This window comes from Tachysurus vachellii, chromosome 4 (genome assembly GCF_030014155.1).
Source record: "Tachysurus vachellii isolate PV-2020 chromosome 4, HZAU_Pvac_v1, whole genome shotgun sequence".
Lineage (NCBI taxonomy): Eukaryota > Metazoa > Chordata > Actinopteri > Siluriformes > Bagridae > Tachysurus > Tachysurus vachellii.
In genome coordinates, this window is record NC_083463.1 from 11,407,941 (window position 1) to 11,552,119 (window position 144,179).

The 144,179-nt window shown below is 38.0% G+C and overlaps 4 protein-coding genes and 1 non-coding gene across 8 annotated transcripts in view; 2 read left to right on the forward strand and 3 right to left on the reverse strand.

Moving 5' to 3' along the window:
- The first annotated feature begins 4,149 nt into the window (after positions 1 to 4,149).
- On the forward strand, positions 4,150 to 4,221 carry trnap-ugg (transfer RNA proline (anticodon UGG)). The gene has a single exon. It is a non-coding gene; the product is annotated as a tRNA-Pro (tRNA).
- Positions 4,222 to 6,955: 2,734 nt separating this feature from the next.
- On the forward strand, positions 6,956 to 10,678 carry im:7152348 (uncharacterized protein LOC559250 homolog). Of its 2 annotated transcripts, none has more exons than XM_060867749.1 (4): positions 6,956 to 7,268; positions 8,670 to 9,195; positions 9,498 to 9,608; positions 10,183 to 10,678. In XM_060867749.1, the coding sequence occupies exons 2-4, from the start codon at positions 8,843 to 8,845 to the stop codon at positions 10,226 to 10,228; spliced, it is 510 nt and encodes a 169-aa protein (XP_060723732.1). In that variant the 5' UTR covers positions 6,956 to 7,268; positions 8,670 to 8,842; the 3' UTR covers positions 10,229 to 10,678. The 2 variants fall into 2 exon arrangements, with proteins under 2 accessions (XP_060723732.1, XP_060723731.1); XM_060867748.1 differs by having other exon boundaries at positions 6,966 to 7,268; positions 9,495 to 9,608.
- A 2,894-nt stretch (positions 10,679 to 13,572) lies between these two features.
- Positions 13,573 to 86,211, reverse strand: rab6ba (RAB6B, member RAS oncogene family a). The gene is made up of 8 exons (XM_060867750.1): positions 85,990 to 86,211; positions 48,228 to 48,286; positions 36,757 to 36,810; positions 36,030 to 36,135; positions 33,563 to 33,674; positions 24,275 to 24,368; positions 21,293 to 21,359; positions 13,573 to 15,865 (listed from the first exon to the last, which is right to left on the reverse strand). The coding sequence occupies exons 1-8, from the start codon at positions 86,057 to 86,059 to the stop codon at positions 15,801 to 15,803; spliced, it is 627 nt and encodes a 208-aa protein (XP_060723733.1). The 5' UTR covers positions 86,060 to 86,211; the 3' UTR covers positions 13,573 to 15,800.
- A 659-nt stretch (positions 86,212 to 86,870) lies between these two features.
- Positions 86,871 to 107,093, reverse strand: slco2a1 (solute carrier organic anion transporter family, member 2A1). Its single transcript, XM_060867753.1, has 14 exons — positions 106,842 to 107,093; positions 101,558 to 101,695; positions 100,686 to 100,848; positions 99,063 to 99,275; positions 98,878 to 98,976; positions 96,308 to 96,444; positions 95,833 to 95,908; positions 95,345 to 95,509; positions 95,013 to 95,214; positions 92,129 to 92,276; positions 90,363 to 90,532; positions 89,606 to 89,670; positions 87,980 to 88,100; positions 86,871 to 87,708 (listed from the first exon to the last, which is right to left on the reverse strand). The coding sequence occupies exons 1-14, from the start codon at positions 106,899 to 106,901 to the stop codon at positions 87,588 to 87,590; spliced, it is 1,878 nt and encodes a 625-aa protein (XP_060723736.1). The 5' UTR covers positions 106,902 to 107,093; the 3' UTR covers positions 86,871 to 87,587.
- Positions 107,094 to 116,039: 8,946 nt separating this feature from the next.
- Positions 116,040 to 144,179, reverse strand: part of ryk (receptor like tyrosine kinase) — a 47,112-nt gene continuing 18,972 nt past the window's right edge. Inside the window, exons 2-16 of one of the 3 annotated variants that reach the window (XM_060867755.1) lie at positions 140,071 to 140,192; positions 137,494 to 137,593; positions 137,051 to 137,182; positions 136,168 to 136,230; positions 135,894 to 136,026; positions 134,496 to 134,596; positions 133,035 to 133,118; positions 130,294 to 130,419; positions 128,873 to 128,959; positions 126,752 to 126,821; positions 124,411 to 124,543; positions 122,774 to 122,883; positions 122,325 to 122,484; positions 119,074 to 119,210; positions 116,040 to 117,273 (exon numbers count right to left, since the gene is read on the reverse strand). In XM_060867755.1, coding sequence (XP_060723738.1) covers positions 117,162 to 117,273; positions 119,074 to 119,210; positions 122,325 to 122,484; positions 122,774 to 122,883; positions 124,411 to 124,543; positions 126,752 to 126,821; positions 128,873 to 128,959; positions 130,294 to 130,419; positions 133,035 to 133,118; positions 134,496 to 134,596; positions 135,894 to 136,026; positions 136,168 to 136,230; positions 137,051 to 137,182; positions 137,494 to 137,593; positions 140,071 to 140,192 — 1,670 coding nt within the window. In that variant the 3' untranslated portion in view covers positions 116,040 to 117,161. Of the gene's footprint in view, positions 117,274 to 119,073; positions 119,211 to 122,324; positions 122,485 to 122,773; positions 122,884 to 124,410; positions 124,544 to 126,751; positions 126,822 to 128,872; positions 128,960 to 130,293; positions 130,420 to 133,034; positions 133,119 to 134,495; positions 134,597 to 135,893; positions 136,030 to 136,167; positions 136,231 to 137,050; positions 137,183 to 137,493; positions 137,594 to 140,070; positions 140,193 to 144,179 lie in introns of all 3 variants that reach the window. The other 2 variants (XM_060867754.1, XM_060867756.1) reach the window with 2 other exon arrangements.

The window sequence follows — 144,179 nt, forward strand, 5'->3', positions numbered from 1 at the left end:
CATTTAAGCAGCATCCTTCTTCGGATCTGCACACATCCTCAGAGGGAGAGGGTATGTTAGTTTCTCATCTGCACAAGAACTATATTGTACATTTCAGAATCACAAAGCAAAGAACATCCTGTGCTTTGTAGCTAACTAACTCATAATTCAGAAAAAGTGACTGTGGTGAGAGAGATCAGGGTGGTATTGTGATTTTAAGGGGACTTTGTGAGCACAAAATTACACTAAATTCTAAGATGTGCGTTTTAGCAGATAATTAAAGAAACATTTGACTGTAGGCGGCTCTTTATAATTTTAAATTGTGCCTGGTGCAGCTGAAAATTTCTAATAGGTAAGATTTCTTTTATTCGTAAATGTTTATCAACAATTTAAAAGATAATTTGGCCATAATGTCACAAACAGCCTGTGATAGTCCTTTATTATAGAGGTTTGAATGCCCTGTGCTAGCTAAAAGTATGAGATGCTTCATTCGTAATCAGATTTAACATATCCAAATTTTTTTGTTTATATTTTTGTTTGTTTTAGAAAGGAAAAATCGGTTGGTTATTCTGTCTTTTCAGTAATGTGCAAGGCAGATGGATAAAAAAAGGTAATATGTTAACTGACATTCATTCATTCATTCATTCATTTTCTACCGCTTGAGATAGGCACAGGCTCCCCGTGACCCGAGGTAGTTTGGATCTACCTCGGGTCACGGGGAGCCTGTGCCTATCTCAGGCGTCATTGGGCAGTTAATGTTAAAGTGAGTTAGCTTGCAAAAAATATATCCATAGACATAGTATTAACAGCTAACAAGGATACTATCTTCTGACACAAGTGGAAAGCTTTTTTTAAAAAACAAAAAACAAAAAACCCAACAACAACAACTCACTCATTTCCTACCGCTTATCCAAACTGCCTCGGGTCACGGGGAGCCTGTGCCTCTCAGGCGTCATTGGGCATCGAAGCAGGATACACCCTGGACGGAGTGGCAACCCATCGCAGGGCACACACACTCTCTCATTCACTCATTCACTCACGCAATCACACACTACGGACAATTTTCCAGAGATGCCAATCAACCTACCATGCATGTCTTTGGACCGGGGGAGGAAACCGGAGTACCCGGAGGAAACCCGCGAGGCACGGGGAGAACATGCAAACTCCACACACACAAGGTGGAGGCGGGAATCGAACCCCCAACCAGTGTAGGCGCCACGAGCGGGCCCTGGGGGGCGTGGCCCGGCCACTTGAGTCACTGTGCCCCCTTACTTCTCAAAATAATAACGAACTTAATTTTAAAAAATGTTTTACAAATTACTTTTATTATACCATGAATACTGGTTAAAGAATAAAGAGTATAAGTTAATTAAAAATATAATAATTGTACTAACCCATAATGCAGTGCTAACATAGTCAGCCAATTACATTCACGTTGCCACTACGTCAGTAACGTAAATCATTAGGCTAAATGGTCAGTGAAATCGTTATTCTAAAGTTTGCGAAGTTCGTCTGAAAACATCTACTAAAACATTGTTTTAATTCAAAAAAATCTTTAACAATGGATATAAGAAAATGGGGGGCATGGTGGCTTAGTGGTTAGCACGTTCGCCTCACACCTCCAGGGTTCGATTCCCGCCTCCATCTTGTGTGTGTGTGTTCTCCCCGTGACTCGGGGGTTTACTCCGGGTACTCCGGTTTCCTTCCTGCCCCCGGTCCAAAGACATGCATGGTAGGTTGATTGGTATCTCTGGAAAATTGTCCCTAGAGTGTGTGTGCGCCCTGCCATGGGTTGGCATTCCGTCCAGGGTGTATCCTGCCTTGATGCCCAATGACGCCTGAGATTTGGGGATAGATAGTGAGACGTTTTTAAATGTTGAGTCTATGAAGCCTATTATGGATTTAACAAATTGCACCATTGTGGAAACAGAATGCATCGTTGCAAAGCAATATATCTCCAGAATTAAGACAGAGGAAAGTCAACAGAAAATGACGGTTATGAGACTTCTTTCTGAACAACACAAAGTTCTGGAAGCCATGCCCAGTGTTTTTTCTGCGCTAAAAGTTGCGGTCACGTTTGGGGCCTCCACTGGCATGTGTGAGAACTATGGGGTCAGAATTGTTTCGTTATTCTGAATAATATTCTAATATTCTTCGTTATTTGTATTTTTATTTTTAGTATTTCACATACAGTAGATAATGTCATGATTTCGAGTCCTGCGATTGCGAGTAAATCAGAACGTGATCGGTTGGAGGTAGACCGTGCCACGATTGGTCAGCGCCACGAGACCGTTGTCCGATTGGCTGGAGTAGACGGTGGGCGGAGTCCACCTATTTGTGGATTCTTGTGCACGTCTTGACGTTAGAAATGTTTCAAATCCACAAATGAACAGAACGCAATCCACAAAAGCGTGCAGTGTTTCACAAATGAGCAGGAAGCCATTCACAAATAAATACAATTAAATATATATTTATAAATATTTTTTTTATTTGCAAATCCCATTTTATTTATTTGTGAATTTCATTTCTTTTTGTGAAATGTGTAACATATATTTACGGTTTGCTTATTGTGCATTTGTTGATTTAAAAAATATGAAACTCTTTATATTTATTTGTGGATCATAGCATATTTATTCAGAATAACGAAACAATTCTGACCCCATAGAGAACTCCTTCTCGGCACTAAAGAACGTTTTTACGGACCACAGACGAGCAATGAGCCACACTCGTAAGTCTCAACTCGTGCATCTTGCATTTGAGCGGGACTTTACGAAAACATTTCGCCATTCGTTGTAGGACCTTGTTCTTCAAAAATTTAATTCCTCCTCTCGTCGCCTGCAGCTCTCCTAAAGGTAAGAGGCCATTTTGCTTTAGTACGTTTGGTTATATGGTGGCTAATTTGCGTGTGTTTTCGCGAGTCTTGCACTTTAGAGTCATGATAAATTATAGTTTACAGTGAGTGACACGTTTAATATTTTATTATGTTTATTGAAGTTTAATAATAGTAATAGTATGTGAACGAGATAGGCCCCCAGTTAAACATGAGGCCCCCTCATTCTCTATTCTCTGGCCCCGACACTGCCCCCAACCCTGGAGGTGTGAGGCGAACGTGCTAACCACTAAGCCACCGTGCCCCCTGTTAACTGACATATAGGATTATATTATAGACCTCTCTGAGATACAGTGTCATTATCTTCATTAATGTCTGCCTTCTAGCCATTTGTATGAGATATTTTATTTATTTATTTATTTATTTATTTTTTTGAGAAATTATTAAAATGTACACTAAATATGTTTATATGAATGTTACTTGCATGCTACAGCAAATTAGCTGGTTTCTCTTTCCCCAACCCTGTAGGTGGACAACAGACAACCTTAGCCCATGTCCAGTATCCATGTATTTCATTGCAAGTCACCTCTGGATGTGGGCATTTGTTAAATGTTATTAATATAAATGTATAGTTTGCCTGTTTATCTCTATTAACACATCAGTAAGGTGGCTCTGGGTGACAGCTTCCACCCTTGAATTAAGCCATGTGGCCCCATAATAAACCACCTCAACCCCAGCTTAATGAATTACATCTCAGGTTCATTTACACCAGCATGATCCTGTTTTAGTTATTATATAAGTAAAAAAAAATTTAACCGCATTTTTTTATTAGCTGCGAACTTTTTATTGTTATGAAGCGAAGCTGGCAATAGAACTGAGATATGTTCAGAATTTATCCACTGAATAAATATCTTGCATGTGCAGTTTTATTGAAGATGTTTGGTCATGTTTCGCGCTGTAAGAAAAATACTGATTTCACTTTTATTTCACTTGCAGTCGTGTGAACCACAATAACAATCTACAATAACTGGCTACACTAAATAGCCCCAAATTTGAAATGAGTGGGTGCGTGTTTATGTGCGTGTGTATGGTGCCCTGTAATGGACTGGCATTGAATGGATGAACGAATGAATGAATGGATAAAGGCAAAACATCAAGAACAAACATGCCGTACAGACTTCATTATCATTATACTAAAATAACCATGGACTAAATATTAGACTGAATGATTTTTTTTGGCAAATTGCAAAACCATCTTCAAACATTAAGTCAGATCTGATCTTCGGTTTAAAGTTTAAATTATCCATGTAATTGATTGCGTAGAATCCGTCTTTCACAGCGGCTCGTTGGTCTAGGGGTATGATTCTCGCTTTGGGTGCGAGAGGTCCCGGGTTCAAATCCCGGACGAGCCCAATGTTTTGTGTTTTCTTTCCAACGGACTTAAAAATTATTATTATATACATTCTATAGTTGTTGTTTCAGGAGGAACATCTGTATATTCCCTATTTCCCTATGACATTCACTGAAAAAAACAACCTATTACCAAGTAATAAGTGACTATACTGTGTATAAATATATATATATATATATATATATATATATAGTCGCTTGTTAATAGGTATATATATATATACATATATATATATATATATACGTATATATATATATATATATATATATATATAATTTGTTTATTAGAATTGTGAAACCTTTGAAACAAAATTGTTTGTTATCTTATCTGAAAATAGACATCAGAGGGCAGCATAGGCCATACTGCTCATGTTTTTTAGAAACTGAAGTTTACACCACAAAATTCCACAGAGAGGCAAAGATTTTCGATTTTTTGTTTTCTGAAACTGCAAAGTTTCACCTATATAATGTCGGAATGAAGAATTTTGGACACTTTTAGGATCAGGACTTGTCCGGTGGCATAGACCTGCTTCTTTCGATCATGCCTTTCGTTTGAAGGGACTTTGGTTACAGAACACAGTACACATATATTCACACACGTTGCTTTAAAGAAAAAACAAAGAAACGCCTAGTACATTTATTTGCATTAGGGAATTTTTTCACACAAGCAAAATTACAGTAAAAAATGCTGCACTATACAATGTCTTTTAAACCTTTACAGCTAATTTGTGAGACGCTATCTGTAACATAATTTGAGACCTGTGTAAATCATGTTTACTAGTATGTAGTATTAAAGCAGCATGGAAGATTTGTTTTCTATATAGTAGTCTGATTAGTATTTCAGATCAAGTTTAGTGAGTTAATATTTCCTAAAGCAGAAATGCTGGGAATCTTCATTCCTTCATCTGAACAACACCCTACAGAGAAAACAACTAAGAAACATTTAACACATTATGGGTAAGTATGACACACTTACACTTCCAGTTAAAATCACTTTACTTCCTTATATTTCATCATTTCTTTAAAATGTCTTTTCATTTTTCATCAACAATTCATTGGAATAAAGGATATGTCTGAGTCAACTGAGTAATGAACTTCCGTCTTTTATGAGAATATTATCCAATCTGTCTGTATTATCCAATGTAGCATTTTTGGAAGAAATCTCCAGAGTCAGTGATTTGTTCAAGTAAGATGTTTCTTTAAGTTTTCCAACACAAAGGTTTTCATGACAGAGATCTTTGTGGATTGCTAATAGCATGGCAACATTAGCTATTATCTTTATGGGTGGCACTGTGGCATATTGTGTAGCAGGGTTCATTGTCTACACATATTTTTGAATGTTCTCCACATTTGCATTTTTCCCCCAATGTCAGGTATTTTTCCCCAAATGTAGGTAGGCAGACTGGCTACACTAAATAGCCCCAAATTTTAAATGAGTGGGTGCGTGTTTATGTGCGTGTGTATGGTGCCCTGTAATGGACTGGCATTGAATGGATGAACGAATGAATGAATGGATAAAGGCAAAACATCAAGAACAAACATGCCGTACAGACTTCATTATCATTATACTAAAATAACCATGGACTAAATATTAGACTGAATGATTTTTTTTTTGGCAAATTGCAAAACCATCTTCAAACATTAAGTCAGATCTGATCTCCGGTTTAAAGTAAACTTTGATCACTTCAGCAGTGCAGTGGTTGTAAACAATTTCTAGCCTACTATCGTATTCTGTTGTCCACAATTGATCTTTGATTGCTATCAGAAACCTGCAGCTTTATTACTGAAGTCAAATTAACTTTATTGTCATATAGTAAAGAATTCGTTTGAAATGCTGATAGCAATCCGTGTGACCTGTAAACACTGTGGAAGAATTTTACAGCATTATTACTGTGTAAAATCACTAGTATCACTAAACTGATATTTTTGTACTGCTTATCTCCAAACCATTGCAATATATTATATAACATTTCTTTTTTAATTTAAACCAACTATAATCAGAGTTAGACTGCTTATCTGGTATCTCAATAACTCAAAAACAAGTGCATTATGGGGGAAAAAAACTAGTTCTATATGATTGAACTGAATTAACACAGTTTATTTTCAGGTATCTAACGTGTTGTTCATCTACTTTCAACGCTGTGAATAAAATCAAACTCAGCATCAAACTCAGCATCAAACTCAGCACTCTGGCATGCTGCTACTTACTGTATAGTTCCCGTCAGTGGCAACATCCTCGCCAGTTTTTATAATGTAATTGGTTATGATCACACTATATGAATCACACCACTCTACATGATTCTAGTAAATAGAAACCTGTTTAAATTAAGTTTAGTATGTAATGGAATCATGTTAATCTATACATAGTATATATTCTCTGACCAACCACATCCTCATTTTATTTCAGTGGAAATTCAGGAGTAAAATGCTTTATGGCTTCAATCTAAAAATATACACACATAGTAATTTGATTATGTACCATAAAAGATCCTCTCGCTATATAATGTTTAAAAACATCTGTTGTTATATTTGGACTGATGGTGTATTGCGTCTGTGTCAGGGACGTTAAAAAACATTACACCAGACAATGTTCCATCCACTATTTTAACTATAAATACAGACGACAAGATCTTTCTAGGAGAACATTACATGATATCATTTTATCTGTGTATCAGTCAGTGCATCCCAACCCCCAATTCCAAACATGCACACACTCCCCCAACACACTCTCCACCTGCTCCTGTGTGAACAAAGACAGACGCTGGTGACTGGGAAAGAGACCTCCCCTTCTACTTTTCATCTGATCCAGACTGTTACAAGGTCATCTCCTGCTCTGCTGTGCCACTCTGTATGTAATGCAGGAGATCCCCCACCACTCCTACTACTCCATGCAGCCTTTAAAAACACAGCAGGCAGTAACACAGACAGCAGAACTGGTTCTTCCTCTCACACTCACACACCGAGAGTCACTCAATTAAGCAACTGGCTGGAACGGAGAAAGAACAACAAGCACCTGACAGACAGCTGGTATAGAAGTGCTCTTTCTGCTGTAAGTAAGGCCTTATCCTCAGTTTCCTTTTATCCTTTTTTAACTTTAATTATACCTTTCTGTGTGTGGTTGAGTTTAGGCTTTAGATGACAGGACAAAAAGGTGAAATGAAGCATCCTTGAACTAGAAACCTAGATGGATATAGTAACACAATGGAAAAAACTGTTTCCTTCTCGAATCTAGAAAGTTTTTTTTTTGGGTTATCCATCTTTTAAAAGCCTAAATGTTACTATGTGGAATATTACAGAAGAAATTTATTCCTTTATGAATTAAAAACCAAAACAAAACATAGGGTTTAACTATCCAAAGAGATCATAAAGGATTGTTTTTTTTTTTTTAAATGTACATGTTTAATTAATGTTAAAAAGATTTGCTACTAATAAGATGAGCTAATGAACTTGTCCAAATGTATTATTACTACAAGCCTAATTCTATTGCTCAACAGTGTTCTTATGCACTTGATAACATGCAACTTGACAGTTTTTACTTTAACAAATCTGCACACTGATATTTTCTGCCTGAAGGGCCACAACAGGTCAAAGGTTTCCCTCTCGAGGTCAAAATCAAATAAATAATTCTGGACTAACAGGTGGCCAGCAGCTCCTGAGTAGAATAAAGTATTGTGATGGTAAATACTCTGTAGGACTGGCTTTAGGGCAGACAACAGCCCTGCCATCTGCTCCTGAATTTTAATTCTGATTTTAGTGACATTTAATACAGAGCAGCTTGTTAACTTAACACAATATAGGACACAAAGTACAAGTGTAATCTGTAATAACATATCATTAATAATATTTATATCCCTCTATAACTCTGATACTCAACACGTTAGAAGTCACACGTAATTAAAGAGCGTTAGAGATTTCTGTTGTGTATTATGTGGAGGGGTTTAAGGATAATATACAAATGTATACTTGGGTATCATAAACCACTAGGCACATAATTTTTAGATTGTGAGGTTTGACTTTAAATCGCAGCATGAAGTGAATGCATTAGAAGTGAAAGAGTGTGTGAACTTAAAGTGGTAGTATAGAGAATGAATTCCATTTATTCCAAATAAAAATGACCAACCCCAGATATTTGTTAGATACCATACCATTATTATGAACATGGGTGAATGTGCGAGTGTGTGTGTGTGATTGTTTTTTGTGTGCACATGCATGAGTGCCCGTGTGAGTGCCTGGTGCCCTGAAATAGTCTTGTATTTCCACCTCGCATCAATATTCCAGCAACTCTGACCAGGAAAAATAGTTATTAAAAATGAATAATTGTATTTGTGTAAATGTAATTTTTCTCAGTTTAAGGTTCACATGCATTTGGCATGGTATAGAATTTGCCTTTAGGAAAATGCTGCCACTGGACAAATATAACAACTGCTATCTTTTGTTTGTTCTTTGACAGGAATAACTCTTCTTCTGTTAAAAAAAAAAACAGACCGCCATTCTAATTAATCTGGACCAATATAACAAGGAGCATTCTCTACTGTGGAACATATTTCAGCTGGATCCTCATCCAGTTCCTATCCTGCAGTTATTGACTTCTCTTTCTGGGCTGGTAACATCTGTCTCTGTGCCATGGGGCTGAGTGAAGATCATGAGTGTGGTGTGTGCTATGAGCGCTATTCCCGTAGCAAGCATGTTCCCAGAGTGCTCTTCTGCAACCACACATTTTGTGGCCCTTGCCTGGAGACCATGGCCACACAGCGGAGTGGCATGCTGAGTGTCAGATGTCCGCTGTGTCGCCAAGTTTCTTGCGTGCGCCGTGGTCTCTCTCTGGAGGAAGCCCTGTGGGTCAACAGCCGACTGTGGGACCACATACAAGAAGCTCAAGAGCTGGAAGTAAAGGAGGAGGATTTGGAAAAAGAATGTAAGGAAGAGAAGAGAAAGAGTGATGTCGCAGAGGCAGTATCTCCAGTGCAGCCTCAGTGGTAAGCATTTGTAGACTATAAGTCAAGCGGTTAGATACATGGTCATATGGGATAAAATAAACAATACAGTAAAACAAGTCTCTAGGGCACAATTTCCTAGCTTGAATACTAGAAAATCTCCTCTTGGTGATGTATTATGAAGATTTTAAGATCATACATTAGTTGGACTAGTTAACCATGGTTGGGAACCAATGGTTCCATGGTATATTTCAGTAATGCATGCTAGTTACTGATGTACCAGGGACCTGGTGCGAGAAAAGAAACATATTGCGTGTTACTTAATGTTATTCATCTTTTAGCAGGTTGAGGCCATCGCCCCAGCATGACCGACTCAGACTACGTCTCCCAGGGTTCCTGAGAAGAATGATTGTCCCCAGGCAGTCGCAGGAAAGAATAGTACCTGGGTGTAATGTGTAAGTCATTCTCTTAATGCAACACCTACAGTATCTCCACACCTTCTCTCAGATTGCTTCAGCAGATATTTTGTAACATTACAACAATAGTGATCAATGTTCATTTGACCACTGGATAATTCAGCAATGCAGTCTTATGCCTGTTTACCCCAGAGATGTGAAAAACATCTTTCTATTGGATTATTTAATGACTCACACGTGCATTCCTCTTTGACCAAGCACAGCATTAGGAGATTATATCGATACTATTGTGCAAAGTCAAGTTCTCTAACTTATTCTACACTAGACTATAAATCATAAACTTGTGATATTTTTTGATGTAACGACAGTGTGGTTTTGAGCAGTGCTCAGGTTAAAAAGGAGAAATAAGCAGATGTGTGAATATGCTGTTTTAACAAATAGTACAAAGCATCAACTAGTCAAATCATGCTTTTAATCAAGTGTTATTTTAACCCCTCAATTCATGAAGCATGACTCAGGCTGAGAAACTAACATCCGTCAACGGGAAATTTAATTTGTCTCAAACATCTGCTACTCTAATGACAAAATGCTAATGCACTTTCTTACTTTACAGGCGAATGAAATCATGGCGACGGCTGTCAGGAGAGGAAATGCCCTGAACTAGGTTATGCCAGATGATGCTGCACCCTTCTTTTGCCATTGTCATTGAAGACAACATTCCACAGGCGTAGTCAGTAGTCTCTTGGATTACCAAAAGAACAGGAGCCTCAGCATGCGACACTGCGCAGCAGTGAAAAACTGCAACACTCTGCTGTAATTGTTTGACCGGTCTATCTGCACGGATCTTCTCATTAACCGTTTCATCCATAATCCTCTACAGCTGCTGTGATGGGATCTATTTCAGCTGTTCCAAAACAGACAATGGGTGTAATGTAGGAAAAGAGAGGGGGTCCCAGATTGCAATATGAGGTGGAACAGATGGCATCTTTAGGCAGACCCCCTTTACTGACTTAAACTGCACCCCAGCTCAAACACAAACCATTTAATTTATTATTAATGTTCTTATTTGTTATTTCTAATTTTATATTAAATGTTTTTTTCAGTGGGCATGTCAGTGTTTTTCTGTGTGCTTCTTTTGGCTTTCTGGGGCTGGTTCAATCATGTTTGTAAGGGTTGAATACTTTTTATTTTCCCTACTGCTGTCTGTTTGGTTAGCTTAAATTAATGATGAAGTATTTATGCCATCTGGGAGGCTTTCTTGAGCCAAACCAGCCCTCCAGAGATGCCGGGTAATGCCAGTAAAAGGGACAGTTGTTCAGCCAAATCCACTGAGCTCCAGATCCACTGGCACTTAACTTGCAGTTAAGATTTAATTTATGCCTCTCTGCTCACTTTTGGCATGATACTCAGTCTCAACAGAACTGCACAAAGCAAATGTCACAGGCCTCTTATCAGAAAGAGTCTGCTTTCATATTCACCAGCCTGGCATTAAACATGGCAAACATCAGCATATGCTGTCTATCATTTATAGAAGAGTTTATTCACACTTGGGTGCACTTGATATCTGACCGATACGTAGGACGGTGTCTATAAAACAAATCGATATTTTTGGATTCATAGCAGTTTATTAGACACCAAAATAAACATAAGTCAATAAAATAAGGTAAAAATATAGAATACAAATGGGGCTTCTTATCGAGAAATAGTGGTCAATGTTCTAGAGCTTTTAGCTCTTAAGAATAAGCATGTTAACATTAAAGAATCAGGATTATTGATATTGTTAGAATACTATAACGATAGTTCAACAATTTATGCTTATTACAGTTTTCTTTGCAAATACACATAAAAATATACTCTAATCTTTTTCATCCTGATCTCTGTGCCACATACATAGCATATATATTCTCAGTTAAATTCATCATCACAAAGCAGCTTTACTGAAATATCTAAAATCAGCATTTTAATTTAATGAGCAAGTGGCAAGGATGAGGAGCCCTTCTGAGGACCACAGATCTGGGTGAGTCAGGACATCAAAACCTATAGCAGTCATTGCAGGGCTAGTTAATGTTAAAGTGAGTTAGCTTGCAAAAAATATATCCATAGACATAGTATTAACAGCTAACAAGGATACTATCTTCTGACACAAGTGGAAAGCTTTTTTTAAAAAACAAAAAACAAAAAACCCAACAACAACTCACTCATTTCCTACCGCTTATCCAAACTACCTCGGGTCACGGGGAGCCTGTGCCTCTCAGGTGTCATTGGGCATCGAAGCAGGATACACCCTGGACGGAGTGCCAACCCATCGCAGGGCACACACACACTCTCATTCACTTACACAATCACACACACTACGGACAATTTTCCAGAGACGCCAATCAACCTACCATGCATGTCTTTGGACCGGGGGAGGAAACCGGAGTACCCGGAGGAAACCCCCGAGGCACGGGGAGAACATGCAAACTCCACACACACAAGGTGGAGGCGGGAATCGAACCCCGACCCTGGAGGTGTGAGGCGAACATGCTAACCACTAAGCCACCGTGCCCCCCTCCAACAACAACAACAACAACAATGCAAAAAAATATAAATAAACAGTAAGTCAGGGTACTTACTTACACATAGTTTCTATCCAAGTGATGTAGCTACTAACATTTGCCTACTTCCTATTAATTAGCTTTGGGTCTGTTTTAGGGTCTGTATTACACTCTGGTAACAGCATCTACCCACATCGAAACCTAGGCTTTAAAACTATTCTCTGTTATCTATTGTAGCTTTATTTGTATTCGTATTAGTAACCACACTTAGCTTCCAAAGAAGTAGTGTGATAAGAGTTTATGTGAAAGTCATAAAATATATGAACAAAATCTTGAACTCTAAACAAGTGGTAGCAGACTGGCTTGCTTTTTTAATTAGCTTGGTGCAGTCCCTTGTGTTATGTTCACTCTTTGGACCTATTTGGTACTATTCGGATCAAATTGACCCAGAGACCATGGTTTTAAAAATAGAGAGATAAACAATCAAACAAACAAACAAATAAATAAGTCATTTAAACATATTGTCTTTATTGCGATCCCACATGAATTATGGTTTAAATACTTTCTCACCATATTGTATTGACACTATTGGGAGGTTCTCAGTGTTAGTAAATCAGAAAGCACTGATAAAACTGATTCCTCCAACAAAGGAAAAAACAAAGTTATGTCATAGTTTCATAGAATCTTGTCAAACCCGTGTAGCTCAAATGACTCAGAGTTGTTGTTGAAGAGCAACATGCTGTGACATGATTACAAGACTCTCATTATCTGCTTCCTTAGAATAAATACTTGACCTGATTAATGGCTTATTTTTAAAAGGAGGTTTCTGCATTTGTTGTTATTCCTTGACATGAAAAATATACTGAGCATTAATAAAACACATCTAATGCTAACAAAGCAACAGAATATGTTAATATGTATTAATGTTTAAATATTTATTTAACACACCTGCAGTGACTAAATTCAGGTTCAACTTCATTGGAACTTTCATTGTTCATTGTTGGAACTTTTAAAGTTTTATCTGACCTGTTATTTATTTAAAATATAAAAAAAAAGATTCTGTTATAGATGTTATTGACATTCTAGGGGATCAGAGATAGAACTGTATTATTTTAAATAAACACACACACACACACACACACATCCATTCACATACCTACACTACGGACAATTTAGGGATGTCAATGAGCCTACAAATGTCTGTGGACTTTGGGAGAAAACACGGAGAACCCAGTGGAAACTGTCAAAAAATCTAGAGAACATGCATACACATTGACCATCAACTTTGGAGGTATAAGAAATTGTGCTCAGCACTAAGCCACCCTGCCCCCATATATAAGAAACATCAATCAAATCTACAAAGAAAGAAGAAAGTTCCACTTTGACCGTTAATTTATTAATCAGTATCTTAACATCACAGAATTGTCAGACATTTAACCAAATCAAAAGCAACAGAAGCCAGGAAGGTAATAAGACTTTTTTTTTTATTGATTTTTATTTGTTCAGACAGACATGCTAGATCTCTGTACAGTGTGAATGGAGAGTGAGCTCTGAATCAATCAGACTCAAATTGAAACATTTACACTAAGAATAGCCTCACTCTCCGAAGCAGGACCCGACATACACACAGACGTTTTTTTTTTTCTTCGTTTTTTTGGCCAAGAATGGTGTGTATTACTGTGCCAACAGAAGAATGAACAAATCACAGATTCACTGTTGTTTTGGTACACACCTTATAAGGGCTAGACTATATATACATCCTGTTCATGCCTAATGATATAATCAACTCTATCTACACAATTATGAATGAAGAAATGAGGTGAAAGAGTGATACGGGGAGTAAACAAAAATGTAAACAAATATCGCAAGGTGCCAAATAAAACGGTTAAATAATCAACCAATAAATACCCTCAGTTTCAATCCCTACCATATGCTTACCGCCGGGCTTTCAGCATCCATGCCTTTAAAACGATCAGTGAAGGCATCAAGGAAATAACAGAGAGGGCAAAAATAAGATTAATGAATCAGTGCACAGTTGATGATGTTTTGATTCTTCCATGTACCAGGAGATCCTACAAGATAGTCAGGCAGGTGAGTTAATGCAAACAGTGATATAGCGCACCGACAATCCAGTCAGAAAGCACAGATCTCGAGTAGAAGGAACGGGAAGTGGATATGATTTAATGTTGCAGGTGTAGATAAGAACACACTTCAAAAGCCTCTTCTGCAGATTTCACTGGAAACTCTTGTATGTGTTATTCGGAATACCATTCTTAAGTCTCTCGGATGTTTATTTTACAGTTCAAACAACCGTTAACAACTTATCTGCTTTGTATTTTCTGAGAACTCTTGGGTTAGATTAGAATTGTTAAAAAAAGAGAGAGAAAAATTTCTAATTGTAAATAGATAGCATAGCAGAACTAACAATGACTCATTTGTCTAATGGAGACCGATGAGATATTTTATACAACTCATTAACCTTGAAACATTTTTCTTTCAAAAGTGCATTAAAGATATAAATCAAAAAGCAGTGTACACTACCACGCTGTGTCTGACTTCACAACGCAGTGGATGACCTCAATGTCACAGAGAGCTGCAAATTTATAAAGCACCTACAGTACAGATCTCTGCATAACCCTAATTCTCAGTAGTCATCTAAGTGTGTTCGGAGGAATACTACAAATTCTATCCGTCTTAAAGCTGTATTTACAATGAAGCATGATTATACCATATCAATATGAAAAAGCTTACATGTTCCTGTTATTGTTTTTTTTTTTTTTAAATAGGAATGTCAAAGTGATCAGCGTTTCATGAGCTCTTCAGCTCTCTTCAGTCCTTATTACAAACTGGAGAGAAATCATACATCTAAGGTGTCTTAATAAACAGAAATGATTTTGATTCTATAAATCATCCTCCCATTTGAAGTGACTAAAATATGAGAAGTGTAAGAGAAGCTTTTGAAGAGAAGCCTGTGTGGTAATGAAAAATAAAACAGGACATTTCTCCAGGATGGGATTCAAAGTGTCTACATTGATGTCTACATTGATGAGCGTCAGTCTTCTACACTGGCTCTCTCTGAAATACATTAAAACACTCACAAACCTTAAAACATTGTGAAGTTTTGATAAGAGTTCATAAAGTCACGTGTGTGAGTAAGCGTTTACATGGACATATTCAAACTCGAGTACACATATGCCAGCTGACAACTGAGTGGAATTATGAAATTCAAAATCAGCGACAAAAAAAAAAGGTCTTGCATGCACTCTTGCTTTGTATTTTCATCTGGTAATTATTGTTCAGGTTCCCTTCGAACTATACTGGCTGCTTGATGCATCTACCTCATAAAAGTAGCAGTTTTAATCCTGTCTTTCTTTCTTTCTTTGTTTGTTTTTTTTACAAGACTTTCTTTGAGTGTACAAAAATAAAAAGCAAACGCAAAAAATAATCCATTATTGGACGTTTTTTTCTGTCCCCTTCAAATTTTTATGACATTTTGTCAATTTTGTTAATAAAGTGTACTATTTCACAACAGAAAATTGACTCAACACTGTTTTCAACCGGTGACCTTGTGGTCTAACATGAGTGCCAAATATCCAATTTCGAAAGACTCGAAAACTCAACTGGAACTTAACCAACAGAAAGCAACACAACAAGCATGTGGCGTAAATGAAGAAGCTTGATCAGCTGTGGGGTATTAACAGGAACATCCGCCTTCGGTGGTGGTCGGCTCTTGCGGTTTGTCCAGCTTGATATCAATCACTGAGGAAGGTTGTTAAGGAAAAAGAGCAGCTTTATTCCACATACTCCTTATTACCTCACACCAGCTACAATATTTTACTATTCACTCCTTTAGGTCTCTTCATTCATTTCAACTGTTCAGCCTAGAAAAATCCTGATGTAAAGTAATTCATCCTGGATGCATTGCACAGATGGTGACAAATGAAAACTAATCATATGCATAATTTATTTAAAGGTCATTCAGAATACTTTCACTCGTCTACTGATCCGGTAAAGCAGAAGTGTCAGGTCCTAGATGGCTGAAATGAGTGTTTTTTCCCCACTTTTCAGCTGGATAATTAGCTTGATGAAGTTAAATCAGGCGTGTTAAATGAGGCGTACCATGCTGTGGCCCTCCAGGCCTGCAGCCTGACACCCCTGCATTAAGGAACAATGTCAGGCAAACTGGCCATAAAATATAGATGATTATTGACCCCTGGAGGCAGAATGGCAATGTGCAGGCTTCTGTACTTTCTCATACTCTCAAGGAGATGCTGCATTCACAAACACAACACAATCTGGTGTGGAAGTGACTTAAAATCCCCAATGATGCCATGTGCACTTGTCTATAGTGAATCTAGAGCAGTGCTGTTTAAAGAGTATGATGGATTTGTCTTAAGTTTTTTAACGGTAATTTCACTTAACTCCTCTAATTTCTCATCACTCCTGGCAGCAATTACACAGCCTGACAATTCCTGTTGTCACTTTTCTTATTTGTAGGAAAAGCAAAATATAAAATGAAAATATTATTTTTTAGACAGTATTAGAAAATTTCACAATATGTTCAAAATGGCACATTTTTCTTATCGTGTTTTCTTTCCAAAATGAGTGACAGATCATTACCTGTCTTCTGTCAAAGCTGTCTTAGTCATCGACCGATATCCGATTACATCCTATCACTCAGATATCATTATTGTGACGTGTCTGTCACAGAGATAGATAAAAAGTGGCTTGCTTTACCTGAGCTATAGAATAAATATAATTAAAGCATCATGTGTCTGACACAGAGAGAGTCTTGCTTTATTTTAGCTATAGAATTAATGTTATTATTCTGTCAAAAAATGCATCTGAAGCCTGCTTTATTTAGTTTTTCTCTGGAGCTATCACACATAGAAGGTTTGCACATCACTAAAAAACATTTCTAAATATTCATATAGTTGATTTAAATGACATTGTTGAAATACATAATCATACATAATCTAATATAGTATAATGTAAAGTAGCAAGCATATTCTGTATCATTTATGTTGTGTTTTAGCTAGGACAGAAACTGTAACTATTATTAGTTTTATCCCCTCTAACCTTCTAGTAGAATTCTACCTTCAAGCATAAGGTCTCAGAAGGGCTCAGGCTCAGGTGAAAGTCCAGAAAGAACCAGATAAAGATCTCTGGGGACTAGACAACATGCTTATTTTCACAGTTATAATTTAAGGCAAAATTCTTCTATCTAATATCTAACAAACTGCTCTTCATAAACAGTTCACAGAGGACAAAACAGGGTTAAACCAGGGACAACTTTCTGTTTCTCTCACTAACACACACACACACACACACACACACACACACACACACACACACACACACACACAGGGCCCGCATGCTGCAGTACAAGGCCGTGACACAACATATAAATCAGAGAAGCTGCAAACACAGACAAACAAAGAGAAACACAAACACACACACTTTAAATACACACCATGTAACACTGAAGATGCTGAGTCAGTCCAATGTGATGGAGTGTGATGGGGGATGAAACCGATTAGTAATTTGATCAATATACACTCAGCACAAAACTCATACACAAAACTAATCCTTATACTGTGCCTGTTGTGTTTCACACATACATTGTGCTTTAATTTGTCATCTCGGTTTGTGTGTGCATGCGTGAGTGTGAGTGAGAGAGAGAGAGAGAGAGAGAGAGAGAGAGAGAAAGAAAGAAAGAAAGAAAGAAAGAGAGAGATGCTGTCAGAGTGCACGGTTTAACTCAAATATAAATGAGCGAAACTGGGATTTAATATTCAGATAAAAACCAAGGAGTAGCAGGAGCTTTCTGGGACAAGAGCATTTGGAAGAGGAATCTTGCATCTCTCTCTCTCTCTTTCTCTCTCTCTCTCTCTCTCTCTCTTCCTCTGGATCGATACTCAGTAGAGTGCAATAACAGCAGGAGGCCTCAGTGCCATTAAGTCTACACAGTAAGATAGGGTTGGGTGAGCCATCAGGAAGGACTCTACATCATCCTGACAGGCTGTCATACACACACACACCACACCACACACACCACACACACACACCACACACTCTGACTGTATCACCTAAAAAGACCTGTAACCTCAGAAACTAAAATGAAACATTTCATCTCGGTTAGCTTCTCAAACAAACAGACCAGACAAATATTCTCATGGTGTCCTATGTGTTCCTATGATCATGGAGACATTTTGTCCCTATAAAAGACCATCACACACCGACTCACACACATCTCCAACAAATCAGCAACTGAACCCCCCACACACATACGTCACCGACCTGAGACGTCTAACCTTCAAACACGATCAATAAAAATCACACCCACAGGCACTCACAAACCCAGACAAAAGTGAGTTTACAGACTCACCTGTCAAGCTGATTAATTTAAGCGACTGGAAGAGCTCTGATTGCTAATGACAACTAGTTAAACTACCGGCAACAATTGAGTCCACTAATAACCTGGAGCATGTAAAACACCCCTGAACTTCTTACCATTAAAGCACACAACACATTGACTTCAGAAAATATAGCTCCAGGTCTCCTGATCATCATTAAGAGTTTGTTTGGCAATACAATTCCCCTGGATCATCCATCAGAAGCTTTATCCAACCTTGATGAAGTATTTTATAAAATTTCATCTACTGTGCAATTTTATACCACTGGGATAGACAGTGTTCTCCTTCAGTCTTTATCATCTGCCTCAGTACGTCATCATCCCAGGAATAGGGGAGGATTACGAGACACTATCAGGACAGGAGAGAAAATCGACACAAGCAGTCTGGAATCAATACAAAACCTGTGTGCATGTGTGCAGGAAATAGCACTCATGTAAACAGTCACATCCCACCTTAAAAATGGTCTAATTCCAATTGGTCTACACAAACTGCATGCACAATCTGTATTAGTTTCTGTAACCTGTTGGTTTCTCTTAATCGTATTCAAACTTGTAAGAGCTTTAGTATTCTGGTCCACTTTGACTCATGTTGAAACATAAATTCTTTCTTGGGTCGTGTTCACAAGGCCAATTTACCATTAACATGTGTTATTACTTGTAGAATTGTTTTTGTGGAGCTGAATAATGACTGATGAGGCACAAGCTGGCAAACCTTTTTAATCAAAACACAGAATTGTTTTTAAATTCATTTCCATGGTTTTAAGTGTGTTGTCTGTCTACATCAAATGCATGACTTTCTAAACACCAAAAGGTCTTGGGGAGAGAATATATACAGTTTATACATGCTATAAATCCATCCAGTATGTGGAAATCCTTTTAATGGTAAATTGGTAGACCCTTATCCAGAGCAACTTCCATACATCTTATTTTATACAACTAAGCAGTTGAGAGTTAAGGGCCTTGCTCAAGGGCCCATAGGTAGCAGCTTGTGGGATTTGAACACACAACCTTCTAATCTTGTAGTCCAACAACAAATGCTCTGACCATCATGCCCAATTTTTGGGTCTTCCCTAAACTGCTGTCAAAAAGTTGGAAGCACACAGTTGTCTAGAATATCTTTGTATTCTATGGATTCAAGATTTCCTTTCACTGGAACTACAAACAACCATCACCCAGAATGTCAACATGAGAATCTTATTGGATATCCAGATATGGCTGTGATACACAAACCGAATACAGATTGGTCCAGTGTGAATACGCTATAAAAGTTCAACCATTCAAAAGACTTTTTTTTGGTTTTATTTGTTAAGAGTTCTTAGGAATCTAATCTTCACCCTGTTAGACTGCTATATATAATCAAAAGCTTTCCCGGGAAAATATTTGAAGGAGTGTGTACAAGTTGCATACAGATTATTATCACTATATCAGTCAAGAATTCACTGTAATGCCAAGGAATTTTCCTGAGTACTCTCTGCCAGCTTCGTATCAGCATTTATGTCTGTAGATCTGTCGGAGGCACTCTAGGCATCACTGTGTGACCTTTCACAATTTAAAACTGTCTGAAAGTCAGCACTTTATTTCTTCAGTGTGTGAAAGGGCCAAACAAATGCCAGTCGACAGTTCCTATAGGTTACTCGCTAACATGCCATCTCTCTCACTGCAGTGGCTGTTCGCTACAGACATTTTATTCATTACTCATTATTCCACCTTGGCAGGATGACTTTTTATGTTAAAGATTCAGATGGAGAGTAATATGACTAAAGTGCAAGCTGTGCAATTACTGCCAGTTATACACTGAGAAATCGGCGTATAAATGATTACAAATGGCAAACGTACCTAGAGTTCCTTAATATAGCAAGGACGGAATTCATGGTGTTTACTAAGTAAAGGTTTCAGGAACCCCAACATTTAGTCTCTCCAGTTACTAACTTACCTAAACAAATCAAATACTGGCTAAAAACAATGAATACACAGAGTCCCTTTCATTTCTGTAACATTTCTGTCGTATACAGAAGCGAGAAAAAGGATCCAAAGATGAAAATTCTTATTGACTTTTTATACACCGCTGTCACAATTAATCAGACAGAAATGACCTGCATTTATACATGATGCAATTAAAATGTAACAAAAATCATTCGAACGATTGCTCCTGTTGATGGCATGGTAAACATTCGATTACAAGTCAAGCTAAAAAAAAAAGTCAATAAAAATAAATATATATTTATAGCACCAGCATTACTGAAACCTGGTTCCCTGTAGTGCAAAGGTACATTTTTAAAATTTAAAATATTCCCAGTTTGCAAAAGCCAAGTATCATTCATTTGAATTTATATTCATATATCCCTTTTGGTGTTATTATTTTGCAGACTTTCTCTAAACATCTTTAACTTACTGATAAGTATAAATGGCATCTTCACATGTTGAGTCGTTTCTGGCCGGATCTATACATTGTGATAGGATATAAGAAATATTTCTTAAATGATGCCTCAGATGTTGTTATAGGTCTTCAGTGATGGTTTACTATGCCATGGCACAAAACATCCCTAAACATTCTAAATGCACTGTCCAAGAAACACGTGTGATGAGTAAGAGAACAAAGTGCTCTGTGCTTTTAGAGTTTCTTTAGCTTGCCATCAAAATCCTGAAGATCTTTAGCTTGCCATCAAAATCCAAAATCCCCTTCCTTTTCTGACCAATTTATGTCTGAGAACCATTTCGATAGTGTTTTGTGGTGTGTACCAAAGAGCACACAGTGCTGTTTCAAAGGATACTGCCTTCTTTGCTTGTTTCCTGCATGCTCTCCATCCCAGGAAGGGCAGCGGCCACGCGTCGGAACAGCTGAAATACAGAAAGAAAAAAAAGAGAAAAAACAGACACATCTTTTTACACTGTTATTAAAGGCTTACATTATGCTTTCATCCTCGGTTGGTCTACGTTCATCTGTCTCTCTCTATCTCCATCTCTCTCTCTCTTCACACACACAACATCCGAGACATTTCATTAATCCCTATGTGTCAAAAACATGCCACACAGTCCCTTAACCCAGTGTGACTACTTTTGTTTACTGTAAAGTGTAATGTTTACTGCTTTGCTCATTGTTCTTACAGCAATTAATGGTCTCTGTTGAGATCCCTGTACAAACAATCATTACACAAACAAATCTAGATCTAAATTGCATTTAAATGTAATACTCAGCACTGAAGGGAGCCTTGTATTCCTACAAGGACAGCGTGCAGGTGCTTTCACAAAGTTATAAATGGAAACAAAAAATTCCACACGCAGACCATTTGTACAGACAGAATCTGGTTCAGTTAGAAAACACTTTCAAGGGTCCATGGGTCAAAAAACAAGCAGACATCAAAAAGCACTTTTAAGGGCTTTTTGAGAATGAAGAACTCGTGGAGATCTGGTGACGAGACACGATGTCTGGAGCTGTGCTATATTTTACCTCCATGCTCACATTGATTTATCCTGAATCACTTCATTATTAGCTGAATGATAACGAATGATGAGGTAAGATCCTATAGGGTAGAAATACCTCTACATACAGTACATATTTAGATTAACAGACAATACACAGAATCCTGGGACACTGTAGTGACACAGAATAATCAATCTCTCTTACACCCAGGCCTGTGTAACAGCACTTTAGTGTATGCACACACATTATGTGCCATCCATCACATCACGCTGACCAGGATGACAGTGGACTATTAGGCAGCAAAAGACAGAGAAAAGGAAATGTTTGGTTAGTGTCCTCCAGGCAAAGGAAAAAACAAAGAGAGCCATAAACACTTTCAAATGTGGCTGGAAGAAAGACAAGAGAACATGAGCCAATCCAATTAGATCCAATCCAATCCCCCCCCCCCCCCCCCCCACACACACACACACAAACACACACACACACGTGTGACTTTCATTAAACAATAAATATGTGCACCTGATTTGCACTTAACTAACAGACATTTATACATTTAATGGACTGGACTTGTTTGCTCAACAATGTGATCAAGTGTCTGTGGCATTTGTTTTCAACACATATCTCACTCTAGTAGTCTTAGGCATACAGTATCTTTACATATCGAAATATCTTTAAAACAGACATCAGAATATTTTATTCACTTCTGATACACACACACACACACACACACACACACACATTTGCAAGTCTTGTAATACTGATCCCTGTGTAATGATCCTGTTATGTAATTGTCATAGATGCATGGTAAAGTGACATACCGTATAAAGCAGCATGTTGTCAAGAAAGACGAAGCAGAAACTGCACACTAATTAATGAAGTGTATGTTGCTCCAATTAAACACAGATACACTGCTCTCATTCTTTACTTTAAAGCAATTAATTGTCGCTCTAATTGTTTTTTTTATAAAGATGGTGCAGGGTGACGATGCAGATGCACAAATTCCTGACACCAATTGCTCTGATATCTCTCATTACAGACTGAGCCACTCAGTGCTGTAAACAAAGGCATTATAAGCCTTATGTATGCATGTATTGTCGCTCACACTAACTGATCATCAATGCACGGCTTGTCTTTGTTTCTGACTGACTGTAATAAAATAAATACAGAGGTTTTAGTTTGTGAGTCCTGCAGCCTGGGTTTCATTAGTATGATAAAACTGCAATCAATAGATAAATTTGCTTATTTATCATGCTTATCCTTAACACCAGCAAAATCAGATAAACGGATTACTGTGCAGAGGTAATCGAAAAATGATGGTCAATTCAATTCAAGCAGAGCTGTATGATGCAGGAAAAATGGGGAAACTAAACAGCTAAGCAACCTTTTTTTAAAATTAACATGACTTTTGCAAGAACATGGCCTAGGTAAGGTTAAAAAATGAATAAAAAGCTACATCTACATTGTTGTACATTGTTTTCTTCAAAGATGTTTAAAAGTAGACGTGTGAAAGAATGATGCAGAATTTCAAATTTAAAAAAGATGAAGTTTTTAAAAACATTTGCATGTTTGCCATTAATCAGTCACAGCAATATCCTATTGGCTTTCCCAGGCCTCTGCACATAATCCTTCCATTACCGGTTAGCTACTAGCCTTGTAGATGGTACAAAACTAAAGAACTGGTACAAAAGTAAAGAAATAATCTTTAGCCCCAACACATGTCTTAGGAGTTTTTTTGTCTGAGCTTTTCCTTTGCATGAGAGAAACAGTCTGGTGTCGGCTGCCTAATTAATATCGACTAATTACACAACTTAATTTTCAAAAGCTTAAAAACATAAGAGTAAAAATAGTTGCATAAAAAGCACAAGGAAATGATTCTAAATGTTTAACACATGCAAATAAAAGACAATAGAATTTGGACATAGATGGCTTATTCGACTATATCAGTGATCTGAGAATAAGTGTCTCATGTAGATGTAGCCTGTGATGCATATAAAACTGTGGCTTACACACGTGTCTCAGCCCACTCAGTACAGAGAGAGCCAAACACCACACACACACACACACACACACACGCACACACGCATCAGTGGGGACGAGAGAAGATGAGAGACAGGGGGACGTGGCAGTGAGAGAGAAAGAAGAAAAAAAGCAGTGTTGGCGTCAGTTCTGCGTCTCTTCCACCTCTTTGCTTAGTCATTCTGACTCACTGCTTCGACTACACCTCAGACGACAAACCCAGAGAAAGGCAGACTGTTCCCAGACCCACGCACATACGCACACACTGCTCTTGTCCTTCTGCTGGCTGAATGTGGGCATTACGGAAAAAGCTCACCTGCTTGACGTTGTAGCCTGTCTTAGCACTGGTCTCGATAAACATCACGCTGAGCTCCTTCGCCCGCTGCTCGCCCTCCTCGATCGTGATCTGCCTGTGTAGGAAAAGGCTTATTTAGGTGCTTCAGCTTGTGTGGGTTAAGCCTGAAATAGATGGTAATACATAGTGCCCAGCATAATGTAAAAAAAAAAACAGACTAATCTGAGAACACGTTTAAATGACCAGTAAAGTTTCATTTCATGAAATATTGACTGAATTAAGCTGTAAGAAAGGAGAGAACATTAACCCCAAACAGTATCCTTAACCCTCGAACGGAAATGCATCTCAGGATCATTTTGAATAGAGTAAAGCAGATATACTAAATCCTAGGCATATAAATCAAAGGCGATCAAAACAGCAATCGACTCCTACAGCTAGCAAGTGTCATAATACCATGAAGTAATGAATGCAATGGAAGGATTTAGGAATGCACCAATTCTTTTTTCTATTTGCAATACATTTACAATATCAGATTTCAGAAAATCACTTGATACATGATACAGATTCAATAACATCCTTTTAGTAACCAAGCCGAATCTCTGCAAGCTCCTGTTGCCAAGTTACAGGAAACATTAGAGGCAAAATGGTGAAGTACTTTCTAATAAGTTACGTTCTAGGCATGATCAGTGACAACGTCTAATCTCGTGGGGCCAGATGTGATTTTGAAAGAATGAGAAAACATGTCTGGAGTCACTAATGAGAAATAGTGGCTTTGGGAACCTACTGGACATTTTAATGGCATTACTAGGTATGTCAGTGGAAGGCCAGTGTCAAAGATTCAAGCATTTTAGACCCTCACACTGACATTCATTATCAGATCAGTGGTAAAATTATTGCCCATTAAATCTATATGAGCTCTGGTAAAATATGGCCGAATAACACAGACTCAAACACGGCCTTATCAATCACTGTCTCAAACCACTCTCACAGTTGACTGATGTTAATTAACCCGTGCTAAATCTGCACAAAAGGCTATCTCGCTAATTAATCCACATTTCTGTGACACTCTCGCATATCAATCCATGTCCATTAGAGCAGAGAGCGTGTGCACAGAAAAAAGAATGGAGATAAGGGAAGAAAGATCAGCGACAGGAGGAAGACTAGAAAGACGAACAGACAGAGGTTGAGAAAGATGAAGGGAGAAATCGAAAGAGAAAAGAGAAGTGAGCTCTGGAGCCCTGAGAGGACAGACATGACGTAACCAGCAATTTCCTTTGTTCTCGTTCACACACAGAAACGCGTACCTGAGTTCAGTCGGCTCCACTTCCTCCCTAAAGCAAACACATACTGCATGGAGTTGCAGCATGCTAAATATAGCAACTACACATATCACAGATCTGAGCTCTGAGAACATCTCTGTCTTGTGGGAAATCGGGAGAAGGATGCTGAGTCTTTTGTTTTGCGCTAGATCCACGAGGCTGATGTAGCTATACAGCAAACTTGGCCTTGAATTACAGCTACAAGTTCAGCATTGCTACACAAATCAGGGGCCAGATGTCTAATGAGTAACAGTGAGTGATATGACAAAAAATATCATATCACGATACTAGAAGATGTTTCTACAGTATGTGATATGTCACAATATCCTGTATCAGTACCCTTGCTAAACTGAAATGGGTAAAAAAATCTAGAATTTAAAAAATATAGAGAATTTTTATAAATCTTTTGGTTCTGTACAAAATTTTAACATTAAATCATGTTATCAATGTAACTGATATTTTAAAAAAGTTATCATGTTTCGGGTCATATTTCAGAAAAGTTCGCATCACAAGTAATCACATTATCACAGTATATATATCACTGCACTACCACTGAGCAAACCAGAAGTGATAGCAACAGCAAAAAATCTCCCTGAGACAGGATAAGTAATAAAATTTTGCTGCCATATAGAGAAAATAAAGTGACTCTAGAATGGAGCAAACCATCCGTCTGTATGCACCGTTAACATTTACAACCTGATATCCTTCTGTCAGAGCCAGGAACAAGCTGTCTATCACACTGGCATAAACACAAATTCAGCCAGTTCTTACCTGACGTGAGATATGATGAGGATTAGTGTTATTGTAAAAGTTGGCCCACAACCCACTAAGCAGTGGGAATGTATCTCTCTTACTCCCCTGTTGCCAGCTCTAATCAGTCTCTCTCACTTAGCAGTGATATCAACTGTTTGTCTCTCGTTCACTAACCCATGACACCCCCCACACACACAAACCCGCACACACCCTGAGGACGTGAAGCACCAGACAGAATGCAAATGCAAGAATGGAGTCGTTTTATCAGAGATGTGATCTTTTATTGCAGTGCATTGCATAAGTATCCACCCCCCTTAGCTTTTCCACATATTGCAGTGGAATTATCTTGGGAACATATGTCATGAATCCACACATAATTACATGTGTATGAAAATAAATTGTCAGGTGATCTGAAAAGTATCTATTCTATCAAGTTCCCAGAGTTCACAATTTGGTTAGAAAAACAATCCCAAAAAATTTGAACATCCGGCAGTGCATCATTAATTCAAAACATGAAAAGAATATGGTACAGCCAAAAGGCAGGAAATCATCACTCGATTTCATTTTCCACTGATCTCTGTTCTAGAGCCGGGCTATTCAACTGGCGGCCCGCAGGCCGGATCTGTCCGGCAAGGTATTTTGTTCCGGCCCTTCATGTAGCCTAGTGTGAAAACGACATCTCTGTAATAAATTTAGTTCAGTCGGACAGTTATGAAGTGACGCTCCTCTGTTCCATTCGCCACAAGCCGCAGTCGCAGCACAGAGTAGAAGTCACGTGAGATTAGCCGAGTGGCGCGAGCAGCCTCTCCTGAGAGACGTGATGATTGACAGGACCATGACAGATGAGAACTTTTGTTAGAATCATTTCTTCTGTTCATTTCTTTCTTCAGTTTTTTTTTCACAAAAAAATTCTGTGAAACAACATTAACCCTATTCGTCATTGTCACTTTGTGCAACTGTCACATTAAAACGAGTAATCTCACATCCCTCACGGTCCAGCACCAGCACCACTGTATGTGTATTACAACATACAACCGATTTTGCTCTTGTAAAATCTAAAAAATTTTATTTCTCTCATTAGATGGCAGCTTAAATGTTTGCCAATTATTTGTACTGCCTGTTGTAGTTTAAACAGTCATACTAAAATAATTTATTTTGATAAAAAATACCATGAAACAATGATATTTTCCACATTGAGGGTGGCGTCAGGAGAAATGAGTGTTAAGGATCTGCACTTGTACAGAATTACACTAAGTTTTGTGTTGCCAAAAAGGATAAAGTGGAGAGCTGAGAAACACAAAGTTGCACGTGAAAGTTTTTTCGCCGAAAAGTGAAATCAGAAGAATGGAGCATGTGCGTAAATAGAGCATGTGCGTTTTTTTTAATTTCCATTGTGTACATCTGCTTGTGTGCTAAATGCCAATTTCCTTGTGCGTTGTGTCAGTTGAAACTTATATGCATGCTTTAAAAAATGGGACCCATGGCCCTGAGTCTTTAGTGCTTACAGTCTCCAATGTAACGATATGTTGAAATATCAGGATGCCTTTTAGCGGCATATAATTCCAGCTTACAATAAAATTATTAAACAGTCTGCAAGTTTGACGTAGCACATGAGTAAAAAAGATTGCTGATATGGCAAAATGTCCTTCTAAACCTCCTGCGTGCTTGAAGAAGCAAAGCGTCAATATGCCACGTAGTGTTTATCAATATTTTATAGCTCATCGGCTAAAACTCCAGCTCAGACATACCGCATGAGCCACTCCGCCCCACAGGGTGACCGAGTACATGTTTCCTCTTCTGACCTTGTATTTCTGGCTGTTATTCAGGCTTTAAAAGATCAGGCTGCAATACTCTGTGTTATACTAGACTAGTGCTTATGTAGAATAACTGCCTTATACAATGAAAAAACATTTTTTTGTCAGAGTGACAGGTATGTGTTAAATTACTGTTTCACGTCTTTCTTTCTTTCTTTCTTTCTTTCTTTCTTTCTTTCTTTCTTTCTCTCTCTCTCTCTCTCTCTCTCTCTCATTGGCTAGAGGCCTTTAATAGAAGGTAATCTCGGCTGATATCTCACTGGGAGTCTGGAACAGATTCATACCATCTGTTTTTCTGAGAGAATAAATTTTCTCCACAAAAAAAACAACTTATACAGTGTGAGACAAATGATGGCAACCCAAACGACCAACTGCTATAACCAATTGTCAATGAAGTGGAATTTTATTTGATTATTTATATTAAGAATCTGGGTTTCTTAGGACCACCATGTACAGCTAGCTGAGTATTTCAGGCAGAAAAACACTAAATCCATCTAAGAATGGGAAGTTATTGGGGTGACGGTGATTGCTTTAGGCACACCGGTAGAAAGCAAGCAAGCACCTGTCACAAGTGTGTGGATAAAAAATTGGCACATTGATATGTTCACTCAATGTTCCAGTGACAAAAGTCATTCCAGTAACATGTTCATACCTCATATTCATAATCATCAATCTGTATATTTACAAATCCACACACGCACACATATGAAATATTAATGCTCAGGCAAATGGGAAGAGACGGCCGGCTCTTTTCAGCAGCCGGCAGTGCTGTGCTATGTTAGCATTGTGCTAACCGGGTTCATTATCATCGAATTACTCCACAGCAGCCACCTACATCTGTCACATTCCATCACAGTTGTCGTGGAAACGGACACAGGGCTGCATTCGTGTACACTAACACTGCAGAAGAGTCTGCAGTTCTCCAGCAGTGGCTTATTACAAAATGACCACACTCAATTTGAATAAAGTTAAGGGTTGAGGGCGGATAAATAAACTGCAATGACATCATGGTTATTCATTTATGTCGGCTTGTCCCGAGTTTAGCTAATTCAGGTCAAATCAATCTATCAACTACTGTGTACTGGGAATAACCAATGTGCCTCCAGAGCCACAGAACAACATCTAAGACCCTACAGTAGCCTCTAAAATAAAACATATTCTGTTTAAAAAAATAAAAGACATATATTTATATATATATATATATATATATATATAAATATATATATATATATATATATATATATATGCCGTTTTTGTCTTGTATTTTGTCCAAGCCTTTATGTAATCTGATGTAGGAGTTAACTGATGCATATCAAGGAAAAATTGGATAAATAATAAAATTATTAGCTAGCCATCAGACAAATGGAAATTTCACTGTGCCTACCCAGACCAATGTTTTAGTTACCCTTAAATCCTCTGCTAAATCATGGTGGAAAAATGGACTGTTAGCTAGTCAGTTAGTTAATTTCATTATTACAGACTAATGCAACATTCACACATACAGTACTAACTGCTACACTTAAGTCCTCTGCTAAATCATGGCTGCTAACATACTGTAAAAATGGTCTGCCATTTACAGAGTTGTGTTGCATGCTGCACTGTTGGGATGGTAATGGGAAGGTGATGAGTGGTGCCTGGTGTCCTTCAGACATAACATTTCATAGAGCAGACAGTTCGGTCTTGATTTCATCAGACCAGAGAATCTTGTTCTTTACAGTCTGAGTCCTTCAGGTGATTTTTCCGAAACTCTAAGCAGGCTTTCATGTGTTTTGCACTAAAGAGAGGCTTCCGTCTAGCTGCTCTGCCACAGCCCAGATCATCCAGAGAGCTGCAGTGATGGTTGTTCGTCTGGAACTGGTTCTTGGTCACCGCTCTTACTAAGCCCCTTCTTCCCGATTGCTCAGTTTGGCCCGGGGTACCAGCTCTTTGACGAGTCTTAGTTGTGCCAAACGTCTTCCATTGAGAATTATGGAGGCCGCTGTGTTCTTGGGAATCTTCAGTGAAGCAGAATTCTTTTCATAGCCTTCCTCAGATCTTGCAACAGTCTTGTCTCTGAGCTCTGCAGGCAGTTCCTCAGTGACCTTATGGCTTGATTTATCCTTAGATATTCATTGTCAGCTGTGAGGCCTTCTGTTGAGAGGTGTGTGCCAAATTCCTGTGACTAATTCACAATAAGAGAAGCAAAGAATATGAATTGCTCATGACGAGACTATGTGTAGCCATAGTCCTCAACTGATCTGAACTGATCTGATTATTTGATATTTGTGAACATGACAAAAAGTTGTTGGGAAACATTTGGGCTATGAACTGCAGTGTTCTCTCCTCATATCACAAGGAAAATAACTGTTTGTGTTTTTTTTCTCCTTCTATATGTTTAATTATGAGTTCATATACTATCTGTACATTTGGTCAGTTTTTATCAGTTTCCACATATACAATTGTGCCTGACTCCTGAAAAGATAACGTGTCATCTGTGTATCATGATTCTACCGCAATATTGTAGCGTATGCTGGTGGTAGGATTCAGAACTAATAGCACATAGTGTATTATTAATGTATCATAAGGGCATTACATTTAAACATACTGTACGTATCAAAACATTTTTTTTCTGAAGAAATCCGTAACAAGTGAATTATTATTTTTACTATAGTTGTTGAAACTGTTTGTTTGCTGGAAACTACAAACAAAAAACTAATATCTTGAAAATGAAAGCTGCTTGCTTCAGGTGCCCAGGCTTGTGATTAGTCCAGCCTGTATATGATGAAATATTTACTTCCACACGATGTTTTGTTACCATAAACAATAGTAATACAGTTCCCATATAGTATGTTGCAATTTCCAGTAAACAAATTGTGTATCCCTTATTATAGTGGCACTAATTTAGCTATTTCTTTATTCTTTTTGGCAGTATACATTGCCATGTGACCAAAGGCTTTCATGCCACCGCCTCTTGATTCAAGACTACTGGCAACTGGTTTGGTTCCAACACCAACAGCTCCTCAGCAAAAAGATTAAACAGTATACCTCCAGATGAGGGGTGCCTCATACAAGGGTTGCTCGTTTGACAAATAACGCCATAAGGAAAACTCACAATCTTCTCTCCTTACAATCTACCCAAACAAATTTAATACCTAATATCAGATACAATGAACTGAAGCCATGCTTATACTAATCTTGAATCACACCATTATGCACAAATGTACTGTACCTTCTGAGATGGCCCCATAGTTCAAAGACTATGAGTCAAGCCTGCTCAATCCTTTGAAAGATAGAGTCTGCCATTTTAAATCAACCAAGACTCTTTGAGATGATACACGAAGATCAAGTTACAAGCCGTGGATAAAAAACCTTAGGGATGGTGGATCAGGGACTGAATAACAGTCATGTTAATGCAAAATTCTATCATTTTTATTTTATATAAAACATAAAATGAACAAATCAATATCCCTTTGATTAGTATATCACTGTATACAGCTTATAACTTTTCATGTTCAATGACCTACACTTCTGCTTCTGCCGTATATTTTTTTCTTGTAAAAAAAAGAAGCCTCACTATTTTTACTGTACATTTCTAAGTCATATGTGAGTAGAAACATGTCAGGCTCATTTGCCCCTGATCTTTCCTCATGTTGTGGATGATGATAATGAATGCAGGACCACTGCTCATTAGGAGGTGGGAGTGCTCGGCATGAGAGTGAGTATGCTTAAGCGCAGGGTGCAGATGCTTTATAACAGAAATGTGAGGACAGTTGATTAGTCATCTAGCTATCTCTCCTGGGAGGAATCTTTCTTAGCTCTCTTCACAGGGCTTTTTTCTCTTTGTTCCCCTGTTCCCATTGGAACTGGAGATTTAAAACCCTACTCAAAAGTTGTCAGTTAGAACAAGATCATATTTCTCCTTCTAGTTGTACATTTTACATACCGGAGTAAGTAACATATGAGCAAAAGGCAGCAGGTGCTTAAAATGCTGCACACAGCACTTGCACGCACCAGCTGTAGGGAGAGTACACCTACATTTACTTTACTGGCTGCCTGTTTCATTTATAATTGATTTCAAAATCCTTTTATTGGTTTTCAGGGCTCTTACTGGCTTATCTCCTTCATGCATCCCAGAATGCCAAGCATACTATGCTTCTCCAAATCAAGTTATAAGTATCGTCAAGTACTTAGTGGTCATTCTAAAACTCACAGCCAGTCTTTATACTTTGTATACAATGTAATCCTACTTATTTGTTAAATAAATAATTCTCCTTTCCTCTTTGTTTTAATGACTTTTCTTGATTTTCCTTTCTTTCTTTTTTGTTTTAAATATAAGTAGTGTTACATAATTGTATTTAATTTAGAATGAAAGCTTAGTGGTTTGCACATTTGCCTTTCACCTTGATTTTAATGCAGAGATGGTTCCCATCTATAGGCTGATGGCTGAATTTCATCACTCATTAGTATATATTGTGTGTATTAATGTGTTTCGTGTATGTGTGTGTGTTTAACAGGCTCTTTCTGAGGCACTGCAACAGACTAGTACCCCATCAATGGTGTCCCCTGACCTTTTCCCCAAATCTTGGGATAGTCTCCAGGCACCCTGTAACCGTTTTACACTGCAGTGCAACACACTGGGAAGAAAACCCTATCTAACCTCTTCTACATACATGAGCTCCCAGACATCCACTATAACTGACAGATTGGAGAGAGAGAGTGTACTCCTCCTTTAACACCCAGTGAGCACCGCCAATAAAGACGGCGATGGCATCATAGTGACAAAAAAGAAATTGTACACACTCCTTTAAGCCAATCAGTATGAGCCAGAATTCTGAAGCTAGAAGCTCTCTGAATCATTAATTCATTCATTCATTTTCTACCGCTTATCCGAACTACCTCGGGTCACGGGAGCCTGTGCCTCAGGGAGCCTGTGTATCTCAGGCGTCATTGGGCATCAAGGCAGGATACACCCTGGATGGAGTGCCAACCCATCGCAGGGCACACACACACTCTCATTCACTCACGCACTCACACAATTTTTCAGAGATGCCAATCAACCTACCATGCATGTCTTTGGACCGGGGGAGGAAACCGGAGTACCCGGAGGAAACCCCAAGGCACGGGGAGAACATGAAAACTCCACACACACAAGGCGGGGGCGGGAATCGAACCCCCAACCCTGGAGGTGTGAGGCGAACGTGCTAACCACTAAGCCACCGTGCCCCCCCCCAATCAATTTGATTAATTGAGCTTCTACTGTCTTCTGATACTCTGATATCTCCAACTCACCAACACTTATATGGTGTGTTGGTATTTGTAAAGCTAAAGAAACTACAATGCAGTAAGCTGCAACCAAGTGCACTCTTAATCCAGTTCCTGAGTAGGAGTGTCACAGGATCCTTTATTAAACAGAAGCTTGCAGATTTGTGTGCAGTAGGACTAACCTCTTATCAGCCAGGTCTGTTTTATTCCCCACAAGCATAATGATGACATCACTTCCTCGCTCTGTTCTGACATCATCAATCCATTTGGAGGTTTGCTGGAATGAATTCACATCTGAGGGGGAGAGAGAGAGAGAGAGAGAGAGAGAGAGAGAGAGAAATGGATAGGAGAGACCTATCAGACAATTTAACCACAAGTTGATCTATAGCTATATGGTTACTAGCGTTCTACTGTATATCTCACTGCATAGAGCACCAATAAGAGCTTGTTGGGGCAGTTGCAGTACACTGATTAAGATGCTTGACTACTGATCAGAAGTTTGTAAGTTTCAAATCCAACGCCACCAACCTGCCATTGCTGGGCCCCTGAGAAAGGCCCTTAACCCTCAACTACTCAGTTGTGTGCATAGAAATGAGACAAATTTGTCTATTGAAGGGCTTTGGCCAAATGGCATAAATGTAAATTATTCTCGATATCTTTCTGGCGATTTGTTTCCAAGATTGACCAAAGTTTAACCAAATTTAGTGTCAAAGACAAAGAAATACATTCTCAAATAAGAAATAATTATTCCTGTATTATTATTTATTATGCTGCTACACTTTTGCTTTAACATCCATTAAAAGTAGAATTCAATATCATCATGATACCTTTCCCAATACATTATACACATTTATACAACAAGCAGCAGTGCAGTTATCCTGTGCCAAACAATTCAGATGCTAATAAGATTCTCTTAATGTGCTTCAGTTGCACATTAGCTCTAATGACATTAAAAGCATTAGAGAATAATAAATACAAAATACTACAGAATTTTTAGCAGTAGAGCTTTGCTCCTGATTTTGCTCCCTATGTTCATCTGAAAGAGTCGAATCTGCAAATGGCGCATCAGTACTTTACACACAGTACACACAGTACCACACAAAAGTAATAGAAGTATCATTTCTCTTGAATACTAACCCACTTTAAACATATCAGTTCCTGTCCAAAATGACAAGGAAAGACATTTCAAAATCATCTTCAATGCCTTAAGTAAGGCTGCTAGAGGAAGATTTGATTAGCTTGTGACTCCTAGATAAAAGTCTGGATCTCGTCTCAGAATGACTGTAACGGCCTTGCAGCTGCGTCAAGGTCGAACTGACTCTGTGTCTCAGAGTGTGTCGCTTATAAAATCACAGATTGCTATTCATCTCCCCAGGGTGATACACATCCCACCCCCCACGTTCTTCTGTGCATGCACTGTGTAGTGGGATTTAAAGTCAATAAACCTTTCATCTTTATACAGGACAGAATAAAATGAAACAGTGGGTCTCTGGAGATCGAAAAGTCGACAATTAGGTGAGGTTTAACATGGAAATCGGTTTATCGATGTTCTAAAAGGAACCATGAAACTCTGCCCTTTGTGTACATTGTGTTATACTTTAAATTTAGTCACAGACCAGTAAATTTACAGATTTCACATTTATGTCCGGATTTTTGTGAAGCCGCATTGTGACAATGTCACATAAAAAATAAACCTGAAAATGAACCGAACTGAGCCACAAGCTTGAGTCATATAACAATTGAATTATTCCTACATTTTGTTTCACTGACATCTTCTCTGTTTATATTATGCATTTTGTGTCGGAACACAAAATGTGCAGTTTAACATCTGAGCACGCTAGTATGCATTATCACTTTAAAAAGACACAAAAGAGCTGTCTTTTTCTTTTCAATGAAATGGGATAAATCAGTCGAGATTGATTTGGGCAGATGTTTTGATAACATCTTAATAATAACTGACACATGGGCACACTGTGCTTTCTGTCATTTACAGAATGTTTTCAGTTGATCAGCATGAAATAAAAGCTACGAATCTATGACAGTATGTTTGGTTTAGCTAACATTAAAATGAAAATTTTCTCTTTTTTTTCTCTGTCAGGTGAAAACATTTGTCTGAAAATGGTCACAAATAGCACAAATAGCGTTTTTGTACCAAAGAAAACGTTTTTTGTGCCAAAAAAAAAATGGCAACAATTGTTCAGAACTAAAATGTTAATGCTGAATAATGGTGATGTTCATTAGAAAGTGATTAAATACACTTTTTCCCTGTCCTGTGCTTATCAGTGTGCTGACACATTCAAATGCCTCCTATACTTTTTTAGGCTCTGGACTGTTAGATATTTTTTATGCAGTTGGTAAACAAATAATATTGTACATACATAATAATATAACAATGATTCATGAACAGTATTTGTTGCTTGATAATCTTTATAGCAATACTGATATTACAGAAAAAAAATATTTTTAATAACTCTGTTCACTGCTCTGTAATAAGATAAGATTTTGGTGACTCTTTTGAGTATTAAATAGCTGTGATTTTTTTGGCCTTATAAATACTATTCATTTGTATGGATTCTTTAATGAACGAATCACTATAAAACATATAATGTGTGAAAACTATATGTACGATATGTAACACAAAACTCTCACTTGTGATATCGTAAACCACCACAGCCACGGTGGAGTCTCGTATGTAGCTGGGAATGAGGCTCCTGAAGCGCTCCTGTCCTGCCGTGTCCCACAACTGCAACCGCACCTGCAAGGGACGACAAACAATCTGGATGACTCAACTCCAAATACACAAAACACACACACACACACACACACACACAATCCACAGAATAGTATGTACATTTCAGTTCCAGGTCTAGGTTTTAAGGAATAAAGGTTTATGCCATCTGTTTTTTTTCAAGATGGAATGATTGTTATAGCACTGTAACAGAAAGCAGAAATGCTAACCTCTTCTATAAATTTGATTGCATGCAATCATATGCAAATGTATCTTTTCAAATGCATCAAATATTTTAGGCACTGCGATTAACCTCGGGTTATTATCTTTCTAAACACCACTTTTAACCCCGGTAGAGAAATGTTTCACACTTGTAATAAACAGTTTTTTTCCCTCGGAAATGCTTCCAAAATCTTCACAATGATTACACATATTGCATTTCTATTTATATGAAGTTTGGTATTGCTATAGAACAAAATAACCGCATTAAAATCAATCAGTGATTTTTCTTGCAGCTGAGGCTACTGTCTGAACAGCTGGTAAAGAGAATAAAGACCTTCTGACCAATCAGAGTCAAGCATTCAACAGTTCTGTGCTATACTGTAAGAAACAGGAACCACAGAAGCACTCAGAATGTAAGAGACTTACCGTTCTGTCCTCCAGGTACATGGTTTTTGACAGGAAGTCTATTCCAATCGTCGCCTAGAGGGATGTAAAAAAAAAAAAAGATACTTGTAAACAATACTGATCTTATTGTCCAGGCTGGTTAAGGACTGACAGATGTTGTGATGAGCTTTTCTTTGGATGACACACAATAGGGAGCTGTTGATTATGTAATTAGGGTCTGTAAGGATTGACAATGACAGCCATAACCTCTCATCTATCATGCTAATGAGAGGTATATCTGTGTTATTGATTTATTAAAGTATCTCCAAACAGCCTTAACTTCATCAATTTGTATCATGTTTTTGGGTACAATATATGGTTTTCTAAAAGATGGATGGAACATTTCCTGATTGGCAGTCTTTAATTAGGTAACCGCAGGTATCACTGAAATATGTCCGATATTAGGTGTTACATTTGTCATTTTCATGCCATGCCCCAAAAATGGTTTCTGCTTCCTCTGTGACAGCAAAGAAGTAGTTGAGAATCAGCGATGGACAGAGAGGAGGTGAGTGAAACTGGCAGGTAGAACCTGATGACTCTCACTTTTGTTTTATTAGATCAAGACTGAGCAGTACAGAGCTACATGTGTGTGTGTGTGTGTGTGTGTGTGTGTGTGTGTGTGTGTGTGTGTGTGTGTGTGTGTGTTAAACCTGCTGAAAAGCGATAGCATGTAATAAAAGTAAAAATAAAGTATCCACTGAGTTGTCCAAAACCTCCTGTCTCCTCATTTCTGACCCAGTCCAAGAAACTGTCACATTGACAAAATGTAAATAAATATAACATAAAATCACTACAGGGGTAAGAATGTGTGGCATGTCTTGAATCTCAAGGAAACATCTGGGTAGAACTGTGGTCTCTTCAGCTGGTAAATGGTTGATGTTTCTTCCTCTTCAGGTCACCACAGTAAATGATCCGATTCTCATATTTGATTTTAGCGCAGCTTTTTCCCTGGATGCCCTTTGTTGACAAAACCCTCTCATTTTATCCAGGCTTGGGACCAAAACTTAACCCCTTATGGGCTGGGTTGGTTTCCTACCCGGGAATCAAACCAGGTGTTATGTGTTATGTGATCAATTAGTATATTAGCTATGAAAACAAGTCTAGCTATTAGAATTTTCTTGTTAGCAATGTTGACAACTGTGCTCATTAGCTTCACAAGTACAAAAGTATGAATTACTGTATACACACCTACTATATTATACCAGATGTTGTCACAATTGATGCAAAACACATCTATTGTTTCAAAAAGTTACTCCAAATTAAGACAAACTCTTTTTTAAAAACATTTTGTACAGCGTGCAGTGATTAATAGTGGTGTTAGAGGCTGAACAGCTGCAAGCACTAAAGAAGCATAAGCACAGATAGGATACAGTGTAGAGTATTTTCGTTCTACAGTATGCTGCACTGCACTACACTACATCTCTATTAGGATTGTAAGCAGCTTAAAAAGCTATGGATACGGCTTGCTGCTGATGGACTGCAGTGCCTCCGGTAGTATGTTGAGACGGATCGATGCAGAAGAGACGATCATCGGTGTAATCTCTGACAGCAGATAAACCAGGAGCTTGTGCATTTCTGTCTGTTGGTGTGTTAGGCCTGATGCAACACAAAAGAGCTGATAAACAGGACAAGAAGTGGCTAAACTGCTGCACTGAATGGCCAACAGCTGTCACTGCTCTGCATATGTGTGTGTGTGTGTGTGTGTGTGTGTGTATATGTGTGTGTGTGTGTGTGTGTGTGTGTCTGTACTGCATCTATTTTATATACTGCATATTATATATTTTATATATTAAATATTTTAATGAATGTGCGAGTTATAATAGCCATATAAGGTCAGGACTCTATACAGCTCTCAGCTCTCCATTCTGCTATTCCACTAAGGGTATTTGATGGGAACAAAAACTTTCTCTATCACAATTCTTGCATGTAATTCTATCAAATTTCAAACATTAAAGCTTTTTGAAGATCTAGCACTAATTTTTAACATCAAATTAGCTGCTTCCAATGGTTTTTAATTGTAATTTAAAAAGTACATTATAAATAAAAAGTAAACAAAATACCCAATACACCCAAAGTGTATTGTAACAGAATGTATCATGATATTTATATTACATCATCATGTCATTCAGCCCTAGCTCACACCATGGATGTAGACGTAACATGCCATTCTGCAAAGCAAATGTGTTTTTTTGTTTGTCTTACACAACGTTCACAAGTCGCTAAACCAATCGTTTCTATTACTGGTTGCCATAGTAATAATGTGTGCCACCAGTACTCCACTTCACAACAAATTAGTTTTCTTGTAGCTATAATGAAATATTCTGGAGGGAGATTTGGAGTTGTACATGCTGCTGGTCACAATTGCTAATGTCACTAGAAGTCACCAGATCTCATTGAAAATGAAGGTTCTTAGTTAATTTGTTGATGCAAGCCCTTGGAACATAGCATTACTATGCATACAATATTTACTTATTTGAGAATGCATCTAGGGTCTTTTAGTTTATCCTTCAGTTTTCTGTTATGTGAGTATTCCGTCAGACATTATAAATAATCACTAATCAAACTAATATAATACTGCGGCTTCGGCTTTGTTTTATGTTCTTTAGATACTGACTTCAAACTTTCTGTACTCAAAAACAAGCAGTAAATAAAAAATGGCAGAGAGAGAAAGAACTTGTGCTACCTCTATAGCTCTAAATATAGAATTCAGCACAGCAAGCGAGGTGGTCATATGAATGTATCCAGAACAAATTATTCATACTCATTTAAATAATTAAGTAGCCCAGATGCTTGGTCTAAGTCTCATACAGTGCTGTTTCCTCCTTCCACCTCTCAAGCATCACAGGACAGGAAACGGGGAAAGAGCTCCTAATGGAGCAGGAAAGAAAATGAGTTCCTGACACAGCTAAAACTCATTTAGGCCAGTCTACCTGCCGCAGCATTTCATGTGATGTATATATAGCGCAGTATACATCTAATTGTAAAAAGTCTAATGCTATCATGTGCTTAATTCACATTTCATGTCATTTCAGCATTACAGATGTGGCACCTGAATACTAACCCACAACATGTCTCTTTGCTTGCAAAAGCTCATCATTAATGTGCTGTATAACTGGTCATGTGATATTTTAGGGAAAAAGTAGTAAACCGGTGTACAAAACGATGTGTCATGCTGTTATTGGAAAATCTTGTATCAGCACTCTCCAAAGTGTTTTATTCATCTTATACCACACCAATTAGTTGAAACTAAAAAGAATAATTTATAATCATCTCTTTTTTTATTTTATTTAATTGTTTTTAATTTAATATTGTTGAACCTCTTCAAGTTAGTTCCTGTTCTCACTTTTCTCTGTAAACATTATCAGCTTCCCTTTTTTTCTCTCTCTCAGGTTCAATAAGGCTTAAGTGCACTGTGTTTTGTTATGAAAACCCAAAGCCTTCTGTCCTATATTTTACATTATAGAAAACGTAAGGGACCAGCTTTACCTCTAAATGACACTGGAGACATCTTTGTTTCCAGGCAGAAAACTTCATATTAACAATTTTTATGTGTAAAACAAATTTGACACACTTTTTTAAAGTGAAAGTAGAAAGTCAGATAGAAAATAGTAAGTTTCAGAAAGTTCTACACTAGTAATAGTACATTAATATAAACTTTTGATTTGTCATGTGACCAGCCCTACTGTCAGCGACTGTCTATATAAAATTAATCCACACCTTCTGACCAATCAGAATTGAGAATGTGGTATAAAGTTATATAACAGTTTTGGATGTCATATTACACGGTCTGACTTTTTGGAAGAAGACACATTTTTAACAAAATCTGAATATCTACCTGTGACTTTTGTGATATAAGGGGTTTGCGTGCAGAAATATAATAAAAATATATATAACATATTCAGAACACAACATAAGTTTAAATGTGGTTCGAGGCCCAAAGATACATTGTTTGTGAGTACACAGAATTGTTAGCTGCATCATCTTCTGGTAATATGAATAAGACATATTTTTAGTTATTGGTGAGAACTGAACTAAACAGTTCCTGAAACTACAGAGATCACAAAGCTGTGTGTTTAAACTTTGTATTAGAGGAATAACCAGGAATTAAAAATAAACAACTTTAAATATATAATTTCAGTAAGAAAGTTTTTAAATTATTTGAATCGAGTGGCATTTTAATAAAAGAATTTTTGTCTGATGTTAAAAAGCATCGTAATCTTATACTATAGCTAGCCGAGACACAAGGAATAATCATACTGTTATTATTTTTAATAAGAATTTTAGATTTCTTATCTTATTTATAAGGTTTGCTTAGTTTATAGTTTGACCCTTCAAAATACAAAAGAATACCTTTGATTCTCTCATGAGCATATGATGCTGTCACACAACTAAGCTCCATGAAAAGAAAAATTAAGAACATGAAAAGAACTAATCTTTTTTTCCCCAAACAAGGAAATAGTGTTTATCTGTTTATCAGCTTTGCAAAGTGCTTCAAATGCTGCTATATCACACTGAAACACACTGAAACTCAAAAGGACAGAAACACTATCCCAATGCTAATTAGCCAAATGCTAGCCTAAGGCTTACCTGCTGGAATGGACAACAGTATGTGTGAAATGTGTGTAAAATGCCAGGTCTTTGAATTCATCGAACAAAACCTCTTGCACTACCACCTACAGTGCATAATGTACACGCCTGGGATTGGGTGTTTGTTCTTAGACGTGATGTCATCCTTCTTTATTAGCACTGTATTGAGCTGCTTCCTTCTAATCAATAAGGCTTAATTAAATGCTTTTTTCTTGTTACATGGCTATTTGTCTTCAGATATTCCTGCTGATCTATGTCGAAACGTGCTGTCAGCACCGGCTAATACTGACTTAATTAACTACAGTAAACATATTGCACAGGTAGAATACTTAAAATACTTATACTTTAAATACTAATAGATCCAATATCATAATTATAAATTTAGGTTATTTTAATCATGATAATAGTGTTTACTTTACTATTTTTACAAGCTGGTTGGTGTGCACAGGATTCTACGATATGCAGGACAGGGACAGATGAAGGGATAGATGCTGGCTTTAAAAATTTAAAAGATAAAGGTACATTACTATCATAAACAATCATTTTGGACATGACTCAATGTCTTCCAGTCTCTGAATAGACAACTCAGGCAGAATTTCTTACATTTTGTTCAGTATAGTGATTTGTCCAATTATAGTGTTCACCTGTATATTGCTTTACCTCATTAGTTTAAAGTGTTTAAAGGGATGTCTAGACAAGCAGGAGCCACAACTGATTTTGGAGCTTGTTTAACCACTTGACCTTAGCTTACACTAGCCATTTGCAGATAAAACACCTTTGGTTTATAGACTCTGTGCTTTCATGTTGGTTTGCAAACTCATGCGACGCAATTTGTTGCCTTGCAATCCGAGTTTTTGTTTGTTGTCTCACCCAGTTCTTAATTTTTCGTTGTGAAAATAGTTATATGATTATGGATAATCTTTTGAACACTTTCCTGTCTCTAACATTTATGGATGATAGATAATCTTTCAGCTATAGTTTGGGGTGCAATCCTGCCAGGACTGGCAAGGAGACACTGTTAGACCTCTGAGCAAGACCTATAACCCTCATTTGCTCATATACAGTATATGCTTGGAATGGCTTCTGCTTCAATTTGAATTTACTTTGGATAAAAGTGCCTGCCAACTAAATGGATATAAAGCTAGGAGGGATATAAGATCTGCCCAACATCACCTCATCTGATTACTTCATCCGCAGTCAGCTCTTTGTTCCTCTTTACTTCTGCATCCTACAGGCAGTCTGACTTTTCAGATGCATGCTCTTCATTTTGGAGTATTTAGGAGTCTTCTTGTCTCTAAACACCTCTACAGTTCTCTTTTCAAAACAACTATTTTTGCTGGCCACCTCTCTTTCTTCCCTCATCTCAGCTCCTCACTGATTTCCTTCTTTGTTTTCGCTACTTATTTCACTCAACATTCTGTCGTCCATTGTTTCTACATTTATCTGGAACAGACATCTGGAACAGAGGTACAACATGAAAAAGTCTCCATATTCCCTTAGCTTACTGAGAGGTAAAGCAATAAAGCCTGTGTCAATACATGTATTTTCAGAAAGACAGTTGTGTGAAAGAAATACAGCTACCGCTGTTCACTGCTCACTAATTAACAGCCACCGGTCTCTGGAGGCTGAGCAGACAGAGAAGGGCTCACTAAAAGCTACCAGACTGTTACGCCTCACCAAGCCAAGCAGCAGGGAGTATAACCGCATCATAACTCCCGGCTTCAGAAAGACCCTGTTAAACACACACAGACACACACACAAACACACACACTCAAACTAGATGCAATTAAACAGCTTGTATATTTATTTTTTCCCTTCACATCAGAATCCCACATCTAACACAATCAGGCTCATTAAATTATAATTTCCTTTAAAATCTCCATCTCTAGCTGACAAATCTCTCGTAGGCAAATTCACTGACAATCTCATATCACAAACCAGAATGATACATCTGACAGACAACCTTGCACCAAGACATCTTAAGGTCAGTATGCATGTTATTATCTGAGATTATATTAAAAGATGTAGACACTTTGGAATCTATTTTTTAAAGATGTCTGAGTTTTAAAATTCAATGAAACACCCATCTGCTTAATGTTCCATCCTCAGTCACACCTTCAAGACTAGAACACCAGAATTCTTGAGCAAGAGGAGAAACCTTAAAAAATACCAGACAATATTATTGAGGAATCTTAATATTCCTCAATACTAAAATCTGAGAATGTGAAGAGAACTTACTATTAAAAATGTTATGTCCCATAACATTGGCACTGTGGCTTAGTGGTTAGCACGTTAGCCTCACACCTCCAGGGTCGGGGTTCGATTCCCGCCTCCACCTTGTGTGTGTGGAGTTTGCATGTTCTCCCCGTGCCTCTGGGGTTTCCTCCGGGTACTCCGGTTTCCTCCCCCGGTCCAAAGACATGCATGGTAGGTTGATTGGCATCTCTGGAAAATTGTCCCTAGTGTGTGATTGCGTGAGTGAATGCAAGTGTGTGTGCCCTGTGATGGGTTGGCACTCCGTCCAGGGTGTATCCTGCCTTGATGCCCGATGACGCCTGAGATTGACACAGGCTCCCCGTGACCCGAGGTAGTTCGGATAAGCGGTAGAAGATGAATGAATGAATGAATGTCCCATAAATCACTGACCCTGCCTTTAAGGAAAGTGAACTGCAGTGCTAGTGGAGTGTATTCCATAACAGTTTAACCAAAGATAGTTCTGGATTCACTAAACTCTTCTTACTCAGAGAGAGATGACATCACACAAACATTTTCATTCTAACAGATGTAACACCTGACCAGTTTATGCTGCTTGTATCTGAAGTAGAAGTGTGCACATGGACTGGGATCTCACAGGACCAATTAAAAACATGCAGAGTGGGTGGTTTTTACTCTTATGCAGGTGGGAGTGGGCGAACAGATATGAAGGTTGCTAGACAAATAAAAGCCACATTCATTAACAAGACAGGATACTTTAGTGTAACATGATTAAATTAGCTTATTTGTGTTTTCTTCTGAATTCCTTTGGGAGTAAAAAACAATAAATAAATCACTTGCTATGGCTCTTGAGTGGACAACAGAAAAATATTTGCACTGTCATCTGGAGTTCACAAGTTTGAACATTGATGGTGATTCCTGACTTTCACTAGCACCAGCTTTCCATGGAAGGGAATCCAAGATAGCACAATTGGCTGTGGGTGGTATAGCATCACTTCATCCCTTCAATCAGAGAGACACCAGACAATCATGAGTGTCTGTGAGCTTGTGTATGTGTAGCAGATCTCGACTTGTAACCATCGGACACCACAGAAACACCTTCCACACCATTGGTCTATTCCTTTAACAAAAGTACTTTAGCATTGGGAAAAATTAGCATACACATGTTGGAAGGCCTACTCTCTCATCCCTCCATTTCCCGCTGCTCACACAGTGCTACTCAGCATGCATGCCCAAAGCTTAAGTAATATAGACCCACGGTGCACCACTAATTACGGCCCCACCTACAACAATTAGTAGAAACCTCTAACAATCATTAAGCAGTGAATATAAACTTTAGTTAAAGCAAAAATTACATTTAACAAGTTTTGATGAAGTGTCATTTCCCAATCAACCGACTACATATGCGGAAGAGTTTTGATTATCTTGATTATCTAGATAAACTCTAGAATGAGATTCTCTCACTCACTCATTTTCTACCGCTTATCCGAACTACCTCGGGTCACGCCTATCTCAGGCGTCATCGGGCATCAAGGCAGGATACACCTTGGATGGAGTGCCAACCCATCGCAGGGCACACACACACACACTCTCATTCACTCACACAATCACACACTACGGACAATTTTCCAGAGATGCCAATCAACCTACCATGCATGTCTTTGGACCGGGGGAGGAAACCGGAGTACCCGGAGGAAACCCCCGAGGCACGGGGAGAACATGCAAACTCCACACACACACAAGGCGGAGGCGGGAATCGAACCCCCAACCCTGGAGGTGTGAGGCGAACGTGCTAACCACTAAGCCACCGTGCCCCCCTAGAATGAGATTATCTGCATAAATATGCTTTTATTAGATAATTAAATCTAATCCGATTTAAACAGCCTTTAAAGACGCAGGTGAGCAGCATCCTTGTGCCTTTAATCTTTAGACTTATTTGGGCTGTGTGAACTTTTCTGTGATGCAATTTTCACATAAAGAGATTGAGCGATGCAGCAAAAGAAGTAGCCAGGTGACAAGATTTCTGCAGAAGTACAGCTTCAACCTATAATGAATACACAGGCACAACAGTTCATATATCAGCACAGCTAAATTTACTCTAAATGAGTGCACGGTTTTAATTGTATTGAACTAAGAAAGCAGACAGTGTAAGAGCATGTCCCTTCATCCCTGAGACAGCAAGCGCTACAACAGTGATCAGCTCACAAAGCGCTCGTGTAATCTTATTACAGCATGACGCTTTATTACTGCAGTGTGTGTCTAAAAGGAGCCGCTTAGGTCCTGACACAACCCCATCCTCAGCTACAGGAGGGCGAGCAAGCGACATGCAGGGAGGGGAGAAAGTGTGTGTATGTAATGGGATGTAATAGTAAGGATTGACAGCACAAGTGTGGGTTGATGAGATTAAGGTTTTAATTTTGTGCACAACACAATTTTATTCATTTGTGCAGAATATTCCCTTTGATACAGCACTTTGAAAAATCTTATTCATGTATTATTCTAGTATGGAAAGCATATATAAAATTCAGAATAAAAGGAAATAAATTTAACGGGAGAAGGGGGAATGGAAATAGTGCAAGGATGGATGGATGGATGGATGGATGGATGGATGGATGGATGGATAGATAGATAGATAGATAGATAGATAGATAGATAGATAGATAGATAGATAGATAGATAGATAGATAGATAGATAGAGGGCTGTAGTCAGGAGAATGAGCTTCTGAATGCCATATAACTATACAGCATTCTGAGATGTCTCTTTCATGTTTAAATCTTCTTTTACCCTCCATTCTCTCTCTCTCTCTCTCTCACACACACACACACACACACACACACACACACACACACACACACACACACACACACACACACACACACACACATGTATCTCAGATAAGATATCAAAGCTACATTCTCTTCCCTATGAAAGTGCCTTGCAGGTTTAATTTGAAAATATGAACCTCAGTTACCTCAAGAGATTTAAAACAACCTGTGCTTTCTTCCTCCTACCCTACCCTAAGAAAACAATAACTGCTAGAGCTGAATGGCCTGTATGCCACATGCATATTTATTGGCAACATATCCAGTTGGTCACGTAATTATGTGTGTGTGTGGTAGATCAGATGTCATGTTCATACTCATGTCCATTTTAAGACACTTGCACTGCTTGATATTATAGTACAGTTACAGAAGATAAATTTATCTTTATATAAGATAAGTTTATTTTAATCATTTATGTAGATATATATATCGCTTCTGATGTGCACGTTAAGGATAAATTCTACAGTAAAGTTTTAGATCCGGATTTCTGTAAAGATGTCCAATGTTAAAACTGTTAAACAAATAAAACCAAACTAGATTGATGTCACTGTGTCACTTAAATCATTTAATTCTCTGAAATCAAACAATAATAACAAAAAAAGTTCCCTCCAGTTTATACAACTGCGCAGTTTGCCTTGATCAGAGGTCCAGAAGTGGTGACTTGTTGGTCCTGGGATACAAAACAATAGTCCAATGCCCTAACCACTGAGCTACCACTTCCCACAATCAGTCAGTTTGTTTTTTTTATCACTCAGTCTGTATAATACACATGTGGAAGAAAACTGTAAGCAGTTAGTAATGGCCATGGTTTTATAATGGGAGGTTTAAGATGCACATACGGATGTGATGGTCAGGTGTCCACATATTTATGGCTACACAGTGTATAATATTTTATCTACTTTTAGAAATCACAATTATATCTCGCCAATCTATAAACCTTTATAACCTTTATTAACCTTTTTACTTGCCTAGGCTTTGTGCAGACATCATCTGAGATAGATAAGAAGCCTTTTCTTTAAATAGCCTTTTCTCTTTTTTTTTCCTCTATTTTAACCACACGTCAATCGCTTCCCAGCAGCCAGCTCTTCCCATTATATGATCGGTACCAACCATGGAGCTGAAGACTAACACATGCTATGTGTCAGACATGTTGCTCAGTGTAGCATCACAGAGCAGAGTAACCAAGTCAGAGGAAAGCATTATCCACCCCTTGCACTTACAGTAGCGTAAAGATGTCCAAGAACGACCTATGCTGTGATAACCAGGGACAGAGCATGACCGCTCCCTCCTCCCTGCTCCCACTGAGCACTTTACTTTCCTGACCCCTGAGGAAGGCTATGGCAACATTGGGGTTTGAACCCTAGATGAATATCCCAAAAAGAGCAATAGCATATATTTAACTAAAAAAAAAGTGTCTCCAGCTCTCAGCGACACAGTTGGTTATTACTTATAAGCGTAAGCGTATTTGGAGAATCACTTTTGATATCAACATCTATATTAAATTGTAATACAGTCTTGCCCCTATTAGCTAAGCATATTGTACTTTTTATACCGTTTCAACCCAAATAACAAGTAAAAAAGTACAAAAGAATGAATCGGCCTTCTAAACAGTCTCATTCAGAATGTCTAAATTTGGTGAAGGCAGAAGATGGCTGCGGTCTGTTCCCTGGTTCTGTAATCGGCTGTCACTTCACTACTCCTCCTACATGAGTGACTTCTGTGTTGAATATTTAGAGTGTGACAGTCCTTTGACTCTGTACTGTGGGTTAGTAATGAAGGAAGATGAACCGAAGCGGCTGACAGGATGACGGCGGAATAAAGCTTCCTACCTGATATGTGTTGTCGAAGCTGTCATACATGAACCGTGTGATCAGAGACGTCTTTCCAACTGCAAGAGAACAAAGAGGGGAGAAGCGTTAAAATGGCAGGCATTCAGAAACAGACAGGCACACTGAGGCATTTTGGGACGGCTGAGCACTCGGTCTGAATTGATTCGATGGCAGCGTGGAACAGAGTGTCATGAATCATACGACTGCCAAGGGACCTAATTAATGATTGCAAGGATGACCAGAGGACTGAAGATGATGCCAAAGAGCATACAGTAATTATAATGATGACCGGTGCAACATCATTGTTTAGGCACAAACTGAGGCAGAAATAACAATCAAAAAGGATTAACACTAAGGGAAAAAAAGATTTAATTAGAAAATAGCCTGTTACACTGTGACAATCTAAAGAAAATCAGGATTTATACAGTAATTTCATTTCTGTTATATTCATATATTAAAAGATAACCAGGCTATAAGGATGACAAATTGCTAGAATAACAGCTATGACATCTTTTAAAACAGCTAGATATGTGAAGAGGATGCTGAGCATTTCCTTTACATTTTAAAGAAAATGAGAACTCTCACTTTTATAATGTAATAGAAAACTAATTATTTAAACATTGCAAATAATAAAATGTATTCTGTGTCTCAAACAAAACAAATAAAAGCTGCCCTTCTTATTGCTAACTTGTACACCTGAAATACTCTATAATAGTATTCAAATTATTGAAGAAATCTTTGACCTTGCTGTAACCTTGACCCTGTTTAGATCAGTACCAAAATCATAATAATTCATGTCTGCTTTAATTGAAATGAACAAATATATATCCGTCTTAATTCCTGCAAACATTCAGTCACTCGTTCGCAAACAACAAACCACTCCATCTTGAGATATCACGCTACAGAAAATTTCAGATAGCTTCACAGACCGACGCACAGACAAACAGAAAAAATAATCCTTCCATCACATAATGGCTGAAGCAGAAAAAGATGAAGTGCAATGTGAAATTAGCAGCGTACTAACTACTGGCCTTATGCCTTGTGAGCCGCATTCAGAGTCAGACACTCAGTCCAAACAATATATCATTAAACAAGCAGGAAATTCTGATCTGTGATCAGCGGGTGCTTAAACGTCCCATTCACATTATTCAAATGAACATTCATTCAAATCAATTGCATAGCAGGGAAAGAGCTCTTGTACAGTAAATACAGCCTGGAAAAAACTCTGCCTCCTGTGGTGGCAAAGTGTAGCATACATGCCTCCATAACCACAAGATCATGGTATGGATCATGAAATGAATATTACACTGTTATATCTCCCAACCCTTAATTCTTGTGATACAGAACTGACAGGTAAAGCAAACAAGTACACACATGCACACATACACACACACACACACACACACACACACAGTTAGTTTGTTCAGTGCATCAGAAGAACGGGCCGAAAGCTGTATTTCTCGGCACTAAAAGAACTTCACAGTGTGTTAGCGATGCCACGCAGCTGCAGGTCACAAGTCATTTAAATGCTAATTTGTCCTAAGACACATAGATCTGACTCTGTTTCACAGCACACATGATTGAAGCCAGGGTTCATCTAAAGCTTTTGAGTAAACACAGAAGTATGATTTTAGTTTTGCCATGCTGCTCTTTCAAACAGAGCATGACTATTGATCTTGTGTGGAGTGCACACGCACGTGTGTGTGAGTGTGTGTGTGTGTGTGTGTGTGTGTGTGTGTGTGTGTGTGTGTGTGTGTTTTCTCAGGGTGTGGTGCTCACAGTGGGGAGATAATGGCTTACCAGAAGAGCAGTCATGCAGAAGATGCTGAGAGGAAAGCAGTCGGAAAATCCTTAAAGATTGCTTACATTAAATATGAGCAACTCTCTGAGCATGTTCAAGGCACTTAGACATCTGATTTTTCACCCTCACTCACTTTTTTAAGAAAAAAATAAAGCGGCAAAAATTGAAAGTAAGATAGTTGAGTTTTGCTGATGAATAAAACTCAATTTATACTAAAATCCTTGTAAGGCAGGCGGGACAGTCATGTTTCATAACAATAAAAAGTCCTGACAATATCGCCGCCCCAGCCTTCTCTCTAAGGGCCGTCTTCACGGAGTCTGGATACACAAAGAGCTCATACTGTGCTACTGATGGATAGTACAGCAGCAGGCGCCTAATTTTAGTCCTGTTAAATATTTAATACCGTGTCATTTAGTGAGGTAGGAGGGCACATGACATTTTTTCAGTTAATCACCCATGCTAGACAGGAAAGGGATGGCCCAATTCAGTGGGTAACATTTCCTTTGATAGATTGTGTGTTTGCAAAATCATGTTCCAGCCTCCCTCCAAGCTTTGCCATTAGCTGAACAGTGCCTGATAATGGCTTATAAAATCTGTGAGAAGAGGACTTAAGTAATTCTTTGAAAATAAGTAAACACATACCACAGAATAGGAGTTGGAGTAATAAATGCTATGAAATATGATCCTGACACCATTATTTTCCTTTGTGTTTTGACCAAAAGCGATAACGTTAACTTGTTATTTAAATATCATTTTACTTCACTATGACTACCACGATGTCCATCTAGGACCTGCTTGAAACAACAGCGTACGATTATATAAGCTTTTGTGATTAGCTTCATCAGTGAAGCCCACAGAACATATGCATGCAGTTCCATCTCTCACCACAAGGGGCACTAGAATCCTCTTTAGGTGCCAGTATGTCCATTAATTCATCCTCCATAAGGTAACAGAGTTCATGCTCAAGCTTTCTCACTGACTGATGCAGTGAAGTAGAGAGGGGCTCAAATGTGTCGTTTGCTAGCGCTTCACTGAGACAGAAAAGCAGCTTGTGAGATTCTCTCCTGAGACACTCCTTCTGGCTCAAACAACACTCTCTAAGTGAGCTAATTTTTCTGTCAAAAACGAACTACACGTACCTTTAAGCTTCACTGCATCTGTGATTTAGGAAATTATTCTTTCAGAAATAGAATTTGCTCAGTGAGAAAAAAAAAATCTAAGAATTAAAAAAAAAGGGGACTTTTTATTTATTTATTTATTTATTTTTACAAAAAGACAATTTACAAAATGAGACTCAATGCTGATTGAATTTATAATAACATGTATAAATTACAAACAAAGGGTTTTCTTGCATGGATATTAACTAATATGAAAAAGCATGATTATTGCAAACTGGTTTATTTTACTAGACAAATACGTAACTCGGTTACTGTGGTTCTTATACAGTAGTTGTTTGTCTAATTACAGACAAAACTTTCTAGTCAGCTATATTTAGATATTTAGTCATAGGGAGTTGTAGCCATTTTGTTCTCTGTTCTGTGGTGACATTAATGATGTACATTTACAAAATTGAAGGAAAGAAATAGGACAGGAAAATAACGATCTGGCCTAGAGGCCGCAATATGAAATGGGTTGTTGTAAACAGAAACACAAAAGCAATTTTGGCTTGAAAATAACCGTACAGCATGCTGTGCTACTCCACCTGTATCAGCACTGTAGCTGATGGCCAACAGAAATAGCACCTGAGTGCAAAGAGGGACAAAAGCTATTAGCAGAATTGTACTCCTTGATCACACCAGTGCCTTCTTTTCTATCTTTGTCCTTATGGCACAATCATTTCCAAAACAGTCATTCAATCCATCAAATTTATAAGAGGACTGAATTTAAATGTGTTGTGGATGAATCTCAAGCCCAGACCCTAGGACAATCAGATGTTGTGTCTAGGTTATCAGTTTTTTGTACAGTTAATATAGTGGTAAAGATTGTCAACTATGTAGCACAAGGGTCCTAGAGGAACGTTGTTTTCTCTCACTGTGTACTGCATCAGCTATATATGGTGAAAATGACAATAAAAGCTTCTTGAAACATGAAATCACACTATCAAATTAAATTTGCTATTATTGATCACACATTTGTAAATTAAAGACTAAGAATCGTCTGCTCCTCAAGAATTTAACTACTCACTTATTTACAAGATTGTATAAATGCACTTAGCTAGCAAACTATCTTGTAATACTTAGTACATACTTAATACATTAACTACCATTTTCCAGCCTAGTTAGTTAGCATTCTTGTCAACTGTATATTATAGCTCTTAGTGAAGCTTATATTATATAATATCACAATATCTAGAGATTATTGTTATATCTACAGATTATGTCCAATTTAATTACTGTTTTTTTTTTTTCAGTCCAAGGTGTGAGCAGAACACTTGTGACATGGATGTCTGTCAGCTGTGTGTATCACCTCAAAAATGAGCCCACAGCACTGTTAATTAAAAGAGATTATCCAAAGAGCACTTATCAGTCTGACTAATTATCTTCATTTGGGCCCTCTTTTTGTTCCTGTATCTGTTGGGATCTCATTTAACGCAGTAATTGAAGATTATGCTAATGAACATGTTCTTATTTATCGATATCTGTGCAGGTTTGGAAACAGAGGGTCACACTGAGTCTCTCACTGAGCTTAAACATGTTTGCATTTGAGAATCTGCACTACACTTGATTCCAGTAAAGAAATTAGAGACATTCAAAACGAAGGCACAGAAAACTGTATGAGCAATGCCGAACACAGGGGAACTCTCAGATGTATCCATGGAGACGGTTACCTTGTTCTCATCTCTCTGTGCTGTCGCTGTCTTATTTTTCTGCAGAGCTCAGCCAACGTTGTACTATGGGCTGTAAAACCAGTATACACAGGAGCAAAAGGAATGAAATAAGGCTTGGAGAACAATTAGAGGACCATTATTCCAAGAGGCTCTTAAGCCGGCAGTTAAGGGTATCAAGGCAAAGGGAGATGCTCGCTGGAGAGAAGGGGCGGTGTTGAAGTGATGAAGCACCTCTACCTCTCCATCTTACACCACTGTCATTCTGTCACTGAGTACCAGGAAGGGTTCAATCTTAAAGTGGCAGCTGGTGGAAGTACTCTGCAGCTCATTTGCACATACGTGTCTAATACCTTACCCTAGCTGTTTCATGCATTTCAGTACAATGTTTTACATGCCATTCATGACTCAGAAGTGTGCATCACACAGGACGCCACTGGCTGTCACTTACGGCAGATGGGATAAGAAAGTAGCAAGGGTTAGAGTGTGGTTTAAATGGAACTCTCATTCCTTCACAGTATATACAGTAGCACTAGCTTACTATCTAGCTATTGAAGTCAAGTTTGTTAACCATCATGTACAGGTAGAACAGTTTGATAGATTAAAAAATATTTTTTTATTAGCTTTATTAGCTCCTTTCCAACAAGGTTACATCCATCCATCCTTTTCTACACCGCTTATTCTACCGGGTTTGTGGGGAACCTGGAGCCAATACCAGGAGAACCAGGGCACAAGGCAGGGCACACCCTGGACAGGATGCCAGTATATTGTAGGACGCAATTACATACACACCACAGACAATTGTGGAGCTCATCCTACAATGCATGACTGGGGGAGAAAACCAAAGTACCAAGAGAAAAAACACTGAGGCACAGTGAGAACATGCAAACTCCACATAAACACAGTGTAGCAGGGAATCAAACCAACAATCCTGGAGGTTTGAGGCAAGCATGCTAACTACCTAGCCACCACACTCCCCACAACCAAGGTTTTGGCTTGATATTATATTTAGAACCAGAACTATTTGTCCTAGCATAAGGAAATGGTTTAATGGAGATGCTAAACCACCTCAAAGTGCTATAGATAAGAGTGTAAACTTTGAAAATTGAAAAGTATCTTTTAACATCTTTTCAAATAAGCAGCATGCTATTGTTTCTTAGACATATATACAGGCATTACTACTGATACATGACAAAATTTGTAGCAGCTATGTAACCACCTTGGTTCAAGCTTTGTCCACCTGCCAGCACCTCTGATTTTGTACAACTAGGTAAAAAGTGAAATGGTGGGATTTGCAGAAGCTATGATAACATGTATCACCGTGACACACCAGAGCCGGTCCAACGGAGAAGGTACATGATAGGACCAAAAGACCTGAGCATCACACTCATATGTGCTTCTGTTGCCACAAAGTGGAAAGCACACAGTTGTCTACAATGACTTTGTATACTGTAGCATTACAATTTCTAATTTCATTAGAACTAAGGAGTCTAAACATGTTTCAGCATGACAAAGACCCTTCTCTAAGGTCTATGAAGACATGGTGTGCCAAGGTTGATGTTGAAGAACTTCAAGTGGTCTGCACAGAGCCCTGACTTCAACCCCGACTGAACACCTTTGGGATGAATCGAATGCTGACTGTGCCTCAGGCCACTTCACACTGAATCAGTAATGCTTTTGTGGCTGAATGAACCCAAATCCCCACAGACACTCTCTAAAATCTACTGGAAAGAGAATGGTGGTATTTATAACAGAAAAAAGGTAGTAAATCTGTAATGGGATGTTCAACATATGGGTGTGATGGTCAGGTGTCCGCTAACATTTAGCTGCATCAAACTGATGTGCTTTACATTTCACTGGTGTTAAAGGATGTAGAATATGTATGAATGCAGGATACATGTGGCAATGACACAATAACAGAGTGGCATCACTTTAGTGCTTCGATTATTCATACCTGTTTTGCATTCATATATAAACTGGAAGAGGGCATGAAGAATTTTTTTTTTTTGTGTGTGTGTGTGTGTGTGTGTAGATTACTTGAGTCTTAGTTTAGCAGAGAATTTTGCTGAAACTTGCAATACTCCTCAAAAGCTGTCAAGCGCTGTTCCTATTTTTCCATATCTGTGTTTATATTAATTTAGGATGCATCTGTTAAAGGTGAATAATGTATCTGTATTCATTTACAGCTCCTGGGGATACACAAGATATGTATGGTAGCTTTTTTGTATTATAATACTGTATTCCCAGTTAAAAGCAAGTATAATCCTGGCCATAAAAAGCTCTTTCTTTCTTTTTTGCTCTGCAGCATTATTCACTCAGACCTCCAAAGGCTCATCTAATGAACTTCACTTTGGGTGATGAAGTTATGAAGCAGCGAACAGGCACCAGGAATTAAACCAAGTCAACAAGGGATCCCGATTTGCTGTCATGTGTGTGATTATTTGCTGACTTCTCAGTATGTTTAATAGCGGTAACCTACTTTCCTGCAGTTAGATAGAAAAAACTTTTTAGAGTCAAGTGCCCCAAGCTTGATTCTGTATTGCTACTGAAGCAGTGTGAATTTGTGGTCTTGGGTTGCACCTAGGACCACACCATAATGAACACACAAACCCATCCAAGCAGTGAATGTCCCATTTGTTCAGTATGTCTGAGGTGGAACTCGAAGAGCCCTGAATCCTGTTAGAGGCTGGCTGAATGACCAGCTATGTCATCTGTTACCCTAGAAAAATGGAACGAAAAGTGTGATAGTATCTGGAAGTGTGACCCAGTTAGGAGAAAGCTATTTCCCTGAGAGAGTGAAGGCCATTGAAAATCAATGTTTCTGAACTTGAAGATAGATAGCTTCCTTTTACTGCCTTAGCAAACACCTGTGCAAGGGTCGGGACAATAAAGCAGACTCTAAACTAACAGACGTTACATTAAAAGAGCTCAAGAGTGACATGAATTAACACCCACCCCAGGTGGAAAATTGTGTCATTGTCTCGAGTGCCATAAAACCACACAGTTATAATAGAGCTCATGGTGACTCCAGCAGACACAGCATGGGAATGGGTTTTCTGTATTCAGAAAGTGTGCCACATGTCACATGAGACCAAAATCACAATCAAACCTCTTGGTGATATACACAGTGTAGGACAGAACAATGTTACTGTGATTGGTAATGATCATTTCACATTAACAACTTTAATCACCATTTACAAATATGCATTGTCAAAGTGCGCCAGGTGTCAGGCTTTCAAATGGCTGTGATAGATTTTTGTGTTTTGTCTAGTTTTTGTAAGACAAAAGGTTCATTTTTATACAAAAGCATGAAAGTGCCGGTGGCATCAGCACTGTAACTTATCGACAATTACCTCCCTGCTCCTTTAAACCATATGTCAAGTATATTTAAATATGATCTTGATGGGAAACTGTGCTGTTTTTCATCAGGTAATCGGTTAGTATGCAAGTGTATTAGCTCATGTAAAAACAATGTGCTTAAAAGATGTTGTTGTGTTTTCTGAAACCTCCTTAAGCTCTTATGAAGGGAGCATGATAAAGCTTTTTTTTCACTTAATTCTAATCAACATTATGACACAAATAGTTTCTGATAAAAAAATTAAGGGCCTTGTGCTATATGATAGCTATTTGGTATAACACACTATATCATTACACCCCTATCTGTTTCATTAACAAATCTGGAGCAAATAAAGCCACTGAGGCATTAAAGCTTTGAGGCTTTGAATAAATCGTATATATGAGGAGCTTTATGCTTGAGGAAGAAATAAGAAGCAAACCAATAGGCAAAGAAATGGCTTGAAAATCATTACAAAATATTCTGCACAATTTTTACATTCTGTCATACATCCTTGTATTAATTAATCAAACTTTCAGTGTGTGTGATCCCTATTAAGATTAACAGCTGGTCTCGATGAAAAGAAATAAGAATCACCATTAAATGTGATTAAAAAATGTTTCTGGTCTCTGGTAATTTTGTGCTTATAATGAACATCTGGGAAAACCGGATCATTCTCATATCTGTTATAAATTCTGATCAGCTCAGGGATGTTGTCCAAAATGCCTGTACTTAAATGTATGTATGTAATGCTCATACAGCTCTTAAAAACACTGGAGAGTGTGTTTTATCTCTGTAATCCTAAACAATGGATCAGAAATGAAGCAACATTTGAATTTAAAGTGCATGCAGTCTTCTTTGCAAAATGCTTTACATGACCCTACTACATGTAAGATGTAGAGCCGTTTTAACCGTAGCAGTACCCTAGTGTTCCATTGCGAAATTTTCCATTTTCCGAGTTTCCAATCAGCGTGAACCAATGATTTATTTTATCCCCACAAGTCTGTTATAAGATTGGTTAAGACACTGTTGGGTTTCTGTAGAGTATTATGTGTCATACTGTGTCATAGTGGTGAGCAGTGTGATGAGAAATGGGAGGGGCTTGAACCCCATTCTGGCCAAACACCTCTTCACAATAACACAGGTACTTTTTTGATAGTGAAACCCTGTATCTACTGTAGCTGCCACAAGGAAAATTATGCCATTAACCACTACTGCGGTGTGTGACATCACACATCACAGTGCTGAACACCACCAAAACAGGAGGAAATCCCATTTTTGTTAATACATATGAATGCATTTATTTAGGCATCATAAATAACTGGAAAGCGAATTATTTTGTGAATTTTCTTGGCCAAATGTGTGGTAATGCAACAAAAAAAAAAAATAGAAAATAGAAAGAAAAGCTTATAAGGCTCCTAACCAGAGGCCCAAATAGTAGACTCAGTAGACTCAGGTGTGTTTTCTGCTTGGTTGTAAAAAAAAAACCTGCACCCACGACGCTTCTTTACAGATAAAATTGGACAGCAGCAGTGTGGGTGCAGGTTTTTATTCCAACCAAGCAGAAACCACAACTGAGTGTACTGAAAGCCAAAAGCAACTGATTAACAGGTGTGGCCTCTGCTTGACTGGTATAAAAACCTGCACTGGCACTGTGTGAATAAGACTGGACACCCTTGATGTAAACAATTAACAGATATAGTTAGGCAGAAATGTAGTATACAACTTTAGATAAGTAGCAATTTATATTTGCACTGTCTGGTGTCTACATTGTCGACATTAAAGATTTATTTAAGATTTTTACTTGCCACGTACACAGTTACTGTATATACAGTATACAACTTGCAGTGGAATGAAAACCCGGCCTACTCCCCGTAGACTGTACAATTAAATAAAAACGAATGAATAGAATTCGGATAAGCGGTAGAAGATGAATGAATGAATGAATGAATGAATAGAATAGGAAGGATATGAAAAAGAAATAGAATGTGATGTGTAGCATGTTACCTGCAGGTAACATGCTAAAAAAATTAAATATAATAGGAAAAAAGGTCAAATAAACAGCATAGGAAGATTTGTGAAGTTAATTAGTAAACCAAAGGCTAAAAGGATGAAATACACATATATCTGAGGTGTACATGTTCCAGTGTGATCGCATAAAACCTGGAAATGTTTCTGAATGTCCACTGAGTGTACACAACTGAGTGTGTATTTTATAATCCCCCACAAAAAAACATTGATGGCCTGTAGTACAATGCATTTTCACTCTTTTTATGCATAATTAAGGTCCATTGTGGGCAAAAATACGTATGCATAAAACTGATGCACGCAGAGTCTAAACACACAGATTAAGCACCTTGAACCTGATGACTTTTCTCCATTACAGAGCACATTTGCATTTGACTGAGGATCTGGCAAAAAAGTGCCAAGTCAACACAAAAAGAGGCCGGAAGTGCAGCTACATATTACGATGCTTGCAATGTACTAAACTTTGGGCAACTGCTGGCAGCCAATTTTTATGACATTGACACTGCAAAAGTTCCAAATGTTATATGCAGAAACTAATGGAATAAAGTTTAATTTCCTATTTACACAAAGTGTATTCTGTATGCTCACAGCATCTTTTCATACAAAAAATGTAGCATCATTAACAATGCCCTCCACACTGTTTACTGGTTCATTATTTAATAAACGCTTCATTAGTTAAGATAAATAATACATTATCTGCATTACAGACTTTGCTTTTCGTTATTGCTGATGTTTCTAATAGCTCTGTGATTGACCATTTCCACAACATTGGCATTTATTCCATATACATTCTAAGAGCATTTTGCAGTTGCATCAGTCTTCATCCTGCTGTACATACATATGGCCTTATTAGGGAACAAAAGACTTTAACAAAAGATGGACTGGAAATAGTTGCATTGAAGACATGAATACTTCAAGCAAAGTAAAAAAATAAAAATAAAATAATAATAATAACAACAATAATTATATATATATATATATATATATATATATATATATACAGTAATGATTTTTTACATTTATTACATTTTAACATGTAATATCCTATATGTGTATGTAACAGTACATATTTATGATGTCCTTTTGACTGCATTGATTTCTGCTGTAAGACATATTCTTAATTTCCTCTCTTGCTAATTCCTCCACTAAGCAGCAAAAGCTGTGAAAGACTGTTTCATCTTGACATTTGGGTAAATCAATATCTACATTTCTTCCCCAGAGTCTGGCACTTATCGATCACCATTAACCTCTAATTAAGGTGGAGAAGGGCACTGAGCTCTCTCAGTCACTGGGAACAACAATGGTTTTGAGGAATTCAGCCCCCACAAGTAGCATTGTTTTTAAAGCTGTAGTGTGGGTCAGCTTCACCATGAACTTAATTCAATTTTATATGTGTAGCACTTTTAAGAATTGACATTGTTACAAAGGAGCTTTACACAAAAATGTACATTTAGGATTTAAATTGATAAATGTATACCAGAGGTGATTGTGGCATGGAAAATCTCCCTTTCGCATTGAAGAAAAAACCTTAAGAGGAACTAGACTCAAAAGGCAACACATCCTCATCTGAGTGACACTTGACAGTATGTTAAATTCCTTCTATAACTGTGTAGAATATAATCAAAAGTTTCATTCTAGGTATAACACAAAGTCTATTTTGTTGACTGAGACTTGAGTGCAATACTTTTTCAAGGAAATTGCCATGTAACCCTCACACTACCATCACACTATTCATTCATTCATATATTTATTTATATTATGTACAGGAACATGAAGAAATGCTAAAGAAAAGGTAGTACTTCAAGGATAATAACAAATAAGTTCATGAAGTATTTATGAAGTTCTAAAGGTTCTCAACCTCAGCTCACTCATGTCATAATTAACTTTCCTATCTATTGCAGTTAAGAAAGAAAATTGAAAGAAAATGTGTGTGTCTGTCAGGTCGTCAGTGTAAATGAGAGCTGGTTCTCAACTGACTCACCTGGTTAAATAAAGAAAGAAAAAAGAAATTAGGTTTTAAAACAACAATGCCTTAAAATAGCTGAAAATTTCACTGAACCCCTTATCGTTGACAAAGCTATGTCAGGATGTTGTTCTGTATTACTATTTTATTTTAATGCACATATTATTTTCTGGTAGATTTTAATTTATTAATGCTAGAAATAAACAATCATGTTGAGAATTTGTTAATTATTAAAATATATTTTTTTAGATATGCTGGCCTGTGCACAGAGTTTGGTCTGCATAGGCTTTATACAGCCTACGCTCTCTATAATAATAATTATTATTATTATTTTTTGGGCCAGTTTGTATGGCACCAATATGGCTGGGCTACTGCAGTGCTGCTTCTATTCATATCTGTAACACTTATATCTCTGGATAAGGGTATCTTCCAAATGCTATAAATTCAAATGTAAATGTCTGTAACAACTTGTTCATTCTGAGTAGTGTATTTTTACCCAGTTACATGACTAATTTATCTTCCTGGTATTTGTGGATGCTTTTGTTTGTGTAGTAAACATTATAGCATTACATTAAGCTGCATTAACACAACAAATGTTGGTATCTCTAAGTGTAGTCACATACCATGTTGTTTTGGTCTAATATGTGCACCACTGAATAGTACAGGTGCATCTGTATTTGTGTTCATGTCACATCATTCCAGCCTAGTCGCAGATGATGTAACCATGACCAATGCCAGGTTTTGTGAATTTTTCTGGTCACAAGCTTCAACATCTTGAAGGTTTGCAATCTGACTGCTTTTCAGCATTGCTGTGTATACAAACTTCCACAGTGTTTTTCAGGGTTAGAAATAAACTTTTTATTACTCTTTGGAGTTTTATTTCATATTTTGGGCATTTATTTCTCATTATATAAAACACATAACACACGTAACTCTTTGTATTGTTATGTGTATTAATTTTCATCACAAGTTTATTGGTTAAAGAAACACTTAATTACCCCTGTTAATTTCCGCTCCGATTCCGACAGAACGTTTATACACAATGAGGTTTCAGAGGAAAATATAATAACTGAAAGTGTCCTCTTCCTGTAAAAGACAGCATGTAACAGTCACTAGGAAAAACATTACCAGTCTGTGAATATTAGGGAATAGTAACATTGCAACATTACGTTTTCTCATCTCTACAATCCCACTATCTGGTGACAGGCAGAAGAGGATGTGTTCCCTTTCAAGTCTGGTTCCTCAAGGAGTTTCTCCTCACGACTGTCACCGTTGGCTTGCTCATTAGAGAACTGAGCCTGCATCCAGAATTCTGTAAAGCTGCTTTGTGACAATGACTTTTGTTAAATACACAAATATTTTGTTTAATTATACAATAATGTATAGTGTTACACCATTAAAATAAAATTAAATTAAATCTCAGTGTTAATATGCACCCCAATCTCCATTACATAGTCACGTCATTTGCATATGGAAATAAAATTACTACGCTGCTTTATTTAGAGCTGGGCATTGCCACAGTGAACTGGCATGTTATTTTCTGTGATATGTTGGCATTTTTAGTGTGATTTAATCCCCTGCTGCAACACTTTGGCATAAAGGCCAAAAAACAAATGGTAAATTGCTTAAGCAACAATGTAGCATGAACTAATTGCTTTAATCCATAGTCTATAGGGACCTACTTAATTTTGTATTTTGTATTGCAGAAATATTAAGAATGTACTTAAAACTAATCTTAATCCGATCTTCCTGGCAAGACCTTGTCAACAAGTACAGGCCTTAAGAATACACAAAGAAAACGATTTGAGAAAGGAACAGCCGGTATCACCTACAGTACGATGGTTTGTGTTCGAATCACTTGGCCCATGGGAGGTCACTGACAAACAATCAATTATGCAGAAAAATCATAGACAGCTTAATAAACAGGGACGATAGGCTGAGTCTGGCAGTCCATCAGTTAATAGGCCTCTCCTTTAATTATGGCCATCCCCTATCAGGCTGTTCAAAGGAACTACAGAGGGAGTCTAATCGTCATGAGGGCCAATTACGGCTGAAAAGGGAACATCTGCTGCCCATGAAAAGCCACCCGTGAGCATGTTAACCTGCCGAGCTCCAAGACACTAGCTCAGACTGACTAGACTGAACCCATATGCAAAAAACGGTGAGCACACGTCTGCCAGACGTGAAGCTACAGACACTTCGAATGTGTATGTGTGCTCTGAAAATAAATAAATAAATAAATAAAATGCTATGATTTTGAGTTGGAAGGTAGTCTGGATCTAATGATATTCAAATACCAGTTTACAGCACAGGCTGACTCGCTCTAATTAAAGTCTGTTTGTTGAATAACAAGGAAAAGGTCACTTGTTTATGCTGTTTTCTTTTTTACTGTCTAGGCTTGGTTCTTCTTAGCCTAGATGACTTGAATATTAGCAACCCACATATTGTTTGCTTTGAATAAAATGTGTCTTGCAGGACATGGAGGCACTCAAGTAGAAAAAATGTGTATAAATAAAGCCACTGGGCTATAAACCACATGTTTGTAACTATTCATGAGCCAGTAAAGGGATTATGGCAAATGATTCACACGCTGAGTAAATTCAGGAGAGACATTTTCACTATGCAGAGCTTTGTTTATTGATTTATCTAGAAATAACTCTCTTTTTGAATCTTCTAACCAATATGCGTTTACAACAAACAAAAGATACTGAGTGTCTCATTGTAGCGTTTACTCCACCAACAAGCTGTTTATTTAAAAAAAAACTCTTCTTTGAATTGTTTAAGGATTTCTAGTTTTTACTGATTTGGCCACCTGAATAGACAACATCAAACAAACAAACAAACAAATAAATAAATTCATGAATTAACAAACATGGTCTCTTAACACTTTGAAAAACCAGAAACACTAGTAACTGTAAAATAAATTCACAGGCCCCTACCAGAAAAAACAACTACTTAAATATCAGTGTATTATATTTGCATCCAAAGAGCTTTTTAATTCCTGAAAGGTCCAACAAAAAACTTCCATAAGCAGAGGAACAGAAAAACTTTTACCCTTTCATCAAGGCCACATTACAGTCATCCTTGGCCGAGAGTCCACCCATTTGTTAATCCATCTGATTTCTGTACCACTTATTCTACATAGGATTGCAAGGAACCTAGAGCCAATTCCAGGGGACAAGGCACAGGGCATGGGACACCTTGGATATGGTGCCAAGCATCACAGGGCACAATCACACACCCATTAACACACTATGGACAATTAAGAGATGCCAGTCAGCCTATAGCACATGTCTTTTTACTTCAGAAAACCAGAGAACCTGGAGGAAACCACTGACCAATGGGAAGAACATACTTCACGAACACAGAGCGTTGGCAGGAGTCAAACCTCCAACCACAGAGGTGCTATCAGGGTGGTTGGTATAGCATTACTTACCCTCCTCTGTCAACTAGAGTGACACTAGGCAATCACGAGTAGCTGTGAGCTCATGTATGCGGAAGACAGTACATAGCACTTTCCTCCAAGTGTGTTATGTTGGGGTTGGCAGGGTTGGCTCTGGGTGTCTCGGTAGACACATTTGCATAACCATCCCGGGTTCATGTATGTCATTTGAAAAAGGTAAGTGGTTGGGATTGTGGAAAGATCGAATAGAGAGAAAACTGGTGTGGGAGCCAGAAAGCCCAAACATGACTACATACAGTATTTCACAGAACTCGGTACTAAAAACAAACCTCCACTATATCTTAATTGTATCTTTTACTTTAAACTTCCAGACAAAGTCGTCAACATTGTTAAGACAAGAGGAATAAACTGACAGTCAGTGGATAAAGATATTTTAGCACACGGATGTTGAGATAGACATATCCCTAAACAGCATCCTTTACCTAACCACGTGAATTCAGAGTGTCAAGCATATTGATTGATAGAGCTTTGAGGGGCTCCACTGTACATCTCACGGCTGTCTCTCTCTACTCAGATAGATGCATTTCCTCATTAGAGCCTAAGCTCATCCCCCCACGACTGGTGATTTAAGAGAAAGGAACCTTTTAGAGAGCTAATGCTGACGCACAGCCTCAGCATGAAAGTGGAGTACATGGTGCACTGAGATTGGTAAGAACAGCCACAATACATTCTAGGTTTTGTTTATATGACAGTTTATCTGCAACCATGTTATAATAATGGGAATAATAATACTTACTTCATTAGTTTCAAGCATAAAAATGGGCACTTTTTGGAATTGTATGTTTTTGTCCACTCTTTTTACCACAGCAAAATAAACACCTATCCCTGTGGAACGGAGTGGCACCAGCTCATCCCTGTGGGCTTCGTCATCAAGCAAAATCCTGAGACAACAAACCAATCCGAAGCCTTGGCCACTCCCTGGCACTGCTTCCCACTTGCAAAGAAAGGGATAAAAATAAACGAGGGTAGGGCAGGCATCTTGGCCCTGGCTCCCACACAAGCTTGGTGACACAGGGAGGAAATTCAGGGAGGGACAGAGCTATAATATGTAAGAGAGATATCAGCACTGTTTTATATTTCACTAAGAATGTCAGGACAAATCTAGTAGCATGTAGCCTAGAAAAGCAGAAAAGCAAATAAACCTGGCTGAAATTTCCTTTTAAATCTAAACTGTAATGACACCTAACACAAAGAACTGTGCAGAATCCCTCTCATGTCTAACATCCCTCTCAGTGCAAATTACAACATATTCTTAACGTTGCATTATTTAAACAGCCAAAGACCTCGAATGCTATTCCTTCAAACAGGATTCATGATATAAAATCTGGAGATTTTGCTTTATTTACAGGACTACATACAGGACTACAAACAAAATCACGATTCAAAAACAGCACAAGCCAATAAGATAATTACACTTGAAAAAAACAACAACTGAATATTCAACACACAGGTTCGCGAGACTGTGGATTTGTGCATGAGACACACTGGCACACTATGGAAATTTAGAGGAAGGAAAGTGAATTGCACAGCTCCAAAGTAGATTTGGTGTGTAATGTGTTTTCAGAGGAGGAAGTGCATGCTTAATTAACACAGGAGTCATGCAGGTGGGTCTGCAATAACCTGCTTCCTGCTAACCACACATTCAGAATGAAAAGCACAGGTGTTCAGCATCACACTGTCTCTGAGAGGTTTGTATTTTAGCTAAATGTGTTCCTGTAAATATTCCTGTACAACTGAATGTGTGTAATATTCACTTGTACTGTTTAAAATAAAGAGAGCAGCTTACGACCGCTTTATATTCCAGCCACGCAGCAGGCTCATTCCTCCCTTTGCTACCGGCGCCTCATGGGGTTACAGGGGTGTTAAAATTTGTTCAAACGAGTTCCAGAAATCACATTTAATACCAGTTTAAAAAGCAAATAAACAAAAATACTGCATTTAGTCCCTCGCCGTTAATAAACGATGATGATCGAGAACAACATACTGGGTAATCTTTATGTTCAAGATCTTTTGTCATGTTATTTGTGTTGTAGGAAGCTACTGTCACTGTCATGGAAGATGGCTGTCATTTCATATGGTCTGTTCATTAGTTGTACCCACATTAGTTTTATACTAACCCTATGTCACACAGTATCACCTGGTATCAGATGCTGGTGCTGGGGAAATCTGTTATGAATGCGAGTACATGCTTGGACTTTATGGACTTTAGAGGGTGAAGCAAGAGCAGCCCACATACACAAGGTTTGTAAAATGTCCACTTCTGCTTCGCTTTCACACTTTCCGCATCTCTATAAGAGCAATTCAATTAGAGTAGATTGGACATGACAGCTATGAAACACTGGTTCCAAGGTGTGTTCCCACCTTAAACCCTATTGTGTTTGGAATAGATTTCAGAACCACAAGGACCCTGATAGAATGAAGCTGAAGTTGAATGAATAGATGAATAAATGAATGAAACAAAAGTTGCCACTTCTGTAGTCTAGAGGATTGAGAAGTAAGCTGCAGGAAGAGAGAGAGAGAGAGAAAAAAAAAAAATATATATATATATGTATATATATATATATATATATATATATATATATATATATATATATATATATATATATATAGTATCCATTAATGAGAACCTTTGTCCCAAATTAATTAATTAAATCAATCCGCCCCCCTCCCCCCCCCACACACACATCCACACACACATCCACACACACTTTTTTTGTTCACTAGAAACAGCCCTCAGTAGAGTCATCATCTCTTCTCTCGCTCAATCTCGCCTTCTAAAGAAGTAACTACAAATTTCAAATGTATAACTGGTAGGTTTGGAAGTCTTTATGTGTCTGTTTTTTTCTCCAGCCATCAAGAGGCTGGCACCGGGTTTCAATGTTTAAATTAGATTCCTGTCGTTCATGTCTGCTGTCTGACAGCACTTTGGGAATGAAAAAAAAAACTCTCCCTCTGAGTGTGTCCAATAAGATCAGATGAGTGTTCCTGCTAGGACTGCCAGAGACCTAAAAGAGCTCAGGAGCCGCAGTAAAGCACGGCTCTCAGGGGAAAAGCAGGTCTATTGCACCTCTTTACATGCATCAGAATGTCTAACACTGTGTGGGAGTATAAGTTAAATATGTCTGCATGAGAAGAGCAAACAGGCTTAAACCAGTGTCTGTGGAGACAACATAGTCAGTGTGACAATGAAGACACTCAAATCAAATCCATGAGGAATCAATTGATAGATCAGACTAAGATCATGATAATTCAAGGAATCTCAATTAATGTGAATGAGCAGTTAGAAGAAACAGTTTATCTCTCTCTATCTCTCTCTCTCTCTCTCTCTCTCTCTCTACGCCTCAATAAACTGACTTGTTCGAATGTTTGCTTTCTCTGGCTCGGTGAACACGGAAGGAAAAAGGAAAACTACTGAGGTACACCTGAGGGGACTGAACACAGAGTGACCGCCAGGCATAATTATCGATCTGTCTGTCATTTTAAAATACCAGTGGAATTCCAAACCTGCTTGACACATTATTAACATGAGCAAATGGTCCCCAAATGGACTGTGTCCAAAAATGCAATACCCGACATGCACAGTCGCGTGCATTAAGGACACACTCCAAGGTCATGAGGCATCTCAAGAGCAACGATAACCTGACTTCTTCCACTTTGTTATTTTTTCCCCATTATTATATTGTATGGACTTAGACCACTCTGACTTTATTCGTTGTTTTGAGACTGATGGCAACACAAGGGCCTGTCACGGTCTTGACACAAGTCAAATTACAAGACACATTCTGGAGTGTTAATTATACAGGAGGGTTTCCAGGAAGCTCTGTAGAGACTCACCAACCCCCGTCATGTCTCTGAAGCGTACACGTCCTGTCATACTCAGTGAAGGCCAGCTATGTGTTATGGGATTTAAACTCCCCTCTGTCTGTAGATGAACCACTCAATACTCATGTCTTATTTGAGTCTTTTTGTGATGTTAAATAAACACAGGGTTCAGCCTACTTTCTTTTCTTGCCTTGTGGTAGGGTTTCAATGTACATGCAATAATCGATGAGGTGTGCATAAGAAAACCTGAAATGGAAACACTAGAAATGTTTTAAAATCCCTAAATGCTGTTACAAAAGAATAAAAAGTGTAAAGAGGAGACAGAAAATAAAACAGTGATGAAAAGAGATATCTTAGAAATAAGGTTTCACATGTTGTCTTAATGGGGTCTTTGGTCTTTCCCTCCATACAACAGATTCTGTTGAACAGAGGGTTTATTTTTAACGGAAGGTTCCAAGTAGCTCATTTTAATAAATTTTACCCTGCATACACGGACTAACTAATGTACCAGGATGAACTATTATACAGAAGATGTATGGGATCTATTGGGACTGGAAAAAAGGGACAGGAGTGAAACTTTCTTGATGGCAACAACAATTCTGGAAAGGCAATATTTATGTACATAAACATACTGGACATGGTGGCTTCTCATGCAGTGCTGCATGAAGTTTTTACTGTGTTCATTAAGTCATCTTCACTAACTTTTTTGAATAGACAATGCCACTTAGCAGCTTTACAATATCCAGATCCAGATCCGGATTTAAATTTAGATCACTAATTGTGAAAGTGGCAATTCTCAGACATGACTTGAAGAAGCAACCTTGAAAGGAACCATATCAGAAGGGAACCCATCCTTCATACATACACCTATAAAATCAATGAGACTACCTTCAAAATTCACATACACAAGTAATTCAATATAATAGAATACCAATATATCTTTTATATTAATTCATAAGCCCTACTGTTTGGTACAGTACAATATGGTTTAGGACAAAGTTATATGACTGCATTTGACAACATTTGGCTGACGCCTCTTCAGAATATTCACATAAGAGTAGACACACAACAGGAAACTCCTGTTGCTTAAAAATGTGTGAAATATCAAACATCACACTTTTACAAGATATATAAATCTATCACACCTCTAACTAGCTTATGAAGTGAAGCATTACAGTTAAGCTCCTTCTGTCAGATTTTAGCCTACAGCCAAGGCATCAGAAATCATCTCCTCACGTGGCTGTCTGTGTCTTCACCCCCTGGATCATCGGCCCCATCTGTGTCGAACTGGTGCCCGTCTGCAGCCCAACTGCTCCTCCAATAAACCACATTGTGTGGCTCAAGGACATGAGGAAAAGACAGCTATAGGTCAATGTAATGATGTGAGCTCAGATATTTGGGGCAGAATGTTCTAGATGATGAAGGGAAGGATGATGTTCTCCCCATGGTTCGGGGGTTTCCTCCAGTTACTTCAGTTTCCTCCCACAGTCCAAAAAGATGCTGATCGGCATTTTTAAACTGTCTATAGTGTGTGGGTAATTGTGCAATGAGTTGGCGTGTAGCCCGCCTACCTGAGTGCCCTGGGATAGACTCCAGGCTCCACATGACTCTGTGCAGTATAAACAGCTCAGAAAATTGCTGGACGGATGGATGGATAGTAATTGGGTGTGAATTTCAGTGCTAGCCTCATGTGTTATGATAGAGCCATGAGTGACAGAGTTATCAAATATCGATTTCTTATTTTAATTGTTCAGCTGTAATTGGGGTCAGTGGCCCGTCAATATCAGCAGGTAGCAGGCATGCAAGACACAGCTGGAGTCATTTATATTGGCTGGGATATAATAAGTCTAAAATGGGATATCATCACAATTGTAGGTGAATTTGCTTTTCATTTGAGTTGTCTGCCTGTAGCCTGGAGAGAAATTAAAGAGAAAGTTGCATTAAGAGAGATTAAGAGAGAAGCTGCAACAGGGACTGACTAGAGGAAAAAAGTGAAATAAAACACTGCATTCAGCATCATTGCTAAGAGAACTGCGGTGGTCTTTAGAGAAGTCAAAAAGAAAAATAGTCCCTGTGCTTCTTTCCCCAAGCATCTCCCATATGCCTGCAAATGCTGAACCCAGCCATCCTTCATCCTGTCAGAAATCTATTTTTGATAAATAAAACAAATATTGAACAGAATTCATTTCACAAATTGCAACCTGTCTGGTCTCAGTCATGCTTGTTAACATACAGTATACACTGCCATTCAAATGTCTGGAGACAGCACACCTTTCAAACCAGCCTTAAAAATAAGAATTTTCTTCTTCGGTTTGCATAAACGTAACATATTAAAGACTAACCGGGTCTAATTAGAGAAAAACTGTTACACAGTACTGTGTAGACTTCCACTTTTAGCTACATAAAAAAATGTTGTAAAGCAAATTGCCTTCACTTTCCCCATAAAATGTCTAATAAGAAATAAAAGAAAAAATAATAAGTAAAATCAGTAGTGTCAGGAACAGTTTACACCATTTTACAAGAACATTAGCTGGTAAATTTTACTGAGTATCTGTTGCTGATCTTCCTAAAACTTTGAGTGGTACACTTACTTCATTTCTTAGTATGCAAGACATGTAATTTTTGTTTGAAAAGTGGTCTGTAATTTAATAAGTTGCATTCCTTACTGACATACAACCATTTTTGTACTGTAACATAAATTTATTTTCTGTTGGAAAATGCTTGGAAATGTGCAATTTGTTTAATGATAATTCGGAAGCCATAAAATAAACATCTATAACACGATTTTTACTAAAAAATCCCAGGTGCTAATACTTTGCATAATACTGTTTATATTAAGGCAGCTACTAATTAAGAATCCTACAACACTGCCCTCATCATCTCTAAATGCGTGTTGACATTGGTTAATATATTTCCCAGTAGTGGTGTATAATAATAATAATAATAATGATGATAATAATAATAATAATAATAATAATAATAATACATATTATTAATAAACAATTCACATTTTATTATTTTAGAACTTTTAAGTAATTATATTATTTGAATTCTTTATATTTTAAAATGATTTCTCTTTTTTTGTTTTTGAGAATCATTTGAATTATTTTATGTTACTCATTAATACATGAATAGATCAAGTACAACATTTTTACATCAGCTGCTTCCCATTTGTAATTATTGGTTTATTTTTCTGTATTTATTTATTTTTTATTATGATTAGTATTTTTTAGAAAAGAGATATCATAAAAGCCTTGTGATCTCAGAAAAGTATATTGTGACAGAATTGATCACTATATTGATATTACAGTATGGTCATATTTCCCAGACCGGGTAAAAACAGTGATTACAAAATGTTAATGTGATCCTGTAACAACATACAGTCATATTGCCTTTAAACACTTAATTGGGAGGAAAAAAGCTGGATCTGAAGCCTTGTATTGTCTGTTAAAAGAATCGGTATGAAACCCCATCCTGTTTCATGGGTCACGGGGAGCCTGTGCCTATCTCAGGCGTCATCGGGCATCAAGGCAGGATACACCCTGGACGGAGTGCCAACCCATCGCAGGGCACACACACTCTCATTCACTCACGCAATCACACACTAGGGACAATTTTCCAGAGATGCCAATCAACCTACCATGCATGTCTTTGGACCGGGGGAGGAAACCGGAGTACCCGGTGGAAACCCTCAAGGCACGGGGAGAACATGCAAACTCCAAACACACAAGGCGGAGGCGGGAATCGAACCCCCAACCCTGGAGGTGTGAGGCGAACGTGCTAACCACTAAGCCACCTTGCCCCACTTTGTGTAACATGATAAATTTAATTTTAAACCATGTAAAATAAAGATATTAGTGTTTTCATATTGTGATATTTGCTGTATTGTCTATATTGAAAACATGGAAATTTGTCAGTGCATGACTAGTCCTTTAACTCTTGTGGATATGTTGTAATTTATTTACTGAAATTTCTGTTACTCCACAAATCCTGAGTGTGAATAAAGGAATTATTCTGGGTCTGGGCAGAGATACAGTGGCGCTGAAATACACAAGAGGAAACGTTAAACCGGATTCAGCATAGCAACCAGCAGCGTTCTCTGATGTAAAGTCCAAATGCTGTCACGCACAAAATGAGAGTTTCTTAGAGCTGAAAACAGCTAGACGTTCTGAAGGGCTGCATTAATATTCAGTGTCTCACTTCAGAGGAAGAAACAATAAACATTTCTTGTCTTTCCAGTCATTTCATCTCCACTTCCATCTCACTGTTAGCGTCTCCGGTTGGACCAGGAGTGGGTTAATTAAGCATCGAGTGTGTTTCAGCCAGTCCCAGCAGCTCATCATTTGTGAGTGAGTATGTTTCTCCCTCTCTTATCCTGTCCTTCCCAAGAGAAAAGCAGAGAGTGTACACACACTAAATGAGGTGTTGAAATGGAAATAAGTTTGTTTCCCTAAATTTACCATCTGGCTAGTGTGTACTGAGCCTGGAGGTCAGACCTGCTTGTACAACACCTGGGAGTATACACTGCACAAAACAGCAGAGAAACAGTCCTGTGGAAACAGTGCTCTCTCTAAATAGGTCTTTCCCCACAAAAAATGGCTTATAGATCATCTCCTAACTGAACATCATTCTCTGTAGGACCCAAAGCTAAAAGCAGAGCTGCAGTTGTGCGGTGTGCAGGGTCATGAGGTCGAAACCCGGTGTTAGACAGCAGGAGTTCATTAGGCTGCTCAGTGCTGTGTGAGAGCTGGATGAAAGATGTGATCAACACTGGCTCACTGACCAAGGGGCTCATCTCAGAGGGGTGAGCTGAGAAAGACAGTAAATACTCACACACTGCAGAAGTCACTAAAGCAGGACTTCGTCAGCATAGCACAGTTAGCATAGTAGTGCAGCATGGGGCTCAGCTGGACCAGTCACGGTCATTTGTTATTATAATAAAACCTTGGACTGCAAAGACAAAACACCAAAGCTAGACCATTTACTGACTACTGCATTCACTTACACAAAACTGGTAGAGAGAAGATACAATATGTTTTAGTGCAATGCCCATTAATGAATTCCTGGAAGCCAAATAGAAAATAATTAATCAAATTATAGCTAAATGGAGGACCGCTCTTCAAGAAAAAAGAGAACAAGTACTTCAAATTCCTATCACTATGGAAACATGAAAGCTTTCAGTAAGCTAATAAGCATTGTACATTAAGAAAAAACCTTAATAAAGCCAAAGTGGCAGTGAAGAAGGATCTAATCCATGATTCTACGATTATGTTCCCTCATACAACAACTCACAGTGACAAACTGATTGGAGAATCTTCATTTTCTCAGAACTGGCGATTTCCACTAACATGAGCGACAGTAACCATTAACAACTAAATGTAGGCGTGTCCATTGAATGATGAATATATACGCTGATAAATATTCTACACAAATGTCAAATCTATCAAATTTATTGCCAAGAAAACTGATTTGTTGTGAAGTGGAATGCTTGATGTGCCACCCACTGAGAAAAATTATTACTATGGCAACCACTAGTAGTGGTAACACCTACTGACGACTTCATAATACAGCGACTTAAGACTCGCGGCAATAAAATCACTGTATGTGTGAATGGAAATATCATAGGATGATAAACAGATGTTTACTTAGATGTTTTTATATCAGATATATAGGTACATTTTTGGCAGCCGATTTATGTCCCTCTGGTCGAATCTAGGACGTAAAAGGAGTGTGCTGTAACAATAACAAAAACAACCATAGAGACGCAGAGCAAATCTCCTGCAACCTTCCAACAGAGAACTGGTATCAGCTAGGATAAACGATGAGGAACTTTTTGGTACATGGTTTGGGTATAACAAATCATGCCAAGGACCAGTTTCGTATGCAGGCTGTTATGCTGTATAGATTAGAACATTATACATTTTAGAGAAAATTTTATATATTGTGATATAGATTGTTTCAAGACTTTTTTTTTTTTAAGATTGTTTTTTTATGCATATTGCATAAGATTTTATTTATACCAGCAGGTATCCTGAACTTTGGTTACTGTCTGCATGGTTTAACATATTCCTCCATGTCATCATGGGTTTCCTCTTGGTTCTCTGAGTTTTCCAGGTTCACTAAGTCTGAACGAGGGTGTGAATGTCTGTACATTTTAACTAGAGATAAACTGGTGCATTCTAATGACAGTGTGTATTCATGCATCGAAATGTTAGTCGGCTGGAAAGGCTGACGTTCCTCACACATTCTGATTTTGAATGCCCTCAGTGTTTCTTTTCCATGTCAGTTTTTTCAGGTATGATAATGGAGGTAGAGGCTGGAATCCCACTGGAGGCTGGAATCAAGACTCACTGAAGCGTGTAGCATATGTACTGCACTGCTTGCTATTCAACAGCGGGAAGATTGCTCACTTCAAAAATCAAGGGCAACCCACTAGTTCAGAGGGGAAACACACACACACACAACTTACGGAAGGCACATCATACTAATATATGCTGTCAATTACACAGTTAATTATTAAATGCGTCTAGGCACATGCCATCCAGCTTTAATTGCTCAATAAATCCGTTTGCTTCCTCTCATATCTCTGCAACCCTGTAATGCAGTGAGAGATTTATGGGAATTCGTAGAAAATATTCTGGCATACTTCATAGCCACTCAGTAAATATTTTAAAATAAGGTCCTACTGTGTGACTCTTAAATTATTAGAGAAGCCTTTTGAGATGCAAAGCAATGCAGAAGGTTCTAGAAAGGATGACTATCTCAAACAGAGCGGAAGACAAAAAGACACAGCTGAGTTTTATAGCTCGTGATCAATTACCACCTTGCAGCTGAGTCAATCGATATTAGATCAAAGCTGAAAGGGGGCTACGCCCCACAATCCATTCAAAAGGGCAGGGCACTGCTGCGAGAGATGGACACTGAGTTGTAAACATCCAGTGTTATCTTAAGATGCATCGGAAACTGAAACCCAGCCATTCTGCAGCTTTTGCTCCTACAGTAACATGAAAAAAAAAAGACTTTTTCCCCTCTGTTAAATACACACAAACCATAGACATGTCTACTACAGTCACGTTGGATTAGGGCTTGTTTAATGCTGCAGCAGATGGGACAGCTCTATTTCCTCAGCAGAAGCTTGGCCCAGACTCTGATATCCCATTTTTGCACAGGAAACAAAATCTTCTGAAATAAGAAAGGACTCCTCATAAAAAATATTAATAAATAAATAAAAATCGAATGCACTCCAGCTCTCTTTTACAAACTAAAAGAAAATAGGTTTTTAAAAGTAATAAATGGCGGGCCAAGAGCTCACAAATCCACTGGCACGACTAAATCCTGCGCCTGCCCCTGTGGTCCTCTGCGCTGCCAACTCATCGCTAAGCCTGTCATATCCCAGCTCTCGCCTTAATTTGGTTCAGCAGGTTCATGAATTATTGCAGGGAGAAAGCTGGAGACCTGCTTCATGTCCTTCTCCATCATGGCTGAGGGCCAGCATAACTGCTCTGCACCACACCGGCACCAGAGCAGAGAAGAGATAAGCCTAAGCACTCTGCATTTCAGCAAGGATTTATTTGTCCATTTCAGCCTGAGATAGCGTGTTGTGGGGGCAGTAATAGTGTTTAGTATGCTTGTAGCATTGATCCTGGACACTCTGGATCAAACAAAGAAGTGGAATCTAGAGGCTGTATGACTACAAATATTTAAATAATCAACCGGTAATTTGAAAACTGGTCCAGGTCACGGTTATTATTGTATGAGGTAATACACATACTCAAGGTTAAACTCGTATCTTCGATGCATTTTAGACTACACTGTTAACAAAAACTGTTGTGCAAAATAGTATATCTGTGTACCAATTGACCTTATTTAAGTCCTTAAAAAGATTTTGTGCAAATGAGAGCACGCAACATGGAGACAAAGATCCTTATTCTCAATTTAAGGACAGATGAAGAATGTAGCAGAGCCTGAATGGTTTCTTACCATGTTCAACTCCAGCCTTGGAAGAGCTTGAATACTAGACTGAGTCGCCCCTTTGAGCTGACATGCACTGCTAATCTGATTCTAAACTAGCTGAGTAGCATTGAATAGTGATGTGAGAGCTACAGCTCACACAGCCTTGGACACAAAGGCGTTTACAATGGAAGTCACGGTGTATAGATTTGAAGATGTAAACTTGTTTAGGTTTAAAGGACCACAGGAGCAGAATTAAAAAATAAAATAGACCCCTGCACTACATGCAGCATGATATCAAAGTGTTATCAGATGTAAGTGTTAACAATCCATTAAAGCAAAAGTAAATATACACTTTTCCCAGTGGTGTGTTGTGCACCTGACTGTGGGATTGACTTTATCTTGTCAGATCATATTTTTTAAAGTGAATTTATACAGCATTTTTTACCGCCTGCCTCAGTTATTTCCACTTTCCTGAACCGTCAAAATCTCCCCACAAGAGTGACTAGTGACGTGAGTAGTTGAGCAGTCTATGTGTGAATATGAATATTAAATAAAACATGTATATATGTAGTAATTAGTTAATAATTTCACCAAGAAGTTTTAGTTTTGAAAGCAAAAGCAAAATCTGCTATACGAATGCATTAAACCTGATTAAACTGGCAGTACAAATAGATATCTCTTGTTTAGCAGTTTAGTGTAAGCCTCACCTCCACAAAGTGCTCATGCGCTTCCAGCAAACAGTGAATCACCATAAGGAAATTACAACCCACACATTATTCTAATCATCCCTCACTTTTATTGGTGAGGTTTCATTACGTTCAGCCATATAATCAATACTGTAATTACAGATAGCCAGGCTTATTAAAACCAAACAGAATCCAATAGAAAATGTTTAAGGTGTTGTGGGGTCAAAAGGGCCCAAAGAAAGTAGAAGAAATGACAACTCCGGAGTGACAAACCACATCCATTTGCATAAAGTTGCATTTACACTGTAGGAGTTTTCAAGATTTTTTGCTGTCGCAGACAAACATCCCACAACTTAAAACAATTCTTTGGTCATGTGTTTAGATTAGTGAACTAGTAATAATAAGGAAAAAATAGTGTTTTTTTCGTGATCAGAACTACTAAAAAATCTTTCTTTTTGTCATATAAATTCACAGGTTCCAGTTGATCCAACTTTGATTAAATTGATTAAATTGATTAAAGTCTGAAATAAAACAATATATTTTCATTGGTTTAGTTCCCTGCATTGGTTTAACTATTATCTTTTCTCATAAGACTTGATCTCTCTGTCAGTTTCTTACTCATTTTAAACCCAACCAGCACAAACAAGATCCTGGTCAACTTTACAGCAGCTTTTGTCTAATGACACTGACTGATCAAGCCACAATAAATACTTATAATCATCATATTAACCTCTGCAATACTGAGGAAACAGAAATAAGCAGTTTGTTGATTAGCCTTCCATTTTAAATCATTTAATTTATATTTATTGTGATCTGTGAGCAGGCGGATCATCTAAATTTCAATAATTAAACATTAAATGAATAAAATATTAATTTTGTTACTGGAGCCCAATCATTCACTGTGACATATTACAGATTTACTAGTTACTTTTAATATATTACACAGCATAGAGCTATAAAAATCTATGTCTGTCTCAATTACTCAATAAGTGGTTATCCTGAGCAAAGCATTATGGGAAATCTAGGATAAATGACTCCATCTCTCCTGTCACTATGGCGTTTACTTTGCAATTTACAGCTCTGGCTTCTCAGAATGCTCTAGTTTGGTTATGATGCTGCTGACCTCGACCTCTGAATCAATACACTCTTCTCTATAGCAGTCTCCGTCAGCAGGCATCTAGAAAAGGTCAAAGCATTACTACATTAACTACGTTGCTGTAGAACATACACGGTTCCTGTACGAGGCACAGAGCTCGTCTTCACCAATTATCATCCAAATGCTGAAAGATTCCTTCCCAGATCATTTCTGCCATTTGCACAGTGAAGGCGTGCCAGGTTTGGTTCGGCTGCCAGCAAAAAATAGGGGAAAAAAATGTCAATAAATTTGAAGAAAGGAAATATCAAGGGAAACCTCAAAATTCTTTATTTTATAGATTCTGACTGGTGCTCATAAACAGTTTCAAGGTTCGCCTGCCTGTGAGGACTTATATCAAGACAGCTCTGATAATGGCTTCTGGAGAACTGAGACTTTCTCACCCACCATGAACCAATCCTGTGCAGAGAAACTGCCCACATGGAGAACAGGCGAGACCTGCTGCATTCCCAGAAGGTGACGTAATTTATCAAGCATGTCCAATAAATGAAGCTGGCTGTAATGATTATGGAAATACATCAATCCTCGATCAAATATGCATTTCCTTTTTCGGCATGTATATCCGGTGATATATATACGATATTAATTAAATTCTTGCAAAGGTTAAAATGAATAAAATGTGATAAATAAATGGAGATTTTATATTTCTGTACACTTATATTTATCAGTCTGCTGGTGACATTTTCAGTTGTGATGTGTTCGGTATTATTACAATTCAAAGGGTTCAGTTAAATTTCACATAAAACATCAGAAAGTAATATCTGTGACTTTGATCGTGGCATGGTTGTTGGTACCTGATGGGTTGGTCTGTGTATTTTAGAAACTGCTGATCTCCTGGGAATCTCCTGGGAGTTTACACAAAATGGTACAAAAAAAAAAAAAAAAAATCCTGTGAGCAGAGAGTCTGCGGGATGCAACACCTTGTTGATAAGAGAGATCAGAGGAGAATGACCAGCTTGGTCTGAGCTGACAGGAAGTCGATAGTAACTCGAATTATCACTCTCACAACCATGCTCAGAGAAAAAAGCATCTCAGCAGGCACAAAACATCAAATTTTGACATGTATGTGCTACAACAGCTGTAGACCACATCAGGCTGCACTCCTGTCAGCCAAGAACCGGAATCTAAGGCATGGACACAGACTCATCCCAATCCAGACAGCTGAAGATTCGAAAAACACCAGATGATATATCTTTTTATCATCATCTGTGCAATTCGGGTGAGTCTGTGCCCAGGATTGTCTCAGATTCCTTTTTTGTCTGACAATAGTGGAACAAAATGCTAAAAATCGTAATTGCTACACACACAAACCAGCTAATTCATGCAAATTAACATAAGAAAACAAATTAGCATTAACTTAAACTCTTTTAAGCAGCCAGCCAAATATCCAGGCAAATTTCCTAAAAAAAAGTGTAAACAGATATTGCTATCCTACATGTGATTTTGGGTTATCCTCCCAAATATAAAAGCATGTTTTCTACAGCTACTATTGAGAAACATTTTGAAAAACAATCTCAACTGGGAAATACAATCTGCCACTTTCCTTGTGAACGTAGAGCAGAACTGCAGGGATTATTGTGTTTTGGGACAAGGCCAGCAGCAATTCTCCTCTTGTGATAGCCTTGAATATCACCTGTAACCATAGTGACTAGCTCAGAGACATATTTCAACAAGAAATCGCTCTTACAATAAAGATAACAGGATGACAACATTTTGTTTCCCAAAGCTTTATAGCATTAGTGCTGCACAATATAGTTTCAACTATTACTGCAACACTGGCCTTTGCCATACTGAAATGCCAACATGCAAGTGAGCCTCTAACTACAATAAATACATTTATTAATAATAGTTATGTTTAATGCGAAATAAGCAGCACATGCCCCGCCCAAAAGTGCTGACACGAGTTCACCAATGTCTTCCAGTGCATCTCCATGCAGGATTACATACAGCAGCACATAATGGAGCATGGTCTTTAAATGTGCACAGAATTAAGAATATAATTTTCCAATAAAACATAATATCACATTTTAGAACAGAAATAAAGGTTAAGGGTTTGAAAAATGTTTTTTTGCAACTCACTTTGGGAACCATTTGTTTGATATAAATAGTGAAGAGGGAGTGAGAAGACAAAGAAAACTCACCATGTGAATCTCATTAAAATGCAAGAGGGAACCACCGAGCACTAAAGAGAAAAGCAAGCTGTGAAGCAATAGACTGTGCATTTTGTAGCCACACACACACACACACATACACATACACACACACACTTACATGCAAAGTACAGTATATGAATGTATACGCTCCCGCAGGGGCAAAACCAGACTTTGCAAGCCTGGCCAATCAAGTAAGAGTGATGTATAATTAAAAAGAGATTTGCAAGGGTGCAGAAAACAAGACTCTGGGGAGGAAAGAGTTAACATGTTGTTGCAAAGGTTCTCAGTTCCAGTCCTGGAGAGCCACTGCTGTGCCCAGTGTGATGAATTCCCTGCTCCTAGTACACTTGACCCAGCTCCTGAAGAGCTTGATAATTAGCTAATCAGCTGGGTCAGATGTATCAGCAGTACAGAAAAGCTCGTCTTGTACACTATTCTCAGTAGCCATGTCTGGAGTTACTGTAACAATCTCTACAACAGCTATGAAACATAAAAGTTTAAAACACAGCTCAAAAAATTTCCAATTGTATAGATTTACTGTATTTGTTTTCCGTTAGACTTCTTTGCTATATAGCGTATTTTTCACTTACTGTATGAACCCTTCCCCGTCTTAAAAAACCCCGTAAAATCGCCTTACTGTTCTTTTTCTTTTTGTTTTTGAGTGTGAGGTAATTTAATAGATAACAGAATTTATCTGCATGTCAAGTAAAAATGGCCACTACATAAACTAAATTGCTGTCCCAGGAGCCAATGTAATTGTGTCTAGATCGAGGTTTAAAAAACAACAATTATTTTCTCTCAGCTTATAAAAGATGAGACAGTTTGGATTTCTGTTATTGGATTTTTGTGGTTATTATACAGAAGGTATAAACGGGACAGAGAACAGTTTACACCTCATTTCACAGCTCTCATTTTGAATTGTGAATGAAGCCAACAGTTTGGGAAAATAAAATAGGAGTGAAATTAAAATCTGATGAAGGTCATGTTATTTTATGCATCTGATAAAAAAAAAAAAAAAAGTGAAATAAGTCAGTTTAATGTAACACATGAGACCGGGGCTTTTAAACTCCAAGGTGCACATTTGGACCAATCTGGTATACATGATTAAAAACAACAGCGTATTATTAACTTAATCAGGAAGTAAAAGTTCAATTAGATTAGTTAACCCTGCTTCATTCATTTTTTCCAAAGCAAAAAAACACCAAAGGAGCTGCTCAGATTATTCGGTAATGCAAACATTAATTCCCACCAAAAGGTTCAGGCGAATGGGCACTGTTTCATCTCTCCGCTGTCTGAGAGCTCTTCACAAATCAAACAGCGAAAATGAGCAAAGCGTTTATCTCAGCCATTATCATTAACATCCTGAGTAAACATCAGAGCAAATCAATAGGCAGGATGGTGGAGTCACATGCGCCAAGTGTACAGAACATTCCAGCTTTCATTTGCCGTTTGATTTGCAGAATACTGTTGCCTGGAGACGTGTTGATTAACAGATTTGCCACCTGATCTGAGTCTATGTGAGCAACCCAATGAATCAGTAAACCACATATTGCCAATAGCAACTCTGTCATTGCAAAATTTATCTGCCGAATTATAATTATATAATTATAATTATATTATCATTTCACTGAAACTACCTGAATGACCTAAGATTGACTGGACTTGAGAGCAGGACCTTCTGCTGACTGGGTGTCGAGGTGGAGTAAGTAATTGGTGTGAACCATTTTCACAATAGCCTTGTTCATTACAGTGAGACAGGAAGTTGGCAAGAGATCACTTTGTCTTTGAGACTCAGCAACTGTGACTTCTGTGCATAAAAATACAAATCCCTAACTGACAAAAAAAAATACATCCTTAACTGACTTAACAACTGGCTAGAAATTCCATGAATTTAACTATAGAAGCCATTCCAATGTGGATGACAGCCAGAGAAATAGAGGACAAAGTCCTCGACAAGTCATTCATCATGTTTCTCGTTGAATATTCCGACGCTCCTGTCGTCATTCTCCTCATTCTCCTCAGTCTGAGCCATCATTCTTGATTTCGACTCTTACAAGACGCATCATATTCAAGTTGCAAATGAACTGTGTCTTATTAATGAAGCTTGCTATCTGACAGGCTAAAGCAAAAGGAGTTGCCAGATTGCAGCTGACATCGTTTGGATAGTCCTGCTGCGAAAAAGAAATCTTCCACTGAGATTCTCAACTACACAAACAGACAGAAATATTTCACATAAGTAGTTGTCTAATATTTACCCATCATGCACAGACAGGGCTCGGGTGCAAAAACAGACAAATCCAAAAGCAAAATAAGCCCAAAATCAATGTCACAAATCAGGCAAAGTGTGAGGCGATCAGCAGAAAGAGTTAACTAAATAAGCAAAACAGACATGGTCAATACCAGGCAAGTGTGTACACATACAAAAGCCTTAATGTGAGGGACAAAACTTCAGAAAGAGCCACAAAGTCTGAGTCATTTACAGGGATGGTACTGATTAGGACCAGACGGCTGGGGCCAGATGTACAGCATAGTAGAACAATGTGATGAGACAAGTGACTGGATTTGCAGATTATTGTGAGGATTTTGAGTTTTATTGCAGAGGAGATATGACCAGAACTCTATGGACTAGAACATGTTGTTATGCTTTCTGTGTGTTCATGCATCACCACTATCAATGGCGAGAGTAAACGATGCCATATGACCAGGTGGGATTCACGACTGTCTGGCCACCAGCAGGCCACCAATGGAGGGAGCCAATCAAAGTTTGCTCTGGCTTGTCTGCCCAGCATCATCTAAACACAGAAGGAGGAAGGAGAACGTCCCTGAGGCAGTCTGGTGTGCCAGAGCATGATAAGTAACGTTATCTCACCCAGCCTAACCGACGACCAGGAGATTGCCTCTGTCTCCTTGAGTCCTCTGTTGAAATGCTTAATTCAGAGCAGCATCTTGTTTTCAGAATTACAAATAGGATGGGTTGAGTTGCATGGGCACCTTCTTCTAAAGAGTCTTCTAATCTCCCACCATGTTTACCGGGAGACTCCTCTCTGCCCGATGGATTGCCTCCGGTCAATTTCTTCTCTTCTTTCTCATCCTCAATCCCCTTATCTGCCTCCTTCTCCAGTCTGACTCTCCTATATTTTTCTTTCTCTTCCCATGCCTTTTGTATCCCTTGAGACTGGTCTAACAAAAAAAATGCTGCAGGACTTGTTTATATTTCAAAGTATCACAGCTACTAAATGCTATAAATTATCAATGTGTGGAAAAATATATAAATTGTCTAAGAGAGAAAATACACAATAGTCCTGAAATTAGCCGTCAGGCAAAAAGAGTCAGGATGAGCTGCGCGATTCTTGGAACATGCCAAGAAAAACAGCACAAATCAGCAAATGCTTACAGGTTGAATTATGAAATAAATAAAAATAACAGAATAACAATGTATGCCAGTAAATACAGATTAAAATTATTCAACTATAGGATAATCTTTACAAAGAACACTGACAACAAAGCCTGTTTAATCTGCAACAGCAGGGCCAAACATGCCCTTACTTACTTCCCATTATCCATGAAAGTACATTTTACAAAGGATTTCCTTACCGTTTTTCAAAGGTGCATTTTCAGCATGATTGTAGACAGACGCAAAACACAGGCTTGCAACCAAAATCAATACAATGTCTCAAACTGTGAGAACAAAATCGTGTGGTGTTACTGCTTCACCGGCCATTACAAAGAGAGCTGTTGCAAAGGATATTGACTAAGCATCAAGTCTAATGGCAGAAATCTGTTCCAGGTAACACAACAGACCAAGGCTGTCCTTCATGGAAATAAAAAAACATGTTAGTTCATGGGCCTTCCATGTGACATGTTTTAAAGCAGCAATCGGAAACTAACTGTAGGCTATTATTCACCTACTAGAACTACTCACAAATTCTACATAATCACCTAACTACAATTACATTGCTATTCGGGACAGAAGTATTGCAATTACTCGTTAGATTACAGTCAGGTTTCCACACAGATATAATCGGTCCGTAAACATTTATCTTTTCTCAAATAGATTATTCATATGAATGCTTTGTAACTGTTTGTTCATGTATTAAATAATATTCAATGGTCTTGCAAATCAGCCACAACTGTTGAATTGATATGAAGACATACAATACAGCATAGCTTTTGTTGCACTCCAAAAGGACTGGCACCTGCAATAAAGATGGATAAAGAAGATTTTGAAAAAAATTATTTATGGTTAATTAGCTTCTTAAAAGTAAAATAAACATTTAACTGAGGTAAATTTCTTTCATTAATAGACCAATATAAAAATTATTGGCACTGTTAGAACTTCTAGAGCAAAATGTATCTAAAGTATGTTCCTAGTTAAATGATCCTTTAATTTAATCCATGATTTAGGAACTCTTAAATAGTCATTCATGACCACTGAGGTAACAAAGAGACCAAACTGCCTCAGTCATACATCAACCTAGTGAAGATTAGAAAATATACAAATGGTGGCTGGGAAATCAGCTACCTCCAAACACAGCAAGAAAGATGGTTAAAAAGGTAAGAATTTCTCCAAGGATCACTGCTGAAGATTTGCAGAAGATGGCAGCATTTTGGGTCACCAACCCTCCAAATCCACAATTAGATCTATTATATGGCTCCTGCATGCCAACTATTTGAAAGATATGCCAGAGGGGAGCAAGAGTTTTTTGGCAACTCTGAAGCTGGTTTTGGCATAAAAATAGCTTGAGATATGTAGATACAGATATAGAAGATGTAGGAGCCACTCCCCACTGTTAATGTGGTGGGTCTGTTTGTTTTATATCTGCAAACCTTGTTAGGATCACGACATCGTTGATTCCAAAATGTATTGAGAGATTTCTGGCTGCCTCTGAAAGAGGCTATATCTGGTTCAAAATCTGATCTTCAAAAGATTCCAGAAGATCCTCCAAATCCTACATACAAATTCTTACAAAAAAAATGGTTCAATGACCACAGACTCAACCTTCTGACATGACCATGCCAGTCTTCTGAACAAAACTATTTTGAAATCCAGTGAAGTGAGCTGAAGAGGAGCGAACAGGAGTGCTCACTTGAATTCTCATCTCATCAAGCATTACAGAAGAAGACTCGGTGCATTTTATGCTATCATATCTTATGTTATGCTATATTATGAATATATGTAATTTGATACATATATTATCCCTCATATTTTTCAGTGTGGGATTAAATTTTCAAAACCAGTAAATGAAATTAGATTAGCAATCTGAATGCTCTGTGGTGACTGTGCACCAAAATGAATGCAAAATATATTTTGCAATCTTCCAGATGAACCGAATCAAATTTTTCACTCAGATAAAATGTGATCATCGTCTGCCGTTTACGTTACAATAATTCCCAAAATGTCAGTGAAAGGAATTATTTGATTAGTGTGCACTGCAATATGTTTCCTTTTGCCTTTTTATTATCCCCAAACCAATCCAGAGACATAAACCATGTAACCCCCATGTCGTACCCTAATATGACCCATCATTTTATATGTCACAGTGACAGAAGAATCCTTCCCGAGCTATGTTACTCCCTCTTCATCAACCAGTGCCTGGACTAAGCACTAATGACCAGAGAACAGCAAAGAATCCATCATCAGGGACTTTTTAGTTGTGCCAAAGTGTCTGAGGCTTAGTCACAAAATGATTTATTGGTTAGCACAAATTCTCCTTGGCTGTACAAATCCAAGTGACATGCAGAAGAGGCCACATCTTATGCTGATCACCATGTCTAGGGTGAGCTTTAGCTTTACTCCTCATTGTTCCTCAAGACAGTGAAGACCAAACGGAGGCGAGATGACATTCCCCGGAGCAGATCCATGGCAACATTATTCCATTGCATGCAAATGTCCATCTCTGGTGAGGCATACAACCAATCATCAGTCCATTCATCTGAATAGGAGCAAGCCAGGGCTCTGTATAGATGATTCATTCAATATACAGCCAAACTGCTCTATTCTGATGAATGCTTATTTGTCTAGACACCATCTCCAAGTTCTCCCGATTATCCATGACAACCTTTATACATGCAAATGACCAATTTGACATGGAGACATGGTCATCCCCATCACCAGTATTAGAGACATGGCTATAGATGTCGATATAAACCATACTACAAGATACAGCTACACAAGTTCCGTTCAGCCACCAACGCTCTGGGTGTGTCTCAGCATCCCCGTTATTTATATATTTATTTACACATCCATCCTATACCAAGTGCAGCAGCTATAATATAGGAGGCATAAGAGAAATGTCAGACATTGAAACAGATTCTTTACAGAATTTACACTGAATTGTGTTTGTTTTTGTTTTATCATCTGCATCTTATTTACTGCAGTAAGGAAACAGAGAGTCAGATGAATGAACAGCATCACATAACTTTGCAACACTGAACATCTAAGCATTTTTTAACACATGCAAAAAAAAAAAACAAAAAAAAAAACAAGGCTTGACACCATAAAGTGTAACAAAGAGAAACTTAGTAAGTTGTCCAGGTTCAGTGTGTAAATACACACACAACTTATTCCACACTGACACTCACCGCTTTGCTCTCCAAGAAACACAAGCTTGAATTTCCTTAAAGGGTTCCCGAAGTCGTTGGCCACAGACATGTTTGTAAATGTTGTCTTTGTTTTTGTTTTTGGTTTGTGTGTGTGTGAGTGTGTGTGTGCGTGTGTGCGCGCGCACGAGTTTCCACTAATTCAGCCTCGCGCACTCAGAGCGCTGCCTGGACTAACGGTGCTCCTGCGACGCTGCGCCGGACCGCCTGATAGAGTCACAGCTGCTGCGCATGCGCAGTCTGCAAGAGGCTCCGCCCTCTATCTACACATAACGTCATGCTGGAACGGCAGTAGGTTTCCTTATTATTGTAGCATTATAAACATATTATATTTGAGCTTTCATTTAAAGGCAAGATAATTAAATATAATTATCTATTATATATTAATAATTATCTGTATCTATTATGTGCAATTTAGTAGTATATTTTTTATTATATATTCTTATATATTATTAATTCTTCTTCTTCTTCTTCTTCTTCTTCTTCTTATTATTATTATTATTATTATATATTTAAAATAATAGTAGTATATTTTCTATTATATATATTTACATCTATTATTATTATTACTATTATATATATATATATATATATATATATATATATATATATATATATATATTTTTTTTTTTTTTTTTTTAAATAATAGTTTTATTTTTTTTATATTTTATTCCAATATATTCTGTGTATTGCACTTTATGTATTTATTCATTAACCTTCAGTAGCTGTTTTCTGGCCTGTGTTGCATTGGATCCAGAGCCAATAACAGGAAAAGTGATATGTTTACTGTATAGTACTACTGTGATATTCAGAACATGCTGCAAATAATTTTTTTTTAAAGGCACAAGCAAAGCAGAGGCAACTTGTGATTGCAATATTTTATTATTTGTGAAAAAATTAAGGTTATAGAATATAACATTCCTAACTTATATATAAAAATACATATTTACAGTACAAATATTTAAGACACCCATTTCCTAATAATGTATCAATAACACTAACATTTTAGGATTAAAAAAAGCTTAAATTGCATGACCAATTATAGGCCTCTTAAATATAGTAACACTATTATAGACAATATACCTACAAATGTGTAAAAAACATATTCTAACATATTTCAGTTATTCTTCACATATCCACCAAAGGAAGGGTGAAACCTCTTAATCATGAGCCCACCATAACACATTCAGTACATTTAATACAGACTGAACAGAGGTACAGGATTCTTCTTTTTCATGAGTGGATAACCAGAACATTTCAACCAGCAGCATAATGTTTAGTTGTCTAAAATTTAGTAGTATCATGTGAATGTTACGGATATTAAACTAACAGTTCATAAAATGAAAAGATGAAACACTGGCACAAAGTCTCATGGTTTAAAAAGGTTCATCTGTAGGATATGTTTGCAAGTCAGTGCAAAGTGTATCATAGCATCCAGCCATGCATTACAGAGACGCTCTTCTAGCAGGGCTATAATGAAGAGGACATGGCATAAAAGGTGCCAATGGCCTGGTTTGCTGAATGGATCCTTGAAGAGGCGCATCTCCTACAGAATGAGTGTGCTCAGAGGGACTGGAGCATCACAGCGGCCCCTCTGGTTTTTTCTCCAGACTGTACTCTCTGGTTCTTCCAACCTTCCAGCCTACCAGACCCAGCATAGCGACACCCATAATTTTAAACACCACCTGCAAACCAAGGTACCTGCAACCCACAGGCATTTCTATCATCTTCTTGAATATCACCAACATCATCATTATTCACTGTCACAATACAATATTACTGTCATCTCATTCTCATTGCATAACACAGACAAATTGGTGAAGATGATTCCTTCGCCACTTAATTGTGACTTTGCACAACATCTGCAGTTCATTTTTCTCAGAAATATACATGTGTAGTAATCATTACTTTATGATTTCCAGCACAAACAGACCCTCATATGCATTTAGGTCAAGTCAGAACATTCCCATACCTGTTTCTAAAGAGGTTGTTGTCATAGTAACCACAGCCGAGCTTTTTCCCACAGACCTTTTTCCACCAAATGCAGGTAGTGTCAATAGTCATCCCAAAAAGGGCAGGGGCTGGTAGCCATACTGCACATACACACAGAAAAGCAATTACTAATTACTAATACAGGTTTTACATGAAGTAAACAGAGCCCATATACCTGAAGCTTTTAATGCATGAGTGTGGGCCAGGTAGACATTAATGGCCATTTTTACCATATATGATTTTAATCCTGTGAATCAGAGCGACAGTCTTCTTAGTAAGAGATCGGTGGTTAAACTAATGCACGCATGGAAGTCTTGACTAATGAAAGGAATGTGATTTATGGCTGTAGGCTGTTTATGAACCCACTGCTCTCTAATAAGGATTCTAACTCACTTTGCTTTTGTATTGTCCTGCATTTACTATCGTGTCAGATTACACTTAAATATCATGATAAATTTCCCTATTGGAAGAATAATGTAAGCCATATAGTAACGTACACACAGTGGAACAACGTATCTGGAACTGGAAGTATTACTTGTAATGTCCTGTTATTGTATTGTATAATATTTATCAAATACATTTACTATTAGCATTCAATACAGTCGTAAACATTTGAAGTGGTTCATTTGTGTAAATTTAGTTATTATTTTGTCTTATTTTGTGGACTATATTTAACTTTCGTTATGTAAAATAAACTAATGTTATGTAAAATAGCTTATTCTAGGCAGAACTAAATGAACAAAAAACTGTAATTTATACAATCTTTCTTATATTATTTCAAATTATTAACATGTTGCAGATACAAAAGGATCATTGTGACTGCACCATGGATTATCAGTATTATCTAATTTACCCAGTTGAGGGTTGGTTAAGGACCTTGTATGTGTTGTGTTATAGCAGTTAGTCCAGAATTCCTTTCTATTACTGGTAGAAACTAAATCACTGAAACTTGCTAATGCATAATAATTAAGTAAGAACTAAAGTAAGGAAGCAAATAACCGTGGACTTTAAGGATTTAAGACACATCCAGAGAATTATATAGCATTAGCTGTTTCAGGTATATAAAGATCGCAGGGTCAATAGACTGAGAATAGATCTAGTCAGAAATGTCTAAATTCTAAAGTAATATTGCACATATTCTTATTACATAAAACTTGTAGGTTCACTTTATGTTCCACTGAACTAATATAAACACTGTTAAATTACATAATAAAAACTATCATAAACAAGTTTAATTAACAGTGGAAAATACGTATGTAACCACTTACCACCACTAGGGGGTGCTATAATACCTTTAATAAATACAATACAATCATTTTTTTCAGCTCTAAACACTGAGAACTGTAGGGAGTTCTCTCCCTGTGTAAACTTAACTCATTCGCTTGGTTCAGGACTTAAAAAAGGCATTTTTATTTTGTTCTGAAAGTGTGACTCATCCTTATCTATGTCTACTGAATTCAGCTAATCATCCATATTCATCCCAGACATATGGCATATCTATAATATCGTTCCAGTAGGAGACATCCCAAATGCTCCCAAACCTGCTGCATGTCTACAGAAAGACAGAACACATGCTTAACTAGTACTGAGTGATATTTCTACTTACCAAGAACTCTCATGAGTAGGAACTGAACTCCTATGGCAAAAGATTTCTCCTCTTGTGGCACCGTTCTGCATTAAACAGCGTATACAAACGTCAGACTTTGACTAGGTTTCAAGCATCTTCGCATCATCCTTAAAATCTAAAATCTGGGTCTTGCAATTTTTTAAACAATTTATTTATACCACAGAGATATTGAATGCTTGATTCTGATTGATCAGGAGGTGCTGATTAATATTCTGTAACTGCAGCTCTGACAATAGTTGCAGCTACAGGGATTACAGTAATATGATCTTGTATGTTATTTTTTCTTTAGCAACACACACAGAGACATATATGTATGAGGCCTGTATGTATGTGGTAAAGAGACATTTATTCAGCATTTTTGGATGGAGTTTGACATGCAACTTGCAATTTCTCTGCATGTTTAGCTTATTAAGGTCTAGAGATAGAAAAAAGAGACTGTTAATGGCTATGATAATTGGTAACAGGAATTAAATTGTTCTGCAGATGTTCCATAAGATTAAACCCTAACCATGAATGAATAAATGTATTACTCGTTGTTCTTGTGTGCCAAATTGCTGTGGATTATTATACTATTCCTTACTTCAGTGACTCATTTTCACTTAAATATGCTACAATTCAGTGTGTGTGTGTGTGTGTGTGTGTGTGTGTGTGTTTGTGTGTGTGTGTGTCTGTGTGTGTGTGTGTGTGTGTGTGTGTGTGTGTGTGTGTGCGTGTGCGTGTGTGTGTGCGTGTGTACCTGAGCACCATCATGTAGATTGGGTTGTGTGTGAGGCTGGCGATGAGGGCTGCTATAGAGATGAGGAAGATAACAGGCAGAAGGAGGTGAGGGCAGCTGTTGGCACAGGGACCAGGACGTGCTCCACCCATGCCTGCGCCCACCATCACACAGCTGCAGTTACTGAAGGACTGTGTAGACAAATAGATGGGCTGTTAGTATGTGTTTACTATATTTGAAGTCACAATTTCCCAAATGTTCATCAACATTTGTAGATTAAAATGTGGTAAATTAATTGAATGTGTTTTTCCCAAAATGGCTTGTTATTTGTTTCTGGTGGTCTATGATGATTGATTAGTGGAATGTGGTCTTCCTAATGGTGGCTTATATAATTGTATTCTTATGATAATCATCTATGAACGGAGGCCCCATTTAGTCCTGGTGGTATGTGATAGTAAATCCCTAATGAAAACCTTATTTTATTGGGAAACATTTAAGCCAATTCTTATTAAGATCTATTATGTTATTTTTTTTCTCATGCACTATGCACAAACTTGTACTCACATAAGAACTTGATTTTACTGGAGCATAATCATTAAGCATAATATTAGCTAGCTTGCTAGCTTAGCTAGCTAGAGATGCTGGCTATAGATTTGCACAATATTGTAGTTTAAATTACACAATATTTAGAATATAACATGTCAGCATCTTGTTAGCACACTTAGAAAGCCACCAATGTCAAATAGCTAATGTTGCTGAAGAAGCACTGTTTGATTAGCTAACTACTTAACTTTCAACATTAGCATCATGTAGTGTTTATGTAGCTGGTTAGCTTAGCTAATGTTGCTTGTGAAGGATGCACTTTTTTGTGGGTGGCCAAAAAATAAGTAGGACTTGATCATGTCCCTAATAGTGCCCATAGTAATCAGTTAGGGATTTAGTAATTTTGTAAATGATGTGGCTGTGTGGCCAAAATGTATCAGTTGTTTTACCTACTTAAACAATTAACTGAATGGAGCCAGTAATTATAAGTGTGAAGTTTGTTTTATCACCAGCTTGCTGTGCTTTCTTTAGTCTTAATGACCTGGTGAAGGCAACACATGAACTTGAATAGCAATTAAAAGCTTTCAAATCACTTTACAAATAACTTTATAATAAAACTTCATTATATTTGTATTTTGTATTTACTGTACCCTTACACTATATGGCCAAAATGATGTAGGCACCTAACCACCACACCCTTGCTGAACATCCCACTTGAAAGTTGGTTTTCTTATTACTACTGAAACATTCTCCACCCTTTTGAAGAGCATTTTGACTAGAGTTTGGAAAATGGCTATGGTAAATTTTTGGCCATTTTCAACAATAGTATTAGTGAGTTCAGGCATTGGTGTAGTGAAGGATTGGGCTGTTATTTCAAAAAGTGATCAGTGGGGTTGAGGTCAGGGCTCTGTGCAAACCACTCAGGTTCTTTCACTCCAACCTTAGCACACCATGTTTTCAGGTAAATTGTAATGCTGAAGCTTGTTTTGCCTTTTTGTCCAAGTGAAGTGAAATTGCAATGCTACAGCATACAAATACATTCTAGTGTGTTTTTGCTTTTTGCTTTTTTTGGGAAAATTTGGCCACAAAAGGACCACATATTGAAGTCATGTTCAGGTGTCTCCAGACTTTTGACCATATAATGTACCTCATCAATGTGCTAAAAAGCATGGGAGCCACAAATGAAATCAAGTGCTCATTAGTAGAAGGTTTAGCATCAGGCTATTGGGATCAAAGCTTCTCACCTGAATGCGAAATTTGTTTTTGGGGTCTTTTGTAAAGCTGGTGCAGCCTGCATGGCACGGGGAAAGGTATTCAATGTTGTCATTCCCACATACTGGATTGTAAACATTCTTCGGACATGAGCAGTTGGAATTGCAGGAAAAAGATAACCTGTAGGACATCAGCATAAAAAACATGTATGGTCTTAAACACAATATTTATGAAGAAGATTTCGTAGCATTAATATAAACCACGGAAAAATGTAGGTCAGGCCTTTAAGAAAACGAATATCTTGGTGAGGTATTTTTGTAATTCAGCACAAAAATATCTGCCCATCGCATACTAATCAAGCACCTGGAATTTTAATTCATAGTGCTATTGCAATAGTTACATCCCTGTATATTTTCCCAATTTTCACAAATGGCATGACAAAGGAGGGAGCTACGATATGAGAAGCATATAATATTCTGCCTCATTTCAGAACCATTTACTCAGAACAGAAAAGACATTGCAATACTATGCCCTAGTTCTCATGGACCAATCACTGATCACCATTGTTTTCCACAACCAATCCCCGATTATGTTGAACAAAATGACAACTGCTGATCACTGTTGCACCCACCAACCAATCACTGATTACCATTGATCCCAATGACCAAGCACTGTCTTTCCTAACAACAAATCACTGATCACTGTGGCTCCCACCAACCAATCACTGATCACTATTGTTCCCAATGATCAATTAGTGATTACCACTGTCCCAATCACTAATTGTTCCCAATGATCAATTAGTGATTACCACTGTCCCTAACAACCAATAACTAGTTCCTAACAATTAATCACTAATCACTATTGTTCCTAACAGCCAATTGCTGAGCACTGCTGTCTGTCCTAACCATACATTTCTTATTATTTGGTTTGGACTCTCTTCTAAAATCAATTTTCTGTAATTGTTTCCAACATGTCTATTTCCCAACTACAATCCTATTACACCATTTTGTAAAAATATTTAAACTAGCATTTGTTTATAAGAAAAATGATCTGTGTGTTTACTTGCTGTGTTACCACCCAACAAAATGGACTACGGTAATACTTAGTCCATGACCTAGTATCAATATATTTATTGATAAACTTCAAAAGCATGTCTGAAAGTCACTTTGGGTAAGGGCTCTGTTAAACATCATAAATGTAAATGTAAAAAACAAATTTTGAGATTCAAAGGCTAATGATTATTCAGTAAATATGCAAATTAGTCTATGGTGTCATATGGAAACTCACTTTTAAAGAGTTCCTGTACTGCTGGTCAAAACCAGCGAGCAGCACACAAGCAGCTGTACAGTCCAAAAGAGACAGCTGTTCATTTACAGAACAAGCCAAAATGACCAATTTATTTAAGCACTGCTTATAAAAATGCACGAAATCGTTCATCTGAAAGAGATCTCATAAATCACTGAGAACTGTCATCACTGAGATTCCAAGTAAAACATAGTAACACTACATTAGATGGAAATGTTCTCCATCGCAGTCTGTGTAATATGTTTGGTTTTGCATTATATTGCAGAGGTGAGTGTTTGGATCTGTGTGTAAACTCAAGTGGTTTCAGTTCTATAAAATGCTTAAAGTATTATCCCTTCAACTAACAAGCATCACAAAATGAATGTTTACTGCTGGATACAGTCAGAGACATGCTCCATAAAAAGAATAGTTTTACAAGAAACTGGGTCAATTCACACGAAGGTTGTATTGTAGTATGCTTATTGAGGTTTGCACAAAATAAATTTGGTTGCAAATGGTTATTTTTCTTTAATTAATTTCTCATTAGCCCAAGTGTAGGATTGAACTGCGAATCCTTCACCCACCACCTTGCCATCTGGGTTAACCAACTATTTGTACTAATGTCTCCACTTTACCTCACCAGAGTAAACCCTAAATGGAAGACTGTGTAGAAAAAGGTCTTAAAAGTGCTATTTTAATGTAATTTACTATTATTATATTATTGTTGCTTTTACTATTGTTTTTGAAATAATAACGTTGGTTTTAAAGGTTTTTTCCCAGAAACAACAGGTAGTAATCAGAAGTCATAAACATTCAGATCAGGCAATCAGCAAACTGGTATACTCTAGGCCATGGGTCTGCAACCTTCAACATCAAAAGAGCTGTTGTTGCCTCTTTCTCACCGAATAAAATGCACATTCAGCCACAAAATCCAGCTCGAAGCTGTTTGAATATCTTATTTCTGTTGATTACAACTGACTAAAGTTGGAGAATGTACCAATGTATTACTTTAGTTAAAGTTAATGTTGAAAAAACATTTACAATTGCGTAAAATAGAGAAATTTTCCCCAAAACACTTATATTACTATAATAGCACTTTCTACTTTTACCCAGGTATCGATGTTGATGTTAACATTAGCAAAAACATTTCATAACTACCGACATTGTTGTCCTAACATTGGCCCAAAAGCACTTTATATAACAACCCAAAGGCATCCAACAGTGACCCGATGGAGTGGCTGATTTTAGCAAATCTTTGCCCAATGAGTGCATTTATATTTAGAGCATTAATCTAGACTTATTTTTGAATGACTTTTGTAACTACACACTAATGCCTAAGAGTAATAATTTGTTCAAATGACTGGTGTTTGCAAATCTGAAACAAAAATGTGCTTTGGGGTCTGTTACACATTTATTTTTTATTTACAATCCCGTCCAATGCTGTTTATATTGCTGATAACTATGAGGTAGTTTAAGTTTAAGATATATTTTACAACCTTACTGCTATAAAATCTAAAGTAATTGCTTATGTCATTGGGACCTTCATTTGCTTAACAGTAAACAGATCATGAGGGTTAAGCAGTGGATGCTATGTAAATCTGTTTATTTATAAGCTTGCTGTGTTTCACTCACCCACTGGATCCACTGGGTGGATAAACCCCAGAGACTGTTTGAGTGGAACAGCCCATGAAGAACAGGGGAACACACAACACTGTGGAAAGGGTGAGCAATGCCATAGAGAAACGTGGAATGACTCGAAGTGACAGGCCCCATCGTTTCATAATTATACCACCCAACAGCATCCCAATGGCTGCTGAAGGCAGATTCACAGCACCTGGACAAGCAACACAAATGTTTTCAGTCATCATGCGAAAAATTGCTTTTGTATTCTGTGTAATGATGCTATGTACAGAGACCATGTTTTAGTACTCCATACCATTTCTCTGCATGATGCTATAACACACCTATGAGAAGACTGCTGTAAGCTGCTGAGGTACTGTACTGCCACTCCAGAAACTTGTTGAGGAAGGTGGCTAGTCCGGCCATCACCAAGGAGAAGCAGCACTGGGTCAAAACCAGCAGCAAGAAGAGCGGACTGAGCAACAACCTCACAAACAGTCGTGGGAACACTGAGCAAAAAACACATGTGCATGTCTTTAATAAATCATACTGTCAGAGCTGCTAAACCCCTAATATGTAGTCAGATCCTGTTTCAGCAGAACCCAAAGCAAGTACAGTATGAGTCAAGAAAAAAGCCTGGTAGGCAGCACACTGTGTAATCTACCTGAGTAGGCAATTAATATATGACTGCTGACAACCTGGGAGCCAGAGTCATGTCACTGTGGATTTGTGGTGGAAATCCTTGTCAGTTTTATTTATTTTATTTATAAGTGTTCAAGCGTGTCACAGTTCCACAAAATGAACCATTCATGATCAGGAGCAGTGTATTTACTTTTGAGGAAATCCAGCATGGAGATGTCAGAACTCTTGTGGCTGTCTTTCAAAATGTCCCTCTTGTTTGCAGTGCTCTGGAAAATAACACAGTGGTGAAATAATGTTGTTTTTGCAAATGACCGGTATGTACTGTAGTACTCGTAGATTCAGAATCCCATAAAGCTTTAGGCACTTTTGTGACACATAGAAGTTGTTTTTTAACAGGAAAAACAACATTCTGCAGAAAATGTCAATGTTAACAATAATCTCACATGAGTGACAACAGACAAGGTCAAGCTATAGGTTTTACTTTGCAGGATAAGAGGAGACAAGTTTCTCAGTGTATCAATGTTTCAGAAGCAGCTAGGTACACATTCATTTAATTCCTGCAGTGGCTTTAAAAAATAAATGCCATATTACAGGAATTAAGATTAAAACAGAACAAAGTCTCTCTGTATAGTAGCACTGTATTGGCAATATTGGTAATAACTCACATTATCCACATGCATGGCCCTAGGAAAGAAAAAGTAGGGGATGGAGGTGAGGAACATCCCCCCAGCTGAGATCAGCAAACCCATCCACCAAGCTCCAACCCAGCGAGGGTCGATAGGAGTCAACTCCAGAGCCCCTGCTACAAATAAAAGAAAGCATAAGAAGGGGTTAAAGGAGGGGTGCAAGGTTTTTAACTCCTAGATTTCTTTTCGGTTGAGCACCGTTTAAAAAAAATCTTCCTTAAGGTTAGTGTCGTTAATTTCCCATAGGCAATTTTATCTCAGGCATAGTACGATTTTCAGAAATGCTCAGCAAATATGTATGTAAATATACAGTATAACTATATTTTAAAAATACAATTATTTTAAATATAGGTAAAACGCCCTTAGACCACTCCACCTCTGGATATAAAAAGTTTACACACCCTTGTTATTAATAGTGTATCAAGTGTGAACTTGATACACCCTTAGTATCAAGTGTGAACTCCCCTTAACAAATACTTTGTTACAGCAGCTTTTGTTTATAATACAGCACTCAGACTTTCGGGGTAAGAATCTACCTTTGCAGCACATCTATAAGTTAACAATTTTATTCCACTATTTCTTGCGAAAATGTCAGATCTATGAAATTGGATTCATGTTTTGGATTGTTATCATGCTGGAAAGTCTACCCATAATTCCCTTTAACTCACTAGGGCCCCAGCTGAAGAGCAGCAACCCCATAACATGTTTCTGCCACCATCATGCTTCATTGTGTATGGTTTGGGGTGATTCCGTCTAGTCACCGTACCCTATATCTTAGATGTAGGAATAATGTAAGAGATAGTTGTCGAATAGAGAGAGTGGCCAAATATTTGTGGACTCTTTACCATCACACTTATGTGTGCTTTTCGAACATCCCCCATGGAACTTGGCTTTGAGTATTTGTGCATTCAGCCATAAGATCATTAATAATGTCAGGCACTGTTGTTGGAAGAGAAGGCCGGGTGCACAATTGACATTCCTATTCATTCAAAGGTGTTCACTGGGGTTCATAGTTCAATGTCAGGGCTCTGTGCAGGACACACAAGTTCTTCTAGATCAACTTCGGCAGACAACATTTTTTATTCACCTTGCTTCGTGCACAGGGGAAGTGCCATTGCTGAGACACAGTTGATCCCCTTGTTGTGAAGGGAAATTTTTGATACTATGGTATATTAAGAAAACCTGCATAATTGTGTGCTTCCAATTTTCTAAGACCTACATATGGGTGTGAAGGCTATAATGTATCCCATATGTTTTGGAAGGATGCCCTGTTCTTTATATGTCACTGAATGTTCACTTAATGATGGCCTTTATGTTGTTCCATGATGCATCTAATGTTTTGGAAATTCTTTTATTCTCCTCTCCGTATTGATACCAGCAGCCAGATGAAACCGATGTAACAGTAGTAATGAAGAAATTCTTACACAAACAGCTGATATTTATTTGGGGTTAATCAGAATCACTTCATTGATGACAGGTGTTTGACTATTACTTTTCATGAGTGTGAATGCGATTGGTTATTTGGGAGCACAGTCACATGCTCCATTACAAAAGGATGTGCAGCCTCCTGAAATTGTTTCCATTTGTGTTCCACTTGAGTTTTGTTGATTGTTACATGACATTGAAGGTAGAAATTTATCTTCTTTTTTTACATCATAAATCATGCAATCATTTTAAAAAGGATGTGTAAAAGTTTTAGATCCACTTTTTGTTTGTGTTTCTGAAGAAAAAAATAAATATAAATTAAAAAAAGATATTTTTTTAAATAAAAATGTGTAGTAAGCACTTTTTTGCCAGTCCCAACATATAACCACGCTTAAAATACTTCACCAATCTTATTTTTGCATTCACCGAATGCTGTTACAAGAAAACTTTCATCCCTACAAAATATTTGCAATATTCCACAAAAATGTGCAAGCTCTCTCATTATTTCTCTTTTATTCTCAGTGATTTTGACCAATGAGAACACTGCTATTAAATACATATTTAATGTTTACTATAACCCATTTGCTTTGCCATTTTCTCCCAGCCGTGTATCAGACCTGAGCATACTATCATGCCTGAGATTTAGCAGATATATCACTAAAGATTAGATAGGCAGAAACATCCTGTCCATCTAATGAGATATCTGGCATCTGTCTCTAAACTGACACACCAGCAGAGCTGAAATCAGGACAAGGGCTGTATAAGTATGTTAGGTCTTAAAGATGGAAGAAGCATTTCATTTAGCAATCCTGTGTTCTGTACATTATTGTCTGCCCCATGCTAATATCATCCAGTTCATGAGCCAATCATCAAGCATTTCATAAGGAACTTTATTCATGAGGGGTGAAAAATGAATATTTACATTTCAGGAATTTAGCAGACACCTTTATCCAGAGTGACTTACATTTGAGGGTTAAGGGCCTTGCTTAGGGACCCAGCAGTGGCAGCTTGGTCTACCTGGGATTCAAACTCATGACCTTCTGATCAGTAGTCCAACACCTTAAACTCTAGGCTATCACATCCCCCAATATAAATACTGATTCACTGCTGAAAAGAAACTGTACCTCCATTTACTCTGTCTACATCCACGTAGATTCTCAGTACCACAGATCCTAGGAGATAGCCAAAGGCAGGCCCAAACACAGACACGGCAAAGAGTATGGCTGGAGCAAAGAAATGCAGACTTAATATATGCTGGTATACAGTCTTCAAAAAGAAAATCACAGAACAGAACAGATAAAGTAGTTACCGATGTAGAGAGGGGAGTTGCCTGGCCCAGCAAAATCATCCACATATGAGATCCCAAAGGGTTGAATTGGGACGGAGCCAATTCCAAACAGCATTTGGGCCATGGCCATGAGTAACCACAGCTTTGTATTGTCCATAAGCTTATGGGTGTCCTTCTGACCACAAGCTGAGGACACATTGAAACGCAGAGCATTGCACATGTCCTGCCTGCTGTCTGTGGGACAAAATAAGCACGTGACCATGAGTAAATTTGTACATGAGTAAAGTTGTACCAAAGCACAAAGTGCAATATACATTAAACAACCACAAGCACAAACAGCAAAAACAAAAGCACAACCACAAATCGAGAAACCAAACATTAACTGAAAATGGAAAGGTTCAGTCCTTATTAAATGTCACACACTCGCTCCTGATTGGCTATAGAGTGAGTCTGTCTGAGAGACAAGTTTGAATTTGCCTATGACATGTCTGACTACCACAACTGTTTGGTTGCATTCATACACTAAAATGTAAGCCAAAATAGAGGGTTCACAACATATTTTACCAGTGGTAGTACCAAGTACTAAATTGAGCAGTACGTGAATGTGATAACGAGAGAAAAGGGGAGGAAAAGATAGAGGAGGAAATATGTGCTAACTGTAATTCCAGGGAGCTCTAATCTTACCTTTTTTGTATTTTTTTTCTTCTGCATTGAGATAAATGTCTCGCAGCTAAATCCTGTTGGGACACAGCCCTTGCAACATTTTGAATACACTTCACAAAACCTTTTTAATGTACAATCTCCTCTTTAATTCTGCCAACATTTCTTATTTTCAGAACTCATTTATTTTATTTTTTTGTACTTTACTCTTGTTCTAGTTTTCAGATTTTTTTGCTGCATACACACATGTGGTGAAGAGAAGATGCAGCTCACAAGGGTTCAGAGGCTCTAAAGCTACTTCCTGTTGCTGAAGGTACAGGAGAGATCTTAAGACCTTGTCCTGTTTACAATGTCTTTCTCAGTGGTGGATGTTATTTTAGACCCCTGCTAAGTTTTGTCTAGTTTTCTAGCCTGCTTTTTGATTCTAGTGGATGTTATTATTTTTATGAGTTCATGGGCCTGAAGGTGTGTTTTTTGCTCATGGATAATACAGTGAAATATTAAACATTATTAAACCAGTCTAGCCTTTTCCCTTGAACATATCACTATGGAATGATAGCAATAAGTGGTTGACTGTCACAGGCATGATGTAAAGCATAGCTTAATCTTTGCCAACCTTCACCCAAAAATGTAATGGCTGTTAATTTTTTTTTTATTTTTTTTTGCAATGGTGCTTCAACTACAAAAGGTTAAGACCTCTGTTTGGAATCTGATTTAGGCCATTAATCTTTGAACATTATTTCCTGAGCTAATCTCTAGCCCTGCTGATGGTCTCTGGTCTAATCAGTTAAATAATTGACATAACTGTATGTGATTTGCTACAAAGGTTATTCAGTTCAAGTTCAGAAAACGAAAGTATGTTTTCATTCCTCCTGGTTGAAACTCTATTAAACAGTATTTGGCACAAAACTGTCTTCAGACAATTCACTTTCTTTTACGACCATGTCACAATAGCTGAAGATGCAGGTGGCAGTGTGCACTCACCTTTTAAGACAGAGTCATAGGTGTATGGTGGAGACAGGAAGTGAGGTAATGTCAGTATCATGGCACTAATGGACATCAGCAGGCCTCCTAGTCCAATAAGACGAGGTCGATGGACACGACTTCCAAGATAGCTGACAAACACTATCAGCACCATGTTCCCCACCTACACAGAGAACGCACACACAAACACACACATCTCATTACTGTGCTTATATAGGACAGGCTAAACTCAAATAAAATTAAACTCTATTTATATCTGTTTTCCTGCTGAACTTCTAAACAGTAGCAAGGTAAATTATGCTCATATAGACTATTTTAACTGATTTTTATCTCTGAACTAAAAATTCTGAGGTAAAAAAAGATTGTGGCAATGTTTCAGCAAATCTTGACTGGGGAATTAAATTAACATGAACTAACATGAATTATTCATTACAGACATCACTTCAAACAGGATGAACCTTCAGAAGGAAATTTGCTCCTGGTGAGAAATATGGCACCATTACATTTTATGTTCAGTTGGAAATTTTACGATTACCATTTGAATCAATCTTAGGATGAAAAGTTCCCAGTATATGTGTACGTGTCACTTTATTCGCTACTTATGACATCTACTGGAGTTCCTGTTCCTATGACCTACATGGCAATGTCAAGATGATGTAAGATGTTTTGTAATAATGTCTGCAGTGTCTGCTTGAAAGGAAATCATCATGACTGTCATGAAAAACCATGTGTGGTCATAGAAAGTGAAACTAAAAAAAAATATGAGGATTAGTCAAGTGAAACACTAACATTGCCAAATCAAACTTTTCTTTTCCTGACATTGAACTCAATCCAATTCTGTGCTGGTGTTGTTCTGTTTGTGTATTGAGCACCTCATGAAGGGATGAGATGGTTCCTGAAGACAGACTGTCAAGACCAAAGCGTCTCTCGATGGTGGTAATGGTGCTCTTAAAGTATGCTGAGTGCAGAAGCTGGGTGAGCTGGAGCAGGCCATGGCACAAGACAAAGAACTAGGAGAGAGGAGGAGGGGGAAGAACTCAGAAAAAAATAAATATGATACAACACACATTTTACTGCTTACAATGTATCTGGTTAAATCAACATACTGTCTAAATAAATAGAGATAATGCAGCTGAAAGGTCAGTATTAGTACATTAGCCAGAGAGATTTAGTAAGGTCTTTTTTCACTTTTATGCCAGTAGGTGGATTAGTGATATTAGTTTACCCATATGTTTGTGTGCATTAGGAATAGATCCAATATACAATGATTCAGTCTGAATATATATAATGTGTTTTAACCAAATACAGATACAAATATTAGGCATAATATTGTTTTGTTTTTAAAACAGATATGAACATATGAAACACTGAGCAGAGTGCCTTTGAGTTATATCACTAATGTGTACAGTATGTTGCCTTGCACCGGACTAAAGTCCAATCCCAAGTGTATTCAGAGATGATGATGATGATGATAAACAAGTCTTAGAGAGAATAATCTCAACCTCAGGGAGAAAACAGATGGATTCCTCAGAAACATTCCTAGAAAAGTCTCCTGAATAGAAGCGAACACAACACTTTGTGCAAAGTAGTCACTTTGTGTTTGAACAGAGCGTATTTAAAATGGAAAGTTGGAACGGGAGGCTGTCTGTTTTAAATTACCCAGATAAACAGCTTTGTCTTCATTCAAGCCCAAAGGCACAAGCGGCTCTAAGTGTGAAAATCTTTGAAGAATCTTTAGTTTCCATCCGCATTAACAGGCTATTGAAGTATGACTGTGTGATATGGCAAAGCTGAACTCCCTAAAGGTGCAGAGTAGAAAGGTGAAATCAGTGCCCATAAGAGCCATGTGCCAGTAAGTGTTTAAACACAGTAAAGCACAACATATATCTGTGCTTTGCAGCCAGGAGTTCTAAACTGTTCTAGAGGCATTGTTTGCTTTGAGGACGTTTATTCACTATTCATCTATGAAGGTATGGCAGAGATCAAAGCTCATCAATTCTAACCTGTTCCCAGAACACTCAGAGGCGGATAGAGAGAAGGCGATACACAAAGATGCTTCATTTTCTCTTGTTCATTTCTGGTTCAAAGGATTCTTCCCCGTGACCCGAGGTAGTTCGGATAAGCGGTAGAAAATGAGTGAGTGAGTGAGTGAGAGAGAGGATTCTTAAAAATCACAGAAACAAGAAGAAATGTCATAGCACAGGTTAGGACTGGATTTATTCCCCAAAACAGAAGACGACTCTTTTGTTTTGTTCGGTGCCAGCTACAGGCAGGCGCTAAGCCTCCCATCATCTCCTGGAAAAGGTGCTCATTATTTGGTTTATGGTTTGTTGGTGCACACAATAAGCCCTTTTATACCCTTTTGGTTGTAAAAACGCTGTCTGTGTTATTCAGAAAATGTGTTTTCAATATTCAGATATGCTTTAACAGTCTTGTCATGGTCAACCAGCCTTAACCAATGCCTTTGTTAGCTTTCTGAATAGCAGCTATATGTCTTTCTACTTCAGCAGTGTGATATGACGTCCTTTTAATTCGCTCTATAAACAGACTAGGAAAATGTTCTTTATTTAGCCTGATTGTGCCAGAGCAAGCCTGGATCATTTCAAGTGCAGTGCTACAATAAAGTTGTAGCGAATGTGTTCATCTTTTCAACAGCTGAAGGCTCTCAGATTGACACCACAATTACAGACAGATAGTTTATCTCCTGAGACAAAAGTATTCATCCTGAATTCAGTATACACTCTAAATTAGCTCCCAGACTTGAAATGGGATCTCTTGCAAGCTTCAGCTGGCAAGTTCATTCTCCATCTTTCTGGAAGACAGTGTGGCGATGACACCTGTACTTATCGCTCATTGTGTCATTAACGACAATCTTACAGCTGCCTCGGGTGAGCACAGACCGCACATATTACTTTCCTTTGTAATGAAGTGATTGTGCAAATAACTTGCAGAGTCTTGGAGGAAAACCAGAACCGCGCACTGTCGTAAAGATTGTTTTCAGATACATATTTCTGTTATCCTCCTTTCAAGCAGTTATGCCCTGGCAGGCCTGTACACTGCTGTCTAGGAAGCTATAAAATGGAAAGACAGCTTAAATCTGAGTTTTTTTTTTTCCCTTTGAAAAATATCTTTGCATTTTTTTCTGCCTCTACTCTGGTTAGTCTCCAAACTATTTAGTGTATAGTCTTGCTAATTGTTATGTTGGTGATAGCTCTATTGTTTTGTTTTTTTTATCTTAATTTTTAATTGTTTTTTTATTAGTCAGATTTTTTAGATTTATTTATACAGTTAAGATATTAAAAACAAATCAAAACAGCCTTCTCTGTTCTGGGTGTAGTCCGAAGGTTTGTTCATCTTGAGACCACACATCTTGCAAAAGCATCTCATCCTGACCTCCATTGTGGTGATTCCAGAGCCCCACTGTGAGTGAAGAATCAAGGGAAAGGCAAGCTACAAAATTCTTGAATGCTTCTCTTATCTAATAAATGCGAAGCTGAGAAAAGACAGTTCTGTGTGCCGGATATATTTAGAACAACAAATAACTCAAAAGTTTTCTTAATGTCTTAAAATAATCAATGTGCTCCCTCGCCCAGGATTTATGCTCAATCCAGAATATTTTTTTAAGACCTAATTAGGAAAAAAGGCCATTCTGCTTCTCAAGATTAGATTAATATAAGACATCCAGTCATATCATTTACAGGCACTGAAGTATTTGCTGTCATAAATTAATACCATGTCTACTGGTATTTCATCACAGTGGAGTTTAATGCAAAAACAACTTCCAGGAATTACAGTGACCAGCCAAACATACTGTATACAGAAGGGGTCAGGTTTGCACAAGAGGAAAGACCAGTTCCTGACATTGACGCCATCGTGGGCTAACCTCTAACCCAGATACATGACACACCTACACCTGTACTACTTTACACCTGTGTACTTTTGCAAATGTCAAACTCAAGAAAATGTAAACAATGCAGGGTTGAAATTTTGCCACACATTCATTTCAACAACAAAAACGTGACAAATCCTTATCTGTATTTTTCTCACTCGCGCACTCACTCAGCATGACATATATTCATTTAGAAAATTTACGATGGTCTTGTTTTATTTTTGAAAGCAGAATATCTCCTGCCTACACATTTAGATTTCAACTGAGGTGAATATGTTGCTAGCACACCAGCTGCTCTCTTCCTCAGCACTGTATGATGCTGTCAATCCTTTAAGGATTCAGTTTTTCATCTTCATGCTTATTGATCATTGATCAATAGATCATGTAATAATAAGAACAATGAAACTAAAAATGAGTTTCTGTTATAAATATGTTAAAGAAACTATATCTGTATTGATCTTATTCAAATTTCTGGCTCTGAATCAAAATCATAGAAAAGTATCATTTCAAAATTCTTTAAAAAAAAAAATACATTAGCAAGAAATTGGGATTTTTTTTTACTACATCACTGAAGACCATGAACAGAGTGTACTTTATCTCTGATTTCAACTCGTTTTCCTGTGAAGCTTCCTTTCTTTCACACACATACTGTAACTACTGATTTACTCTCACACAGTGAGAACTCCTTGGAAAAATGACCAGCCGTGTAAATAATCCCTGCAGAGAGTTAACACTATATCAAAGTGTTGAATTAAAACTTGCTCTTTGTATTCATTTATATCAGGATGGACGTTATGTTAACGGATGTTAATTCTATTCTGGAAGCTTTTTGTATGTGATATGTGCGTGTACAATGTACCAAGACACAGAGGATGAGGTGTAACCCCCCCACATGCAGCAGTGATTTAGATGTAAACAATCCTGAGTTCAGCATTCTGACTAAGAGAATATTTGGAAATAAGCACTCTGACTAAGAGAATATTTGGAAATTAGAGTGAATTGTATCTTAGTTATTAAGCTGAGAAGAGTCACTGCAACACTGTGATCTAACACTGAGACCAGAGCATCAAGGTCAAGGTCAAACTGCAATAAATATAAAGAACTTGTATATTTCCAGGATACATTCCTCCAATGATGCTTAAACCCTACTAACACAGGTCCAGAGCACAATTAATGTAATCACAGGATCTATTTATTATTATGCTTTTTTAATAATGTGTAAATATGGATATTATTTATAAGAAGACTGCAGGATCCTGATAAACTAAAGCTGCATATTAAAAGTTTGCAAATCCACTTTTAATGTCAGCTGAACTACAATGAACTCTCATTCGGTGCCAGAAAAAAAATGTTGGCTAGGGTTTGAATTTAATGGCAACTGATCAAAAAAGCAAGACATACAAGCAAGTAGGAAATCCAAATAAATCTTCTCATGAAAAATGGATAAACTGATGATTTTCTGAATCTGGTAAAGGTTTAGAATACAGCAGTGTAAAATAGTAATATAAGCACAATTAAACACACAACATAACAAAAAAAACAAAACAAAAAAAAAAAATGTACATTCAGAATCGTGAATGAAAGCATGCAGGAGGAATAAAAGTTTTACATTTGTTGTATAGTTCGTTCGGGACAAACATGAAGGTTATAAATGAATATTTTGTCATGTATTCCCTTGACATCTGAGGAAGATCATTAAATCTTCAACTCTAGACAGGCTACAGTTGACTATATAATGCCAAATTCCAGATCACAGTCAGAGCCTAGGAATAAAATACATTAAGTGTTTTCGAAGGAATACAACCAGCTCTTTTCCATAAGAACATTTTTGATAAATGTCCAATGCTCAATATGATGTAGTTTCAGTGCAAGGCTCAGCAGCAGTCTGTGCAATAGAGAAGTAATAAATAAAAGCAGGGTTCTCAGCTCCAGCGTTTTGGACACACTGTCCAACAGGCAGGTTTTTACCTATTTAACACACCTGATCCAGGTCATGCAGGGTTTGATATTGATTTGGATGAGTGTGTGATCACAGCGTAAACCTGACTTTGTGCAGGACACTGGGAGCTGAGAGACTCTGAACTATTGCATTAGACATGCTGGTGCCAGAAAGTCAGCCTTGGCTGCATTTCAAGTTGGTTAATAGGCTCCTATTGCAGTATACACTTGTAAACCCATTACAGTATAAATTAAATGTTTTTTTAATGAAGAAAAAAAAAAGTCAAGTCTTACAACAACAAACACCAACAATAATAATAATCATTTACCTTGATGTTACAAAATACAGAAGGCTTGGGCTTCTTAATGTCTTTGTTGTATATCTCCATGTTTGGTCCTGTTGTGGTCCCTTTGGTAAAGTATAGTTGACTCAGTTGCACAGTGTGAGTGTGTGTATATGTGTGTGTGAGTGTGTGTATATGAGTCCGGGGTTCTGCACTCCGCCGTGGGGTTTTATTGCATGCGGTGATGTAACACGGGACTCTACCCACAGCCGCACGCGCTACTATTGTCGAACATCTCGTTCGGCGCGAGTGATTCATTATGACTCAACTTTAAACGAGTCTTGATTCGTTTGATTCACCAATCGGAAAAAGGTGCATCCAGAGTGAATTACACCGTGTTTGTCATGCAGCACATGTATAGCCACACGTATATCCTGTTTATGTGTACTAACCATTATGTGTATATGTACACATAAGTATATATCAGGTTTATGGTTATGTGTTTGATCTAGAAGTATATATACATACAGGTATATATCAGGTTTTTTTATATATATATATATATATATATATATATATATATATATATATATATATATATATATATAAAATAGGTATATATCAGGTTCATGGCTATGTGTTTGCCTATTTATCATATGGCTATGTGTTTGATATATATATATAAATAATATATAATAATATTATATATATATATATAATTTATATATATTATTTATATATCTATATCTCTCTCTCATATATGTATATATATATATATATATATATATATATATATATATATATATATACACACACACACACATAATGGTGACAGGAACATGGGATGTATAGGAACCTGGGCTACGTCCCAGAATGTATAGTAGAATGCTAAATAAACATAAGTACAGATTGGACATGAGCCATTATATGAAAGGAAACACTGCGGTTTGGGACGTATTTTGTCTACTTGAAGGTAAACGACGCGTTTTACACCGCGAACGCTTCCGTGTTGTCATTTCTGCAAACTGTCGCCATCTCAGCACGCTGTTATGGCAAGCTGTGTGCCGCACTTAAGTCACGTCTTTGCGCAAACTTAATTCCGGTTTACCTTCTAAGGGCTCGTGGCATTTGTTAATGAGCGCGGTGACGTCATGGCACTTTGATTAGTCTTACTGGTTCGTGAAAGTTCTGCAGTTCTTGACATTTGCTACCACATCACATGATCACTGCTCAGGCTGGTACAAGTGTACAGTTAACACCAAAGGGTTTGATTTACACATGCAATACAAAAATAATTGTTCATGTTTAATATACTCTGCATGGCCAAAAGTACACGGACACGTAACCATCACACATATATGAACATGGTAGACATTCCATCCCAAAGCTATGAGCATTAATATAGCGTTTCCCCGTAACTCTACTTTTGTACTGTAGCTATAACAGCTTCCACTCTTCTCTTTGTGCAGTCAAATAGGGTCTGGCACTGAATGGATGAGAAAGTCAGCATTCCGTTTTCCAAAAACGTGTTTAATGGGGTTGAGGTTGTGGCTTTGTGAAGTCCACTGGAGTTCTTACACACTTGTCAAACCGTGTCTTTATAGACTTTGCTTTGTGCACAGGGGTATTGTGATGTCGGAAGAGGAAATAATCCTTCTTAAACTGTTGCAACAACACTGGAAGAATATAATTGTCTAAAATATCTTTGTACACTGGTATTAAGAGGCCTAAAAAATGATCCCTCTTCTGCCAGACTTCCTTTTAGTACTATTCACACAGATCAGTAGCATTTTTTGGACCATGATTCATAATTCCAGAGAACACGTTTCCACTGTTCCAAGTTCAGTGACGTGGCATAGTTTACACCCCTTCATCGAATGCTTGTCCAGAGTACATCTAGCAGGGCAGAAATTTCACAAAATTGTGGCAAAGGTGACATTGCTGAGCTCTTCAGTGTGACATATTCTTCTGAAAAAGTTTGTATATGCATACAAACACATATGGCTGTGTGTTTGATTTTATTCACCTGTTGGTAATGAGTGTTATTCATTAGGAAGGGCATCCGCATATTTCTGGGCACATAGTGTATACCAAAAGCGTTAATTAATAATTCCTAGATGTTGAATTAATTTGTGTTAAGATTCCTTAATTAATTATTCAAAGCAGTAGTTAACCATATTCAATTCAAACCATGAACTATAGAATTAATAAATAAAAAGTACTCTTAATGCTATTAACATTTCTAATACTTTGACACCTGAAAAACACTCACTGCTGAGGATAGCACTGAAAATCAATGACATTACTGTGGATGGTACCATGTAGACACTGTTAAAATGTCTGAGATCCTTCCTTGGATAGCCTTAAGACTGTAAATCACTATGGACAGCTTTGCGCTCACAGCTCAGTCGCTGATGTTAATGAATTCAGTAATGAATCTAATTGTCAGATTCATAATTTCTTTGTTACACAATTGCACCTTTTGGCCATACACAGATATAGACGGGAAATTATTTATAATTACACTATCTGCTGTTACCCGGATGAGGATGGGTTAGAGTCTTGTTCCTCTCAAGGTTTCTTCCACATATCGGCCCAAGGAGTTGCAACCATGACCTTTGGCTTGCTCTTAAGAGCAATTATTAATTAATAAAATAAAATTATACACAGAATTTAAATAGTTCTTTAAAGCTGCTTCGTGATAATGCCTATTGTTAAAAGCGCTGTACAAATAGAATTGATATGAGCTGACTAAACAATGAACAAATGCTTTTCATAATAATAATATTGATTTTGTCCATGAGTAAAATCTCTACAAGAACCAACATGATCTAATATCTCAGTTAACATGCCGGTGGTGGTTCTTTCAAACGATTGACATTTATATACCCAGTGACAAGAGTGTGAGTTGTTTTTGGAGAGATGTTGTAATTTAATTTAAGCTAATTCATGTTAAAGTGCGTTATCCTTATCTGGGTGGCTGAAACCTGGACATGAGGCAGGAACCTTTGATACATCCACATACGAACACTCATTAGCACCTAGGGCCATTTTATTGTAGGCAGTTCACTTACTGGCATGTTTCTGAGCAGTGGGAGGAAATCAGAGACCCAAAGGAAACCTATGCAGAGATGTGGAGAGAAAAGTGGAGAAAACTCCTCACAGACATTAACCTGAAGGCAGAAACAAACTGGAACACCACGGTGCTATGAGCCACTGTGCCACCATTACAATGTGCTTGTTTTCTTAACAGGAAAATGAACATCAATTTATGTTCGGGTTAAATATATAGTAAATATTAAACATTAATTAAGGACAGACTTTTTTCAGCTTAAATATTGGATGCTGTAAATCATTTTGGTTAAAAGATTTCGATTGTATAAGCATATAAAAGTAGGATTCTTGCTGTGCACATAGTGTTACCTTAAAATATCAGAATGTACTGGATAAAATGTTCCTTTTTATGAATAGGGTTTTGGAAATATTTACTGCTCAGCTGTTTCATCTTCTTTGAGGTTAAGTATGGACACTGGAGAACATCATGTTTAGTTCCGGTATTTGGTACAAGTGTGTTTATAGACACAGTAGGAATCAGGCATCATTACACAACACCAGAACACTTCAGGTCAACGTAAGTTACAGAACGATTAAGGAACAGAATGTCACCATAGCATCTTATATGTCATATTCAGATGCTCAATAGTTTTAATGTGTGAGAAATGGGCACTTATAATTATATGAAATATGAAATCACTAGAGTGAAGAAGGTTTCTCCTTTACAGTCTCACAATCGCTCCTCAAAGCAAAACTCACATCAACTGAAGGAAGAGTCTAGACTAACAAAATAAAACATCGAAGTCACTTTCAAACTGGCAAGCATCAGAGTTTGAAGGAAAAAAAAGGTACAGAGAATACTAATGTCTACTTAACTGTATTGTATAAATTTGTATACTAAAATACATTTTACTGATAGTTCCAAGTGCAAGCCTTTGTTGTAGCATTGTCTCTTATCCACAATTGTGGTGATGTCGTCTCTATGGGACTGTTTTTGAAATCCCCATTCCTATTTGCTCCAAAAGAAATCTGAGCAATTCCACCCACTGTCACTGTCAGTGTTTTGTTCTTCTTCTCAGCATTTTCTAATTGATGTAATTGCAAAGCATACCTATAAATGTATTACACAATACAGCACAAATACCAGCTCACCAAGTTAATCAAGAGCTTTTTTGGGTCTAATTCCTGTCAGGTTGTGTGGGATCCCAGGATCAGTGTAAGGATCACAGGTCTTGAGACACTTGTCATTGTTGGCTTATGTTACAGCTCTGTGACTGCTTGGGATTCATCTGTAGGTAACCTTTTATAAAACCATAACCTCTGGCAAATAAATCAAGAAATATGAAAGCTTAGTCATGCTAATCTGTTTTCCCTTTTTATTTGTAAAAGTAGTAATTCATTTAGCATGTAACTGATTTACAGATTTGCTAGACAAGCCGAGTGAGGACTGAAAATCTTTGGAAGAATATATTTGCAAGAGATCACAGAAAAGGATTTGTTTTATTGTTGCATCTGTATTTTTTTGTTTGGAGCAACATGGTTGAACTAAATATTATAGTAATAAATATTTCAGCACGCGTCTGTGCATGCGAGAACTTGGAAACGTAATACATTAAACATAAGGTCACAAATACAAAGAGGCCACAGAAGAGTACATGTAAATGAGATCAAATGTAGAACCACATTCATTGAGACAAAAATGGAATCAACATTACTGGAAGCCTCCCAAATCAAACAAGAAACTGTTTGCAGGAGCACCATGTGTTAATCAACCAGAGTCAAACAAGGATCCCGTCGGGAAAAAATGCTATAAAGAAAAGAACTCAAAATAAACTAAATAAAGTCCAGCTTTAAATAAAATCTTGTTCCAAATCCTATAAAGATTCAATGCTTCAAATGTACAGAGAACAGACCAAGCATGAACTTGTGTACATATCGATCAATGCTCTGAAACTAAAGAAATACACACCTTGAAATCAAACAGAATCAGCCTTTGTGTGAACTGTCTGCTAGAATCTACACAGAGGAAAATATTGTTTAATAATCACCTGTATTAATGAATGAAGTCTTACAATGTTCTTTTTGTATTTAACTGGACTGATAAGAACCTGTCAGTTGTGTGATAGGAGTTGTTAATAGCATGAGCGTTCATGAAGCTCTGTTCTTTCAGCTTGATCGTTCATTATGCAGCCGTATGTTTCAGAGCTTTTCTCACTTTCAAACTACAACAGACTTTTACACAATTATATCAAACATCTATAATGACTTTGCAAAAAAAAAAAGTAATACAAAAATTATAAGTAAGAATATTATGAAATTATACAGTCCATATCAATTAAAACAGGGATTCTCAATGTTTATGCACAGACCCTTTTTGTCTGCATGCTGTTCATAAACTATGTATACCCATTAGCCATAACATTAAATCCACCTGCCTAATACACTGCAAATCGCACTTTTGCTGCCAAACCAGACGTCAGCAGCAGATCTTTAAGTCCTGTAAGTTGTGAGGTGGGACGGCCATGGATTTTACTTTGTCCAGCACATTCCACAGATACTTGATCGGATTGAGATCTGGGTAATTTGGAGGTTAAGTCAACACTTTGTAATGTTCCTCAAATGACGACTGAACAATGTTTGCAGGGTGACAGGGAGCATTATCCTGCCATTGTGGAATTCTGTTCCCATGAAGAGGTGTACTTGGTCTGCAACAATGTTTTGGTACACTAGGTGGTACAAATGCCTGCACCCAATGTTTCCAAGCACACAACACACACACACACACACACACACAAAAAAACACCACTACACTGGCTATGCTTCATGACCCCCAGGGGATCCTGAGAACTTACGTTGAGAATAATAGAAAGAGAATAGAATGAAACAAGGAAAACATTTTAGCAACTTGAGCAACCAGCTTTTGTTGCCAATTCATTCTGGAATTCTCAACAGATTTTAGATTTTAAATAGTTTTCCATTACATCATCAAAAACTAGTAGAAGACCTCTAATCCATTACTTGGTGCCAAAAAGACGAAGTAAGACTGATGCAATATATGCTCATAGAAAAAGAAAATGCAACAGCTTTGTGGTGGATTCATATGTTAAGTACTAACATCACATTTTAGCTAACATGCTAGGTGCAGAGAACAAAGACCAAAGCATGATCTGCAGTCATTAATGCAAAAAGGACAACAGTATAAGAGTTTGGACACCAGAGTCCTAACTTGAAGCTCTTGCTTACATCAGAAGGAAACCTAGAAGATGAATATTTACACTGCGGATTCTCAGTTAGTGTGCTGTTGAAATCAAGTGGCCACACACCGTCAATGGTCTGGTGTTGCAAACCACCCAACAAATACTTCAAGGAAACATTGAGTTCCTGTATCTAAATAAGGAATAAAAGTATCGGCGAGATGTGAAGTAGTAAGAAATAACACTCAACCACCTCTTGAAAGTTCCCATTAAATCCTGCTTGCAGTGCATTATTGGAAACATGCAGTCACAGTTTCTGTTCAGGCAGCGAGGTGGTGGAATGAACTTCCTCAAGATGTACAAACAGCTGAGTTACTAGATATCTCCAAACAACGGGTGTCCTACCTCTTACTGAAATTCTTTTCCGTGTATAGTACGTGTGTATTTAAAAAAACTGAGCAGTTTTAGGTTGATTTTATCTTAAGTCTGTAACCCTGTGAACCAGTGTTAATGTATTCATCAATAGAGACTTAACAGCACTTTGGTATGTCACACTGAATAAGAGTGTCTGCCAAATGCCGTAAATTTCACATTTATTTTAAGTGAGCATCACTTCAAAAATCTAAATGACCGAAGAGCCTTTGTTTTGAAGTTTTCTGTGGTCGATTTGTTTTATTTCTATTGTAATGTGGGAATATTGTCGATTAAATATTTCTGAAGAACTGTGTCGGTTGATCAATTATGGAAGTGCTACATTGAAAAAAAACAACAACAATGTGACTTAAAAAGCCACCACTTCCTGCAGAATTACATGTAAAAAAAAAGTGTAGGCAGTTGAGTAGAAAAACAAGATCACCAGTTGTGAAAGTAACCTTACAGTGAATTCAATACATTACGATTATTGGACATTAAAAAAATAAACATTAGCTTTTATGGACCAGGCAATATCTGTGCAGAGTTTAGTTCCTAGTCAAATCTTACACCCTTGCCTTTGCTGGGCGCAGTGTCCTGATTACTGAAACAGATGTGGTAGATTGAGGACAGAGGTAAACGCTGCAAGAATGCAAATTATTCTACAAGCAAAGGGATTGGTAACCACTGCCATAAAACATGATGTAGTTATATAAAACAATGCCCCTCTGATCCAACTGACATATGGAACAAGGAAATGCAACAGGCGATAAATTACAGGCCATGAATCAATTACCAGTCTTCCTTCCTCATGTATCACCGCAGGAGTTGTTTATTGTAGCTCCTGAAGGAAAAGAAAAGGACACTGGCACTGCACCAGTGAGTCAAACAAACTTTCATGTCCAAATGGCTGCATCAGCGCAGTCAGAAAGTATTCCGGCTTTTGTCAGTCTACAACAATAAATAAATACATAATAAAAAAAAGTTGGGTCAATTTCATTCATCTTCAGTAACTTTTTTTTTTTTTTCCCCAAGTCAGGGTTGTTGTGGATCCAGAATCAAAAATGGAATAAACTCTAGATGTGATATCTGCTATTGCAAAGCAACAATCACACACATTCACACACTTTCTAATCTAGGTGCAAATGAGTGCAGTTGATTTACATAATGGCTTGTTTTTTTTGGTAGATAAGAGGACCTGGAGGAAACCCACTTTAGACACAGGAAGAGCCACGTGAAACACCACAGAAACACTAACCTGAGGTCAGGATCAAGCCAGAAACCCTGAAGCTGAGGTTTTTCTAGAAATTTCTCTTTTTGCTTACTGGCAAAGCTCTAAATTTTGGTGATCACAGTATACAAAAGGAGAATGAATAACATGAGTTTCCATTCTAAATTTCTCATCATAGGTCTCACTAACAAGTTTACATCACATCCGGAAAGGAACTTGCATTTGGTGTCAGTTTTAGCAAGTTGCTTACAGTTCCCATTAGTGAAGCTGTATCTGTTTATAATCTTTATTGCACTGAATTTCAAACCTACACAAATTCTGACATTAGTGAACCACTCGTGTGTACTATTTGATGAATAGTACACTCGGTGGTCTACCATGAACAGCAGAACAGCACCTTGGATGAGGAAGAACATGGCAGCAGAACTTGGCGGAGGTGCATTACCTAGTAGTAGAGGCATAAAAAATTTTATGTGAACAACCCCAGTGTGATCATAAATGGCAAAAAGAAATATTCCTTAGGTTTTCTGAGCATCATGGAGAAAATAATTAGTATCAGACCGGAATGATCACAAGCAGAGAAGCATATATACATTGAAAACTTTAATACAGAAGTGTTACAGTATAAATTAACAAATTTATGGGTTACTCGGGTTAGGGTTAAAAATGATCAAAATACCTTATTGAGAAGCCCTTACTAAACCTAATAATTTATTAAAAGGTCCAAACAGCTCTCTTTTTCCAAGAAAAAATGAGCATTAGAAGCATCATAGTACATAATTAACACAGGCTAAAAAAGCTTGCTTAATCTTACTGTGGAAACAGTACCAAGTTTAACAGTACCGTTACTAGTTTATGGAGACTCTTCCAAGCCTAGAAGTTCAGAGGTCATTGCCATTAGGGAAAACCTCTTGCTCTGCAAATATGTAACATTCATATAAATGCCTGGACCAAAGGTTTCCCAGGAGAAAAGATTATGTCCATCTGTCCTTGCTGATCCTGAGAAACCTGCCTGTCCCTTCTTCTGAATGGAGGCCCCATAGCATGATGCTAAACACTAACCTGCTTCAAACTATGGATGGAATTGGCCAAGTGTTTAGCATTGCCTGGTATCCCTCGCATGTAATGCAAGAAGCAGGATGCACCTGTTCAGAGTCTCTAGAATCCTAGATTCATCTCTATGAAATCTATGGTCTGCTGCAGTCATCTTAATGTTCAAAAAGTCTTCACACAGTAGCCGATGAAGGATTTCCATTTGAAGGATCTTGTTTTTCAAAGCATTTTGTGTAATTGTGCATTGAGGTCATGATGGGAAAATGGTCAAAGGATGGAAAAAAATGCAATAAACAGCAATTCTACATTGAAAACCCATTTTATTTTGGGTTCTTTTTTAATTCGTAGGTATGAGTTCAGGAAACAGTTTACATAATACCTTTTCAAATCAACATGCACTTGTCAGCATCAAGAGAAGTCTATAAATGCTAGGGAAAAAGAAACACGGATAGAAACCGTTTTTAACATAGGCCGTACACTTTGATTATTCACAGTGACTGGTGTGTCTTTACGCATTCTTTAAAAAAAATACAAAAAGGAGGACTTTGTTCTGACACAGAACAAACATTAAAAACTTTAGGAGTAAGTAATAACCCTGTAAGAAATTTGACTATTATTGTAATTATTCACTTATTTTGCTGATCAACTGTAATTCAAAACATTGTAATATCTTTTGGATGAAATAGCTGTCTTGGTGCTGTAATAAGTACCACAAGCCAGTTTAACACTGGTTTTAAGTAACTACTAGTACAGTTCTGCATATCCACTGCCTGAAGAAAATTAAATACTTGTGGCAGTAAGCCGATATCCTCCTGATACCCAGTGGCAGAACTATACTTGAGCTCATTTAAGCTGAACAAATGGAAAAAAATTATTTTGGCAAATGTACAAGTACCAACAAGAGGACAGACAAACGTGATCTGTGCAAATATTTGTCCTGCACAAACACACACTGTAAAGAAAACCGTTTTCCATTTCAGAGCAGTGTTTTAGAACCAACACAGTAGAGACTTCCTCTCACTGAAGACTCAAAAAAAAAACATACAACTCAATCCAAGCAAGCAATGTCTGAAAAATCAGACAGTAACTGTAGTGAAATAAACTGGAAATGGTTCTGTGCTGAAATGAACAAAAGCTTCCCATGAACACATTAACATCAGCATTGTTAAGAAAAGTGTGCACTGTGGTAAAGGCCATAGGTGTTGGTCTTCAACAGTGGAAACACATGGAGATCTACTATTCCATGTAGGGAGAAAAGGGTGACTTCTCCAAAAAGCAGAAAAGAGTCTCAGTGACAGCATTTCCCCCCAAATAAATCACTGATATGAGAGACATGTTTTATTTACTCAGGTGCTGTTTTTCCTGTTGTGGGATAGTGCTGGTCAATGACCAGGGGCCCAGAACAAAACCTGAGGCTGGAGTTTAAACATAGGCCCCTAAAGCTGCGTGGAACTCTGTGAGGCACTGGACAAGCTGCTGGAACTTCGGCCTCTCTTCTGGATCCAGTGCCCAGCAACAAGCCATTACTGCAAACCTGAAATGGCACAGACAACAACACTTTGTTTTTCATTCAATCTCTTATCATTAAGATCAGGGGAAACTTGTTACTTAAGTCCACCTGCTAAACCTATTAGTCTTATTAATGCTTATAAATGAGCACTTCCTGTTCTCCACTAGGCTGTGATCAGACAAAGCCTGCCATGTTTAGGTTAGAAACAGGGCCAGCAGCAACTCAAATTTAGTGTTTCTGATTTCTTGGTAGCATGCAGGATACAGATAAGAGTGCTCCCACTGTTCTGTACCAATCTGTACCACTGATTCCCAAAGAAAAAGTCATAAATTATAAATTAGAGTGCATAATATAAACACAATGGCCACTTTCTCAGATACACCCAGCTTATATATCATATTGGTGCACTTACATTATATTTACATATATATATACTTACATGTATGTATGTATATATGTGTATGTGTGTGTGTGTGTGTGTATATATATATATATATATATATATATATATATATATATATATATATATATATATATATATATATATACACACACACACACACACACACACACACACATACACATATATACATACACACACGCACACACAGTTCCAGCTATTTATGGAAACACTGACCCAATGTTATTTGGCAGGGCTTCACACTGTCTTATAAATGTGTGGCATCAGGTGCAGCAGAGTTGATTGAGTACTTCTGCAGCTTTTCTTTAATTTTACTTCCCTACTTTCACCCTTGTGACAGTCGTGCCCAATTCTAACCCTTGTTCAGTGGACAATCTATCCTGTTGAGTACAGATGTTCCTATATAATTTGGGCATGCTCCTGATGAGCTAGAGGATGGTGTCCTTGTGAATCTCCTCCCAGACCTGGATCAGGGCATCAGTAAGGTCCTGATATAGTCTGTGGTGCTACTTAGTGGCTTTGAATGCTCCGACACATCCCAGAATTTCTCAAGTGGATTTAAGTCTGGGGAACGCGAGGGCCAGTAAATGGCATCATAATCCAGATACTACCTACACCATATGGCCACATGAGGCAATGTGATCCAACAGGAGAAACCCAGGTTACACTGCATCAGCATACGGTCTTACAATAGCTGTGAAGGTCTGTGTGACCCTCCAAGGATATTCCTCCCCAGACCATCATTGACCAAACACCAAACTGTCCATGCTGAATGATGTTGCAGGCAGCACAATATTCCCAATAGCATTTCCAGACTCCATCATAACTCTCATCTCTGAAGGGAACTGGGCACCAAAGGTGACAATTCTGGTGTTCTTTGGCAATCAAGCTGCGAGCACAGGTCCCACTAGAGGATGTCAAGCCTGCATACCACCCACATGTTATGCAACCTAGTGAACCAGTCTGTTTCTGAGCGTTTGAGCAAAACATGCACACCAGTACCCTGCTGGAGACCATTTCCTAGGGTTCCAGCAGTGCTCTACATGTGCAACTTGATTGAGTTGCGGTACTGCTGCATGCTACAAGTAGTGACAAGGACAAACCAAACATAAAACTAGGAGAGAGCAATTGTCTGTGGCCACCATCTTCAAAAACCATTCCCTTTTAGTGGATCATCTTGCTGTTGCCTCTCCAGTGCACCAGTTGTCACGTTCAATTGCACCATAGCAAGTGACACTGATTCACAATCACTTATACTTCCTAACTTCAGAGATATTGCTGTAATTTAATTGACCTGGTGTTATACTTTAATCAGTATATATAAGAAAGTTCTCTTCATTTTCCTGAGCAGTATGTGTGTTTATTTATTGAGAAGATTTAATAAATTATTTAATTATACTTACAGCTCATCAGGACAGTTGATGGGCTGTGCTATTCTGTAGCCATCCTTCAAGTAGGCAGCCATCTCAAATGGGTCAATGTCGACATAAGGAGTCTGTCCCAGTGTCATCAATTCCCACAGAGTCACCCCAAATGCCCACTGTGAAGAGAGGACACAAAGCTATAAATAAACCCACTGTGTATAGACAGATCACAAGAAAGAGGTGGAAATATGAACATTCCCTTGAGATGAGATTTTCAAATAAGATACTGTTAGGTAATCAGACAGACTTGTGTACATGAGACCATCCCCAGTGCTGATGGTCCTGGCTTGAACGTCTTAGGCATGTCTGTAAAATATCTCCACATTGTACACAAATTGCCCCCTATCTAACGGGAGTCAACTCCTGGTCACTGTGCACCATCAGAACATTTTAGAAACAAACCATTGTAGAAAAAACATTGCAAGAAAATCTGAATTTACTGTCTAACATCTATTTTTTGGGCCTACGCTAGCTCAGCCTTCTCCTTCTATCAAATGTTACTTCTTGCAAATTTTTCGGAACAGCCATGTTGTCATGAGGATTCAACACCAGAGCTGTAGTGTAAGAGGTCACCCATTCTGGATGGCCGCTGTACATCACGAGTGAGCTCGCATCTCACCTCACAGTTCCAAAATGCTGCTTAACCTCAACCCATATTAGAGGTGTGTGGACCTTTGTTTTTCTACACAGTGACAGAATCATACAGATAAACAAAAAAAATGCCTTGTGCCCAAGATTACCAACATAGGATCCAGATCTTAGGAAGAGGATTCCAGAGGATTTAAAAGATTAAAAAAAGACAGAAGAATTGTTTTTGTGAAATCACTTGTGAGTCCGAAACTATATTTTCAGCAAAAGCAGCATCAAGAAACAACGAAATATCTTGGCAAAATGTAGCCTTCCCAAGACAAAGACTAATAAACTCCACATGGACATTTTGGACTCTAGGACTTAATCTGTGTTTGAGAAAGTAGCACTTAAACCACTTCAGTGTGACAAAAATGGTATAAGCATTTGAGAACCCATGCCCTGCATTGTTTGGTATTTCCCCATCCTCCAACATACACAGTTTAAGCCAGTTCAGGCTTGTTAGTTAGCGAACAAAGAATTAAGTACGTTTCATTAGTTTTGAAAACATTCATATTATATGACATATATTATATTACACTCTTATTCATTTAAAAAATGCAATTGCTTCCCTACAGAGTTTTTATGTAGCTCTTTGTTTTCCAGGCAGTTTCTGCCCCAACAGTATAAATCCTCAAGCAATTATTACATTTAAATCCAGGTTAATGTCATGATATTCATGGGCTATTTACAAAATAACTGACTCTGTGTACATAATTGAACAAGCAGTGATAAAATCAAGCAAGTAAACTACAATCCAGGCCTCCTCTGCATGCCATTGTTAGTTACTGCTGTGATACCCTCAATAATGTTTGTCAGATTGGGCAAACTACAGCAAAGTATGGTACTATCTAATACCTGCTTTCTCAGAAAGTGCAAGATAAGTGCAGAAGCTGTAGCTAGTTGCGTTTTGGTTTGACTAGCCCAGTGGATAAAACCCCTATCCTGTATGGCACGATTCCTGAACAAAAATGCCATTTACTCAGAAATAGTTCACGTCGCAGAAATAAAATATAAATATCGGTTTCACACTTTCCACACTACGTAATTGCTATTACATGCGTCATTTTTATTCTGCTGGTAAACAGGTGAGACCTGAGACACACTACACTTAAATGATCACTGAACTTGAACTGTTTAACCTGTACTTTTGTCAAGAGCAAATCTGAGGCACTTCGCTTATAAAGAAAGAACACATTCTGTACTACACCTAAAATTGTTGGCATACCTTTATGAAGACAGAAGCCAAGGGGGTGGCAACCGTAACTGAAGGATTTGAAGTAAACACAGGGAAATAGATTAAACCTTTACCCGCCCCAATATCACCGGTCTCCATTGTATTCTTGAAGAATATGTTTTTTCTCATAGGCTCTACTTTAAACTAATGAGCCTTCCATTCATTTCTGACCAATGCCTTGCAACAGCCTCTATTGTTTTTCATGTCCCCTGGGCTGCAGAAGTGAGCTGGCAGCAAGCTGGCTGTGTGTGCATTCTTAATAAAAGAGACAGAACTTCTAGCTTACGGTCTACAGCCCATTTCCTTTGAAATGGCAATTAACCCGGAGATGAACAGGAACAGAATGTGGCACCACACCCACAGATGTACACTTAACTTTACTGCCACTCTTCTCTTGCAGTGGAGCAAGATCTGTCATGGGCGGTGATGTAGATTCTGTGAGAGTGGCTACTGCACAATTTCAGAGCATGTGTGTATATACAAAGTAAGAGAGTCTATAAACACAGCCTAAAAAAATCTCATTAGATATCTCACTACCTCGGGAGTAAAGATGGGTCATGTCTCAACCTGCCCATGAGCCTTTGTGTGCTGATTACACTGTTGTTTCCATCACAATGCGTAAGACCTGACAGTATGACGTTAACAGTTTGGCCACATGAACCTAAAACAATCTAAACAAGATGAACTGATTCCCCTACAGTGAGTTGGGACATTCATGTTCAAAATGTCATTTATACGGCATTACACGGCAACTCTTAACTATACTGCTGTACTGCTTAACTATACTGCTGGCTTTCACAGGCTTAATAAATTCTAGACATGTAAAGAATGAGAAGTCAAAAATGGCACCCCCTTGTTCACTGAAAGCTTTTCTGAAGCATATTTTCTTTCATCTGTACCAATCACATCTTGCAGCAGATTTCTGAAACTCTGTGGTAATAACAGGTTATTTAATACTTTGGAACGCTTTTCCATTTTGATATGGTTTGCACAAAGAGGTTTAAAAAAAAAAAAAAAAAAAAACACATTCAGAGAGGACCGTTCCAAATGATATAACGTGTCATTATGACACATGCACAATATATAGTTGTAGGTTAATGTAAATATAAATTCATGACCTGTGTGCATATCAAACATGAAAAGCAGGAAAGTAAAAAGAGCTGTTAGGATATGAAAGTTTTATCATAGACGTTTTAATCTTGCTTCTAACAATAAGTTTCTAACTTGATCCTCTTCCCCTCCTAAGAGTGTCATGAAAAACAATATACACACTGAGTGAGTACTGCAAATTGGTTTAGTAAACACTGATGTGCAGAAATGAAATGGAGCACATATAAAGGCTAAACTCAGAGAGTGAGATTCTCACCACATCACTGGCACTGGAGAAGTCGTTGTTGAGCAGGCTTTCCAGGGCCATCCAGCGTACGGGTCTATTCTCATTATCCCCTAGGCAGTGATAGTCCATGGGGAAGAGGTCTCGAGCAAGTGCATTATCAGTGATCTTCACCTGCATGCTGTCATCAATGCTGGGGGAAGCACAACAGAAAACCACTGAGTCAGTGAGCATATGCAAACAATTACAAAAGCCACTGGCCATTAAAGTCCACATGCTTGGCTGAAGGCTTCAGTACAAAAAGTGTTCAAACAGGCCGCGTGTGTTAGACTACTAATCAAGCCTCTGGACTTGCAGCTGGACACAATTATTAAAGGTGGCCCAGACACCACAAGTCAGGTGAGAAACAAGTATGTAGAAAATGAAGTGCGTGTGTGTGTGTGTGTGTGTGTGTGTGTGCCTATCTTAAATGGCCAACATACACACAGTTCCTGGCAGCCAAGTCTTTGTGGATGACCTCTCTTCGTGCCAGATAGCTCATACCACATGCGATTTGGATAGCCATATGAACAAGGTCCTGCTGGGAGATAGCCTGCTCAGAGAGAGTGAGAGAAAGAGGATAAAGAGCGGTAGAAAGAATATTGAGAAACAATACAGATTTATTTATATCTGTAACATTCCACTGGTTACTGTGGATGAAGGGTCAGTGTGTGCAAGGAAATAACTCACAATTTAATTCACAAACTGACTGTGATTGCATGAAAGGAAATGACTCACTATGCCAACAGTAGCTTAGAACTAAATAGTTTGTAAAAACAGTATGCCACATACACCGTCATCACAGCTGGATTGATTGCCAGCTTAGAATTTAAATTGTTCACTATTTCAAAGAAAACAAATAAAAGAATAACATTTTTAAAAAATGATATACACCAGAATATGATGGAGACTTGCTTTGGTTATGCATTGATTTGCTGGGCAAACAGCCAGTAAGAACACCACCAACAGCTTATGCCAAGTAAAAGTGCAGATGCAAGTCTTAAACGCTATAAAGCGTTGGTACTGATTATGTTTGCCTCTTCACTATTCTGTCTGGTTTGACGCAAGCTTCCTATAAGTTACACAAGGCTACACAACGGCTTACAAATCTATAGAGACTAGCCACACTTGCATAACAGTACTGACACATGTTTAGATAAGCTACTCACACACCCATACACAATACTCACAGCTTATACGTCATGGTTCACATAATGGGAAAAGGAACAGATTTGTTTATATTCTGCCATGATGATAATGGCATCATTCTGAAACCAAGGAGAAGTTAAAAAAAAAATGTTCAAATTCTACTTCAACTGAACATGTTTCTTGAGTTTTTGCCAAACTAGATGCCCAACTCATCAATGAGTTTGGAGATGTGACATGTGCAAGTACTTGTATAGTCTCTTCAGTGATGCTACACTGTGTATTTATGGGATTTGATGATTTACATTTTAAGCCTGTTCAGACAAATTCCTTCGGTAAGACAGGGAGAAGATGGAATGATTTTTTTTTTTTAAACTGCTAGCAAGCAGAGTCTTGCTTTGGAAAAATTGTTAGCTTGAAGTTATGCTTATATGCTTGAGAAATTCCAGTAGTGAGTGCACTGATCAAATCACCAACCTCCTGTCCTGTACCTGAAGGTGGTGGTATGCCATCTGGATCAGAGCCACATGGGGTTAACCAGCACAAAGTACTCATTGTGCTCTCTCCTTCTCCAGTAAAGCACCACTTCCTTTAAGCCGCACACACTGCTACTTTAGATCAAGCAGACCTCAGTACAACACTTTCATTGTTACAAAGAATCCAATTAAATTGACTAGTTCTCAGGTGTTGTGCTGGAGGGTCAAGAGCAGTTTGAAGCTATTATTTTTTTAATAGTAACATAACAGCAGCCACATCCAGTCTATCATTTTGGAAGCAATACATAAATTGGTGTTTTTCTGTTTGAATCTTGAGTGTTTGACAGGTCTCACCAGCTTAAACAGAAGCAGCTTTGTTTGCTCTATAAATCTCAAGCAAGTGCTCAGCATGCATTACAGGTACTGTATGAAGATGAGGGCTGAAGTTGCAGACTCACCTGAGGATTGTTGGCTTCGGCAAGCTTGCACTGGCGAAGGAAGAGCTTGAGATTGCCCCAGTTCATATAGGGTAGCAGGACCATGGGCTTCTCTCCATCCTCTGTGCACACGTGACTAATAGGCAACAGGTTCCTGAGAAGGTGGATGCAGAAACATGTTGCAGTGTTAAAAATACAATGACACTAAGGGTGTTACGATTTGAAATGGCCAGGGTATTATAGCCTGATCTAAGAAAGACAAATTAGTGACTGCTTAACCACTGTCGAGCAGTACTGGAAAAGAAAAAGAAAAAAAAAAAAAAAAAGGTAAAACTTTGTACAAGACTGATTTTGCACTCCCTTGTACATACATATAACAAAATACATTGATAACTGTCCAAAAAAAAATATTGTTGTGTATTAAACAAAAAAAACCCAATAAATTAATACACAACAGGCTGATGGTATTAAATGCAGATATACAATAACTAATTATGAAACTATCAACCCTGATTACAAACCTCTCCTGTGACATAAAAGCTTAAGAACTAATGAATTCTGTGAAAGGTCTTAAGTAGGCAGTTAATGAAAGGGGAAGAGCAAGAAATTTCTAATTGCAGCAGAGTCAGCAGGTCTAGCTAACTGTGAACAGTTAAGGAAGGAAATGCTTCTTGGAAACCACTCTGATGTTTCAAAGCATGGTTCCATCCTGTAGTATTCTCCGATTGTGATGTATAAAAAGACCTGACAGTACCTAGCAGGATCTGATCTTTGACCTCAGACAGGGCCTGGCCTGAACACCATCCTCCCAAAACTCAAGACAGGATGTGGAACATCTGCCCAGCAACCAAATGCCAGAGCAAATAACCACAAACACAAGGAAAGACCCTGGTCCCTTAAGTGCTATCCACACCTTTTATAGAAGCCTAGTCATGGTTCTAGTCATCGAGCCCAAAGAAAATCATTAAATACAATATTTTTTATTATGAAAGAAACAGAGTATTTTAAATAAATAGATAACCTGAATTGTTAAAATGCATGACCAACTACATTTTCTCTTCCCTCTTATAAAAATGATGCTGAATCAGGAAATACAGGAACTTGCTCTTAAAATGGAAAAGAGAGAGAGAGAGAGAGAAAAAAAATCTTTCTGCTGGGGAAATGTAGAGGTCACTGCTGTTGTTGAAGTGCCCTTACTTCACTGTCACGATATTCTGTCATCATCCAGCATAGCCACACAAGTGTTTCCAACATTCATATACACTACGCTTGTGTTTTTTTAATTCATAAGACCTACAGGACATGAAGAGGATACCCAAAATTTCCAGTAGACAGCCATGGCGCCTTCCTGCCATCACTTCCTTGATCACTTGGCATGCAGGACTGATAAGACTTATCCTGAATTTACTAATCACAGCTCAGTTTAGCACAGGAGACCCGAGCGCTTCATTTCTGATAAGTTGGTAACGTTCAGTTCCAGTCTCTGTGAAGGAGTGGCTGTTCTACACATTACAGCTACAATAACTGATCCACTCATTGTTGAACCTTTCACACAAGCTGTGGAAAGTCTCGGACATTTAAAACCACAAAGGCGAGCTTTGATCGTTAATCAAGCAACTCATATGGAGTAATGTAATATAAAGTTATTTATATAATCGTAAATATTACTCACCTGTGGTTACAACCTTATAAACAGATTTTTTTTTTGATTAAAAAAAAGCTGACAAAATAGCTTTGGGCCACGACTGGGCAAATCATGATAGCCAAATGCTAATAAAGGTTGCTTCATCAGTAAAAACATTTAATTATTGGCACCCTTGCTAAAAAGGATAACAGGATTCTTTCCAGAATATATGCACTTATTTCAATATCTTGTTTGGCAATTTTTGTCTTATGTCTTGCTGTTATTCTATACAGGGCCAGGACAAATTATTAATTGTGAGTACCAAAAGCTCTGAAAAGATTCAATACTGTGTTGTTGCCTGTGTCTGGGTTGATTTTTTTTTAAACACATAAATTTCAACTAATTCTCATGAAGGATATTACAATAAATACACTAGTGAAAGAGGAAGTAAAGAAAGACTACATTACTTCCCTAAATCTCCGCTGAAGCAAAATATAAATAGAATCACACTTCAGTCAACAACTTCTCCTGGTACAAAGAACTGACATTCGATTGCAAAATATTTTATGTAGGTTATTTTTCCTACCTTTATAATCAGGGTGTGCTATTAATTCCTGAATATGACCATTATATGAGCAGGTTAAGCAATAAAAACCGCTCAAACCTGATCAGGTTTCCAGCTGAGGAAGAGCTATGGAGTGGTGAAGTACAGCCAATAAATGAAGTGCAGTGGCTCACCTGTGATGAAGCCCTCGCAGCTTACAGCTCTCCGTCAGCATCATAGTCACCTGTACCTCCGAGGCATGATCTGCAAAAACAAACGCAAGAACCAACAGGGGAATTACACTGTATAAGCCATTAGTCATTATTTTGAATTACAAGGTGAGAAGACAGATGGATTTTGACAAGTTAATTCTCCATTAATTCTGAAGATTTTTGGTTGAGATTTAGAGGGAAGTGCAGAAAAACATTTATTATAGCTTGGAAACAAGTATATCTAGCATGAATTCTGGCACTACTGAAATACACATACTTCCAAGCTCTACCCTGTAATTGCCCTGAATGCTTCCATAGAGTCTAACAGAGACTGTGGCCAGAATGCATTGTCGAGTTGAGTGAAACATGGTTTTATCTTGACGTGCAGATTTTGGCTGCTTTGCATTTGCAGGTAACCTACATTGTGTTCTTCCCCCATGGGTACGGCCAGGGGAAGTTGAAGGGTTTACTACATACTCTGACTGGCATGGAGCATTGTTTGGCAGCAGGCACCAGCCCTGCCCATGGGAATAAGAGGCAGGAGGGCAACAGGAATGCCATGTTAATATCAGTGAAGCCCAACATTTTCTTGTGCAACAATTCATTTGTCATGATTTGTTCATCTTCTAATCACGTAGAAGTTCATCTTCTAATCATGTGCAATTCATTTGGTTGAAATGCTTTAGACAGATTAAAGGCAATCTGCCAGAATCACAGAAAAAAGATCTTACTCAGAGTGAGAGATGTTTCATAAAAGTCTCCTTTCTAGTACTTGGAGGGAAAGTTAATTTTAAACACATGGTAACAGTTGTTTATATGGATGTGTTGATAACCATGTTTTGGGTGATTTAACAATATGCTCCTTTATGAACACCAGCCTAGCTCTCTGTGTGCTCGATTAAGAGACCAAACAATATATGTTTTTCTTCTTCTATTTATTCTTCTTCTTATTATTATTATTGTTGTTAATACATCAAAGCACTGTTGAATTATTGATTTCAATTGGTGAAAATGTTTTGACCAATGCCTTTTGTAGAACAGCAACTCTGATGATGGTTCTGACTGTAACCCAGACAACAGGTTTTGATTAATGCTCTCATTCTAATACACTACTGCTTCTAAACTAATATATAATTATAATATAGTTAATTCTAATATAATAAATATATTAATGACCATAGTCTTCTTCCATAATTGATTAAGAGTAAATAATAATAATAATTAAAAAATCCATCCATTTAATAGGCGTAGATTATGTGGAGCTGCTTTAAAAGTTCTGATGTATTAGCTGTTACTATAAAAACAACACATGGACATTAACATCAACCTTGTTCATGTTAGTTTCTCATTCAAAGATACTATCGGAATATATCAAATAATGTTTATATATGCTATTTCTGTGCACAACACTATAGCGGTTCCTTCATCTACTGTATCACTGTGTTGTAGTATTTCTATAATATAGAGATGCTCAGCTCTTCTCAGCACAATTCACACTTTCCCCATTGAAAGTATCCCAGAAATTAGTCCATATATTTGTTCCTGACTATGTGCAGCGCACACGTAGCCATGCCACTATGCTAAAACAACACAATGGCATTCTGGGAGTTTAAAGAAGAACATTATTAAATGTTTAATTTCCTTTATCTCACAGAAATGCATTAAATTTTAATGTGTTACTGCAATGGCCAGATCTCCACTGTACAGACATGGTCACTGACTAATTGCTAGGACAATTTAAGTTTATATTGACATTAACCTTGGAAAATATCAATATAAACGGAACTTGACACTGCATTCTGGCCACAGTCTCTGTTAGACTCTATGGAAGCATTGAGGGCAATTACAGGGTAGAGCTTGGAAGCAGGTGTATTTCAGTAGTACAAGAATTCAGGCTACATGTGCTTGTTTAAAAGAAGAACCGGAAAAAAAAATATTTCTTCGCATGAATCAACTTTGGAGGTTGGGTCACAGCACAGGATCAGTCATGATACAGGTTTAGGGCCTTGCTCAGGGGCCCAGCAGTGGCAGCTTGGCAGTGCTGGTGTTTCAACCCCGACCTGCCCCAGTGCTGTTAGAAGAACATAAAATAACAAGCAGTACCTTTAACTGTTTTCACAAACACTTGTTTCTCTTTACTTGGGTCCTTCTCGTCAAGCAAGACACCATGGAATATCCGTCCAAAGGTTCCTGTGAAATGCAAACAGTCATCAAATTTAAACAAAGAATGAGCAGAGCCAAGTACCCGTGAAACAGACATCACCACCTCCTCTTCCTCTCTCACACACACACACACGCTCCATGCTTCACTGCCCTGCAGAAATACACCCATACAGGTTTTATAAAGGTCGTTCTTTCTTCTTCAGGGAGAGAATCTAAATGACAGCGGGCCCAAACATGGCCATTCAGAGTTGACCTTAGTGCGCCAAGTGAAGCAGATCACCGCTGGAAGACGTACTTAACACCATTGTTGGAACATTCTACTTTTATTTTTTGTTTTTTTTCCTGCTGCTGCTCCAAACCTCAGCTGCTGCAAGCTAAGATAACATTTGAGAGTTGCAATGTGTTGTAAATCGTTTAGCTCTTAGTCGAAGGAACGCTTGACCTTGTACATTTACAAAAATATTTTTATTTGTCGAAACATAAAAGTCTAAAATAAACAATTCTCTTCTCATAGTGGAATTTTAAAATAGGTTTCTAGACAGAATTTAGGATGCTAAATGTAGGCATATAGAGAAGTTACATGACCATAGAGTAAGGTGGGTGATCTGCAATATCACATCATCACAGGTGATGTAGAAAGGTGAAATGTTTGGGCAAATAACTCCTTAATGCAGATGAAGGAGGAACAGCAGAAAAAGGTAAAGTTATTAATGTTGTCGCTATAATAGTCAACTGTATCGGGGGGAAAAGGCAGTGGAGGGCCTATAAGTGTATGTTTGACTTGAACATTAGAGCAATTTACAGTTCCAACAAAAAGAGCTACTTTGAATTGTCAAAAATGTATTACTTCCTTCATCCCCCAGAAATCCATCTTACTTTTTCCATTTTATGTCCATGACCATGTCTGCATTGTACAGACATTTTCACAGACTAATAGGTGAGACACTTTTATGCTATCTGATTGCTGGAGATGAAGATTGATGGAGTGTGAACTGAACTAGAGGTGTAATAGCTCAAAGCATGAGAGTGGTTTTGATCAAGGGATTAAGGGGGGGCTCCTCCTGATGTGCAGCTCAAGACAGAGATCAGGAAAAAGGCTTGCCTAAAGCTCAAATATTACTTGGCTCAGTAGTCCACTGACGTATATAAATGATGCAATGCAATTTGGTCAGGACTGAACGTGCCAGATGTTTTTACAAACGCAATGTAGATTTATCTTCTGAGCTGGGAATGGTTTCTCTGAGAAAAAACGCTATCAGACTGAGACAGGACAAAAATACTTTTAAAATGCAATTGTTTATGCATGAAAATTCAGGTGTACATCATATACAAGAAGCTAAGAATGGGGAAAGAGGACACACCTTCATGCAAAACGTCTCGGAGTGTGACTCTCTCTCTAGAGATGGCGATGTCCTTAACCTTTGCCTTGGCTTCAAGTAGGGTCACGCTTCTCAGGTCATTTTTCTCTATCCGCAATGAAGGGTAGGCTAACACAAACACACATAGCACCACTAATGATTAGCACATCTTTGATAAAATCAGTAATGCTTCAAAAGCACGTTATGCAACGACATTAATGACTTGATTTTGGCACACGCTTCATTTTGTGCATGACTGTATGCCGTGTTTATGCAGGTTCTGAGAACACATTGTTTCTCATATGCGAAGCTTTCACCAAGTGCTAATGTTAAATGTCACATGCACACAACACAAAGCAACGCAACACATCTAGTTAGTGCAATGTATTCGAGTGCTTCTTATCCTGCTTTTGTGTAGTTTTAGCTGAATATATATACATACAATTAATTTGCCAACAAAAACAAGTTATATACATAAACATACAACATTTAGGTTGGGAAACATCTCCGTGGGCTGCAGTATGATTGTAGATTGACAGATTCTACTTATGAACTTTTCTCTAACTTTTATCCTTAAAAAAACAATTAAATGTTGATGTGTGTGTGTGTGTGTATGTGTGTGTGTATTTTCCTAATATAGTCTTAAATTCAGACTGAATAAGGAAGATTATACTCTTAACACAGTAAATGTTTTATTCAGAGCTGAAGCTTGAGAGCGCCTCCAAGTGGTCATAGTATAAAAATGAGCTTCAGTCTAATCTCTAACGGCTGTATTGCTTAAAAAAAGTTATAAAATCTGTAGTGTTTTCCATCTTATAACAAAAAGAAAAGAATCATACATATATTCGTACATTTTATCTACCTCAAACATACATGCATGCAAAAAATGGATATTAATACAAATATTTATATACAGTATCTCACAAAAGTGAGTATACCCCTCACATTTCAGCAACCATTTTATTATATGTCCTCAAGGGACAAAACCATAGAAATGAAAATTGGATATACCTATATAGTAGTGTGCAACTTGTATAGCAGTATAGATTTACTGTACTCTAAAAATAACTCAACATACAGCCATTATTGTCTAAATAATGGAAACAAAAGTGAGTACACCCTAAGTGAACATGTCAAAACTGTGTCCAAAGTGTCACTATTTTGTATTGACCTCAGCACCACTGGGGTCAACCACTGCCTTAATCCTCCAGGGCATGGAATTCACCAGAGCTGCACAGGTTGTTGCTGGATCCGCTTCCACTCCTCCATAATGACATCACAGACCTGCTGGATGTTAGACACATCGCGCTTCTCCACCTTCTGCTTGAATATGCCCCACAGCAGCTCAGTAGGGTTCAGGTCTGGAGACACCATCACCTTTCTCAGCTGTTGGAATCCATGTTTCCCTCAATGAAGCACAGCTCCCCAGTACCAGCAGCACTCATGCAGCCTCAGACCATGATGCTACCACCACCATGCTTGACTGTAGGCAAGGGGTGCTCTCTATCACCAGTGTGTCGCCACACATGCTGGACATCATCTGAGCCAAACAGGTTGATCGTAGTTTCATCAGACCACAGGAAACAGTTCCAGTATTCTCTTGGACAAGTTGTCTTCAGCAAACTGTTTGTGGGATTTCTTGTGAGTCTTCATTCACGAACAAAGGCCATGCAAACCGACTGGTTGCAGAATGCGCGCATGATCTGGGCACTGACAAGCTAACCTTCTGCTTGTCCTTCTGCAACCTCTAACGCAATGCTGGCAGCACTCAAACGTCTGTTTTTTTTGCACAAGTACTCAAGGATTCTTCGATCAACCCTTGCGAGTGCTGTTCCAAGTGGCACCAATCTACGAACCTCTGTATGACCCTGGACACTGTACTGTTACTCAGTTTCAGGGTGTTACCAATCTTCTTATAGCCTAGGCCATCTTTGTGGAGATTAACAATTCTCAAATCCTCAGAGAGTTCTTTGCCATGAGGCAGCATGTTCAACACGCAGTGGTCAGTATGAGAGAACTGTTCTCTAAGCACCAAATTTTAACTGCTCTAATACAAGATACACAAATTTGAATGGTCCTGTCAAGCAGACAAAAACATCAGCATGATAAATAGAATATGTGGCTTTGCAAACGGTTAAACGACGTACAGCTGATATCAATTAGGGCGTACTCACTATTGTTGCCAGCTATTTTGGCAACAATGGCTGTATGTCGAGTTATTTTCAGAGGATAGTAAATCTATACTGCTTTACAAGCTCCATATTGACTACCCTATAATAGATCCAAATTTTTTTTCTATAATATTGTCCCTGGAGAAGATATAATAAAATGGTTGCTGAAATGTGAGGGATGTGCTCACTTTTGTGAGATACTGTATTTCTCCATTTGTATTGGAGATAGTCACTCAAAGGCCTTTTTTATTTGGGCAAAATAAACTAAAAGATTGTTTAGTAATTCTCACATAGCCCCATTACATAAATTGCCGATCAAAATGATCATATACGATTAAGACACTGACTAAAGACACAAATCAAGTAAAGGCAAGCATAAAACTTATCTAAACCTTACAGTGATGCGGGCTCCGGCTGCAGGCGCAAATTCAGGCAGCACATTCATCAAAGCTCAAGTGCTAGGTGTGGTTAGAAAGGTTTATAAAAGGCTTCATTCCCTTTAAGCTGTGGAGACAGTGATGATGGCTATAATTCTGGCTCTCTGGCGACTTATAAGTGCAAAGCAGGACTTACTTTTGCTTTCGTGGGAGGGAGCACCAGGGTGGGGAAAAGAGGCCCCTGAGAGCTGCAGCATGGGTGCAGAGCCAGTGTGAACGTCTGATGGAGGGATGGAGGAAGAGAAAGAGGGTTTTGGGGAGGAAGAGATGAGAACAGGGAATGGGGAGAGAGATGGGAAAAGGATGGGTAACTATGATAATTAAACGGTGTCTATGCTAATAACATGTGAAAGTAAATGTCAGTGGCATGGAGGAAACAAAAACAAAAATGGAAGGCAGACATACGCAACACAGTGAAGAGTTGAGAAAGTGAATATATGGCCACCAGGGGGCGACAGCATGATAAAAATGCAGACTATGGTTAGGGAAAGAAAAACAAATACTTCAGTCCCTCAATGATGTGTGGACTGCAGTCCCTCAGGCATTAAAATATTGATCATTACTAGCAGTTTCTTTTCATTACTATACTTAGAACAGCTTAGATAAGACATTAGTATCAAGTTTCTTCATTGCTCCACCACCTACAAAAGTAAGTCTAATCTTAGCCCAATCAAGCCCATTTGAGGGAATGTGCGCCTAACCACTAAGAAAACATAAGAGAAACCAAAAATAACACTTCCTGTCGTTCTGTCGGATATGTGGGTTAAAACGGCTGTTTCCTCGGTCACTCGATAGGTTTGCTTTGCAGAAAAGACCAGGTGGAATTTGAGTAAAAATACCAAATCTGTTGTGATGAGTGGGGTATGTTGTAGACCTCTTCATACATAGTACTGCTTTGCCTTGTTCTTGCTAGTCACACACATAGCACAGAGATTATTCTAGATATTATACCTTGAGGACTGGCTGGTTGCCAGATGTGTTTATTTCCGGGACCTTCTGATTCCTGTTTAGCTCGTCTCAAATTTATAAATCACCTTGTTAAATGGAGGAGTGTGAACGCGAAAAATTCTGAAGACCATCATACCACTTTACTTAATCAGCTTAGTGGGAAGTGTAAGTGTAGAGAAGATGGGGGAGAATAAGAGGATTGTGGGTGCATAATTGATGTTGGCACCAGGTGATGGTAAAAGCATGTTGCCATCAGAAATGTGTTTGCACTGCAGTAAACTTGCTTCCCCGCACACAGACAAAGGTCTCTCTTTATACAAAATCCCCAAATTATGGGTGTGTTTTTGAGAATTAGTTCATCTAGGATTTTTGCTGAGACCTGGCAACCCTGCTTCTAGCAGTCCAGTAAATTTCTATAGTTGAATGCATAATACAATATTTCTTGTACTTGAAATTGGAGGACCAGAGGGACACTAATAAAAGCCAGCATCACCAGACACCAACTGTGTTTGGGGTAAACAACAAACTGTGCGTATTATTCATGAAGTAGAAATGCACAGGCATATAGATAAAAATGCTTGCTTTTGACCATGGGAGAACGGTGATTGCGTTCATAGATGGTCAATGTGTGTGCTGCTGTAGGTCTTACTGGTGATGGAGGTGGCGTTGTTTGGTGTGTCTGCTCTCAGATACTGTGTGGTCTGTGTCGAGGGTTGAGAAAGACCCTGGGAGCTCCCACTGTCACTCTCACTAGAAGAAAATACAGAATGTTCACAAAATGGTACTGTATGTTCAAGAGTATGTCTGTGTACTCATCTAACACTACAGTAATACAGTGATGCTTTAACTGTTTGCACCAGTCGGTTTACTCTACTTTTAAGGTTGACCACTTGAATCCAGTTAAAACAGGCAATAACATAATCAACATTGTTAATAATTTGTAGCTTATAGGAACAAGAGAGAAACCAAAAGAGGACAAAGACCGTTTCTAATCTGCATGAGGTCATCGAAACAATCCACACTTGTTACAGTTCCTAATGCATTAGACAGCAGTAACAAATGTAGAACGCTGTGCACCACACTGTATTTTGTCCAAGCTGTTCTTTTCTTTATTCATTGACATTGCTAAGGAAGAATGAAGATGAAAATGAGGAGAAAAAGAATTGGACTGCTCGAAGGTTGTCTAGATGTCTAGAAATGTGAGTATAATCAGATACAAAAGTGACTAATTCAATTTTGTCTATTTTTGCCAAACTTTTCCAGGCCTGAACAAATATACAATTTTGCCATTGCCAGCAATAACTGCACCTTCAGCTGGGTAAGAGAATTTGTTTCCCAGCTGTAGAATTTCTCCATCTCTCTTGCCACAATATCTCCTTCATTCAATATCCTTGCTTCTCGAAGATCGTGTCATCACCTCACCTTCTAACCCTATAGACTTCATAACACTAAGGTGTTGTATAATGATGGCAATTAACAGAATTATGCTTCAGCTTCAGAGGTTATTTCAACAGAAAGTCCTTGAAGAGCAAACAAATGTCCTCAGACAGCACGGATTCAACCGGCCTTTGGACCCCGCTGATCCCAATCATGCACTAATGTCATTTACTCAATATAAGAACTATCAAAGAGCTGCTGTGTGCTCTAACGTATGTTCTCATGCCTTGAGCTGTCGCCATTATGGACAAAACAAGTACGTCATAGGTTTATGTACCGACTTCAGACCAAAATTAGCTTTGACCTGAATTAGCAAATAAGATAATACCAATTTCAAAACAAGCTTCCATTACGCAGGAAAATTACACTAGAAGTCAGAAGTGACTCCTGGAAAAGATTTAGTTTTCTCCAAGATACAAAGGTTAAAAACACCAGGATGCAATATATCAGGATGACATATGAATGTGAATATAAAACAAAGTAGTGCATAAAATTATTCAAACCCAAAAAAACCCTTTCGAATCTATACTTTCTCTTAGTCCCATTGCTCCTTGTGCTCCCTTTGTAAAATTCAGCCCAAACGCCAGCACTCAGGGAGACGACGACCCACCTGTCATCCACCTCGATTCTTTTCATGCTGTGCAGGTGTAACACAGCAAGGATGATTGCAACTAGGAAGATGACAGCACAACACACTCCAACGCTGATGTAGAACACTCTGGTGGACGTTGTAGGGGCGCTGTCTACTGAGGGAAATACACAGAGCACAGGTCAAAGACAGATATCCAACAAAAGTAAGCATCTATGACAAATAATACCCTAAAGGTTCACATTACTGAAATTAATTTGCAAACTATTTAAGCGCATTAGTGGAAAGTACTTACAGTCTGGTCCTGTTTTGTTAGAGAATGGAAGGAGGATTCTGGGGGAATCTGGCTGTTCCATTCCTGATAAAATATAATAGAAAATGTATTCATAGATTAAATCTCTCTTACCAAAAGACAAGTGATTACAAGACCATAGGAAAATATAGTCAGGGATTAGGTACTTGTCCACAACCACAAATAAGAACCGAAAAATAAACATGTAAGAAAAAGTTGGGGTACGGTGGCTTAGTGGTTAGCACGTTCGCCTCACACCTCCAGGGTCGGGGTTCGATTCCCGCCTCCACCTTGTGTGTGTGGAGTTTGCATGTTCTCCCCGTGCCTCGGGGGTTTCCTCCGGGTACTCCGGTTTCCTCCCCCGGTCCAAAGACATGCATGGTAGGTTGATTGGCATCTCTGGAAAATTGTCCCTAGTGTGTGAATGAGAGTGTGTGTGTGTGTGCCCTGTGATGGGTTGGCACTCCGTCCAGGGTGTATCCTGCCTTGATGCCCAATGACGCCTGAGATGAGGCACAGGCTCCCCGTGACCCGAGGTAGTTCAGATAAGCGGTAGAAAATGAATGAATGAATGAATGAATGTAAGAAAAGTTACAATCTCCATTCTGTCTGAAAACAGATGGTGAAAACAATATACACATTTGGTTAAATAAGCCATATGTAAATTTATCGCTTGCTTCCTCAAGGGATGCATATAACTGCAAGTTTGTGTTATTATCATCACTGTGACACTTTCAGCCTTGTAGAGAGAAAACCATTATTCTTATTACAGCCCACATTAAAAAAGATTGGCAAAAGGATAGGTTCAGACAATAGACAGAAAATGGACACTTGTGTGGAATACAGACTCTGAGACAAGCACTACTATATTATATATAGGTCTTACTTCTGTAGCACATTTTCCTGCGCTTGAAGTTGAGTACTGTGAAATTGTTGGCATGGATCGTCAGATTCAGCTGCACGGTCAGAATGGCCTCACCGTCCACTTTCCCAGAACAAAAGAGGTCCACTCTGAAAACTATGAAAAATATTCAAACAGACTAATAATTAACAACTAATAATAACAATAAACACTGGTGGCTGTGCATGAATAAAGTCCAACTTTGTACTTATCTGACAATTAGAGCACTAGTTATCAAACTTTAGCCAGGGACACAACAGCACTACAACAGTGATGTTAAAATAGACAACAGTAAAAGGCAGGACTCTATCTTGGGTTTGGAAGGGGCATGAACCTCCTCTACTTCGCTAACAATGGCTGCAGAAGAACGGCTCTAGAAGAGTGTGCGAGTGTGTGTGTGTGTGTGTGTGTGTGTGAGAAAGTGATACCAGAGCGCGTGAGTGGGACCTCCCCACTGGCTGAAATGTTGCTATGAGGCTGGTCCATAGCTGCGGGGTTCTCCACCTGGAAACCCAACCTGTAGTCCACCTGCACAGAGCAAAAAAATCAAAGTACCACATAAGCATGAGGAGTGGATTTGTATTTAAAGCCAACCTGTAAGTGTTTTTGTACTTCACTTCCTAGTCCACCTCGATTTAGAATTATCACCAGATGGCAGTATGGAGACAAGGGAACAACTAGTTTTTTATTTTTTGTTAGTTTCTTGAACAAATTAAGTTAGAACAACCACAGCTCCATATTCACAAAGATTCTCCTCTTTACAGCAATGTTCTTATCTTAAGCCTTTGAAAGTAACGTTCATCAAAGAATTCCAAAGCTACGAGAAGGGGTGGGGTTTCTGTGTTGCTATGAAGGATGGAACGTTTCAGGAATGAAGACGTGCAGTGAACGATGTGGTTTCCACTCCGCCAATGCAGCCGATACATGCAGATCAATGACAGGCTTTAAATTTCACATTTAATTCGCTTTCATTTCTGGGCGAAATTAGATTTAAAAAATGTTAATATTCTTTATTATTATAATAAGATATTGGCTCATAAGTTTAAGCCTATCAGCTAACCACAGTCTATATTCTGTAACATTTTTAAAGCTCTTCCTAATTAAATATTGTGCACTAATTGATTGCCAGAAGAAGACAAGCATTAGCAGTCCTACGATCTGTTTTAGCACTGTACTGCTTGTGTTCAGCTTGATCAGCCAGCTAGAACTACTTTTATTCTATGGATACTGTGTGATAAAACCCCTGATCTACAGCTAGAATTGCATTGGAAAGGTGGTATTTCAATTTTACTGATTATTATAAAACTAATAAATGTTCTTTTTTGGACTGATAATTCATGGTTCCATTTAATCTCACTCTACTACTACTATTAGTTTCATACTAGAAACTTACAAATCAGTAATGTTTATAATAAATAATAAGAAACAAATAAAAAAGTAGACTACAAAAAAAATACTTAAAAGTATTTCATTTTGTACTAATCCCATTAAACACACAATGATTAATGAAATAAATCCCTTAAAGTGATCACAAATTCCCAGTACCTCTCAAAAGGTCATGAGAAATATGTTTTGCAATATACATTCAAAACCAGCTGTAACATTTGCATGCCTAATAATCGTTATTCAAAACTCCAGCTGAGTTACAGTACATGTGTACTATCGAGTCCCGTCGGAATTTCACAGCTTCTTGGCACATTTTCGACATTTCTTCCCCCTGCGCTGTATGTTCATGCACCTATAACAAATCTAACTTAAAGCCAAGTGTTACAAGCTGCAGATATTAAAACCACCATAACAAACAAATACAAATAATTAAAATGCTGATAACTACACATACAGTGATTACTGTATACTATAGTTTAAGATCATGAAATGGTTAATATGTGACAGAAACTTAATGACACCTCCATGTTAATAGGGCTGAGAACAACACTTAAATACCTCAATTCTAATAAAAAACAAATTTAAATGCAATTTTTAAAATGCAAGTTATTTATTTTTGGTTTATTAGAATGGGTTTGTGACAAAATGTGTGACAAAAGTAACAGCAGCGTCTACAACAACAATGCAAAAGAAATTTAGGATATATTTATTAAAAGGTTTATTGGTGCTCCCCTTCCCACCCCTCAAGAACTGTATATATCCAGAGTGAGGAGGGGTTCAGAAAATCACCCTGGATCCTTCACATCCAAGTCATCCGCTTTTTGAACTTTTACCATCTGGCCGGTGCTACAGAGCCCCAAATACCAGCACAACCAGATACAAGAACAGATTTTTCCCCAGGCAATCAGCCTCATGAACAGTTAAATGTTCTCCCCATTACGCAATAACAATGTGCAATAACCTTACATTTATTTGTTACCACCTCAATCCTAGTACATCCCTGCATCTCATTCTATTCCATTCGATCGTCTATAGCTGTAACTGTACATACAATTTATGTTCCTTGTATTCTTGGCAATAAAGCTCTTTCTGATTCTGATAAAAATTGTTTGCACTATATGCTATAGATGGCGCTGGTGCTGCTTTTGCACAACTGAACCGGTCTTTCTCAATGGGGTAAACTGGGACGTGTCTCTCGAGACATGCCACTGCAATGCATAAACCATGTTTACGGAGTAATGTCAAATCGGCATGGCTACACAAAGCATCAGATACAAACTTCTTAGCTTTAAACCAGTTATACTGTATATACACTAAATAGATTTAGTTTAATCAACATGTATTTGTTTGATAAACGTAAAACACTGACTATACAAAAATGCTAAATGTTTATCTTGGTTTTAGGTTAAGTAAATCACCTTTCATTCATATTGGTTTCAAATGTTAAAAAGCATTTATGGATGTTTTAAATAAAAAAAATAAGTGTGTGTGTATGCACCAAATGTGTTCAACTTTTTTATGCCTAAAGAAAAAACAACAACTACTGACTAAACTCTATTCTTAAATAGTTGCAGGAGATGTCTGGAAGCTGAAGTTCTGAAGAAGAGCTGTTGGTGTACCTTGTTGTTGGAGTGCCAGGTGAAGTGCAGGCTGTTGGTCTCGCTCGGTACTGGCAGCACGAAGGTGAGAGCATAATGATTCACCACATCGTCCCTCACGTAATACAGCTCGGCATCCAAACCTGGAAGCAGACAAAAAAGCTAATGACTGATACACATACAATTAAAACAAAAAGCGGATCTTCATGATCTTTGTTCTCTTCAGCATTTAAAATACAATTTCATGATTTTGGGGTCCATATGGATTCTGTATTTCACTACAAAAAAAAATCCCTTATGCACTCATTTAAAGACTAATGGATTTTGCAGGGCTTCGAAGTCTCTGGGAAGAGAAAACCACAGCAGCACAAAAACATTTTTCAAAGCAGCAAACCATGACAACGCGTGGACACCATATGCCAACACACCATCCTCCCTTAGCATCAAGGAGGACAAATAAAACATGTGAATTGACTAAATCATACTATGAAGGTCAGAAAAGTGACAAAATGCATGCAGAATTTCCAACCTGAATATGTGGGGTTGAATGGAAAAAAATAAATGTATCATAAATCTATGACTGAGCCAAGACCTACATGCAACTGCCAAAATAATGAACTTCCACTTTCCTCAACCTCTGTGCATTTCAGGCCTGTGAGTAGCATGTCATCCTTTAAGCCAGTTGGAATTCATACATTATGCTAGTTATTGCTGATATATACCGTGAAAAAATATCCCAGCTTGAGGATGTTTATGTTTGAGGTCCTCAGCCTTCACTATCACCAAACAGCCTTTCTCCCCTCCACTTTCTAATAATTCAGCCTTAAGACGTGGTAATCTAAACAAGCTCTTGGTCACAGCTGCATTCCTCGAGCCAATCCAACCTGAGAAGCTCTCTCCCAGGCTGTGCCGCACACCTGTGCCCTAAAGAAGGATGCATTTATCCCCATTAGCAGGGAGAGAGCGGGTGCTGATGGATAGGTGGCTGGGGTTTCAAGCTGGGGGCCGATTCCCACACAGCCGCGGCACAGGAACACGTGAATTTGAGTGACGGATGAAATCTCTAGCTGTGCCCTGGGGCAATCCTATCTCAGCCGTGGGACTATGGCTGGGTTGAGTGGAGCCGGTCTATCAGTCTGTTAGAGACTGTCTTTAAACAAGGGGGATGGGGACTGCACTTCCTTCCCCCCACTCGTACAGGACAGCAATAAAGGGTACGAAGAAAATCAGTTTTAGCATTTTACTATAGCCGCCTGGTAAAACTCTTGACAGTCACATTTTGACTAAGTTTTTTGATGGGAAATATTTTTCGCATGTACATCAGCATGAAGTACAGTTTATTTATCCCACTGGAACCCATAATCTATAAAACAGATATAAAATCCTATTTTTATCCAAAGATTTCCTTCCAGTTCCACTGAAAGACACCACACCATCTCTGTATTTATAACCTATTCTTAAAGACTGAAAATGTTTAAAAGATTGTAGGTTTACAGTGGGATATGGGACAACAGAGTGATTATAATTGGTAACCACATCAGTCTCGGTCTCATCACCTGAAGAAAGACTCACTGGTGGCATTTAAAACACTTATGGACGGTTCTAGTTATGGACCTGGTAAAGGCAAGGTTAGGAATAAACCTAAATAAATTCATTTCCATGTCATTTTGATCAAATCTATCCGTGTTTTCTTACAGTAGAGATATCAAAGTATATTCTTGAAATTTTTGGCTGTTTTCCAGAATTTTGTGGGTTTCTGAAGCCCACAGTGGACTTAAATGTGGTGTGGTATGTACAATGAACAATATCTATTGGGATTTTACTAATATCTAAAGAGTAATTTATCTTTACTACTTGATTGCAGATACCATGACCCATAATCATCATCAGTTGTCCATCTCCCCTGCCAGACATCTTATGTAGCCATTTTAATTTTTGCTTTTTTTCATGCTCTTTCTTCATTCAGATGTTTCAGTCACTGAAATGCAACTCTGGGTGGGTGAATGACTTGGCCAGTAAAGAACATTCCACTTTGAGCTCAGAAAACCTCCACTGTGACTTGATTACTATGTTCTGGACTTTGAGGTATTCAGTGGGAGCCATGTTTTAAACCTTGGGCTCTTCAACAAAAGCTGTTTCCATAATTCCAGAAACAGAGCCTGCTGGATTGATGGACACCCACATCACCAAGCTGACCACTTGTGAAGGGACATTTCACAACTCCAGACCCAGTCAGCTGACTGTGCCAGGACACAGCAGCTGTGTGCTTCACTGATGACTCGTCACTGTGGAAATAAAAAAAAAGAAAATCTTTTCCCCTTGGAGTGTGAGGAAGACCAGGCTAACCCAGAGAATTTCACTTGGTGTAATTGCCCTGTTTAGGGTCTGTGAATTTTCTGTTTTCTGAATTTTCTTTACCACTTAAATGCAGATTGCTGGGAAAGTGAGAGGAACGACTAGAGTAGGAGAGGACTGGGTGAGTGGAGAGGGTTCTGTAGTCTAAGCATTTCTCTTCTTTACCTTAAATGCCCGCTTTGTAGGTTCTAATCAGCTTCATGCTGAAACAAGGGTTGGTGGGAATAGCAAACCACCACCAGCTCATGGGGGACATACTGAATGCGAGTGTCTGAAGGGGTCGAGGGTGCTTGACCCAGTGCTTTAATGGATCACTCTAATGCAGTGGTGACAACCCAAGAAGTGGTATGAAAAGGAGATGGGAGGAACCGGAGAGAACTGACAGAATGAAAAAGAAGCAGAATGAACTCATCGATAACAAAAACAGCCAAACAAAACCCTCCCTTGTACACACAGTGATGGCAAGCAGAGTTAACTAGTTTACTATAAAACCTCTACAGTCTTTTCACTCCACTGTATTTTGTGGGAAGCATTTCATCTCTCTCTCTGCTTTCTGAAACGAGTAACAACAAGTTGCTTTGAACAGCTCCGTGGTCAACCACACAAGCTTAAAAAAAAAGCTCACTAGTGGTTTCCGTTTTCTCTGACACCAGTCCTTAACTAAGCGCTACCATGAGGGGGATGCAGTGTCTTTTTAAATGGCTTCAAAACCCCTTTTTATGCTTGAGCTGCATCCACTGTTCTGAAAAAGCCAACAGTCCAAGGAGAAAACAAGTCTAGTGATTAAAAATCCTGTGGTTGATCTTGCTTTGGGAAAAAAAGCTTCAAAGTTCTCCAGCAGTATATCTTGTTACTATATCTTATCTTCAGATTGGTGGGTGTGAGTCTTGCTGGGTGGGACAGAGAAGCTATAGAAAATCAATGATGTAGGAGGGAGAAGATGAAAAGCAAGACGTAGAGACTTAGGCTCAATCATTACCAACATGCAAATACAATGTCTTTGTATTAAGGATGTCATTAAATAAAAGCACATTATTCAGACTGAACAGTGAATGCTTACAAAATAGGTCCTAAAGGGATCTGGTTGAAACTAGAAGAAAGAAGGCGGCCACAACAAATTCTGGTTAAAATCTGAATACAGATGCAGACAACTGGAGGATTAAATTCATACAGATACTCCCCTATTCCATACAGAAACTTTGTTTGGGTGTAACAATGCAAGGCCCCAGAGACAAACAGAGTCCTTAGAGAGCCGATGGCATTACCTCACTTCTGACCTGGGTGTTGCTGAAACTGAGTCATAAAGTGAAATGACCCACCTTCTATATCTATTATGTATGTAAACACAAACACAGTGTGTCATGGTCGATAGAAATCGCCAAATTCCATAGACAAAAACTAATATACAAACTAGAATTTTTTCCTCTCATATCACAGCACTTCACCTCACACCTCACTTTCATGCACTGAATGATTCCATAAATGCTATAACGTTAACTCACAGAAAACGTAATCAAATTGCAGACTAGATGTTTTTCTTTGTTCAACAACACCATTTTTTTCTCTTTGTTAGTTTTAGTTTAAGCGTATCCACACAAGTCCCTGTGAGCACACTAGCACAAAAAAAACAAACAAAAAAAAAACTTGTGACCGGGAGTACAGATGGAATACTGACAGAAAATTAATCAACACTAAGCAAATCAGTTTCAAGCTTAAATTATACACTAAATAATAATAAATAAATAAATACTTGCTTTTATGTGACAAAACATGGT

Excerpts from the sequence above, each read along its gene's own strand:
- im:7152348 (XM_060867748.1), top strand. The coding sequence starts at position 8,843 with ATGGGGCTGAGTGAAGATCATGAGTGTGGTGTGTGCTATGAGCGCTAT. Across the intron at positions 9,196-9,494 it reads TCTCCAGTGCAGCCTCAGTG|CAGGTTGAGGCCATCGCCCC; the intron begins GTAAGCATTTGT and ends TTCATCTTTTAG. Across the intron at positions 9,609-10,182 it reads ATAGTACCTGGGTGTAATGT|GCGAATGAAATCATGGCGAC; the intron begins GTAAGTCATTCT and ends CTTACTTTACAG.
- slco2a1 (XM_060867753.1), bottom strand. The coding sequence starts at position 106,901 with ATGGAGATATACAACAAAGACATTAAGAAGCCCAAGCCTTCTGTATTT. Across the intron at positions 101,696-106,841 it reads CTGTATTTTGTAACATCAAG|TTCTTTGTCTTGTGCCATGG; the intron begins GTAAATGATTAT and ends CCTCTCTCCTAG. Across the intron at positions 95,215-95,344 it reads TTACAGCAGTCTTCTCATAG|GTGCTGTGAATCTGCCTTCA; the intron begins GTGTGTTATAGC and ends TTGCTTGTCCAG.
- rab6ba (XM_060867750.1), bottom strand. The coding sequence starts at position 86,059 with ATGTCTGTGGCCAACGACTTCGGGAACCCTTTAAGGAAATTCAAGCTT. Across the intron at positions 36,136-36,756 it reads TGTACCTGGAGGACAGAACG|GTGCGGTTGCAGTTGTGGGA; the intron begins GTAAGTCTCTTA and ends CGTCCCTTGCAG. Across the intron at positions 21,360-24,274 it reads CAGGCTACAACGTCAAGCAG|CTGTTCCGACGCGTGGCCGC; the intron begins GTGAGCTTTTTC and ends TCTGTATTTCAG.